This window comes from Rhinoderma darwinii, chromosome 1 (assembly GCF_050947455.1).
Source record: "Rhinoderma darwinii isolate aRhiDar2 chromosome 1, aRhiDar2.hap1, whole genome shotgun sequence".
In the NCBI taxonomy this organism is placed as follows: domain Eukaryota; kingdom Metazoa; phylum Chordata; class Amphibia; order Anura; family Rhinodermatidae; genus Rhinoderma; species Rhinoderma darwinii.
In genome coordinates this window covers 100,620,551-100,764,729 of record NC_134687.1, presented here as the reverse complement: position 1 = coordinate 100,764,729, position 144,179 = coordinate 100,620,551, and the positions used below count along the sequence as shown (strand labels likewise).

Below are 144,179 nucleotides of genomic sequence, written 5' to 3'. Positions count from 1 at the left end.
CGAGAAGTATCATCCACTTCTCTTCAGAACGCCCAGCTTCTGGCAGTGCAGACACAGGGTGTTCTCGAGAGATCACGCTGTGTCGTCACTCACAGGTCCTGCATCATGTCGGACGAGCGAGGACACATCGGCACCAGAGGCTACAGTTGATTCTGCAGCAGCATCGGCGTTTGCAGGTAAGTCGATGTAGCTACTTACCTGCAAACGCTGATGCTGCTGCAGAATCAACTGTAGCCTCTGGAGCCGATGTGGCCAACACGATGCAGGACCTGGGACAGGAAGTGAGTGATGTCACAGCGTGATCTCTCGAGAACACGGCTGTGTCTGCACTGCCAGAAGCTGGGCGTTCTGAAGAGAAGTGGATGATACTTCTCGTCAGAACTCCCAGCTAGTAAAAGTAGTAAAAACGCCCCGATGTACGCACATAATACACGCCCACTTGGACTTTTACTTTAAACACACCCACTTGGACTTTTGCAAGCCTCATTTGCATAAATACAAAAATGGTCATAACTTGGCCAAAAATGCTCGTTTTTTAAAAATAAAAACGTTACTGTAATCTACAGTGCAGCGCCTATCTGCTGCAATAGCAGATAGGGGTTGCAAAATCTGGTGACAGAGCCTCTTAAGTGACCCATCGATGCAGCAGTAGAGGCGAAGCACATTGCTAGGGTCCTAAAAGATCAGGGGCACAGGCCCCAAGACATTTTTTGCCACCCTCCCAAAAAATAGATATATATATATCGGAGACAGCCTATCTATAAGATAAGTGAAAAGTGAATACAGTACAGTTAAATCCAATTATTCACAGGTGATGTCTTCTCTGATTGTAGTGGTCCGCTTTGCCTTTTCTTCTCTATCCAGGTCCAGACAACCATGAAGACTTCTTCCATTCACGACTTCTCCCCATCCTGCTGCTTCCCTCAATGCCCCTATTAGTGTCGCTGCACAGTAATAGTGCCATCTTTGTGCTCCACACAGTACTAGGGAGCACTTTTGTGCCCCACAAAGTGATAGTGCACCCACACAGTAATCATTTACCCATTGTGCTCACCACAATATAATAATGCCTACTCTGTGACCCACAGTAATAGTGCTGTCCTTCGTGTCCTCACACAGTAATTTTACCCCTTTATGCCCCCAATAGTAATATTGCCCCTTGGTCCTTCCACAAGGTAAAAGTGCCCCCTTTGTGCCCCAAAAAAGTAATAATACCCGATCTGTGCCCCCAAATTAATAATATCCCCTGCATTCTACCGCCTGGAGAACAAGGCAGCAATATGACCACCAGCAGAGCAATAGGAAAAGCGGCACAGCATCAGCAGCTGGGTGAGCATGATTGTGATTGGCCAGATAGTCGGTGATTATGAGTGGTCTGATGTTAAGGGTGGAAGGGCTGATAGCAAGTCAATAAAGGTTCTGGAAAAATGTTTAAAAATTATGAAGGGAAAAGGTAGGAGAAGCGAGTGATTTTAGAAGTTGCACTTGTCACAGAAAATGTTAAAAAAGAAAAGGGAGGGAAAGTTTGTAGACAGAGTCTGAATTGGATGAAATATATGGATTTGATTGTCCATGCATAGTCTTTTTATAAGGGCAGTGAATGGAGTGATTATAATTGGGCTTTTTGGAAAAGCCCGATTATATGGTGGGTAGTAGTTTGTTGAGCTATGGACAAAAGGACTTGGACCTTTGGTCTAGGTTAATAAAGAGAGATAGATGGGCCAGGGCAGCAGCAAATGCAAATCAGGGTTAAGTGACCAGTAGTGCAAAACGTTATGTTGGGCTTACAATTAAATTAAGTGTGCCAGATATTTTGGTTACAAATTTAGACATGCATGTTTAGAATGTGGTTTGGGGCACCAACATGAGGCATAAGGGGGGCAAGACTTTAGCAATGTTACCATTACAACTGAGGCTAAGCAAAGTGAAGGTGGTTTTACACAAGCAGATACTCGTCCGTGTTTACCACCTTTAAAGGATTGACAATACAGCTTGTCGATCGGCGCTTGTTTGCTCTATTCAAATGGAGCAATGATCGTTAAGTATAGGGACGAACGATCATTACTGCGATCGTTTGTCCCCATGCATCATGCTGGCAGCATATGTCCCTTTTTACACAGGGAGATGTGCTGCCAACTAGCGACAATTTTTTTGGCCGCACAAACGATGCGATCACCTGACGGACGACCGTTTGCTCATTCATCGGCTGATCTTTGCTCTGTTTACACAGGGCAATGATCAAGAACAAGTGTTTGTACCCAATTATTCATCCTTGTAAAAGGGCCATAAAGGCATAAAGGCTTAAAGATCTACTTTGATAGGGGAGAGGCAGATTTTAGTTTTAAAGAGGCTCTGTCACCAGATTTTGCAACCCCTATCTGCTATTGCAGCAGATAGGCGCTGCAATGTAGATTACAGTAACGTTTTTATTTTTAAAAAACGAGCATTTTTGGCCAAGTTATGACCATTTTTGTAATTATGCAAATGAGGCTTGCAAAAGTCCAAGTGGGTGTGTTTAAAAGTAAAAGTCCAAGTGGGCGTGTATTATGTGCGTACATCGGGGCGTTTTTAATACTTTTACTAGCTGGGCGCTGTGAAGAGAAGTAACATCCTCTTCTCTTCAGAACGCCCAGCTTGTGACAGTGCAGATCTGTGACGTCACTCACAGGTCCTGCATCGTGACGGCCACATCGGCACCAGAGGCTACAGCTGATTCTGCAGCAGCATCAGCGTTTGCAGGTAAGATCGACTTACCTGCAAACGCTGATGCTGCTGCAGAATCAGCTGTAGCCTCTGGTGCCGATGTGGCCGTCACGATGCAGGACCTGTGAGTGACGTCACAGATCTGCACTGTCACAAGCTGGGCGTTCTGAAGAGAAGAGGATGTTACTTCTCATCAGAGCGCCCAGCTAGTGAAAGTATTAAAAACGCCCCGATGTACGCACATAATACACACCCACTTGGACTTGTACTTTTAAACACACCCACTTGGACTTTTGCAAGCCTCATTTGCATAACTACAAAAATGGTCATAACTTGGCCAAAAATGCTCGTTTTTTTAAAATAAAAACGTTACTGTAATCTACATTGCAGCGCCTATCTGCTGCAATAGCAGATAGGGGTTGCAAAATCTGGTGACAGAGCCTCTTTAAGGGGTTTCATTGCCAGTTAGAGGGGCAGTGAAATGGGGAGCAAGTCATAAAAACCTTAAATTAAGCTGAGAAATTCCCAGAGGTTGTCGTGGGAGAAGTTATAGAGGGTAAGGAGGTTGGGAGAATAAAGGGAGGCCCCCTTTGATCCAGCGCCAACAGAAGTATTGGTAGTATCACCATTGGGGTGGTGCCTAAAAAAGGAGGCTGATGAGTAAAGAATGATGCAACATCTGTTGTACCCAAAAAGGGCATCAGTAATCTAGAAGACTAGAAGTTATGTGTGGTGCATTACCGTGGTGAGATATGCATGCATGAGTGACAATGAATTCTGGCAGAATGTTTTGTGCTTAAAGGGCTCAGACGGGAAGCAGTGGAGTGGGCCAGGATATCGCTATGGATAGGCTGTCTACAGGCCACACAGCACAAAGAATTGGACTAGTGTATTATGGATTGTTCAGACACGAAGGCATATATTTGTCGAACAGAGGTGGTACGGTCAGATAGTCCCAAAGGTTGGTCATGATGATCAACTGTTACCTGGGGGGGGGGGGGTTAGCTGGGTGTAGGTTGTAAACAGTTTACGGCAATGAAAACAGAAAAATAAAAAAGTTATGGCTTTCTGAAGGTGGAGAGGAAAAAACAAAAATTGAAATCCGAACGTTGGCTGTTACGTACTGAATTTTGTTTACCCTAATAAAATGTACATCAAAATGCTGGTGTCCAAAATGTGACTGAGATCTATGAAAACACATGCAGCATAAATATTACAAAACAATCTGACATGTTCATAAAATTATCCAGAAAGCTAGGCTAAAAGCCCAATTATGATAACAATGTTTATTTCAAGTCATTCCAGACACCTGTACTTTCATCGCAGATGGAGGAGGATTTATTCATGACATATTGTCATATACAAAGTACCAGTAACATTTAGTTTATAAATGGAATTGATTTTTTTCACAATGAATTCAGTTAGGGAAAAAAAGTCTTGAAGCGTTTCTTTGCATAATGTAACTTACTAACAAATGTTTCCAAATTCCAAAATGTTATAGATGAGTAATAATGAGAGAGAAAGGAGTTGGAAACTCTTCTTTGAGATAAAGGAAACTTCAACATGGCAGGGCTGTGTGCACAGAGCAATTGTAGTGAAAAACGTAGTCCCAACGATAGTTACTCAATGAGTTGCCATGTGTTGCCTCCATCGTTTTGCTAAAGAAAAATAAAAGCTCTTCAATCTTCCATATGAAATCAGAGACATATAGAGGTATAATGTGGGCCCATATACTTCTTTGGGTTGCATAATACAACTGAGTGCAATGAGGCTGAATATAATGCTGCACTAAAGGCAGTGGGCAGTATGTTGTGCCACCTTTAAGGTACTTTCACATTTCACATTCAGTGTAGTTTTTGCAGCTGTTTCCGTAATTGTCCAATATATTGTGGAGGTTGGAGGTTGGAGGTTGACAAACTCACTGCCAGGAATGGGGGGGGGGCCGCAGACAACCCCATTCTAAGGATCAACGGGCTTCCTATCAGTTGGACCACCTCCAATCAAACATTTATGTCCTATTTAAAGGAAAACCTGTTTATAAGGGTATTTTAACCCAGATTATGGTGGTCACCAGTGACAATACCAGAGCACATTGGAAGATGGAGACATGGCCGGCCTTGGATACGTTTGACCAGTGCGGTTGCACAGGGCACCAGCCGCCACACTGCAAGAGGGGCGGCAGCGGGTGTGTGTATCCCCGCGCCGTTGCAGCTACCAGCGGGGATACACACACTAACTGCAGTCGCCTTTCCACCCGGGCGCTTCTTAACTTAGTGGACGTCGCTACCGCTGTAGAAGCCATAGAGGCTGCTAGCGGTGACACCAGGCATGAGGGCGGTGGCGCCGCTAGCAGCTGCTGCGGCTGCTATAGCGGTAGCGACGGCACTATAGCAAAGCAGTGAGGTATCTCCCTGCTCTGCTATCTACTAGCGCCACTGTAGCTCTCTGAAGGAGCGGAATCCACATGTGGACGGGGATTCCGCTCGTGGAGCGCTGCTTGATGTCTCTGTCCATATATGAACAGTGACATCATGGGAAACTCCTGAAGCGGAATCCCCGGTCACAGCTTTGCAGACGCTATGACCGGGGATTGCACTCCCGGAGAAGCCAATGACGTCATGGACACAGACGACAGGAGCTTCTCCTGGAGTGGAATCGATGGTCATAGCGTCTGCAACTCTGTGGACGGGGATTCCGCTTCATGAGTTTCCCCTGATGTCACTGTCCATATATGGACAGAGAAATCAAGCAGCGTTCCAGGTGCGGAATCCCCGGTCACATGGGGATTCCACTCCTTCAGGGAGCTACAGTAGCGCTATCTATACTGAAAGGGGTTGGGGGGGATTTCTATCTACAAGGGGGCTGTGGGCTGTGTGGCATTACCTACAAAAAAGGACAACTGTGCAGGACCACACAAAATACCCAGCTTTCCCAGCTATCAAATAAATGTGTGGAAATAAACTAAGATATAACTTTTATTTAATCTAGCTAAAAGGATTAATCCGTTAGCTAGACTAAATAAAAGTTATATCTTAGTTTATTTCCACACATTTATTTGATAGCTGGGAAAGCTGGGTATTTTGTGTGCTCCTGCACAGTTGTCCTTTTTTGAATGTCTATTGCCCGCCAGCTATCAGGGTAATTTCGTAGTCCTTGCACTACAAGGGGGCTGTGGGCTGTGTGGCACTACCAACCAGGGGGCTGTGTGGCACTACCAAACAGGAGGCTGTGTGACACTACCAACCAGGGGGCTATGGGCTGTGTGGAACTACCAACCAGGGGGCTGTGGGCTGTGTGGCACTACCAACCAGGGGGCTGTGTGGCACTACCAACCAGCGGGCTGTGGGCTGTGTGGCACTACCGACCAGGGGGCTGTGGGTAGTGTGGCACTACCTACCAGGGGGCTGTGTGGCACTACCAACCAGGGGGCTGTATGGCACTACGAATGAGGGGGCTGTGGGCTGTGTGGCACTACCAACCAGAGGGTGGTGTGGCACTACCAACCAGGGAGCTGTGGGCTGTGCGGCACTACCAACCAGGGGGCTGTGGGGCACTATCAACCAGGGGGCTGTGTGGCATTCCGTACCTGTGGACTGTGTGGCACTCCCTACCAGGGGTCTTTGCGGCACTCCCTACCAGGGGTCTTTGCGGCACTCCCTACCAGGGGTCTTTGCGGCACTCCCTACCAGGGGTCTGTGCGGCACTCCCTACCAGGGGGCTGTGCGGCACTCCCTACCACGGGGCTGTGCGGCACTCCCTACCAGGGGGCTGTGTGGCACTCCCTACAGGGGGCTGTGTGGCGCACTCTACAGGGGGCTGTGTGGCGCTCTTTACAGGGGGCTGTATGGCGCTATCTACAAGGGTGCTGTGTGGCGCTAACTACAAGGGGGCTGTGTGGCGCTACCTACAAGGGGGCTGTCTGGTGCTACCTACAAGGGGGCTGTCTGGCGCTGCCTACAAGGGGCTATGTGGTGCTACCCACAAGAGGGCTGTGTGGCGCTACCTACAAGGGGCCGTGTGGTGCTACCTACAAGGGGTTGTGTGCCGCTACCTACAGAGGGAATCTGTGAGTGGTGGACTGATGGTCATTTTACTGTGAGTGAGGGGCTGAAGGTCATTTTACTGTGAGTGGCGGGCTGATGGTCATTTTACTGTGAGTGGCGGGCTGATGGTCATTTTACTGTGAGTGGGGGGCTGATGGTCTTCAAGTGGTTTCCGCCTCTGACCACCAATTGAAATTAATAGGAGGCAGAAAATACCTGCGGCGCTCGTTTGTAGCTTTTTTTTCTGCGTCTTTTGCATTCGCTTCAACAGCTTAAGAAAAAACACAAAAAAAGGTCACACAACGCTGTCAGTTGCTGAAGGCATTTGGAGGCAGATTTTTTTGCCTTACAAAAAACGTGTGTGAACATACCCTATGGGTGTAGTGCTTGTTTTTAGACGTTTTTTGTCTTTCTCAAAACAATTTTTGTTAGGGGGGCCCTGAGCAAATTTTATTTTTCCAGTGCTGCCCCGAGTCTGAAAAGGTTGGGCTACAGGATCCCGTCATAGAGCAGCTCAGTTCGTCATGGGAACGGGGCCTAGGTGAGTACAATTTTTGTTTTTGTTTGGGGGCACTGTCTACAAGGGGGAGGTGGGGGACTGTATGTGACTGTCTACAAGGGGGAGGTGGGGGGGGCTGTATGGCACTATCTACAAAAAGGAGGCGGGGGATTATGGCACTATCTACAGGGGGCACTATACTGTGTGGGGGCTACTAAGCGGACATTATACTGTGTAGGGGTACTACAGATGGCATAATACTGTGGGAACAATTAGAGGACAAAATACTGTGTCCTTGAAGGAGTTGTAATATATTATTAAATATTATTATACTGTATGGGGGCACTAAAGGGGCCTTATAATATTTTATGGGGCATTTTTTTTTAGTTTTGGGGTGGGGCGCCGAAAGATCATTTCGCACAGGGCGCCATCTATCCTAGGGCCGGCCCTGGATGGAGATCCACAGTTCTCACCTGGTGCATCTACGGAATTGTACTATGCAATGGTCCAGGAAAATTTCATTTTAACAGCAATGGCTTTGGACATCATGCACAGCTTGGAGTTTACATGAGAAACTCTGGTAAACATTGAAGTGAGGGGTCTAAACCTGGATTGAGCTCCTCTGTCCTGTGCCCTGTAAGTGACTAAAATTATGTCAAACAGATGCTCATCCTACCTATCTTGGAAAGGTAAGTGTTCCAGTGTGAATCAGCACAAAGATGGAAGCTCTCCTCTGCTGTTTTTGGAACCTACCAATGATCATTTAATTTTTGTAGAAAGAATACAATTCTATGATAATCTTTCTATTGAGTGTTAGCAGAACATTAGTTATCGTAGCATGATTCTTCAATAAAACCCAGATTTGTTATTTCTGTAACATTTTGCTAAGTTGTATTCAAAACATTAAAGTGTACTTAACTTTACAGGTGACTTTTCAGAATAATCTGTCACATGTGTGTACATGAGGAATAACACTATTGCTGGCCTTTATATGACTTGTATGTGGCATTATTTAGCAGTTTTTTCCTCCGCAGGCTTTATTCCTAATTCTCAATTTTCTCTGAGATAGTGGGTGGAGCCTAACGGCTATAATGTCTTCTATACACTGCACACATAGGAGAGGAGAATCCTGCTCTCCTATCTCGATATATCTATTATACAGTATATACACTACCGTTCAAAAGTTTGGGGTCACCCAGACAATTTTGTGTTTTCCATGAAAACTCACACATATTTATCAAATGAGTTGCAAAATGACTAGAAAATATAGTCAAGACTAGAGATGAGCGAACCGGGACAACCGAACCCGGTTTCGGTCCGAACTTCGGGAAAAGTTCGGTTCGCAGCGAATCCGAACTTCACCGGGTTCGGCCGAACCCGTTTTGACCGAACCTGGCTACATTTTGGCGCCTGCCACATGTTAGATGTAAAATGGAGGATTTCACAATATCACCTGACATCAGGCTACCCCATAATGCCTTGCAAACGGCTCTCCCAGCCAATCGGGAGGCAGCATAGGGGCGGGCTCAAGCCTGCAATAAAAGTCTATGCACGGAGCTCAGCGGCCATTTTAGAGACAGGAGCTGTAGGGATAGCATCTCTGTGCAGTAAGGGAAAGCTTTAGGAATCTAAAAGGCAGGAATCCAGCAATCGAAGGGGCTCATCCACTACTCACTACTCAGCCAGTGTGTGAATACGCTTTTATAAGGGGCTCATCCACTACTCACTACTCAGCCAGTGTGTGAATACGCTTTTATAAGGGGATCATCCCCGTTGCATCCAACTTGCAATACAGGCAGGCTTTGTAGTACTACAACGCCCAGCATTCCCTGAGTCAGTGCACAGTGGCTGATAGAAATTCTCATTCATTGCCGTTTGCCAAGCCAGTGTCAGTGTGTGAATACGCTTTTAGAAGGGGCTCATCCCCGGCCGTTAACATAACAAACAAATAACAATCCAACGTGCAATACAGGCAGCCTTTGTAGTAGACGTAGTACTACAATGCCCAGCATTCCCTGAGTGCATTGCGGCGTGGCTGATAGAAATTCTCATTCATTGCCATTTGCGAAGGCAGTGTCAGTGTGTGAATACGCTTTTAGAAGGGGCTCATCCCCGGCCGTTAACATAACAAACAAATAACAATCCAACGTGCAATACAGGCAGCCTTTGTAGTAGACGTAGTACTACAACGCCCAGCATTCCCTGAGTGCACCGCGGCGTGGCTGATAGAAATTCTCATTCATTGCCATTTGCCAAGCCAGTGTCAGTGTGTGAATACGCTTTTAGAAGGGGCTCATCCCCGGCCGTTAACATAACAAACAAATAACAATCCAACTTGCAATACAGGCAGTCTTTGTAGTAGACGTAGTACTACAACGCCCAGCATTCCCTGAGTGCATTGCGGCGTGGCTGATAGAAATTCTCATTCATTGCCATTTGCCAAGCCAGTGTCAGTGTGTGAATACGCTTTTAGAAGGGGCTCATCCCCGGCCGTTAACATAACAAACAAATAACAATCCAACTTGCAATACAGGCAGCCTTTGTAGTAGACGTAGTACTACAACGCCCAGCATTCCCTGAGTGCACCGCGGCATGGCTGATAGAAATTCTCATTCATTGCCATTTGCCAAGCCAGTGTCAGAATACGCTTTTAGAAGGGGCTCATCCCCGGCCGTTAACATAACAAACAAATAACGATCCAACTTGCAATACAGGCAGCCTTTGTAGTAGACGTAGTACTACAACGCCCAGCATTCCCTGAGTGCATTGCGGCGTGGCTGATAGAAATTCTCATTCATTGCCATTTGCCAAGCCAGTGTCAGTGTGTGAATATGCTTTTAAAAGGGGCTCATCCCCGGCTGTTAACATAACAAACAAATAACAATCCAACTTGCAATACAGGCAGCCTTCGTAGTAGACGTAGTACTACAACACCCAGCATTCCCTGAGTGCACCGCGGCGTGGCTGATAGAAATTCTCATTCATTGCCATTTGCCAAGGCAGTGTCAGTGTGTGAATACGCTTTTAGAAGGGGCTCATCCCCGGCCGTTAACATAACAAACAAATAACAATCCAACATGCAATACAGGCAGCCTTTGTAGTAGACGTAGTACTACAACGCCCAGCATTCCCTGAGTGCATTGCGGCGTGGCTGATAGAAATTCTCATTGATTGCCATTTACCAAGCCAGTGTCAGTGTGTGAATATGCTTTTAAAAGGGGCTCATGCCCGGCTGTTAACATAACAAACAAATAACAATCCAACTTGCAATACAGGCAGCCTTCGTAGTAGACGTAGTACTACAACACCCAGCATTCCCTGAGTGCACCGCGGCGTGGCTGATAGAAATTCTCATTCATTGCCATTTGCCAAGCCAGTGTCAGTGTGTGAATACGCTTTTAGAAGGGGCTCATCCCCGGCCGTTAACATAACAAACAAATAACAATCCAACGTGCAATACAGGCAGCCTTTGTAGTAGACGTAGTACTACAACGCCCAGCATTCCCTGAGTGCACCGCGGCGTGGCTGATAGAAATTCTCATTCATTGCCATTTGCCAAGCCAGTGTGTGAATACGCTTTTAGAAGGGGCTCATCCCCCGGGTTTTGATTCAACTTGCTGCACTCCAGCAGTGAAATGTCTGGTAAAAAAAAAGGTTGTGAAAGGACGGGGTAGAGGAAAAAACACCCATGCCGTGTCCTCTTCCAGTCCAAATGTTGGACTCATCATCATCACTGTCATCTAGTGCTCCTCCTACGTCCCGTCAGTTATCCATTACGGAATCGTTATCCAATAAGCAACAATATATACCCAGTCATCCACTTGTCGTGCGGCTTAATTCACACCTGGCTAAGTTGTTGGTGGTGCAGTCGCTGCTGTACCACTTGGTCGACTCCGCCGGCTTCAAGAAATTGATGGCGTGCGCTCAGCCTAGGTGGCGAATACCTAGCCGCCATTACTTCTCCAAAACAGCTGTCCCTGCCTTGCACAAGCACGTGGAGGAAAAGGTGTGCCAGTCATTGCAATTATCCGTGTGCAGCAGGGTACATGCCACCGTCGACACGTGTAGCAGCAACTATGGGCAGGGACAGTACATGTCTTTCACGGCCCACTGGGTCAATATTTTGCAGTCCGATGCACCACCGCAGCAATGCCAGGCATTACCACCTCCACGCTTGTATCTTTCTGGTTCAACTCCGGACACCAGGCGCCTACCATCCTCCTCCTCCTACTCCTCCTCCTCCTCCTTGCCCTCCTCAATAGAGGTCTTCCCGTCCCCGACAGGACACAGCGTATCTTCCACTCCTTCTCCCTCCTCTTTTCATAGGTGCAAGGTGAAGCGCCACAACGCTGTCTTACACCTGCTGAGCCTGGGCAAGAAAAGCCACACAGGGCAGGAGCTGCTGCTGTGCATCAAGGAGGAAATCGCACGCCGGCTGTCTCCTCTGAAACTCACACTGGGCAATGTTCTCTCTGATAACGGGAAGAACGTTGTGGCTGCACTGCGTCTAGGTCACCTGAGACACGCTCCTTGCATGGCACATGTGATCAATCTGGTCATAACACGCTTCTTAAAGTCATATGTTGGTTTGAAGGGTGTGCTGGCCATGTCCAGGAGGGTTTGCGTTCGCTTTAGACGTTCGTATGCATTTAAGCACACCCTCCTGGACTTGCAGCGTCAAAACAATCTCCCAGAACACAGCCTGATTTGCGACGTTCCAACACGCTGGAATTCCACCCTGCACATGTTGGACCGTCTGTACGAACAGCGGAAAGCCGTGAAAGATTTCCTGATGCAGCAGACGGGCAGCGATTGGAGCCAGTGTAATTTCGAGCTCAGGCACTGGCAGCTGGTTAGAGACGCATGTCGCGTTTTGAGGCCCTTTGAAGAGGCCACACGATTTGTGAGCCGTGACGCTAGCGGAATGAACGATGTTATGCCGCTGATATTCATTATGGAGCAAACGCTCACAGCGATGATTCAGCAAAGGATGGAAGAAGGATCACATCTGGCTATGGATGTTGAGGAGGAGGATGAGGATGAGGAAACAGGACCTGAAGAGGAGCTGGATTTGGAGATGGAATCACAGGAAGGGATAGGGGCCGAGGCAGCCGCACAACATGACAGTGATGGTGATGACGAGTCTGACAACGACCTTGATGATGGACAACCATGGCAGTATGGGGCGGAGATGGAACCAACCGGGCCCTCTGAAACGCTGGCCAGGATTGCGAGCTGTATGCTTCGTTACTTGCGCGCTGACTGTCGTATTGTTAGCATGAAGCAAAGAGATGAGTACTGGACAGCCACACTTTTAGACCCTCGGTATAAAGCCAGAATGGGGGAGTTTTTTGCGCCTTCCGAGAGGGAGGCAAAATTGGCTTATTATCGAGAGAAGCTATGCAGCCAGCTTGTCACGGCTTTCAAACGGCAAACACCTGCTGCAAGCATGTCTGACCGGGGGGCCACTCTCCGCTCCCCACTGTCTCATCGTTCCACCGCCTCCGGCAGAGCTACCTCTGCAATAGGCGGCGGCAGCAGCGGCAGCAGCAGCAGCAGCAGCCAATTCAGTTTGGAAAATATGATGACAACATTTTTACATCCAATACCCCGACCTGACACACATCGTAGTGACCAAAGGGATGTTCACCATCACCAGGTTCAGCACCTAAACAACCAGGTTCACTCGTACCTGGACTGTGCCCTTTCTCCGTCAGAAATGCTGATCCCAGACCCCATGGACTTCTGGGTCAGCAGATTGGATCATTGGCAAGAACTGGCCCAGTTTGTCATGGGTGTACTGTCTTGTCCACCCTCCAGTGTAGCGTCAGAGAGGGTATTCAGCGCGGCAGGGGGCTTCGTCACCCCTGAGCGAACAAGATTGTCCGCCAACACCTTGGAAAATCTCATGTTTCTGAAAATGAATCAAGCGTGGATCGGTGAGGATTTTAAAACCCCTGTGCCTGATGCCACTGATTAGATCTGACATTGCTGCTGCTGCTGCCGCTGCCGCCTGCTACTGCCGCCTGCTACTATGGGATTCTGTCCTGTCCACTTTTTTTTTTAATGTGCCGCTGTTGGTGCTGCTACTACTTCTACCACCAATCCACCCCCAGTGCCGTCTGCTACAAGCAGGCCTGCCCCACCACAGGGCTTTGTCCTGTGACTGTCCAGTCTCTTTTAATGTGCTGCTACTACTACTACTACCACCCTTGCTGTCTGTTGGCTACCTCAACTACCACCAATACACCTCCACTGCTGTCTGCTACAAGCAGGCCTGAGGCCTGCCCCACCATAGGGCTTTGTCCTGTGACTGTCCAGTGTCTTTTTTTAATGTGCTGCTACTACTACTACCACCCTTGCTGTCCGTTGGCTACCTCTACTACCACCAATACACCTCCACTGCCGTCAGCTACAAGCAGGCCTGAGGCTTGCCCCACCACAGTGCTTTGTACTGTGACTGGCCAGTCTCTTTTAATGTGCTGCTACTACTACTACTACTACTACTACTACTACTACCACCCTTGCTGTCCGTTGGCTACCTCTACTACCACCAATACACCTCCACTGCCGTCTGCTACAAGCAGGTCTGAGGCTTGCCCCACCACAGGGCTTTGTCCTGTGACTGTCCAGTGTCTGTTTTTAATGTGCTGCTACTACTACTACCACCCTTGCTGTCTGTTGGCTACCTCTACTACCACCAAAACAACTCCACTGCCGTCTGCTACAAGCAGGCCTGGAGGGCTTGTGAAAAGCCATTGCTTGTTGCTTTTACATCCATGTATGGATGAACCCCGGCAGGCATCTGCCAATAAAAAGGGTAAATTTTTGGAGGGCTTGCGCTCAAGTCAAAAGCCATTGCTTGTTGCTATTACATCCTTGTATGGATGAACCCCGGCAGGCATCTGCCAATAAAAAGGGTAAATTTTTGGAGGGCTTGTGAAAAGCCATTGCTTGTTGCTTTTACACCCATGTATGAATGAACCCCGGCAGGCATCTGCCAATAAAAAGGGTAAATTTTTGGAGGTCTTGTGAAAAGCCATTGCTTGTTGCTTTTACATCCATGTATGGATGAACCCCGGCAGGCATCTGCCAATAAAAAGGGTAAATTTTTGGAGGGCTTGTGAAAAGCCATTGCTTGTTGCTTTTACACCCATGTATGAATGAACCCCGGCAGGCATCTGCCAATAAAAAGGGTAATTTTTTGGAGGGCTTGTGAAAAGCCATTGCTTGTTGCTTTTACATCCATGTATGGATGAACCCCGGCAGGCATCTGCCACCATAAAGGGTAAATTTTTGGAGGGCTTGTGAAAAGCCATTGCTTGTTGCTTTTACATCCATGTATGGAAGAACCTCGGCAGGCATCTGCCAATAAAAAGGGTACATTTTTGGAGGGCTTGTCAAAAGCCATTGCTTGTTGCTTTTACATCCATGTATGGATGAACCCCGGCAGGCATCTGCCACCATAAAGGGTAAATTTTTTGAGGGCTTGTCAAAAGCCATTGCTTCTTCTTTTACCACCTTATATGTATGAACCCTGGCAGGCATCAGCCGCCTAAAATGGTTAATTTTTGTACCTTTTTTAACAATGCATTAAGCATACAACATGCACAAGTGCAGTGGTTTCTGTTAGTTATCACCGTGTCCCATCCGTTTTCCTATAGCCATACATGTTGGCGTAACTTTGTCACTAACTTTGCCTTAAAGACAGCTCAAAAGTACTTGGATACACTCATGGGTGACCTAAGAGTGTTATACAGGGCTTCTAGGGCTTTTAAACAGTGTTATACACGATTTTTAGGGGCTTTCTTGTATTACAGGTTCGGTCAGAACTAGTTCGGTCCGATTCGAACTTTTTCATGAAATTCGGCGAACCAGCCGAACCGAACTTTTCATAAGTTCGCTCATCTCTAGTCAAGACATTGACAAGGTTAGAAATAATGATTTTTATTTCAAATAATAATTTTCTCCTTCAAACTTTGCTTTGGTCAAAGAATGCACCATTCTCAGCAATTACAGCATTGCAGACCTTTGGCATTCTAGCTGTTAATTTGCTGAAGTAATCGGGAGAAATTTCACCCCATGCTTCCAGAAGCCCCTCCCACAAGTTGTATTGGCTTGATGGGCACTTCTTGCGTACCATACGGTCAAGCTGCTCCCACAACAGCTCTATGGGGTTGAGATCTGGTGACTGCGCTGGCCACTCCATTATAGATAGAATACCAGCTGCCTGCTTCTTCCATAAATAGTTCTTGCATAATTTGGAGTTGTGCTTTGGGTCATTGTCCTGTTATAGGATGAAATTGGCTCCAATCAAGCGCTGTCCACAGGGTATGGCATGGCGTTGCAAAATGGAGTGATAGCCTTCCTTATTCAAAATGCCTTTTACCTTGTACAAATCTCCCACTTTACCAGCACCAAAGCAACCCCAGACCATCACATTACCTCCACCATGCTTGACAGATGGCGTCAGGCACTCTTCTGGCATCTTTTCTGTTGTTCTGCGTCTCACAAATGTTCTTCTGTGTGATCCAAACACCTCAAATTTCGATTCGTCTGTCCATAACACTTTTTTCCAATCCTTCTCTGTCCAATGTCTGTGTGCTTTTGCCCATATTAATCTTTTCCTTTTATTAGCCAGTCTCAGATATGGCTTTTTCTTTGCCACTCTGCCCTGAAGGCCAGCATCCCGGAGTCGCCTCTTCACTGTAGACGTTGACACTGGCGTTTTGCGGGTACTATTTAATGAAGCTGCCAGTTGAGGACCTGTGAGGCGTCTATGTCTCAAACTAGAGACTCTAATGTACTTGTCTTATTGCTCAATTGTGCAGCGGGGCCTCCCACTACTCTGGTTAGAGCCTGTTTGTGCTGTCCTCTGAAGGGAGTAGTACACACCGTTGTAGGAAATCTTCAGTTTCTTGGCAATTTCTCACCTGGAATAGCCTTCATTTCTAAGAACAAGAATAGACTGTCGCGTTTCACATGAAAGCTCTCTTTTTCTAGCCATTTTGACAGTTTAATCGAACCCACAAATGTAATGCTCCAGATTCCCAACTAGCTCAAAGGAAAGTCAGTTTTATAACTCCTCTAAACAGCAAAACTGTTTACAGCAGTGCTAACATAATTGCACAAGGGTTTTCAAGTATTTTCTAATCATCCATTAGCCTTCTAACACAGTTAGCAAACACAATGTACCATTAAAACACTGGAGTGATGGTTGCTGGAAATGGGCCTCTATACACCTATTTAGATATTGCATTAAAAACCAGACGTTTGCAGCTAGAATAGTCTTTTAGCACATTAACAATGTATAGAGTGTATTTCTGATTAATTTAATGTTATCTTCATTGAAAAAAAACTGTGCTTTTCTTTAAAAAATAAGGAAATTTCTAAGTGACCCTAAACTTTTGAACGGTAGTGTACACTGCGTTCCAAATTATTATTCAAATGTTATTTTTCGCTGATTTTTCCTAAATAGTTGATGCAAATGACAGTCAGTATAATCTTCAAGCCATCAACCATTGGAGTATAATGCAAATTTTATTGAACAAATCTCCTAATGAGAACAGATTTTTTTTTAGAAGTAAAAAACTCAAAATGCACTGTTTCAAATTATTATGCACAACAGAGATCAAAACATTTTAAAGGTTGTAAAGAGAACTAAAATTGTAATTTGTTGAATTTGCAGCATCAGGAGGTCATATTTACAGAAATCAAAAGCTCTTTCAATCAAAAAAACGTAACAGACCAAGTTACATGTTAACATAGGACCCCTTCTTTGATATCACCTTCACAATTCTTGCATCCATTGAATTTGTGAGTATTTGGACAGTTTCTGCTTGAATATCTTTGCAGGATGTCAGAATAGCCTCCCAAAGCTTCTGTTTTGATGTGAAATGCCTCCCACCGTCATAGATATTTTGCTTGAGGATGCTCCAAAGGTTCTCAATAGGGTTGAGGTCAAGGGAACATGGGGGCCACACCATGAGTTTCTCTCCTTCTATGCCCATAGCAGCCAATGACACAGAGGTATTCTTTGCAGCATGAGATGGTACATTGTCATGCATGAAGATAATTTTGCTACGGAAGGCACGGTTCTTCTTTTTGTACCACGGAAGAAAGTGGTCAGTCATAAACTTTACGTACTTGGCAGAGGTCATTTTCACACCGTCAGGGACCCTAAAGGGGCCTACCAGCTCACTCCCCATGATTCCAGCCCAAAACATGACTCTGCCACTTCTTTGCTGATGTTGCAGCCTTGTTGGGACATGGTGGCCATTCACCCACCATCCACTACTCTATCTATCTGGACCATCCAGGGTTGCACGACACTCATCAGTAAACAACACGGTTTGAAAATTAGTCTTCATGTATTTCTGAGCCCACTGCAACCGTTTCTGCTTGTGAGCATTGTTTAGGGTTGGCCGAATAATAGCTTTATACACACTTGCAAAACCTCTGGAGGATCCTACACCTTGAGGTTCGCGGGACTCCAGAGGCACCAGCGGCTTCAAATACCTGCTTGCTTCTTTGCAATAGCATTTTAGCAGCTGCTCTCCTAATCCTATTAATTTGTCTGGCAGAAACCTTCCTCATTATGCCTTTATCTGAACGAACCCGTCTGTGCTCTGAATCAGCCCCAAATCTTTTCACAGTACGATGATCACGCTTAAGTTTTCTTGAAATATCCAATATTTTCATACCTTGTCCAAGGTGTTGCACTATTTCACGCTTTTCGGCAGCAGAGAGATCCTTCTTCTTTCCCATATTGCTTGAAACCTGTGGCCTGCTTAATAATGTGGAACGTCCTTCTTAAGTAATTTTCCTTTGATTGGGCACACCTGGAAAACGACTTATCACATGTGTATGAGATTGATTACAATGATCCAAAGAGCCCTAAGACACAATACCATCCATGAGTTTAATTGAAAACTAATAATTAAATGTTTAGGACACTTAAATCCAGTGTGCATAATAATTTGGAACACGCTGTATATATATATATATATATATATATATATATATATATATATATATATATATATATATATATATAGCTGCAGCAGCATTGAGGAGATCAAACAACAGTAATGAGCAGTGTTGCTGAGAATCCAGCAGTAGGTGAGACAGTGTCGCCGGGTTCCCACGTGATGGATGCGCTGCATAAAACCATGCTGCGAATCTGACCTGGAACCCGCAGTACATTCCATCTGAAAACGGCACCACGTTGTGATTGCGTTTTTTTCGGACGTAATTTCTACTGCGGAAAGCAGCAGTAAAAGCCGCTCATACTTACGTAAGCCGTGGTTATTGTTTTTGAGGTTTTTTTCACATCGTTTTTTCGGTCATGGCTATTGAGATACGCGGGCAAAAAATATTAGTTCAATGGGGGGGTCAGAGACGGAATCGTGGGAAGAAAGAGCATGGCACTTTTTTCTCAGTCGAGCGTTTTTTTCCTTGGAAATAGCCATGAATAAGAGCACGGTTTGTGCTCAAAACGCGTAGGCTTCTATTTATTTGCCATCCTAACCACCTTGTTACTTCTCTTGTGTTCATTATTTATTGCTCACACCCAATAAAAGTGGAAACCGAGTTTCCCCACTTTTATTATACATCGCTGGATCCTCTCCTTTTTCCTTTATTTGCAGCATGTCTGTGTTTCTTTCTCTCTCTGCTCCCTCCTCCTGCTCCCCCTCCCCTCTCCATGGACTTGTATTAACAGGCTTTGAATGGGCACACCCCAACCTTCTGCAGTCCATCTGTAACTAGGGATGGATTTTGCTTGACAACCTATTCTGTGGATAGGTGATAATTTATGGTTCTAGGAAAACCTCTTGAACAATAAGTAAATTACAAAGTTGATCTATATCAGATAAACTAATAGATTTGCATAAGTTGTTTAACAAGTTAGTGTCCATTTAAAGGAACAGTGTCATCACCCAAAAAAATTTTCATATGTTCAAGATGTTAGTGCTTTATTAAAAACGTTTATATTTATTTGTGTTTTGTGTTTTACTTTTTCTTATTTTTACACTTTTTCTTCCCTATGGGGGCTGCCATTTTTTGTTCCATTTCTGTGTGTGTCGATTAACGACACATACAGACATGGAATACGGCAGCCACAGTCCCATAGGGACTGCGAACGGCTCCCGTCCCATTGACTGCAGTGTACGGCGTCTGTGTGGGAACTGCGCATGCGCCGCTCCCACACAGTCCTATTCGAAATTGGCGCCGTCCGGCGCCATTTTCCTGTGGACCGGAAGTCGCGGCCGGACTGTAATATTACTACTTCCGGTCGCGGCTTCCGGATTTGTGCACTTGCACCAGCGGCAGCAAACGGAGCGGACGGGCCGGAGGGAGCCGCGGCGGCAGGAGCAGGTAAGAGATTTCAATGTATGTTCGTGTTTGTGTGTGTTTACTACTGTATGTAAACCTACTACACTGTGGGTTAGCTCAAAAAATGGCGACACACAGTGTAGGAGGTTACATCGTTCAAACCCCTCGTTTATCCCGGCACTAGCCAGGATAAAGGAGGGGGGAATGCTGAGAGCTCACTAGAGCGAGGGCTTTTAACCCAATGTTGCAATGCTGCAATTTTGGGAACAGCTCCATCTAGTGACCAAAAATGGGTAGTATTATAAATTAGAAATAATTTATAATATTTCCTGGACTCGTGCAAAAAAATAAAAAAAATTTGAACAATGTTTAATCACCCACACACTAAATGTTTAATTTTTTTAAAAAAAACATGTTTTTCTGGCAACACATTCCCTTTAAGCTTCTTTTAAGAAGGATTTTATGAACTGTGGTAACTGATCTGTCTTCTTTTTTTAAGGCCATATAAATGAAAATAATAAATGCAGTAAAATATGTTTGAAGGTGAGTAACCCTATTAGTCTTAAGCAATTTTAATATTCCTAAGCTTATTTTATATAGAGAAAATACTTTGTATCCACTAGTGATAAATCTCTACTAGTTAACTGTTCATGAATTTTATTCCAAGGACAATGTTTGAATCAGTGAATCATTACAGTTTTTTGGAGTCAGAAAGGAATGCTGAAGAGCAGATGAAAAGAAACCTGACAGCACTTGGCATGGTATTCATATTTTGTAAAATATTAGCACATGGTTCAGTAAATTTCATTTAAATTCAATAGAAATTGGAAGACATAATACTATTTTCTACAGGAGCTTTGCCAAACGACACCCAGAGGATTTTAGTTTTATTCAAAAAGAGGTTATGCTTTAAAATGTAAACTGGGCATACATGAGCATAAGCTGAGTGCAGTGAGATGAAGAGATTTACAAACGCAGCAGAGATGAGAGAATCAATGTGCTCAGTTTGAGTTTTGCAGCAGATTGTGGCAATTCACGCATATGGGAGAATTGTGCTAATTTTCAAAATATGAATTACGTAAAATTAGATGTAGGTAAATTCTCTATATTATCCCAACTTGTTTTTCTTTTTACCCCTTTCCCACTCATCACTTTTCAGCCTGCCAGGACATGTATTTCTATGCGTGTCGCTCATACTTGATACTGAATACATCAAGTTGTTTGGAATATTTTGTTGACATTATCTTATAATTGCATATCATTAACATGTCTATCGAGCCTGTGATTTCCACGATTCCAAATCAATTTCAATGTTGCAGAGTATATATATATATATATATATATATATATATATATATACACATAGTAGAGTCACATTAGTATGTGCCCATGAAGGAAGTGATGTGTCGAGGGCTATCTTGGTGGGTATATAAGGTGTACGATAAGCTGTGTGAACTCATATCACTTGGAGTTGCCATGGGTAAAAGGGGTGATTTATCAGAGTTGCAAAAATGGATGATTATTGGTTTTCGGGTCAAGGGTGGCATTATTTCTCAAACAAGGCAGTTTGTGAACTGTTTGCGTGCTGCTGTGGTGAAAGTGTATCGTGACTGGACAAATGGCACCACTGGGAGCACCACGTGCCATTGATGTGAGAGGTGAACGTTGGTTACTAAGGTGCGCGAGGGCCAAATGATACGCTACAGTGGAACAGCACACCGTGAAAATCAACCAGTGGCCTGCCAGACGTGCCTAAAACAACACTTTAGCGAACCCTACTGCATATGGGGCCCCAAAGCAGACGGGTGGTCACTGCTCCTATGATAACAAAGGTGCATCGGGAAAAAAGTCTCAATTTGAATGGCAATATTGGAATTGGACCACCGATGATTGGCAAACGGTTGCCTTCTCTTATGAGTCATGTTTTCTGTTTCATCAAACGAATTGACGTTGGAGTGTCAGGCGAAAAACATAAGAGAACAAACACGTTGGTGACAGCACCGTTATGGTCTGGGGAATTTTTTCATGCCATTTTTTGGGCCCACTGATCCATGTGGAAGGTATTCTGAACCGATTTGGGTAAGAATCCATCGTTGCAGATCACGTCCACCCATACATGCTGTTTGTCTTCACTGGGGCAGATGGTATCTTCCAGCAAGACAATGCAACGTGTCACACAGCTAGAAATGTCCGACAGTGGTTGGAAGAGCACTTCCCTAGCCCCTGAATTCACCAGACTTGAGCCCAATTGAGAATCTGTGGGACTACCTCGATCGTCTTGGTTGCTCTTTGGATCCTTCCCCACGCAACCTCCAGCAAATGTGGGATGCACTGCAGTCAGCATGGTTTCAGACACCTGAGACAACCTACCAGCACCTTATTGAGTCACTCCCAACCCGTCTAGCTGCTGTCAGTGCTGCACACGGTGGATACTCTGGATATTAGTTGGTGGTGATAATAATGTGACTCGACTATGTGTATATATATATATATATATATATGTATATATATATATATATGTATATATATATATAGATAGATAGATAGATAGATAGATAGATAGATAGATAGATAGATAGATAGATAGATAGATAGATAGATAGATAGATAGATAGATAGATAGATATCAAAATAAGCAGCACAGTCTCAAAAATAGATGCAGGGTGCAAATCCTCGCTGGACACGTGACCAGTGTCCCCAAATTTATAAACAATGTAGCACTCCGTAAATAGTGAAAAAATAAAAGGATCAGTTTATTCACCAACCACGATGTCAAGCCAGAGAAAGGTCCCATTGAGTAGGCCTGAAACGTTGTAATTGGTGAATAAACTGATCCGTATTTTTTCACTATTTACGGAGCCATGCCTCGTGTGTAGGGATACATTATATATATATATATATATATACATACATATATATATATTCTAGGGCAGAGTCAGGTCCTGCTTATACATGGGTCTGGGACACAGATTGACGACAAGGTAGAGACAGTGACAGTAGGACAGTTAGGCACCTTGCACATCACATTCAAGAGATTCACTCTTCCATTTGTCTTTTTTTATTAAAAATCTAAGATGTTCGGGAATGTTTCCCTTCTTCCTTGTTTTGACATCTGCTTCTCCTAAACAAGACAAATGGGAAGCTCTCAAACTTAATGTGAAAGGGGCATGACAAAGGAAGAGAAATAGTGACTGACAACATTTATAAAATTAATAGCAATTCGGGGAAGTCTATATTGACTTCCCCTCAGTCAATGGAGTATGAAAAATAGATGATGCGTATATGTTTTTTTTTTTAGCTTCCATTATTTTTTTAGAGCAATAATACTGACACCAATTAATCGGTGAATAACGGATCACATGGCCCAATTTGTCACATCACCAGCAAATCGAGTTTGCAATTATTTATAGTTACATAGTTAATAAGGTTGAAAATAGACACTGGTCCATCAAGTCCACCAATTTTACAGTGTTGATCAAGTAGAAGACAAAAATACCTTGAGGTGGATGCCAATTGCCCCATATTAGGGGGGAAATTCAATTGGCGCCAACGGTATTACATTTAAATATGTTAATTTTTTGTAACTGGTGATACTTTCAATCCTAACTCCACTTGCAAACTATAGGACATTCCCAAATGCTTTCTGCAGCTTCCTGAACTTTGACATACTTGTATCCTAGACTCTGAAAGCTACATGAAAATGTGAAGCTGATTTGCTTGAAGTCAATCTTACTCCATGTACGGTAAGCCCAGCCTTAGTTACATGTTTAACAGAAATTAGAATTGAGGATTGTTGCAGTATATTTTCTTAGGAATCGAGTTTTGGCTGCCACAGGAAAAAGTATAATATAAAAATAATACATCACTAGACAATGACTACATTTTGATAGTTTAGTAAATGTGGTTCAATTTAGCATGGAAAAGCTAGTCAATAAAACATGTCAATGGCAAGTACATTTTATATAGACTTGGCACATTCAATAAAACTCCACCAAAACCACACATCAAAATGAAATGTTCCAACACCAATATTTCAGTTTTTTGGAAAATTTGTAGGGTTTCTTTATGCAATGTTAAATACTTTTTTGTTAAAAAAGACAAAGTATTTTTTTTAGTGAGAGGGGCACATCCCTTAGAATATTATACATATCTCTCTTTGAAGTACTATTATTGGTTTATCTGTCCTATGGGGAGCGGAGGACAGATATTGTTGTTGTTTCTAGTGGTTTTAACGTCTATGGCGACGGTCCGTCGTTCGGTCATTAACCTCGACGGCCATGGCCATGGACAGCTTACCTCATTGCAGCGTCGTCCTCCTGTCAGGCGCCAGCACTCACTTCCGGACTCAGAGTGTCTCCGGCGGGCGCGCCCGCGCGTGCACGGCCTTAAAGGGCCAGTGCGCGCATTTTTGCAGGAACTCTGCAATCTAGCCCAGGATGCCCTGGGCTATAAAAAGGGCTCTGCCTCCTTGCTCTTTGCCAGAGCGTTGTTCGTTACCCATTGTTTGTCGTGCTTATGGTCTCCCAGTGTCTTCCAGTTTTCCAGTGTACCTTGCTCCTGTATCCCGTATCCTGTTTCCGTGCTACCTAGTGCTATTGCCGTGCTGTGCTATTGCCGTGCTGTGCTACAGTCTACACTTGATCTGCTATGCCTCACCTGATGACTGTCCACCGCCTGGTCCTGGACGTGCCTGCCTCACTACTGCCTACGATTGCCTCAGGTACCGTCGCTGAACTAATTGAACTCTATACTTACCTGTTTGGCAAGCTTCCATCCTGCTACGCAGTACGGCCCAGTGGGTCCACACCCCACATCGTGACAGTGGTTATGTATTTAACAGAGATAAAATGTTAAAGAGGCTCTGTCACCACATTATAAGTGCCTTATCTTCTACATAATATGATCGGCGCAGTAATGTAGATTACGGCAGTGTTTTTTTTATTTAGAAAAACGATCAATTTTGGCGGAGTTATGACCTATTTTAGCTTTATGCTAATTACTTTCTTAATGCCCAACTGGGCGTGTTTTTACTTTTTGACCAAGTGGGCGTTGTGGAGAGAAGTGTATGACGCTGACCATTAATTTACTCTGCACATAGTGATCTTGCTAGATCATGATATGCAGTCACATACTCACACATTAACGTTACTGAAGTGTCTTGACAGTAAATAGACATCACCTCTAGCCAGGACGCGATGTCTATTCACAATCCCGACACTTTGGTAACGTTTGTGTGGGACTTACAGCACAGCAAGCGTAATCTCACAAGTCACATACAAATGTTACCGAAGTGTTGGGATTGTGAATAGACATCGCGTCCTGGCTGGAGGTGATGTCTATTTACTGTCAAGACACTTCAGTAACGTTAATGTGTGTCTATGTGACTGCACATCATGATCTAGCAAGATAGACGATATAACAAGTTGATCTGCGCTCCTTAAAAGGCCCTTTACACGGCCAATGCTTTTTGTATGAAGGCAAACAATCGCTAATTTCATCGTTCGGTCCCCATTAGTTTGCATTAGTGTCGGCAGCACATCCCCTGTGTACACGGGGAGATGTGCTGCTGACAATGATGATATTATAGGCTGCACAAACAATTGTTTCGAATGCTCCTTCAGTCGATTATTGGCCTGTGTAAATGGGCCTTCAGGTTGAGTTCACACAGAGTTTTTTGCAGGCGGAATTTTCCTCTTTTCCTCTCCCTGCACGCCGATTTTCGGGGTGCTTTTCGCCCGCGGCCATTGAGTGCTGCGGGCATAAAACGCAGCGTAATACACTTTCTCTGCCTCCCATTGATGTCAATGGGAGGTCAGAGGCGTAAACGCCCGAAGATAGGGCATGTCCCTTCTTTCTCGCGGGAAAAACACGCCTCCGCCTCCCATTGAAATAAATGGGAGGCATTTTCGGGCCGTTTTTGACGAGTTTTGCGGTGCGGTTTCCGCGTCAAAAAACTCTGTGTGAACATAGCATTATTCTGCTCTCAGGTGAGAAGTGGATACAATTGTATCCAGCCTAGGCAATGCCCTGTAAACTAAATAGCCTGGACTGCAGATTGATGCATTGAAGCAGCTGCTGATGTATTTAGCTCACAGAGCATTGCTTAGACTGGATACAATTGTATCCACTTCTCAACTGAGAGCATTGCTTGGGTATGATATGGGTTTGCTGTCTCTGAATTTAAATAGTAGTTTAATAGTGAGGACCACTTTTCACTGCACTTTTCAAATCTGCAGAGTTGCGAGAAAAGGCACATATTTTTGCGAAAACATGGCGTGCGCTGTGATCTGCGACCTTTTTTAAGCCCAAAAATTTACAAATCAATTATTCAAATCCCCTCAATGAATAATAAAAAATTGGAGAACTTTTCATGTATACAGCGATTACATTTTATTTACATAAAACTGGAAAACCACTGTAATAAACAAGATCTGATTTCTTAAAAAAAAGAAAGTGGATAGAAGAAATGGAGACAAGGGAACATAATTCCATACTTGTTTTTTTAGGCTGTGGTTTCATATGTCTCTTTCTGCAAGTTTGTGTGTCTTGTTTTCTTCTAGCGCTTGAGGCAAATCTTCAGAGATACAGCTGTAACATTCTTCTCTCTCTATGCTTTTTACTATGTTAGTGGCTTTTAGCATTTATATATGGGGCTCATGGCCAGTGTTGACAGATGTGTTCCATTAGTATTTTGGAGCTTACTGTCTGCATATCCACAAACATACCCAAGATTTGAAGGACAAGTTAATGCCTTTTGCAATTCCCCTTGCAGCTTCAGTTCCTATTATGTGTCAGTAATTTGTGATAGTGAATAAAAGTATGAAGGTAAAGTTAATGGAGTTGAATATTTTCATAGAGTATTTGGATGTTTTAAAGCCTCCCACCACAATTGTGTATTAAAAAGAGCAGAATGTTTGGATTCGGGCATGGAGATTATCAGTCTTCTTGGGCTACCTGCCCTTTCGTGTCAATGCTTTCTCTACTGAGCATTTATTTAGATTCAGAAATAAATCTACTATTGACTTTCTTTCTTAACATTTTAAAACATTCACCACCAACTGAAGGTTTCCAGAATTTCACTTAAAGGGGTTTTCCGAGAGTTTGAAAAAAACAGAAAAGTACCTACATGTATCTAAATTGTCACCAGATGAGTCCACCATTGCTCAGAAGTATTTATGTTTTATTATTTTCATTATGTTTTCCAGGGCTTTGAAGCACTGTTGTTTTCATTTTGCGAGGGCTTGAACAGATTACAATTTAAAGGACTACCCATGATTCTTTTCTTCTGCATGCCCATCTATTACAAGGTGTAAGGTAGTGCTGTAATTACTCGCTGTCTGCTACTGAGAAACAGCTCTGCTGTTCTGCTGCTATACTCTGCTGTTTCTACTGCCCAGCAATGTTAGCATGTAAAACATGATCCCTCTAGAGACAGAAACGGAGGGGGAGAGCAAGGATCCATGGAAATAGGAGGCATGTGATGTGTACTGTACTACGGGGGACGGGAGCAGATATGCAGATAAACAGGTGTTCAGTGTACGGGACTCAGACAAGTAGGAGAAATACAACAGGAGCATGGTCATAAGGCTGCTTGTTACGCTTACAGAGACATTTTAGCTACAGACAGTACATTATTAAGTGATTAATCTTACTGCAGTTAAACAATTTGCACAGATATGAAAACCCCTTTCATTTTTCTTAGCCAGAGGAATATTTAGAAATACTTGGAATGTTGAAAACAGAAAAAAAGTTATGGCATTATCTTCTAATTAAAAAACACACAATTGGACATGAAACCAATGATACCGAAGAAGGCCATACTTACAAATGGACACAGCCAGGCCAGAAATGCTGATGAAAGGGCGAGCAGGTGCTTTAAATAATAATAGCCACTCCCACTAGTCTTGAGGGGAGTGGTGTGTGGTGCATGGGATGTGTAGTAAGAAATAATAAATGAATAGTGTGTGTGCAAGTGTAATACTATAAGTGAAATATAGGGGGCAGTAATAAATGAAGTGCCTCAATAGAAATAAATGGATAATGGGGTGCAAGTGAGTGAAACATGGAGGGATAGTGTGTACGTCATGAGGCACAACGTGTATAGCCAGGTAGAAGCCTATTTGTGACGCCTTGATAATTCATAGAGCGGGCTACCCTGCTTGCTATGCCAAACAACAACACACCATGCTCTCCCAGCATCAAAGACCCGGCTGTGTCCAAGAGAAGCGAATATACATAATAATGAAAAATACCTGGGGTATTGGTAATCATTTTGGCCAAAAGGACGCAAGCTCGCAATCCACGACAAGGATCCCCAGACTTGCGAGTCCCTAAATCCTAAACTGGAACAGAACGTTCCTGATGCACAAACAGAACCGATAAAAACACAGGGACATATACAAAAACACCGAAGAAGGCCATACTTACAAATGGACACAGCCAGGCCAGAAATGCTGATGAAAGGGCGAGCAGGTGCTTTAAATAATAATAGCCACTCCCACTAGTCTTGAGGGGAGTGGTGTGTGGTGCATGGGATGTGTAGTAAGAAATAATAAATGAATAGTGTGTGTGCAAGTGTAATACTATAAGTGAAATATAGGGGGCAGTAATAAATGAAGTGCCTCAATAGAAATAAATGGATAATGGGGTGCAAGTGAGTGAAACATGGAGGGATAGTGTGTACGTCATGAGGCACAACGTGTATAGCCAGGTAGAAGCCTATTTGTGACGCCTTGATAATTCATAGAGCGGGCTACCCTGCTTGCTATGCCAAACAACAACACACCATGCTCTCCCAGCATCAAAGACCCGGCTGTGTCCAAGAGAAGCGAATATACATAATAATGAAAAAACATCCCATGCACCACACACCACTCCCCTCAAGACTAGTGGGAGTGGCTATTATTATTTAAAGCACCTGCTCGCCCTTTCATCAGCATTTCTGGCCTGGCTGTGTCCATTTGTAAGTATGGCCTTCTTCGGTGTTTTTGTATATGTCCCTGTGTTTTTATCGGTTCTGTTTGTGCATCAGGAACGTTCTGTTCCAGTTTAGGATTTAGGGACTCGCAAGTCTGGGGATCCTTGTCGTGGATTGCGAGCTTGCGTCCTTTTGGCCAAAATGTTTACCAATACCCCAGGTATTTTTCATTATTATGTATATTCGCTTCTCTTGGACACAGCCGGGTCTTTGATGCTGGGAGAGCATGGTGTGTTGTTGTTTGGCATAGCAAGCAGGGTAGCCCGCTCTATGAATTATCAAGGCGTCACAAATAGGCTTCTACCTGGCTATACACGTTGTGCCTCATCACGTACACACTATTCCTCCATGTTTCACTCACTTGCACCCCATTATCCATTTATTTCTATTGAGGCACTTCATTTATTACTGCCCCCTATATTTCACTTATAGTATTACACTTGCACACACACTATTCATTTATTATTTCTTACTACACATCCCATGCACCACACACCACTCCCCTCAAGACTAGTGGGAGTGGCTATTATTATTTAAAGCACCTGCTCGCCCTTTCATCAGCATTTCTGGCCTGGCTGTGTCCATTTGTAAGTATGGCCTTCTTCGGTGATTTGTATATGTCCCTGTGTTTTTATCGGTTCTGTTTGTGCATCAGGAACGTTCTGTTCCAGTTTAGGATTTAGGGACTCGCAAGTCTGGGGATCCTTGTCGTGGATTGCGAGCTTGCGTCCTTTTGGCCAAAATGATTACCAATACCCCAGGTATTTTTCATTATTATGTATATTCGCTTCTCTTGGACACAGCCGGGTCTTTGATGCTGGGAGAGCATGGTGTGTTGTTGTTTGGCATAGCAAGCAGTGTAGCCCGCTCTATGAATTATCAAGGCGTCACAAATAGGCTTCTACCTGGCTATACACGTTGTGCGTCATGACGTACACACTATCCCTCCATGTTTCACTCACTTGCACCCCATTATCCATTTATTTCTATTGAGGCACTTCATTTATTACTGCCCCCTATATTTCACTTATAGTATTACACTTGCACACACACTATTCATTTATTATTTCTTACTACACATCCCATGCACCACACACCACTCCCCTCAAGACTAGTGGGAGTGGCTATTATTATTTAAAGCACCTGCTCGCCCTGTCATCAGCATTTCTGGCCTGGCTGTGTCCATTTGTAAGTATGGCCTTCTTCGGTGTTTTTGTATATGTCCCTGTGTTTTTATCGGTTCTGTTTGTGCATCAGGAACGTTCTGTTCCAGTTTAGGATTTAGGGACTCGCAAGTCTGGGGATCCTTGTCGTGGATTGCGAGCTTGCGTCCTTTTGGCCAAAATGATTACCAATACCCCAGGTATTTTTCATTATTATGTATATTCGCTTCTCTTGGACACAGCCGGGTCTTTGATGCTGGGAGAGCATGGTGTGTTGTTGTTTGGCATAGCAAGCAGGGTAACCCGCTCTATGAATTATCAAGGCGTCACAAATAGGCTTCTACCTGGCTATACACGTTGTGCCTCATGACGTACACACTATCCCTCCATGTTTCACTCACTTGCACCCCATTATCCATTTATTTCTATTGAGGCACTTCATTTATTACTGCCCCCTATATTTCACTTATAGTATTACACTTGCACACACACTATTCATTTATTATTTCTTACTACACATCCCATGCACCACACACCACTCCCCTCAAGACTAGTGGGAGTGGCTATTATTATTTAAAGCACCTGCTCGCCCTTTCATCAGCATTTATGAAACCAATGATGTTACTAAGATTTTAGTAGATGTCTATTACAGAATATACCAAATAGAAATTCGGACAGATGGAGTTCTAAACAAAAAAGAAAACTGACCAAAACTGAGATAGAATTATTTGTCCATTCCTCCAAATAATTTAAATAGTTACAGCGATATTACCTAATGCTTTCATTTTTCTTACAGAAAACTCCTCCCCTTTCAGGCAGCATTCCATTGATTTTACAATAAGTGTAATGCCCGCAGTTGCATTCCCCTCCTACCGGCAGCTGCGACCGCAGGACTGTATATATCCGCCGGCATCTTCCTCCCCAGGGACAACGGCGCACTCTGCCTGTGTGCACTGGTGCATGTTCTTAAAGGGCTGGAGCGCGCACCAGTAAAGTGTCTCCAGCCTATCCATGGACACCCTGCCCATAAATCCAGTGCCTGAGCAATGTTGTTGCTAACCTTCTGTTAGTCTGAAAAGGTTCCATAGTCTGTTCCTGTATCCAGTGTCTGTGATACCTTCAGTATCCATGTCCGGTGTCTGTGTCAATTCCAGTGTCCGTGTCAAGTATCCATGACAAGTCCAATAATCCAGCACAAACCAGAATCCGATTATCCAGCACAAGCCAGCTTCCGATAACCCAGCACAGGCCAGCCTCCAATAAACCAACACAAGCCTGTTCCCGATAATCCGGCAGAAGCCAGTTTCCAATAAACCAACACAAGTCTGCTCCTGATAATCCGGCACAAGCCAGCTTCCAGCTATCCGGCACCAACCTGCCATCCAGGTACCCTTGACCTAGTGATTGTTATATATTTGTTTGGCCAGCTGCTACTCCATTACGGCGGAGTGGACCACATTCCCCACGGTTGTGACAATATGTATTTATCATGTTTTATCAAGACAACCTATTTTTAAATTGAAGATAGCCCATTGATCAGCTGATCACTGTGGGTCTGGCTGCAGAAACTGAAGAAGATGCAACTACTGCAAGAGAAGTGTAATGTTACATGATTGGCTATTTTAATGAATGACTGCCATGTCATACAAGGATGATGGGGTCACCAAAAGCGTGTTTGCAATCGACCTCCGGCTAATAGAGCCTGAAGGCATATGAAAAGGGGTTGTCATAATGAGACAAACACAAAGGACCTGATGGAAAGAAACACAAAGACAGATATTTACTCCATTCAAATGAATAAATGACCATGCAATACAAAAGGCAGTAGGATCCACAAAAAGATCCAGTCTTTGTTAAGTTTGTTAGCTCTCAACTTCTCTGCCTAATAGAGGGGTGTCCTTAATAGGTTACCCCTTCTATGGCAACTATATGTTCTAATAGAGCATATGAAAAGGGGATTTCTTCAAGAGACAACCACTTTTAGAACTCTATTAAGACAGAAACTTGGACACAAAGACAGGTATGTACTCCATCATTATTAAATGAGCCATGTAATAGAAAAGCACCTCTATTGTTTAAACTTGTATCGGCGAGACATCACTACATAACAAATATAAATTATATTTTACATGCCTGGCTAGTTTTTACTTGTAGTAAAAAAATAAAAAATTCCATGCTTTTCTATCTTATCAGCAGTCCTAATGTACACAACATTACCAAGTGACTCTACAAACCACATTAGCTACAAGCTTGATGAAATCTGTTGACAAAAACTCAATTACCGTAGAATTATGTGTTGATAGATACCAGCTGCACTCTTCTAGAAAAAGAAAACGAGAGAAAATATGCTGGATTTTTCAAGAAAAATATTAACATTCCTTAATAGTTAATGGCTGGGGAGTACGTTGTTTTGATTTAGTATTCTCACGCATGTTTTTCAAGCCGTCAGTTCAAAGGAAGAAAACTGATGTATATCACATAATGAGGCCCATAAAGGTGAAAACAGTGTCATCTTCAATCCTGTGAATAGTAATTTTCAATGTTAGGCGTAGTTCACATGGAGTATTTTGGCGCCAAAAAACAGCCGAAATCGCCCACATTGATTTCAATAGGAGGTGGAGGCATGTTTTTTTTGCGAGCAGTTTTTTACTGCTTGCGGGAAAAAGAAGCGACATGCCTTTTCTTCGGACGTTTCCATTGACAATGGGAGGCAGAGAAAGCGGTTCCCGCTGCGTTTTTTGCCCGCGGCATTTAATGGCCGCGGCTGACAAAAACTCTGCGAAAAACTCTGCAAAAGACGCAGCAAAGAGAGTGCAGGCAGGTAAAAATCTGCCTCAAAATTCCTGAAGGAATTTTGAGGCAGATTTTTCCGCTTGCAAAAAAAACTCTGTGTGAACAGGGCCCTAATATATTCATTAGGAGGATCTGCTGAAAAGCATAGGCTAAGAGGAGAATAATAATAACAATTCACAAACCATTATTTTTTTATTCACCTTCATTTAAAACATGGAGATTCAGTAACAAAGAAAACAATTGGGTTTGGTAAAAAAAAAGAAGAAGAAGAAGCAAAATACAACATAAAATACTTAATAGGTTAGGTATTATTAACACTATGAACCATCTGCTAAGCTTGCTTTATACTCCTATAAAGAGTTACCTGTACATGACTATGACATTATACCTCGAATCGTGAGTTCAAGAACATACCTGTATGAAAAACTAAATATTGTTGTTATTTCATCACTATATATATTTATAACATCCTATGACTTTATGACAGATTGTGTGCATAAACTCATTCTCCAAAGATCAATCAGGTCACGTAAGTCTCTGTCAGCATTTTAATAAAGGACCCAAATACACCACCATACAAGCTCCAGTGCCATCGAGTGCCAAAATAATGCTATCATGCCCTGCCTACGTAATAGTAACATTAGGTAATAAAATAACATTGCTTACCCTGCCCAGTACCATCATATTATGCCAATACAACAGTGGCATTCAATGCTTCTATCATACTAGTGATATTAGTTTTACTATAATACACATTAGTAACCATATTATTATACAATACAATGGCTTTTATCAACATTTATCAATAATGCCGTATTTTGCACCAATGAATTTGGAGAGGACTGTTGGTGAGAATTGCACCTAATTTATTAAAAGGTGCATGACTCTTAATAAATCTGAAGTTTGAATTTCTTTTTCTGCCTGTTATGAGCAGTCGTACATTTGTGCCACTAATCTTTGCCTTTTTTCACCTTTGCATTTCAGAGTAAAGCAAATTGATACATTTATTAAATGTATGAAATAGTTGTCTAATATGGTCCTATATTTACTGTGCAGATATCTATTTTTTTCTGTCTGTGAGCAGCCATTTCAGTTTGCGGAGTATATGACTACAGTGTCTCTCAATGGGAATAGTGACAGTATGTCCAGAAAAATATCTGCCCCCTCCCCAGCTCTATGTTATTTCACATAATTTCTGTTCTAAAAATTTTGAGAAATATTTACTTCTATATGTGTTAAATATACTAGCAGGTCTTTCTTTCATCCTCACTCGTGCTAGCTGCTGGCTTTACATTTAGTGTTCTTTTAAAGGAAAACTTCACTATTGAACAAAAAGTTGCAACACTCTAGACTTAAGATCTGCACAAAGTATTGAGTAACTTTGCCAATACCAATATTTACATATCTTTAAATGGTTTTTAATATGAGGTAGAAAAACAGTAAAGAAAATTATGTGAAAGTTTATTTTTAATGTAGTTTGACTATGAGATGTTATCAAAGAAAAATCAGTAAAACACAGATAACATATTTTTACGTCTTTCCTTGAGTAAGGAAACTGTCATGATGCTAAATCTACAATAGCATCAGAGCCAAATAACAATAACAAATTCATTTTGACTGTATATAAAGACTAGTTTATTACAACAAAAAATGTAAATGGAGAGTAAGGCCTTATTCACACGACCGTGAAAAACGGCCGTGTGACGGCCGTTCTTTTAACGGCCGTCGCACAGTTGTTTTCAGAACAATGATGTTCTATTGGTGTATTCACACAGCGTTTTTTTAATGACCCGTGAATAATGGCCATCACAAAATAGGACATATCCTATTTTTGGACATTTTAACGGCCTAACGACCCCCATAAAAGTCAATAGATCCGTTTTTAACGGCTGTCAATATCTGTAACAACCGTTAAAAATTGATCTGTGTCATGGGCATTGGCAAGTGAACTACTAGTTCCCTTGCTGGCTATCGGCGGCGCGATTACATACTCACCGCTGCAGCGCCGACCTCTTCAGGTGTGGTCTCTCGTCTTCATGGGTACTGCGAAGGCGACACGATGACGTCATCAAGTCGCCTTCGCAGATCCCGTGAAGACAAGAGACCACACGTGAAGACGAGCAGAATTGGTGAGTGTCATCGCGTAGCCTTCCCAGATCCCGTGAAGACAAGAGACCTTACCTGAAGAAGACAGTGCTGCATAGGTGAGTATGTAGGACATTCATGTCGGGCTGTGTGGCATCATCTACATCGGGGCTATATGGCATCATATTGGATGACTGTGTGTCATCTACAGGGAGGCTGTGTGGCATCATGTGCAAGGAGGTGTGTGGCATCATAAGCAGAGAGGTGTGTGGCATCATATACAGGGAGTTGTGTGGCATCATATACAGGGAGGCTTTGTGGCATCATATACAGGGAGGCTTTGTGGCATTATATACAGGGAGGTGTGTGGCAAAATATACAGGGAGGTGTGTGGCATCATATACAGGGAGGTGTTTGGCATCATATACAGGGAGTTGTGTGGCATCATATACAGGGAGGTGTGTGGCATCATAAACAGGGAGGTGTGTGGAATCTTATACAGGGAGTTGTGTGGCATCATAAACAGGTAGGTGTGTGACATCATATACAGGGAGGTGTGTGGCATCATATACAGGGAGGTGTGTGGCATCATATACAGGGAGGCTTTGTAGCATCATATAACAGGGAGGCCTTGTGGCATCATATACAGGGAGACTGTGTGGCATCATATACAGGGAGGTGTGTGGCATTATAAACAGGGAGGTGTGTGGCATCAGATATAGGGAGTTGTGTGGCATCATATACAGGAGGGCTGTGTGGCATCATATACAGGGAGGCTGTGTGGCATTATATACAGGGCGGTGTGTGGCATCATATACAGGGAGGTTGTGTGGCATCATATACAGGGAGGCTGTGTGGCATTGTATACAGGGAGGTGTGTGGCATCATATACAGGAGGGCTGTGTGGCATTATATACAGGAGGGCTGTGTGGCACAATATACAGAGAGGTGTGTGGCATCATATACAGGGAGTTGTGTAGCATCATATACAGGAGGACTGTGTGTCATTATATACAGGGGGGGTGTGGCATATACAGGGAGGTGGGTGGCATCATAAACAGAGAGTTGCGTGGCATCATATACAGGAGGGCTGTGTGGCATCATATACAGGAGGGCTGTGTGGCATCATATACAGGGAGGCTGTGTGGCATATACAGGGAGGCTGTGTGGCATATACAGGGAGGCTGTGTGGCATGTACAGGGAGGTGTGTGGCATCATATACAGGGAGTTGTGTGGCATCATATACAGGAGGGCTGTGTGGCATATACAGGGACGTGTGTGGCATCATATACAGGGAGGCTGTGTGGCATCATAAACAGCGAGGCTATGTGGGATATACAGGGAGGCTGTGTGGCATATACAAGGAGGTGTGTGGCATCATATACAGGTCTTTTCTCTCTACACAGCCCCTATTTGACAAACCATTAGCAGATTTGGTTTCCAGTACCATCTCTACGCTGATGACACCCAATTATATGCCTCTGCTCTAATACAAAACACCAGTGATGGTCTGTCCGCTGTCTCTAATTATGTCCTCTCTCTATCTGAAACTGAATCTTTCTAAAACTGAGCTCCTTGTGTTCCCACCATCTACTAACCTCCCTAAACCTGATGTCTCCATCTCTGTCTGTGGCACTATCATAACTCCTAAGCAGCACGCCCGCTGTGTTGGGGTTATTTTTTACTCCGATCTTTCCTTTACTCCTCACATTCAATCACTTTCACGCTCCTGTCATTTTCACCTTAAAAACATCTCCAGAATCCACCCTTTTCTTACTGTGGAAACTGCCAAAACTCTTATTGTTGCTCTGATTCACTCTTGTCTTGACTACCGTAACTCATTATTAGTCTGTCTTCCATTCACTAAACTCCCCCCTCTCCAATCTATCCTCAATGCAGCAGCCAGGCTCATCTTTATGACCAACCGTTACACCAATGCCTCTACCCTGTCCAGTCACTGCAGTGGTTGCCCATCCCCTTCCGAATAAAATTCAAACTTATTACTCTCACCCACAAAGCTCTCCACAGTGCTGCACCTCCTTACATCTCCTCCCTCATCTCTGTCTACCAGCCTACTCGAGCTCTACATTCTGCTAATGACCTTCCTTAGATTAAAATCCTCCATAATCCGAACCTCCCACTCCCGTCTCCAAGATTTTTATTGTGCTGCACCAATTCTCTAGGATGCGCTACCCCATAGAATCCAATTAATTCCCAACTTCCACAGTTTTAGACGTGCCCTGAAAACACATCTTTTTAGACAGGCCTTTATCATTCCCTAATCTGACTCCTTTCCCTGGCCCCGCTTTTACATTAGTCATGAGGCCCCTTCATTCAGCAGTATCCCCCACACTCCTTGCACCCTAATGCACTTCATGTCTGTCATACACTGACACTGGCTGGTGACCGGCTCCGGCAGCATTATGTTACTACCCCATGTTTATAAAAGATGGCTGGACCATTGTACTTAACAAGCATTTTTTACATTTTGTGTCTCCCTTATTTCCTCATCTTGCGAGCAGGACCCTCACTCCTTTTGTTTGAATTGTAAATTAGTTTTGTCACTATGTAATGTCTGATATTGTCTGTACAATGTACCCCCTGAACTGTAAAGTGCTGCGGAATATGTTGGCGCTATGTAAAAAAATATATTATTATTACTGTCACTTGATTCTTTTAAAACATTTGAGGGAATGTTTTGTGGGTGATGCTTACTAGGATGGGTTTTGGCCCTAATTTTATCATGTGGGTGAAACTTTTATATGCTAATCCCAGAGCTTGAGTAACGATTAATGGACTAGTATCAGGTGATTTTAAGATAGAACGTGGCACAAGGCAGGGATGCCCACTATCGACCTTGTTTTTTTCCTTGATAATGGATCCCTTAACAGGAGATATATGAGGGGATAGGGACATAGTACGCTTCGAATATAGAGGAATTATTGAAAAAAGTATCCCTTTATGCGTACGATGTGCTGTTGTATATGGGGTTTCTTTCATCTATAGGTAAGGACATTGAAAGATTTGAGCCCTACGGATCATTTTCCGGGCTAAAAATAGACTGGGATAAATCTGCTTGTTTGTTGGTGGACCAAATAATAAATTTTCCTTTTAGGTAGATTCCGGTAGTTAGAGAGGGGCAACTTTTAAAATATTTGGTGATTTATATAACTAAAGATGTGCAGGACTTTATTTAACTGAATGTGGATCCTCTGGGGGCAAGATTGAGGGCAGGATCCAAACCTGGAAAAAAATGGCCTTTTCATAGCAGGCAGAGTTGCACTTATCAAAATGATTCTTCTACCCCCGATACTGTATATTTTAGGAAATTCTCCAGTGTGTATTCCAGAGAAAATATTCAGAAAGATTGCAGGTCTATTCAGAGAATTGGTATGGATGGGGAGACAACCGAGGATGAACCTTCAATATCCAGTTGAAAACGGAGGTCTGGCAGTACCTGACCTCTGTGGGTAATATATAGCCGCCCAATTGAAACATCTAGCAGAGTGGGGTAGAGAACCAAGGAATAGAAAAATATTTCAGAATTGGTGTGCCGTGGGGACTGGGTATGATTTATTCCAACAGCTTGAGATGGGAATTTCTCGGGTGGCCTCTTTTAAGGGGTGTCCAACATTGGCTTTAATTGACAAATATGGAAAGATATAAAAAAAAATGGAAGATAGATGGAGATATGATTTCAGCCCGATATGGGGCAATACCTAGCTTACCGAAATGAATAATATCCCAAATTTAAAGTACTGGCAGAGAAAAGGTATCATATATGTTCAGCAAATAGTAAGGAAGGGGGTCTTGTTAGGTTACATAGTTACATAGTTACATAGTTAGTACGGCTGAAAAAAGACACATGTCCATCAAGTTCAACCAAGGGAAGGGAAAAGGGAAGGAAAAATTTGTACACATAGGAGCTAATATTTTTTTGTTCTAGGAAATTATCTAACCCTTTTTTAAAGCCATCTACTGTCCCTGCTGTGACCAGCTCCTGCGGTAGACTATTCCATAGATTCACAGTTCTCACTGTAAAGAAGCCTTGTCGCCTCTGCAGCTTGAACCTTTTTTTCTCCAGACGGAGGGAGTGCCCCCTTGTTTTTTGAGCGGGTTTTACAAGGAACAGGATTTCACCATATTTTTTGTATGTGCCATTAATATATTTATATAAGTTAATCATGTCCCCCCTTAGTCGTCTTTTTTCAAGGCTAAATAGGTTTAATTCTTTCAATCTTTCCTCATAACTTAAATTCTCCATGCCCCTAATTAGCTTCGTTGCTCTTCTTTGTATTTTTTCCAACTCCAGGGCATCCTTTCTATGAACTGGAGCCCAGAACTGAACTGCATATTCTAGATGAGGCCTCACTAATGCTTTGTAAAGTGGTAATATTACATCCCTGTCCCGCGAGTCCATGCCTCTTTTAATACACGACAATATCCTGCTGGCCTTTGAAGCAGCTGATTGACACTGCATGCTGTTATTGAGTTTATGATTTACAAGTACACCCAGATCCTTCTCAACAAGTGAATCCGCCAGTGTTGCTCCCCCTAGGACATATGATGCATGCAGGTTGTTGGTACCCAGGTGCATAACTTTACATTTATCTACATTAAACTTCATCTGCCAAGTGGACGCCCAAACACTTAGTTTGTTTAAATCTGCCTGTAATTCATGAACATCTTCCATAGACTGAACTATATTACATAGCTTGGTGTCATCTGCAAAAATAGAAATAGTGCTATTAATCCCAACCTCTATATCATTAATAAATAAGTTGAATAATAGTGGTCCCAGCACTGAACCCTGGGGTACACCACTTATAACTGGGGACCATTCAGAGTAGGAATCATTGACCACAACTCTCTGGATACGGTCCTTAAGCCAATTCTCAATCCAATTACAAACTATATTTTCTAAACCTATAGTCCTTAATTTACCCATTAGGCGTCTACGGGGGACAGTGTCAAATGCCTTTGCAAAGTCCAAAAACACTAAATCCACAGCGGCCCCTCTGTCTAGACTTCTGCTCACCTCTTCATAAAAACAGATTAGGTTAGTTTGACAACTTCTGTCCTTAGTAAAAGCGTGCTGGCTGTCACTTATAATGCTATTTATTGTCACATAATCCTGTATATAGTCCCTCAATAGCCCCTCAAACATTTTCCCCACGATGGATGTTAAGCTTACTGGTCTATAATTACCTGGGGAAGACCTAGAGCCCTTTTTGAAAATAGGCACCACATTTGCCCTGCGCCATTCCCTTGGCACTATACCAGTCACTAGAGATTCTCTGAATATTATGAAAAGGGGGACAGAAATAACTGAACTAAGCTCTTTAAGAATTCTAGGGTGTAACCCATCTGGTCCCGGGGCCTTGTGCACATTTATTTTATTTAGTTTAGCTTGGACCATATCTACATTCATCCAATTCAGTATATCAACTGATATATTAACAGCACTGGCAGCGGCTACATCAGCTGCTCTTTCTTCAGTTGTATATACAGAGCTAAAGAACCCATTTAGTAACTCTGCCTTCTCTTGATCCCCTGTGATCAACTCCCCATTACCATTATCTAGGGGTCCTACATGTTCAGACCTTGGCTTTTTAGCATTTATATACTTGAAGAATTTTTTGGGATTTGTTTTACTATCCTTGGCCACCTGCCTTTCATTTTGTATTTTTGCTAATTTTATTACATTTTTACAGATTTTATTAAGCTCTTTATATTTTACAAAGGCTACAGCTGTACCCTCAGATTTGTATTTTTTAAATGCCCTTTTTTTGTCATGTATTGCCCCTTTCACGGAAGGTGTAAGCCATGTGGGGTTTAATTTGAGTCGTTTATACTTGTTACCTATAGGAATAAATTTTGCACTATAATAACTCAAAGTAGATTTGAAAATCTCCCATTTATCATTTGTTCCATTATTTGACATTAGTTCTTCCCAGTCCATATCCTGAATTGCAGCCCTCATCCTGGGGAAATTGTCTCTCTTAAAATTAAATGTTTTTGCCCTCCCAGCCTGCGTTTGTTTTTTACAGTATAGGTAAAATGTAACTATATTATGATCACTGTTACCGAGGTTTTCACGAACATTGACATTCCCAACAAGATCTGCATTATTAGAAATGACCAGATCCAACAGAGCTTCACCTCTAGTCGGGTCTTCCACAAACTGGCCCATAAAATTTTCCTGCAACAGGTTGAGGAAATGTCTCCCCTTTGCAGTTGAAGCCGAACCATGACACCAATTAATATCCCGGAAATTAAAATCTCCCATTATCACTACAGTACCCACCTGTGCAGCCCGCTCCATCTGTTTATATAGCTGAACATCCATCTCCTCAGTTATATTGGGGGGTCTATAGATTACACCAAAAGTAATTTTTTTCAGTGTTTACCTCCCTTTCTAGTTCCACCCACAAGGTTTCAACCTCCTCACAGTATTCACCCACTATTGTCTCTTTCACACTCGCCTTCATATCACTTCTCACATACAGACATACACCACCACCTTTCCTATTTGTCCTGTCTTTCCGAAAAAGTGTAAAACCCTGTAGATTTACAGCCCAGTCATGTGAAGAGTCCAGCCATGTTTCAGCAACACCAACTATATCTATATTTTCTTCCAGTATCAAGGCCTCCAGCTCCCCCATTTTGCTTGCTAGACTTCTGGCATTTGTGAACATACACTTTAACTTGCCTGTCAGTTTTTCACTTTTATTATCAGAAATGTGATTTGACATTAATCGGGCCTTTTTATTTACACTGATGTTTTGTAACGAAAGGATCTCCTTATCTTGTTGTCTAGTCCTCTCCCCACATTCTGTTTCCCCCCCCCCACCAATATAGTCTGACCCCTCTCTCACCTGGCTACCCCTTTTTTTTCTACATTGACCTCCCTCCTTTGGATAAAAAAATTTGATCTAGGTTATGGAGGCTGGTATTATTTTGCTCAGCTTCGTCAAGCTTTCCGTTCTGAGGACCAGAGTTCAACCAGGATAATTTAAGTCCCAGATATTATTAAGTTAATAATGAAATCCCATCTTAATAGAGGTTTGTTGTCCAAATTATAAAAGATGTACCTGAAACAAAGTATGGAAAGGAACCCAGCTAAATCCAGGAATTACTGGGAAGAGATTTTAGGGACTAATGACTCCAGGAAATGGACTCTGGTCTTCAGGGGATTGCTTAAGGTCTCGTTCAGTCCTGCACACAGGATGTCACACTTTTTTATTATTCAAAATCTACATTTCTCCCCTGCTAATATAGCTAAATTATATAAGCTCCCGGAGGCTAGATGTCCTAAATGTGACAGAATGGCAGAGGATAATCTGCACTTATTATGGATTTGTCCTAAAATAAGAAGTTTCTGGGAATTAATTTGTAATGATTTTTTTTATATTTTTCAAATATGGATACACTAGACACCTGGATATGTATATTAGGAGCGTTGGAGTCAGGACCACCATATGGACAGGTGGTACTCCCGTCAGGGGCCCGATCTAAACAGGGGCCCGCTGCGACAGCTGGAGGTGCAGCTTTGACTGCATAGTAGGCTTAGATACAGGGCCCATGTGTGATCCAGTCTGATGGGCCCTGTAACTAAGCCTACCACATGGTAAGCTTAGATACAGGGCCCATCAGACAGTATCACACATGGTGTGATCCTGTCTGCTGGACCCTGTATCTAATCCTACCTAACACTAACCCCCATTGTTACCTCGGTACCCACTGCCACCAGGGATACCGGGAAGAGTCGAGTGCAATCCAGTACCCGACCATCTGTAGTGTTGGACGGGTACTGGGGTGGCCGCAGGCTGGTATTATCAGGCTAGGAAAGCCCAAAAACAGTGGGCCTGTATCTGGCTGGTTATAAAAAATGGGTGGAGACCCGCGTCATTTAAAAAAAAACGTAAAAAAAAATTAATTGGAGAAAAACGATGTGGGGTCCCCAGATTTTTCATAACCAGCCAGATACAACATAGCAGCAGCAGGCTAACATTACCAGGGTGGGAAGGCCCACTGTTTTTGGGTTTTCCCAGTCTAATAATACCAGTCTGTGGCCTACTATAGATGGTCGGGTACTGGATCGTCCCCGGCTCTTCCCGAACCCCTGGTGGCAGTTGGTACCAGGGTAATAATGGGGTTTAGTGCTAGCCTTTTCACCTGGCCATTACTAAGGCGGTAGTGATAAAGTTTAAAATACAGAGACGTAGAAAAAAATATTTTATTCAAATAAAAAACCCCTACACAATCCTCATTAACCATTTTATTGAAAATAAAAAAAGTCGTCATCAAAGTAGTCCTCGAATCCGAAGTAGTCCAACAACCAAACCTGTAAAAAAATGCAAACACACAAAAAAAAATTGTAACACATAAAAAAGCAAAGCAATTATTATACTTACCTTTCCTGGGTCGAGCAATGTCAGCAAGCTGGGCCCTATATCTAAGCCTATCATATTTGATTAAGTCTGCTGAGCCACTGTATCTAATCCTATCCATAGCTATATGGTCTTAGTGCTATATATATGCTGTCTCCCCTGACGTTTTAAGACCTTAGTGACATCCCTGGGCTGCTAGTGCTGCATTATTGGGTCACTTCAGAGACCCAAGAGATGCAGCTGAAAGCTGCGGGCCGTCGACCATGAGAAGAAGGTGGGGCCCAAGAAGGAATTTTGCACTGGGGCCAATGAGCCATTAGCTATGTCCCTGGACCCAGGCATCCCCAGGCTCCAGTTGCTGCCTCCATCTCCATCTGGTAACCTAGCGATGTAATGTAATGCCAACGTTGCATCACTACATAATACAAGTTTTTTTTAAAAACTATGTGGGAGTCTTCAGGGCCAACCACACTTTTAAAATATATTTGCTGTGTGCTTTGCTTGCATGGAAGAAGAGAAAGCCGGCAAAAGGACCCAATTCATTCTGCTCCCAATAGCAAGATATTCTTGACTGGTCGAGCCTGACTGGACTCTGGGACTTGGCATAAACGGGCAATTGTTCTTAAATGTTCAGCCCAGTCTGTCAGCAGCATATTTTGCCCATTAACTCCTTAACGACATGTCACGTACTGGTACGTGGCAGCCGTTAAGGGGAAGTATGGAGTGGGCTCATGGGCTGAGCGCGCTCCATACACAGCGTGGGACGGCTGTGTCACACAGCAGAAACCTCACTGCAACGGGCGGAATCAAAGTTCACTTTGATTCCACCCGTTTAACACCTTAAATGCCGTGGTCAATCATGACTGCGGCATTCAATGATTAGAATCAGAGGGCGCCCCCTCAAACACACCATTGTGCCCCCCCCATGGCACGATCAGCTGCATACAGTGGTTGTTATGGCAGACTGGGGGCCTGCCATCATTGTGCTCTTTTGAAGCCCTGCCAACATTTGCTGCTTCATGTCCCCTAGGGGGACTAATAAAAAAAAGTAAAAAACAGTTAAATAAAGATTTTTATAATGTTCCAAAAAAAAATATATATTTGAAAAGTTCGAAAAACCCTTTTCCCATTTTTTTCCCTAAAGCAATGTTAAAAATAAAAGTTAACATAACTGGTATTGCCGCGTCCGTAAAAGTCAGAACTATCACAATATAGCGTTATTTGACCCGCTTAGTGAACGACGTAAAAAAATAAAATATATATACATATATATATATATATATATATATATATATATATATATATATATGTATATATATATATATATATATATATATATATATATATATATATATGTATATATATATATATATATATATATATATATATATATATAAAACATGCAAATTGCTGTTTTTTGGTCACCTTAGATCTACAAAAGAAATAAATAAAAAGTGATCAAAAAGTCACATGTACCCCAAAATGGTATTGGTGAAAACTACAGCTCGCCCCGCAAAATTTAAGCCCTGACTCCGCTAAATTGATGGAAAAATAAAAAAGTTATGGCTCTCAGAATATGGCGACACAAAACATTTTTTTTTTAGCAAATAGTTTTATTTTTTTAAAAGTGGTAAAACGTAAAACAAAACATAGAAATTTGGTATCACCGTAATCGTATCAACGTGTAGAATAAGGTACATATGTAGTTTTTACCGCATGATGGACGCCCTAAAAATAAAACACCTCAAAATATGGTGTAATTGCTGTTTTTTGCCAATTTCACCCCACAAATATATATTTTTTCATATTCCCAGTATATTATGCGGTACGATAAATGGTGCCATTAAAAACTACAACTTGTCCCGCAAAAAACAAGACCTCATATGGCTATGTCGACGAAGAAATAGAAAAGTTATGGCTTATGGAATGCGGGGAGGAAAAAACTAAAATGAAAAACTCAAGTTGGCCTGGACTTTAAGGGGTTAAACTTGTGGATATTTGTCAGCACTGAACCCACAGGTAGTATCACAATGTGTGGGGTGGGAGCGGCAGAATGACTTGAGGCTTCTATCCCTGCAATAAAGTCTGACAGTAAAGGGACTGTTTAAAGAGTATCTCCTCACTCTTAGGATATGTTCACACGGCTTATTTTCGGCTGTTTTTCGGGCCGTAAACGGCCAAAAATCGGAAGCCGTTTTGAAAAACGGCCGCGTAAAAAAACAGCCGTGAAAAACAAGTGCATGTCACTTCTTGAGCCATTTTTGGAGCCGTTTTTCATAGACTATAGAAAACAGCTTCATATTTTCAGACCTTTTTTGTTTTGTGTGTGCACATATCCTTATAAAATTGAGTCGTCTCACAGAAAAATGCACTGATTACACAAACAATTATTTATTGGAGTACGATCTTATACCCAAGATGTGGGCACATCCACACATGAAACATGGCAGTTGCTTGAGACAGAAATGGCTGCAGTCACAGTCTGTAGTCTGTAGATTTAGTGGCAGATACACAACTCACATCTGTAGGCGCTTTACACAAATTTACATCCTTTACAACCATGTTCAGTTGTTAATATAGTTTGCACAATCCCCCAGTGTCCATGGAGAAAAGGACACATTAAGCCAACGGCGAAGCCACATACAAATGGCTTCTGTCAAGGGCAGATTATAATGAGGGCAATCTGGGCAAATCCCCGGGACCCGAGGCTGGAAGGGGGCCCAGTTAGTCCTGGTTCTGTTAAAATTCCAGCCAGCACAGAGGACCAGGGTGGTACCTCTCACCCAATTATATCCGCGTCCTTAGGATGCGGATACAATTGCTTACTTTAGCGTTCCCTTTCTCCCATACGGCGCTTTACTAATGACAGTTGGCGCGATGACGTAATCACGCCGACTGTGCCATTACGCTGGATGACGCTATCTGGTCTCTGACCAGTTCTGCGTCCCTGGAGAATGGCGCGGGAATGGGGACAGGTGAGAATGTTTTTTTTTACTGGGCAGCGTTGGTGGCAATATCTACAGGGGGCGTTATCTACAGAGGGCATTGTAACTGGTGCTATCTACAGGGGGCATTGTGACTGGCACTATCTACAGGGGGCGTTATCTACATAGGGCATTGTAACTGGCACTATCTACAGGAGGCATTATCTACAGAGGGCATAGTAACTGGAACTATCTACAGGGGGGCATTATCTACAGAGGGCATAGTAACTGGCACTATCTACAAGGGGCATTGTAACTGGCCCCATCTACAAGGAGCATTATCTACAGAGTGCATTGTAACTGGCACTATTTACAGGGGGTATTATCTACAGAGGGCATTGTAACAGGCATTATCTACAGGGGGCATTGTGACTGGCGCTATCTACACGGGGCATTGTGACTGACGCCATCTACAAGGGGCATTATCTACAGAGGGCATTGTAACTGGCACTATTTACAGGGGGCATTGTGACTGGCGTTATCTACAGGGGGCATTGTTAGTGTGTGTGCTGTTTTACTTTACAGTGTTTGACACAATTAAATTCATGGGCACAGTGTATAATACTATTATATTCAGGGGCGCAGTGTATAGTACTATTATATTCAGGGGCACAGTGTATAGTTCTATTATATTCAGGAGCACAGTGTTTAGTACTATTATATTCAGGGGCAGAGTGTATAGTACTATTATATTCAGGGACACGGTGTATAGTACCATTATATTCAGGGCCACAGTGTATAGTACTATTATATTCAGGGGCACAGTGTATTAAACTATTATATTTAGAAGCATAGATTGTGGCACCATGATAATTTTATCTTCGTTTATAGGTGCGGAAATGTTGGAAAAGTGAGGAGCCGAAGACATCTGAGCTGCAAACTGCAAAAATGGGCCGTGCCCGGGAGAAGTCATTAGAGAGATCTGGACCGGATGGAGAAGAAAATAGAAAAAGAACGAAACATAATTTGAGACGTCACCTTTGAGTCACTCAATGTAAATGTTTATTCTCCCTGTGACTGATCACTACTGAAGTCACTGTATGATCTGCAGCGAGATGACGGATGTCAGCTTTCTTTTTTGGTAAACAGCAACTCCCAGCATATCCTAACCATTGTTCAGGTTATACTGGGAGCTGTCATTTTATGTCGTACAAATTTATACGGCAGGGGTTAAACTGAATTTGCAAATGATCTCTGTACTGAACTGTATTTGTTCTGGTGCTGTATAAATGTACTGAGCTTGGTTCTGGGGCTGTATTTATGTACTGAGCATGGTTCTGGGGCTGTATAGATATACTGAGCTTTGTTCTGGAGCTGTATTTATGTACTGAGGTTGGTTCTGGTGTTGTATTTTTGTACTGAGCTGGGTTCTGATGCTGTATATATGTACTGAGCTTTCTTCTGATGCTGTATATATGTACTGAGCTTGTTTCTGGTGCTGTATTTATGTATTGAGCTTGGTTCTGCTGCCGTATATATGTAATGAGCTTGGTTCTTGGCCTGTATTTATGTACTGAGATTGGTTCTGGAGTTATATATATGTACTGAGCTTGGTTCCGGTGCTATATATATATGTACTGAGCTTGGTTCTGGAGTTATATATATGTACTGAGCTTTGTTCTGGTACTGTATATATGTACTGAGCTTGGTCCTGTAGTTATATATGTGTACTGAGCTTGGTTCTGGCACTGTATTTATGTACTGAGCTTTGTTCTGGTGCTGTATATATGTACTGTGCTTGGTTCTAGAGCTGTATTTATGTACTGAGCTTGGTTCTGGGGATGTATATATGTTTTGAGCTTGGTTCTGGAGCTGTATTTATGTACTGAGCTTGGTTCTGAGGCTGTATATATGTACGGAGCTTGATTCTGTTGCTGTATATATGTACTGAGCTTGGTTCTGGGGCTGTATGTATGTACTAAGCTTGGTTCTGGGGCTGTAAATATTTACCTTATCTTAATTCAAAACCGTGCCAGATCTGTGGCCGCCTAAACAGAAAACTGCAAATATATACGGTACAGCGTCTTCAGAGTTCTGTCTTCAGAGTTCGGGGGGTGGGGGGGCACAGACTTGAAAAAGTGCCCGCGGCCCATGGTACCCCTAATCCGCCCCTGGCTTCTGTACTTAGACATCTCTTTCAGCAGCATTAACATTCATCTTTTAAAACGATTTTATGCCACTGTTGCTCGTCATCTGTTACTGAAGGGGTTGAGGTACTTCATGACACTTAACTATACACCCAGACCCAGCCAGTACATCCTCCCTTCTCTCTCTACTGGCACCAACTGACATCCTTTTTCAGTTGGGAAGTTTCATCCAATCAGATCAGGCTTCACCAACATGGAGGCTAAACATGCAGAAACTGAAGACACAGGAGACCCTAACAACCGACAGGATAACCTGAAGACACACAAAGTAAAATTACAATTACATTCACAGAAACACTCTGTCCACCCATATTTATTCCTCTTACATGTTTATGTGTGTGTGTGTGTGTGTGTGTGTCTATATATTTATATATATTTAGGGGTGTGTGACCTGTGCCAGTGCTCTGGCTCCCTTCCCCTCCTTGTGTCTCAGCAGCTGCCTTTTCGCCCGGACGCTTCTTTTGTCAGTTGCATCGCAACCACTGTAGCAGCAATAGCGGCTGCTAGCGGCGATACCGTGCGCCCGTGCCACCCGTTGGGACAGGTCCCCCCATGGCCGGCGCCACCGCTAGCAGCCACTGTGGCTGCTACAGTGGAAGCGACACAACATTCAATAGTGTCTGCATCCTTAGGATGCAGATACTATTGAACACTATAGCAGAGCAGGGAGGTATCTCCCTGCTCTGCTATCTACTAGCGCCACTGTAGCTCCCTGAAGGAACAGAAACCCTGTGTGCAGTGGCGGATTAAGAAGACCATGGGCCCTGGGCTGTTACCCAAACTTGGGCCCCCCTTCTCCACCGCCACCCTGCCGCACCGTAAGGGTGGATTTACACGAGCGTGTGCGTTTTGCGCACGCAAAAAACACAGCGTTTTGCCTGCGCAAAAGGCACTTGACAGCTCCGTGTGTCATGTTCATATGGTGCGCGGCTGCGTGCTTTTCACGCAGCCGCCATCATTATGACACTCCGTTTGGATGTTTGTAAACAGAAAAGCACATGGTGCTGGCGCTGTCCCCCCCATGAGGACTTACCTAACCTTTTCACCCTATCCCTTGGGCATGTCAACAAAATTCCTTCCCATAATTGTTTCACTTTATAGGGTACACTCGATCAAAGGATCCAGGATGGTGGGGGGTAATCATTTTAGCCTTTGTTGCGAAGCATTGCAATAGTTTTGGCAGGCCCCAAAATATGAGCCTCAGAAGAAAATATAATGCAATACATAATAAAACAACCTGCAGGACACTCTGGAGCAACCCCATTATCCATCCTCCAACACCCTTAAACCAGTTAGAGTGATTGAGCCATGACAACCAATCTGGCAACTTCAGGTTCCATTCATCTTTAGAATTGGCTTTCCTGAACGCTTCCTTAATTTTCTTAGCTTTAGGCCTTATTCACATGGACGTGTCCGTTTTACGCGCGCAAAAAATTCTATGTTTTGCGTGTGGAAAAGGTCCGTGTGGCATCAGCATATGGTGACACTCTGTTTTTATGTTTACAAACATAAAAGCACGAGGTGCTTTTCTGTTTTCATTTATTCTATTTACTACTGTTGCGCAAATCACGTGCGGCACCCGGAAGTGCATTGACTTCAATGGGTGCGTGCTGCGCGAAACACGGGCAAGTATAGGACATGTCGTGAGTTTTCTGCAGCGCACATACGCTGCGTGAAATTCACTGACATTCTGAACGGTCCCATTCACTTACATAGGTCTGTGCGACGCGCGTGAAAATCACGCGCGTAGCACGGACGTATAACACGTTCATGTGAATAAGGCCTCATCTATGTCTTACTTGTCCTGCATAATGCCAAAAAGGTCTATATAATGTCAACAGGCTGTATCCAATCTGTCGGACACTTTCTCTATATTATGAGCATTCTTTACTGTTAAACCTACTAATATTGGCAAAAATCCAAACTTCTCCTCCACGGTACTTGTATTGGTCATAATTGTCACACTGTCACTTACTGTCCTAATGGGACCTTTACCCCTATATAACAGGTCGTGGGCAGCATCTTTCTCAAACCTAAAGACACCCAGGTAGCATAACCTCTGGGTTCTCATTGCTGCCATGTACTTCTTACATTTGAGGGACAACAACCAGTGACCTTCACCTCATAACTCCACATAAAATACCTCAGATTGTAATTCACTGGACCGTGGAATATTTACACACATAATTATAAACCTCAAACAATATATACAATAGGGCCTCAAGCAAGAAAATAATGCTATCACCAATCTCATGCCATCACCCCTCAGGTTTTGGGTCCCATCAGCTCATTGATAAGTCATGCACATCATCGTCGTCCTCTTCTTCTTCTGTCTTCTGCTCTTCACCGACTGTCACCCTTAGGGTAGCCCACAAAATTGTGGATTCAGGTTGTACGGTGGTGTCCAGTTGGGGATTTATTATTACCCTCCTCCTGGTCACTTACTTATTAAAACACTTGGATACTGCTGACGAATTCACTCAGGTCTTTGCTTTACTTTGACCTTTGCTAATGTCATCAGGACTTGGTTTGGTCCTTCTCATCATTCAGACACCGTCTTTTAGTATACGTCACCGGGCTGTACATAGCACCTCATGCTGTGAGCCTGGGGTGAGATCCCACGTAGACAGAGTAGTGGAGTTTTATTGTGACTACCACAAACACTCCGCATCTGTCCTATTCCTCCGGAAAGTTGCTTGTCTGCGCGGCTGCTTAAAATTGTGATACTGCCGTCAGTTCATGACAAACGCGTTGTATTGGTTCAGGCTGCGCCTGCCACATCTCAGTGATGGATTTCATCATATTAAAAGTCTTTTAGTTCATGTTTACTGGCACTTGCTGGGGACCCAACCCTTGTCAATTGTTAAAATAAATGCTAATCTGGTGATAACATCATCCGCATACACTATAAAAGTTGTTCTAAGTACATACAATAATAATGATAGGCCCTTAACTCCTTCCCGACATATGACATACAGTTACGTCATAGCCGGGTAGGGGAAGTATGGAGCGGGCTCACGGAGTGAACTTGCTCCATACGATGCTGGTGTCGGCTGTATGTTACAGCCGACACTTCCGAGTAATGAGCGGCATCGTACTTGAGCGCGATCCCGCTCGTTTAACTCGTTAAATGCTGCGGTCAATAGCGACTGCAGCATTTAAATTGTTAGAAAGAGGGGCGTGACCCTCTCTAACAGGTCATCGCGCCCCCCGCAATGCAATCGCGGAGGGGTGATGGTTGCTATGGCTGCCCTAATGAAGACCCCCAGGTCTGCCATCTTTGTACACCTATCAAGCCCTGCCTCTGCCAGAGGCATGACCTAGCAGGCATTTACTACAGGAAGACCTGGGGGCCTTTATTAGGCCCCTGGCTGACATCGGAGACACAGACACTCGGCGATCTTATCGCCGGGTGTCAGTGGGATGAGAGGTAGCTCCCTCCCTCTCTCCAAAACCACTCAGAAGCGGTGCACGCTATTGAGCACTGCATCTGAAGGGTTAAACGTGTGGGATCGATACCAATATCGATCTCACACGTTCGAACAGGGACGCCCCCAGCCCTCAGCTACCTCTAGAAGCTGAGAGCAGGGAGATTTGACAGCTCCCTGCTCTGTTTATTTATTCCGATGCAGCGACATAAAAATTCTATTCCATCGGAATAAAGCCCGTTAGTGACCAACGTAAAAACACTAAGGGGCGGTCACTAATGGGTTAAGGACCCTTACACATAATATTACAAGCTGGCAGTGTGTGCTAAAAGCGTATCAATGATTATTCAAAACAACATTCAAAGTTTTTCCTATTGCACTGGGTAATGGTACATACACCCTTATCACACGTCTCACATGCACTTTCATATATATTAATTTGACTACTACAATCCTGACAAAGAACCTAATTATTACAGAACCCCTTTTAGTTGTTATAGCGTTTTCTTCCTGTTTGTCACAATAATCTTTGGCTGTATGTCACACTACGGCGCTTCCCTGTTGCTCTGCTCTCCAAGTTCTCAATTATCAGGACTTAACCACAGAAGTCCTAATGATACTACTGGATATCACCTCTGAATATCCAACTTTTCTGTCCCAGACTCTCTGCTATAAACGCGCAGTCTGTCTATCTGCCACTCTCTGCTATAAACGTCTGACGACGTTCGCAACTCTCTGCTATACTCGCGTAGTCTGTCTATTCGGACAGTTGCCAAGTCAGGTGTCACTGATACTCGGCTCCATCAGAACAACCAGACAACAAGAAAACATTCCCCTTTGATCCTTAACAGTTCCTACACAACGGCCAAATAATAAATAAAACTTTCAACAGACCTATAACAATTCACAGTTCATTGCAGGTTCACTACACAGCATTCAGCTTCCTCATCTTACACAGACAGCTGTACGCCATGGATTCACACGTTTCTCTCTTTTTTTCTCACAATCTTAACAATTTCAATGTTCAATGCCGGCAAAAATTCTCTCATAGATTCACACATCTGTACAACAACTCAAGATAACGTATGTATCTGTAATCATTCATCACACTAAAAGCTTTCAACATACCTGCTGGATAAACACTGCATTTCAGGAGATGTGACTTCATGACCGCTAATTCCAGCCTCGGCAATGAATGAGTGAACCATGTTTGTAAGAATAAGCTTCTTACATACCGGACGGTTTTTGATATTAACTAATGCAAATGCCGTCAGGCCTCCAGCGACACTGTATCAGACGAGCAATCTCCCGGGTTTCTGCACTAAAAACTGTTAACGCTATCATGGGCCAAAATATATTAGACTGAAATTTGTAATGGGTATGTCAACCGATACCCGCCCTCCAGTGATTTATCCAGTTTCCAAATCATAGATGGGTTATAGATTGGTGATAGATAGATATATATATGAGAGAAAAGATGACACAAGAGACCATGCTTGTATGCTCAAAATCCTTCTCTGATCTTTATTGATCCAAACAAGTATATAAGTATAATGACAGGAAAGGTGTAGGCTTTGATTTCAGCCAAATCATCTACAATATGATAATGACTCTGATTCAGCCAATGAGAATATTTCAATGCATTATAATAATTCTTCACCCCTCAAGGTCCCTACAAGTTAATGTGTGTCTAATTCTTATCTCACTAGAGAATGGAGACTGCAGAAAAGATGGCCCAATATTAAATCATTTAAACAAAAGCCCTTCTCCAAGGCTGACCTATGGTAAACATAGTCATTGTCCATTCTCCCATGAATGATTGATCTGCTCCTTACAAAAAACATTAAATTCAAGAACACATAACATAAAATTGTTTCAAGGCAACTTCTTACTTAGATTAATATATTACTTTTTACATATTAATCTCAAGATGACTCCTTCAGGTCTAAAGACAGATTCCAACGACCCAAAATGGACGCCTACCATACAAGATGGATATAACGGTTCTCACCGGTTTGTTTGTGGATCCTCGGTGTCTTCTGGGAGATGGTGCTTGGAACCCAGGCAACGCTTGGCAAAGCGGGTAGATGCGGTCGGATGGAAAGGCAGAAGTCAGAACAGGCAGCAGATGTCGTAACGGGTATGAAAGCAATAGGTCAAGGCAGGCGGCAGGTGGCGTAATGGGTATGGATAGCAATAGGTCAAGGCAGGCGGCAGGCAGGGATAGTCAAGTTCAGACAGAGGTCTGCAACGGGAAATCCAGACAAAGGCAGAAGGGAAGGAAACAGAGTACCAGGGCACAGGGAAACTCACGGGGAACTTGGTTGAACAAGCATGGATGAAAGGAAGGAGGAACCTTAAATAGGAAGACCCAGTAGCAAAGGGTTCAGAGAGTTCTTTAAAACAAAGAAGGAGATACGTTCCTGGTGCAGTGCCCAAGAGAATGGGCTTGGTGACGAGATAGATAGTCTCCTGTAGAAGCCTCCCATCTACAGAAGCAATGGACAACGGTTTGGTTAGTTTTTGCACTGGGATTTGGTAGCGATTTACCAAGGACTGGCACAGAAAATTCCCAGCGGATCCGGAATCTAGGAAGGCTTGAACGCAGAAAGTGGTTCCTGCAAAGGACAGTTCTGCTGGTATGGTCATCTTCTGAGAGGAAGGTTTTCCATCTAGGGTAGCCTCTCCTACATGCCCTAGGCATTGGAGTTTTCCGGACTCACTGGACAGTTCTTGAGGAAGTGCGTTTTACCACCACAATACAAACATAAATTCAACTTGCGTCTATTCTGGTGCTCCTCAGGCGTGATTCTTGTTCTCTCCACCTGCATGGGTTCATCCGACCGAGAGGAAGATGAGGCCAGAAGAGGTATTTGAAAGGTTGGTGCCAACTGAGATGTCCAATTGCCTCTAGCAGATTCTTGTTGTCTCTCACGGAAACGTATATCTATTCGATTAGCAAGAGTAATCAAGTCATCCAAGGATGGTGGAAGGTCTCGGCCAGCAAGTTCATCCTTGATTCGGCCCACCAGACCCTCCCAGAAGGTAGATAACAAGGCCTCATTATTCCACTGGAGTTCTGTCGCCAAGGTGCGAAATTGAATGGCGTATTGACCTACTGTGGAGGTTCCTTGCCGGAGCTTGAGAAGAGAGGAAGCTGTAGAAGAGGCTCGACCCGGTTCTTCAAACACCCTTTTAAAAGTGGAGGGAAAGTTCTGAATGTTGTATCTGATGCGGTCGTTTTTTCTCTCCCACAAGGGTGATACCCAAGCCAGCGCTTCACCAGACAGCAGGGACAGGATGTAGGCCACCTTAGCCCGGTCTGAAGTAAAATGATGCGCCATGACTTCAAAGTGGATGGTGCATTGGTTGACAAATCCCCTGCAGGTCATGGGGTCTCCCTCCTAGTGATCAGGCATAGGCAAATGTAGTCCAGGACTGTACACAGGGGCTTGCTGTGGTGGTGGTGGTATCGGAGGCGCCGGAGGCGCAAGTTCGTTCAAACGTGTGGACATATTTTGCAGTAGCTGAAAAAGCTGATCTTGGCGGACTCGTTGTCTAGAAAGCTCCTGAGCCATATCAGCCGTGTCGGGCAGGGCTGTGTCATGGGGATCCATGGCTTGTTCAACCTATAATGGTTCTCACCGGTTTGTTTGTGGATCCACTATGTCGTCTGGGAGATGGTGCATGGAACCCAGGCAACGCTTGGCACAGCGGGTAGAGGTGGTCGGATGGAAAGACAGAAGTCAGGACAGGCAGCAGACATCGTAACGGGTATGGAAGCAGTAGGTCAAGGCAGGCGGCGTAACGGGTATGGATAGCAATATGTCAAGGCAGGCGGCAGGCAAAGATAGTCAAGTTCAGGCAGAGGTCTGCAACGGGAAATCCAGACAAAGGCAGAAGGGAAGGAAACAGAGAACCAGGGCATAGGGAAACTCACGGGGAACTTGGTTGAGCAAGCATGGATGAAATGAAGGAGGAACCTTAAATAGGAAGTGTTTAGAATTAAGGCGAGCGCTGGCCCCTTAAGACGGAACGAGTCAGCGCGCGCACCCTCTAGTGACTGCAGCCGCACAACGAGGATGACGGCCGCGGAGGGAGGTAAGGGATGCACTTACCTGACGCCGCCCAGGGCCAGCAGAGCGTCCGGATCTGGTAAGTGGAGCTCGGGTTGAGCATGAGGTAATGGAGGGCGAAGGAACTGGAGCAGAGGCCGTGGGGAAGACGGGGAACGACGCGGCAGCCGTTACAATCGAGTCCATGCAAAATGTTAACTTTTAAACATATTCTAATCACTTTCACAGGCCATAATACTGTGTGTGCACAATTAGAGGACATAATACGTGTCCTTCAAGGGGTTATAATATATAATATTATTAAATATTATCATTATACTGTCTGGGTTTTAATAAATTATATTATTAAATACTATTATTATACTGTATGGGGAGCACTAAAGGGGCATTATACTGTGTGTGGGGGCACTATATAGGGCATTATACCATGGGGGCATTATACTTTTTTATGTGGTATTTTTATTATGATGGGGGTGTGGCGCCGAAAGATAATTTCGCACGGGGGCCAACTATCCTAAGGCCGGCCCTGTAAATATATATATATATATATATATATATATATATATATATATATATACACACATATATTCACACACTGTATATGAGAAGGGGTATGTGAGAGGTGGTTGATGTTGTTCTTTATGATTAAAGGGAATCTGTCACCAGATTTATGCTGCCCTATCTCAGGGCAACATAAAGTATTGACAGACAACCTGATTTCAAGGGTCTGTCACTTGTCAATATGGTGTAGTTTTCATAAAATTACAGTTTCCAAGTTGCAGCACAAGCTGAGCGTGGCACCTCCTGCTGCTTATTGACAGCTTTCTCCCTATTACTGTGTATAGAGAAGAAAACTGTCAATCAGTGGCGGTAGGTGGGATTATTTTACAGATAATGAATATGGAGGACTCCAGAATTAGCGCGTGCACATCATTAGGGGGACTCCTGTCTCGGCTCGCGCTGCACCTGATAAACTGTGATTTTTGTGAAAACTACACCATATTGACAAGTAACACATCAATGAAATCAGGGTTTTTTGCACCACTTTATGCTGCCCTAGGATAGGGGAGCATAAACCCGGAGACAGATTCCATTTAAATTAGGTTCAATAAGGCTAGAACTTTAAAAATAAAGGTAATTGTATTTGTGTTTACTGTAAATACTGTGCTGTTCCCACACCTTCAGTACCCTTACCTAGTTATGCGGTGACTGGCTGCCACAATCACGTGACATGAACACATCACGTCATTGTGTAAGCAAGGTAAACAAAGATTACTGGGGATAGGCGGGTACCTGCGGTGTGGGAATGGCACAGAATTACTAAGATAAGTATATTACAATTTGATGTATTTTCAACCGAAAGTCCTATTCAACTAATTTTAATATCTCAGACAACCCGTTTGGCAACCTTCCCCAGTGGTCGCTGCTTACTATGCTTACCACTGACCATTCTGCTTATTTCCCTCCCTCTAAAGGCTCAAAAGGTAAACCCCCAGCGGCCCTGACCAATCCCACTGTGTAGAGCCCCGAAATTTCTGATGGCGGCCCTGGTTGGAGTTGAAGGATGGAAGTGTGGGGCAGGCTATGGCAGTAGGAATATTGGTATACTATACTAGGAAGTGTATTCTAATAAACTGGAAAATTCCATATCCACTAACCATATTTAATTGGGTTAACTATGCTAATAGGATCATAATGCTAGAAAAAATTATTTACAGGAAAAAGGATGAAATTTCTGTTTTCTTTTCCATTTGGTCCCCTTGACTTCAGAGCCAGTTTGGGGTATTTGAAAAAGAAGTACTGAAGAGAATTTGGTGGAGAGTGATGGAGCAATGTGGAGGGCGAGAGGAGTGAAAGAGTTGGGTGTATGTGGTTTATATTTTTATTTGGGGTGAAGATATAATTTATTTAAAAGCTTATAATGGTAAGAGTACTGATGCAAACGTTTTGTTAAAGGATGAATATCCAGTTTCTTGTAGTATCGTTTTATAGTTTGCTCAATAATGGTTGAAGGGTGGGATGAATGAGTAATGTGGATTGTATGTCTTTTGTCTTTTATTTTTTTGTAAAGGAAAAATAAACTAAAAACAAAACAGTATCAAACCATATTGATGGTGAGGACAAAGACAAAGTTTACTGCAGCCACATAGTAAGGCCTTATTCAGACGAACGTTTTATACGTCCGTGTGCTGTCCGTAAAAAAAACGAACAGCACATGGACCTATGCAATTCAATGGGGCTATTTACACGTCCGTGATTTTTCACGCAGCGTGTTTCTGTTCCGTGAAACTTACTGAATGTCCTATTCTGACCATTTTGCGGACCACGTCTGTAATGATGGGGGTAGGAAAACAGACAAGTGAGCCCTAATCTACCCGCCACTCAGTCCCTTCCTACTTGCAACGACCCGCCCTAGGCGACGGGGTACAACTGGGCGACGGTCCCTACACTCAATAAGTGCACGACAGACAAACAGACAAGGGAACACAGAACCTAAGGGAAACGGGGCAGTTGCCCACGGCAACATCGTGAGCAACAAGAGTAGTAAACGAGCCGAGTCAAACCAGGAGAGTACGAGGTGCCAAACGCAGAGCAGAAGAGTAGTGAACAAGCCGAGTCAAACCAGGAGAGCACGAGGTACCAAACGCAGAGCAGGAGAGTAGTCAGCAAGCCAGGGTCAATACGAAGCAGGGACAAATAGTACAAGAAGCTGCAGCAGGGCCAGGAAACCAACAGAGAAGATTCACAAGCAAGGAGGAACAGGAAAGGAAGGTATAAATAGACAGAGGGCGGGAGCTAGCTCAGTCTGGCCAGGCTGCGATAGGCTCTCCCACTCCTAAGCCTGCCATCCTGAGTGGTGGAAGATGGAGTCAGTCTCACAGACCCTGAAGCAGGTGCAGACTGATTACCTATGGGCGTTGATAAAGAAGCTGTGCCTTGCAGATCCTTTACAGTACCCCGCCTTTTATGAGGGGTGTTAAAGGGGGAGGGGTAATAGCGGGATTCACTGGTTAGTGGCACCCACTATTACTACCGCCTTTATAATTAGGGTCACTAGGGTTATGCCTAGTTCCCCTACCTTTTCCTTATACTAACGTCGATCTAATTGCTTTAGCGGCTACTCAAGGGAATAAGACCGTATAGTGAATAAAGGTAATATTTATTAACATACAGTAATCACTCTCATATGTATAATACAGTAACTAATCACCTTACAGTATAAACACGGTATCAAGATATTATACCGCCACCCACTTACATAAACATACACAGAATACAGTTACGTTACAACACAATAAACATAAGTTACTTGTGATTCTCACACGCTCTCTATCTCTATCCCACTACCTCCTAATATAACTTTCCCTATACACTAAGGGTTAATACGGGATAAGGAGGAACAAGGGGAATGGGTTACTGTGTAAAACAGACAGCAAGGGTTAACTCAGGGACTCTGGGACAGCAAGGGTTAACTCGGGACTCTGGGACAGCAAGGGTTAACTCAGGGACTCTGGGACAGCAACGGTTAACTCAGGGACTCTGGGACAGCAAGGGTTAACTCTGGGACTCTGGGACAGCAAGGGTTAACTCAGGGACTCTGGGACAGCAAGGGTTAACTCAGGGACTCTGGGACAGCAAGGGTTAACTCTGGGACTCTGGGACAGCAAGGGTTAACTTGGGGGGAGCAAGGGGTTAACTTACTCAGGGAGAGCAAGGGGTTAACTCAGGGAAGCAAGGGTTAACTCAGGGAAGCAAGGGTTAACTCAGGGACTCAAGGGTTAACTCAGGGACTCTGGGACAGACTCTGGGACAGCAAGGGGTTAACTCAGGGACTCAGGGAAGCAAGGGGTTAACTCAGGGAAGCAAGGGTTAACTCAGGGAAGCAAGGGTTAACTCAGGGACTCTGGGACAGCAAGGGTTAACTCAGGGACAGTAGGGACAGTATCAAGGGGTTAACTCAGGGAAGCAAGGGTTACAGCAGGAGAGACAGGGTTAAGTGTAGCTGCTGCTACACTTGATACTTAGCGTGACTTTGTGGAGCAGCAGAGACAGCAGCAGGAACCCAGGTCTTTGGAGGAGAGAGAGAGAGTTGAGCCGTCGTGATGTGTGTGTGAGGCAGGCAGGCAGGCAGCTCTCAGCTGATCTTCTTCAGCTTCGGCTCCTGAGCTCGGCTACTGAGCGTACCGATGCAGGGCTATTTAACCCTGTCGGTACGCTTGCAGCGGGGAGTGTGGCGCTTGCCCCAGGCTAGCATGGGTCGGCATGGTGATAATGTATCACCAGCCGACTCATGAGAGCCCGCACGAGACAGTCCGTGCGCGCGGGAGACTTGAAATGGAGACAGGGGATAACTATCCCTTGTCTCCATGGTTTCCTAACAAAGCAGGGACATGCTAATTGTCCTGCTTTGCTTCCAACCGTATTAATGACTAGGGCTGTTGTAGTTACAGCCCTGGCTCATGATACAGTATATGTACTATACATACACATATATATTATATATATGTATATATATATATACACACACACACTGCATACATACATACCATATATATATATATATATATATATACACATACATACATATATATATATATATATATATATATATATACACACATACACACACATACACACACATACATACATATATATATATATATATACATATACATATATATGGACACTTCCCTTTACAATCCCCCTGTTGTCGGGGACTCGACAATGCAATTTGGGGAAGTGTTTGTGGGGTTCTATTTACCCCCTCAACCTCCCCGGTTACTGGTAATGGTCTGAGATGGAAGGAAGTATACTATTAGACCTAGATATTCGACATCAGCTATCTCCTCAAGGACACCTTCCCGCCAGTCCTCTGACTCTGGAGTCTAGTGTCCAAAGAAACGAAACCTCAAAGTTCACAGAATGAAGATGAAATTAAATCTCCTAGTCCATAGAACAAAGTTGAGATAAAACTCACAGTCCATAGAACGAAGCCTCGAAGCTCATCAGACGAAGTTGAAATGAAACCTTCATAGTCCATAGAACGAAGCCTCGAAGCTCATCAGACGAAGTTGAAATGAAACCTTCATAGTCCATAGAACGAAGCCTCGAAGCTCATCAGACGAAGTTGAAATGAAACCTTCATAGTCCATAGAACAAAGAAACCTTCATAGTCCATAGAACGGGGTTGAAATAAACTCACAGTCCATAGAACGAAGCCTCAAAGCTCATCAAACGAACAAAGCTCATTTGAAAATCTCAAAGTCCATGAGCCGCAGATTTCTTGTTCTTTCTTGCTTGGAGTTTCTTCCTCTTAAGTGGCGTCAGCAGGTCTTTCCAGTGGCCGATCCAATTTTAGCATGCCGACCCGTGTAAGGCTACTTGTGCCCTCATATGGTCAGCCTTGGAATGGCTTAGTCCGCCTTTCAACAACCTTTTGTACGTGATCCATTACTTTTCCAACTTTTCCCAGCATCTTGATTGAAGACGAAACAATCGTTGTGGGCCAATATCCAGGTCTTCATCATGGCAGGTTATCATCCCCGAGGAGGAGGTGAGGTCTTGGTACCCAGGAATCTACTGTGGGGTGGAGCATCGCCTTCCATTTCCCCTCTGACATTCAATCCATCATCATATTGACCATACCAGTTCTCAGGTTGAGGTGGCAAATACCTACAAGGGTGTGTGAATACCTTACCTGTCCCTAAGGGTACCTATACACTACCCAATCATACAAACAAAGTGAAAAATAACCAAACATACAAAAATATTCCCCCACCAACCATAGGTATATGTACATATAGAGATCCATGCTTAAACAGCATCTCACACTACTCCTCCATAAACACGTGCAAGGTACACATGCAAATGGGGTGACAACAGGCTGTAAATATATACCCGCCTACACGTACACACACTCGCTGTGGGACGGGCGCGTCCTCACTGAGTATGCCTATGTTGCAGACACATATCAACACCTAGAATGTCTATATGTACACCTTGAAAATTTTGTACGACCCATTGATTAAGATTTACACTTTACAAATATATATATACACATACAATAATAAACAATTCTGGGTCGCAGGACTGTATCATTATGTCCTTAGACCCTGTCTACGAATGTATTCGTGGCTTTCTACTTGACCTCGTTGTATTTGCTCAACCAGTCCTTTCATTCTTCGGTACACGCAGAACAGTCCAACGTACATAATCGCCACAAGAGTGAGAAGGATTATCACTGGGTGGATGAGCAAGTTGAAGAAGCAAGTGGCCTTGGGACTATATCCGAACAAGCTCTCCCACCAAGACACTTCCGCGTCCGCGTCAAGGTTGTTCACAATTCCTGTGATCTTTTTAGTGTCATGTTCCAACTGAATAGTGGCTTGGTGTTGGGAATCTTTCAGTTTCTCCACGATATCCTCTTCCTCATTGAAGTCTAGCAGGAGATTTCTTAGTTCGATGCCAAACCCAAGAGGAATCGTCTGGAGTCTCACAGGGGTGTCTGGACGGATGTCGAGCCTTTTTTCAGGTGTCACCGGAGTTCTTCCCTTTTGATCCGCCACAGCAACGCCTAATACGGGATTAAGGGTACAGTATGCTCCGGGGAGGAGTATGCCTCTTTCGGTGCAGTTAGTCGCGTGGCATTCTGCATTAGATACCAGCACCAATATCCTTGACCCATGTCTTGAGGAGGGCATTGGATTAGCCTTCATATCACAGGACCCCTCGGTATCCCAACACTGGTGTCTGTCAGGATATCCGAGGGGAGCTGTGGATGAAGCACTGTTTTTGTGGTTCCTCACAATTCTCAGGTTTGTGAAACTATATCCCTGTCTTACCAAACCCATTATCTTAAAATCAAGATATGGGTGTAATGCCAGGGTTACCTCCCCCTGTCCAAAGTTTCCTAACTCCAGTTAAACACAGAAGAATCAGCCATACTGTTATTCGCTGTATTTAATTGCACTCGCATTAGGCCTCAGATGAAGTTGTGTTACCTGTCTGAACCCCCCAGGTCTAGGTGCACAGAATAACATAAAACACTACACCGTGAACTTATGTTACCTGTTCGCACCGCCCAACCTGAGTTCACAGTATAATAACAACTTCAACGTTATCCTAATAGAGAGCAACCAAAACATTGGGCGCAAATACACCCCTATCCAATGGTTGATTCTCCAGTTGTTTTCCTGGAGTGGTATTCTAATTATGCATAATAAATACAGGCAACACCTATGTAGTATAAATACATATTACTGATAACAAGGAATATACCACAATAGAATATGTGAAAGAACCACAAAATAAAAACACAAATGAAAACAAAGGGACAACTGGGGACAAACACAACAGACCATAAACACACATTACAGACATAACACCAGACTGAACATGCAATTTATGGCCAACTTCCTAAACACCTCCCTGGTTGTGGTTTGTCATTTAGACCCTTGAGCACGTGGCGGAGCACATAAGGCTGTAACGAGACTCTTGTGCAGCCATTTTGTCTAAATCCACGTTTTGTTCTGACGTGGCCATTTTCTATTGCAATTTCACTGGGCTTTCCATGGTTGCTTATGCCGTGGCAGTTCCTCGCAATATGTCCCGTCTGACCACATTTAAAGCATTTAACAGGACCACATTTCTTAGTACTCAAAGACTCGCAGTACTTCGCAATGTGGCCTGATCCGGCACATGCAAAACATTTAACAGTACATGCTCTGCTGGACTTAGGGCAGTCAGCAGTGCATGATCTCTTAAAGTTCTGCATGGCTAGGGACGCACTTCTAAATATCGTACGCTTACATTTGCGTAACACTTTCGTAACAATGTTACCTTCAGGATTCCGGATGGGATCACGATTTGTGACATCTGATCCATCACTCTTATTACTCCCCCCTTTTTGCCCTGTAGAGGGCAAACTTACAGCAGAATCAGGCCTTGAAAAAGACAAGGCCGGTAACATTTTTGAGAAATCTTTTATGATGTTTTGCATACTGGCAACCAATTGTGACCTAGCAGCAAGCTCATCATTCAACTTGGCAATGATGGCATCCGTAGAGGCCGCCTTATCCTTAAACGCATTGATCACAGCATAAGACCCAGTCAGCTGTGCATCAATATCATCACCATGATTTCTCAAATCTATCACCTGCGATTCCAGCATGCAAATTTGCTGATCTCTACATTGGACATTCTCTGCCAGTTGTGTCTGCAAATCACAAACCTGCTTCACATTGTTGACACAACAATGGCAGTGAAGATTTGGGGAATCACTCTTCATTTCTGAGTGATCAGGTTTCCACGTCTCCTCATACACACAGATAAGTTTAGCGAGCATGTGGAGACGTTTGGAGGTTTTGTTAAGAACACTCCTCTTGCTAATACACAACTTATCATGTGCATAAGCCTCGTCCAGCAGAGTGGACCACAGCATTCCTGCTGACTTGTATGTCGTGGGTGTTACTGGATTAAATTTACTGTGTTTGGCGAGGTGTTTAAGTGTGGAGAAGTCCATACTCACTGTTGCAGAAGTCATCTCCGTCTGCGTTGTCCTCCTTGTCACCCGCTGTTGTGAAAACGGTCCTTTTCTTCCGGAACGCCTTTTCTCGATCAGCTAGACTTCACCGGAAGAACACCGACGTTGATACTTCTGCAAACTCTTTTGTATAAGTTGCTCGCCCGACGATTCGTCGCCGTAGAGCAGCATGCCGCAAAGCAAAATAAAAGACGTTAATACCTCAGAAAATAAACAAAAAAAAAAAAATAGGTTCGCTGATCAATTATATCCTGTATCAAGCCTTAAATAAAATTGTGTTACTCATCTGAACTTCAAAAAGGTCTAGGCGCACAGTATAACCCAACACTACACCGTGTATGTACGTTACCTGTCCACGCCTCGCCGCCTATCTGCAGTTCACGTTTTAACACAACTTTATTGTACAAAAGACAGAAACAATTGAAAGCAGTATGGGCTGATGGACACTTCCCTTTACAAGGGGCCACCGGACCCTTTCTAAGTGGACCTGGTTTATTGGGGAAACGAAGGTGGAACCTCCTGACCAATATCCCAGCGTGAACATCCCAGGCGGGTACCCACGTCCTTTCCTCAGGCCCGTATCCTCTCCAATTGACCAGGTACTGGAGGGAGCCTTGGACCATCCTGCTGTCCACAATCTTGGCCACCTCGAATTCTACCCCCTCAGGGGTGAGAACGGGGACAGGAGGTTTCCTCGAGGGAGCCAAGGACGGGGAGCAGCGTTTAAGGAGGGAGGCATGAAACACGTCGTGTACTCGAAAAGATGGGGGCAACTCCAGTCGGAAGGAGACAGGATTGAGGACTTCAATGACCTTGTACGGCCCTATAAACCGGGGAGCAAACTTCTTGGACGGGACTTTAAGGCGCAAGTTCTTTGACGATAGCCACACCAGATCCCCGACCATAAACAAGGGGTTAGCAGAACGTCTTCTATCTGCCTGAGTTTTTTGTATGCTCTGGGACGCCTCTAGGTTCTTATGAACCTGGGCCCAGACAGTGCACAGTTCCCGATGAACGACTTCTACCTCGGGATTGTTGGAACTACCAGGTGAAATGGAGGAAAACCGCGGATTAAACCCAAAATTACAGAAAAAGGGGGAGACCCCTGACGAGTTACTGACCCGGTTATTAAGGGAAAATTCGGCGAGGGGAATGAATGAGACCCAATCATATTGACAGTCAGAGATAAAACACCTTAAATATTGTTCTAGAGACTGATTAGTCCTCTCAGTTTGGCCATTAGTTTCAGGGTGGAAGGCAGAGGAGAAGGACAGATCAATCTCCAACTTTTTACAGAAGGCTCTCCAAAACAATGAAACAAATTGTACCCCTCTGTCAGAAACAATATTGACAGGAACCCCATGGAGACGCAGGATGTGTTTGACAAACAAGGTAGCTAACGTCTTAGCATTGGGTAGTTTCTTGAGGGGCACAAAGTGGCACATCTTACTGAAGCGGTCTACTACAACCCACACCACCAACTTGCCTTGAGATGGAGGAAAATCGGTGATAAAATCCATGGAGATATGGGTCCAAGGTCTCTGGGGAATGGGCAAAGAACGTAGTAAGCCCGCTGGTCGGGACCTGGGAGTCTTGGACCTAGCACAAACTTCACAAGCGGCGACGTAGGCCTTAACGTCTTTAGGCAACCCAGGCCACCAATAGTTTCTGGCAATGAGGTGCTTGGTACCCAGGATGCCTGGATGACCAGATAGTGCGGAGTCATGATTTTCCCTAAGTACCCTTAGCCGGAATTGCAGGGGAACAAACAGCTTGTTCTCTGGAAGGTCCCGGGAGCTGAACCTTGATCAGCCGCAGTCTCAGAGACTAAATCAGAATCAATAGAGGGAATGATTATACTTGGAGGCAAAATACAAGCAGGATCTTCCTCCGAAAAAGGGCTGGCCATGAAGCTACGCGACAGTGCATCAGCCTTAATATTTTTAGACCCAGCCCTATAGGTAACCAAAAAGTTGAATCTGGTAAAAAATAACGCCCATCGAGCTTGTCTCGGATTTAGCCTCCGGGCAGATTCTAGGAAAACCAGATTATTGTGGTCGGTAAGGACCGTTACCTGGTGCCTAGCCCCCTCCAGGAAGTGGCGCCACTCTTCAAATACCCATTTAATGGCTAAGAGTTTGCGGTTGCCAATATCATAGTTACTCTCAGTGGGCAAAAACTTCCTGGAGAAGTAGGCACAGGGATGGAGTTGGGTGAGGGACCTGGTACCCTGGGACAAGACAGCCCCCACTCCCACCTCGGACGCGTCAACCTCCACGATAAACGGCTCCATTTGGTTCGGCTGAACCAGCACCGGGGCCGAGATAAAGCACTTCTTAAGGACCTCAAAAGCCTGGACAGCCTCAGGAGGCCAGTGGAGGAGATCAGCACCTTTGCGAGTGAGATCTGTAAGAGGCTTAGCGATGACCGAGAAGTTAGCAATAAATCTCCTGTAATAATTAGCGAACCCCAGGAAGCACTGTAACGCCTTCAGGGAGGCAGGTTGGACCCATTCTGCCACAGCCTGGACCTTGGCGGGGTCCATGCGGAATTCATGAGGAGTGAGGATTTGACCCAAAAATGGTATTCCCTGCACCCCAAACACACATTTTTCGGACTTCGCAAACAGTTTGTTTTCCCAAAGGACCTTGAGCACCTTCCTGACATGCTCAATGTGGGAGGACCAGTCCTTGGAAAACACAAGTATGTCATCAAGGTACACTACAAGAAATACCCCCAGGTAGTCTCTTAAAATCTCATTTATGAAATTCTGGAAGACCGCGGGAGCATTACACAACCCAAAGGGCATGACGAGGTATTCGAAATGACCTTCGGGCGTGTTAAACGCAGTCTTCCACTCATCCCCCTCATTGATGCGGATAAGGTTATAAGCCCCCCGTAGATCAAACTTAGAGAACCATTGGGCCCCCTGAACCTGATTAAAGAGATCAGGAATCAAAGGAAGGGGATACTGGTTCCTCACAGTGACCTTATTCAAGTTTCGGTAGTCAATGCATGGCCTAAGACCACCATCCTTCTTCCCAACGAAGAAGAAGCCAGCACCTACCGGAGAGGTAGAGGGGCGAATGTAACCCTTGGCCAGGCATTCCTGAATATACTCTCTCATGGCTTCACGTTCGGGACAAGAGAGATTAAATATCCTACCCTTAGGGAGCTTAGCCCCTGGTACCAAATCGATAGCGCAATTGTATTCTCTATGAGGGGGTAACACTTCGGAGGCCTCCTTAGAGAAAACATCAGCGAAGTCCTGAACAAACTCAGGTAGCGTGTTCACCTCCTCAGGGGGAGAAATAGAATTAACAGAAAAACATGACGTCAAGCATTCATTACCCTATTTGGTAAGATCCCCAGTATTCCAGTCAAACGTGGGATTATGCAACTGCAACCAGGGAAGGCCTAAAACCAAATCGGATGATAATCCCTGCATTAACAGTACAGAGCACTGCTCCAAATGCATGGAGCCAACAAGGAGTTCAAAAACAGGGGTATGCTGTGTAAAATAACCATTAGCAAGAGGAGTGGAGTCGATACCCACTACCGGGACAGATTTAGGCAAATCAATCAAAGGCATAGCTAGAGACATAGCAAATTCCACAGACATGATATTAGCAGAAGACCCTGAATCCACGAAGGCACTGCCGGTAGCAGACCTACCACCAAAAGAGACCTGAAAGGGAAGCAAGATTTAATTACATTTCATATTTACGGGAAATACCTGTGCGCCCAAGTGACCTCCCCGATGATCACTTAGGCACGGAAGTTCCTCCGGCTGCTTATTCTTACGCCCAGGACAGTTGTTCACTTGATGCTTGTCATCCCCACAGTAGAAGCAGAGACCATTCTTCCTGCGGAACTCTCTACGTTGTTGGGGGGACACGGAGGCCCCGAGTTGCATAGGTACCTCCGAGTCTTCCGTGGAAGAACTTAGCAACGGAACCTCGGGAGGCATCATGGGGGAGTCAGAGGAGAAAACACCAAGACGTTCAAGTCGTCGTTCCCTGAGACGTCGGTCAAGTCATACCGCTAAAGCCATAACCTGGTCTAGGGAGTCACAAGAGGGGTAGCTAACTAGCAGGGCGTTCGACAGGCCCAACCTAAACTGGCACCTTAAGGCAGGGTCATTCCACTGAGAAGCTACGCACCACTTCCTAAAGTCAGAACAATACTCCTCAACAGGTCTCTTACCCTGACGTAAGGTCACCAGCTGACTCTCGGCAAAGGCAGTCTTGTCAGTCTCATCATAAATGAGTCCGAGTGCAGAAAAGAAAAGCTCAATGGAGGAAAGTTCAGGGGCGTCAGGAGCCAAGGAGAAGGCCCATTCTTGGGGCCCCTCCAGGAGCCGGGACATAATTATACCCACCCGCTGGCTCTCAGAACCTGAGGAGTGGGGCTTTAAGCGAAAATAGAGCCTACAACTCTCCCGAAAGGAGAGAAAAGTCTTCCGGTCCCCTGAGCACCGGTCAGGCAACTTGAGGTGGGGTTCAAGAGGTGAGGTAAGGGGCACTACCATGGTAGCATCAGGCTGGTTGACCCTCTGAGCCAGGGCCTGGCCCTGTAGGGAGAGACCCTGCATTTGCGGAGCCAGGGTCTCAAGGGGGTCCATAGTAGTGTCAGGGACCAGGGTAGACTAGGTATATGGGCTTGTGAATATGTAATGATGGGGGTAGGGAAACAGACAAGTAAGCCCTAATTTACCCGTCACTCAGTCCCTGCCTACTTGCAATGACCCGCCCTAGGCGACGGGGTACAACTGGGCGACGGTCCCTACACTCAATAAGTGCACGACAGACAAACAGACAAGGGAACACAGAACCTAAGGGAAACAGGGCAGTTGCCCACGGCAACACCGTGAGCAACAAGAGTAGTAAACGAGCCGAGTCAAAACAGGAGAGTACGAGGTGCCAAACGCAGAGCAGGAGAGTAGTGAACAAGCCGAGTCAAACCAGGAGAACACGAGGTACCAAACGCAGAGCAGGAGAGTAGTCAGCAAGCCAGGGTCAATACGAAGCAGGGACAAATAGTACAAGAAGCTGCAGCAGGGCCAGGAAACCAACAGAGAAGATTCACAAGCAAGGAGGAACAGGAAAGGCAGGTATAAATAGACAGAGGGCGGGAGCTAGCTCCGTCTGGCCAGGCTGCGATAGGCTCTCCCACTCCTAAGCCTGCCATCCTGAGTGGTGGAAGATGGAGTCAGTCTCACAGACCTAGAAGCAGGTGCAGACTGATTACCTATGGGCGTTGATAAAGAAGCTGTGCCTGGCAGATCCTTTACAACGTCGCCCATTGAAGTCTATGGATACGCGAAAATTACAGACAGAACACGGACGACATTCCTGTGCAGTCCGTGTTTCACGCACCAGTTGCTAGAGAAATGCGGAGAAAAAAATAAATTTAAAATGTCCACCAACACTGACATGAAAAACTGATGCGACGTGGAACAAACACTGATGGCACACTGAACAGAAATGCATTAAATACGGTTTGTTTTTTGCCTGTGCAAAACGGACACGCTCGTCTGAATCAGTCCTAAAAGAAAGGAAGGGGAATGCATTACATTTGATTCCACATTCAGTAACTTGAGCCCAAGTATTAATACTTTTGTATGCTACCTGCCTGTGACCAGCTACTTGCTACCTGCCTGTGTCCAGCTGCCAGCTACCTGCCTGTGTCCAACTATCCACTATCTACCTGTGACCTGTGATCCGTTGTCTGCTTCCATCCGTCAAGTTACCATCTGCCTGTCCCTGTCTGTTTGGCTAGGAGCTACCCCGACTGGACCACTTCAAGAGGTAGCAACCTGGTAGCCTCCTGGAAGCGAAGACCAGATCCCTGTATAGGAGTAAAAGGATGAAGACCGGGGAGGCTACTTAGATAACGCCCTTAGAGGTGGCCCAAAGCCGAACTGGTGGAGTAGTCCAGTAGATCCACAAACATGCTAATCGTAACATTTAGAATGAATACACAGACTAGATATCCTTTCTTCCAAAGGGTTGAATATAGAATATGCAGTAGGACCTAATTTATTAGTGGGTAACTTGCCACAAATATCTGTAGAATCTGTAAAACTCTCCTGGATATGGGAGTGTTTTGAAGTATACAGTATGTCTCTTTTCTCTTTCTTTTTCTTATTGTCTGTATATTTTGGTATATATTTGATATATTATTTGCGAGGCTTAGTGGTGATTGTTGACTATTATACACAGGTATCATCACTTTAGTCATACAGAATTGGATATAGGGATTACCTTGACACGCATTGGATTAAGAAGCCATAGATGGAATTTAAGGTTTTTTGATTATTTGGTATTTTTTAATAAGAGATTTACATGTAAGATTTATTACTTCTCTGGGCACTATCTTCATGTAATTAATAGAGATGACGTAAATTATTTTTGATGCAGAATGGGGAATCTACTGCTGCATGTAGAACAAAATGGTTGTTGTCGACCCCACTATTTGGCTTTCTAGGCAATGGCTGAGTCTGCGATTTGTGTCTTGCCGGACATGATCATGGACTCGGCTACCAAATGCCGGAGCCATCACTCCGGTTATAGACCGGGCTGACTTCCATGATGTGGGGATAGGACTGAAATTAATATAAATATGCGCCAATGAAGGAGATTGTCTGTCAGCGCCCCATTATGTTATGTTTTTGAGCAGGTGTATTGTCAATGAATCACATATGACTTCCCCAAGCACACTGAGTAAGCGCAGCCATGGTGGAGAAAATAGATGCTGAACAGCGTTGCCAAGGTGCACTTCCGGACATGCACAGTAACTAACTAGACGCTGAAAACCGTTGCTATGGTGTACTTCTGGGTATACGCAATTTATCGGCACTATCTGCAAGGGGTGGTGTGGCACAATCTACAAGGGGGCTGTGTGTGGCACTATCTACAAGAGGGATGTGTGGTACTATCTACAAGGGGAGGATGACACTATCTGCAAGGGGGCAGTGTGTGGCACTATCTACAGGGGTGTGTGGCACTATCAACAGGGGTGTGTGAGGAACTTTCTATAGGGGGGGTGTTCCACTATCTGGGCTCACTGTACTTTGGCGATACTCAGTGTACCATGTGACTGTGATGTCACATGAGGGGCCGTGTGAAGACCTCCAGGGGAAGGGGGGGTCACGAGCCACTCACCGAGGTCCCAGTTCCAACTGTATCTGCTTCCTCAGGGCACAGATACAGTTGAATTCAGTGCTAGAGCAAGAAGCTGACAGCTTTTTTTCTACTAGGCATAAATGGGGTCATTATACTTTGCTATGGTAGGGGGGCTATTATGGTGGCAGCTATAGGGGGCATTATATTGTATGGGGCAGCTATAAGTGGCATTATACTTTGGGGCAGCTATGGGTGGCATTATACTGTGTGGGCAGCTATGGGGCATTATACTGTGGTGGCATCCATGGGGCTGTTGGGCAAGGCGGCTGAGCATAGGCATGCGCAATTGCCTGGTAGAGTTGGGGAGGTGTAGGGAGGCCCAAGCTGAATTCTTGCACCAGGGCCCATGAGCCTTTGGCTACGCTCCTAAATCTATGAGCTATAATTGGTAGGAGAACCTGGCAGTCGCTGTTCCTTTCCCCTGCAGCACCAACACAGGGGTAACGAAGCATTACTCAGTGCCCACTGAAATCGATAGGCTGTCCGTATAATACATGAACATATTGGGACCTCCAGAGTGAAAGATGTTCTTTGTAGCCACTCTTTCCTTGAAGTCGAAAACAGGGCAGCCTCCTCCCTTAACTTAGAATTCCATAATAAGGTATTTGAAAAGTGGTTGTCTAAACCAGGCAATACCTTTAAAGTGTAACTAAACGTTCAACAAACTTCGGACATGTCATATTGACATGTCAGAAGTTTTGATTGGAGGGGATCCGAGCACTGAGACCCCCACCAATCGCTAAAACAAAGTGGAAGAAGAGCTTGTGTGAGAGCTGAGCTGCTTCGTTTCTGTTTGGCTTATTCTGGAAAGACGATGTAGCTGTGTACAGACACATAGACTTTCTATTGAGCCCGTACGCCGCTACATCGATTGTTTGCTTACTTAAAGGAGAACTAAAACCAGTACTGTATTCAGCTTACAAAAATAATACTAAAATGTCCTGCCAGTACCATATATTTACAAATATAATAACTTTAGTCTTCAAATTAATCTTTAAACTTGGACAATATAGAATATGCAGTAATTTAAAAAAAAATTAACAGGTTTAGTGATATACATCATTTTATTGGACTGTATGAATTATTTGACTATTTTTACATATTTGTCAAGGATAAACATTGTATCACATATTCCAGAGATTTTGTCACTATAAAATGTGTACAAGACAATTATAATTCACATAGGCAACGTACATACTCAAACATCATGAACTAAACACAGACTCTTCACATATATCACAGCATATTACAATCATAAGGAGTATAACTTAAATATATACATTTGTTACAATATTTAGCAATGAATGTATAAAGATTTTCTTTTAGCTGGTTGGAAAAGTAGTACGTGCCATGGCTTATACTATGTGCCAGGACATATACTGTAGGTGGTAATAGAAAAATATTAAAAAATTTTGTGTTCTCCTTCAAAAAGACACTCCTGTATTATTATTTCACCTATGTTCACAGTTTATTTAAAGCTTTATACCTAAAACTTTTCAAATGTCAATATCTGCTAAACTCAAAAATCTGTAAGTGCTCAACAATGCACACAGCTCATCTCAGGCATGGCTGCACCATTCCTCTCAACACTAGACACATCTTGGGAGATTTATCAAAACAAATGGAAGGGAAAAGTGGAGTTGCCCAAAGCAACCAATCAGATTGCACATTTAAATTTCCAAAGGGCCTTTGAAAAAAAAGACAGCTGAAATTTGATTTGTTGCTATAGACAACATCTCCACTTGGATCAGTTTTGATACATTTCCACCAGTATCTTTTACATTATCCTTTATAGAGGACTGGATGCATTACCGATTCATAAATTGCCATACTGTTCAGCTAAAATTGCTCACTTTTTGTGTGGAATTGTCAATGAAGCCTTGCTAGTACATTATTGATCAACTGGCCCCAGGATATTGTCTCTTAAATCTGTGGACACCACAAGGGTTAAAACAATGCTAAGATATCAGACAACCAGTATTCACATAAAATATATTATTTTAATCAAATCTATAATGAATTACTAAAGAATTACTAAAGAAGGGGAAAGTATGTTCATGAATATATGACTTGATATCTTTCTCTAACTAAATGAGTCTCTGAAATGACAAGGGTTGCTACACGCCAAGGTGGAATACAAGGCATATTATACCAGTGACCTAGTTATAAACAATATCAAGTAATGATGGGTATTATATCACACATAAAATGCTGATTATTATGCCATATTTATTATATATATTACACTTTGATTCTTTAGAGCACAAAGAATGGTAGAATTAAAGGCAAAGATTTAATTTTGGTCCAAACAGAAGAAGCTGCAGATTGTTGATTTAGAGTACAACACTGGGAAACATACTTGAAGAATTCACTTTCCTTGAGTTTACATTTAATTGAAATATAGATAATATACAAATTCTTATTTTATCAGTATATCCTTTAAAAAACACCTAAATATGTTTTCAGGAAAAATGCTCTGCCTTGAGGGTACTGACTTTAGAGTAGATAGATGCTTTTGAATCTGTGAAGTTGAGAGGTACACCGTGTCCGTGACCCAAGTTGTTACGGAGATGCAGCTGGGAATTCAGTTTTGACACAGAATTGATCCTGTTTATGTGTATTTTAATGTTATACTGGTTTTAAAGAGGTAAGTTGAAATAAATGGAATAAGAAAGAAGAAAGTTGAGAAGCCCTGGATAAAATTATTTCCCCATAGCAGAAATATAGGATATACAGTTAGGTACAGAATTATTTGGACAGTGACACAATCTTCATGATTTGGGCTCTGCATGCCACCACATTGGATTTGAAATGAAACAACTGAGATGCAATTGAAGTGTAGACTTTCAGGTTTAGTTCAAGGGGTTGAACAAAAATATCCTGTGAAATGTTTAGGAATTGCAACCATTTTTCTACACAGCCTCCCCATTTCAGGGGCTCAAAAGTAATTGAACAAATTAACATTACCATAAATAAAATGTTTTTTTTTGTAAATACTTTGTAGAGAATCCTTTGCAGGCAATGACTGCCTGAAGTCTGGAACCCATGTCATCACCAAACGCTGGGGTTCCTCTTTTGTGATGCTTTGCCAGGCCTTTACTGCTGCTGTCTTCAGTTGTTGCCTGTTTGTGGGTCTTTCTGTCTTAAGTCTTGTCTTAAGCAAGTGAAATGCATGCTCGATCGGGTTGAGATCTGGTGATTGACTTGGCCATTGCAGAATATTCCACTTCTTTGCCTTAAAAAACTCTTGGGTTCCTTTCGCAGTATGTTTTGTGTCATTGTCCATCTGTACTGTGAAGCGACGTCCAATCCACCTTGCTGCATTTGGTTGAATTTGAGCAGAAAGTCGCTCCCTGAACACTTCAGAATTCATCCGGCTGCTTCTGTCTTCAGTCACATCATCAAGAAACACTAGTGACCCAGATCCCTTGGCAGCCATGCATGCCCATGCCATCACACTGCCTCCACCATGTTTTACAGAGGATGTGGTGTGCTTTGGATAATAAGCCATTCCAAGCCTTCTCCATACTTTCTCCCTTCCATCATTCTGGTACAGGTTGATCTTAGTTTCATCTGTCCAAAAAATGCTGTTCCAGAACTGGGCTGGCTTCTTTACATGTTGTTTGGCAAAGTCTAATCTGGCCTTTTTTGAGGCTGAATAATGGTTTGCACCTTGTGGTGAACCCTCTGTATTTGCTCTCATGGAGTCTATTCTTTATGGTAGACTTAGATACTGATGCACCTACTTGCAGGAGAGTGTTCTTCTCTTGGGTAGATGTTGTGAAGGGGGTTTTCTTCACCATGGAAAGGTCTGCGATCATTCACCACTGTTGTCTTCCGTGGACGTCCAGGCCTTTTGGAGTACACGAGATCACCAGTGCGTACTTTTTTTTCAAGAATGTACAAAACTGTTGATTTGGCCACTCCTAACATTTGCGCTCTCACTCTGATGGATTTCTTTATTGTTTTCAGCCTAACGATGGTCTGTTTCACTTGCATTGAGAGGTCCTTTGACCTCATGTTGTGTGTTCACAGCAACAGCTTCCAAATGCAAATGCTACACCTGGAATCAACTCCAGACCTTTTACCTGCTTAATTGATGATGGATTAATGAGGGAATAGCCCATGCAGCCCATTAAACAGCTTTTAAAATAATTGCCCAATTACCTTTGGGCCCTTGAAAAAAGAGGATGCTGCATATTAAAGAGCTGTTATTCCTAAACCCTTCCTCAAACTAGGATATGAATACTCTCAAATTAAAGCTGAGAGTCTGCACTTTAAGCCCATATTGATTATATAGCTGTATATTCAATATGTTTTGGAAACCGCTAAATTCCCAAAACTTGTGTCGCTGTCCAAATAATTCTGGACCTAACTGTACATATATATATATATATATATATATATATATATATATATATATATATATATATATGAACAAAAAAAGTCCAGGGCAACACCATAGATATGGCGGTTGATGGGTGCCAGCCTGAGGATATATCTGGAATTTTGAAGCTGTGCATCAGAAAAATAGAGTTCTAATTGGCATAAAGATATGTTATAAAATTAATCAGCAGAGAACGGTAACACAACATGATTTGACCACCAAATTCAATAGATTTAGTTTTTTTTTTTCATTTTCATGGCGTCCTTTCCATTCATGACATTTGCCCTTGTGCTTATTATACTATCTATTTGGCTTTTTCATAGAATATAAATTTTAGCTACTGCTCGGAACAATCTTCTTATTGCAGATTCACACTTTTGTCTTCTGGTGGGCACTGAATTCTTCAAAATGAATTCCCCGGGATGTTGTGATTTTCATTACTGCTCCATTCGCAGTTTCATCTTCTATGAGTCTGACCAGTCCTTGTGCGATAAGTGATGGACTATCAAAAAAGAAATATTAATATAAAAAAATTAGATATATTAAATAACTAGAATACATTTTATAGGTTAATGTGTTCAGGGACCATATTTACACACGTTAATAAAGTCATTATCAGAAGGTTACTCACATTTTAGTAATTTGGAGACTGCACATACTTATCGTCATCTCTCCAATCAAATATTAATATGTTTATTTTAAAATTACTGTCAATCTTATTAGCAAGTCATTGCATTATGGTCTACTTTTTTTTTTAGACCTTAGAAATATATACTTCAATATTATATACTTCAATATAAATTACTAATTAAATTTTCAAGTATGAAATAAATAGCAACAGACCAAGCATGCACATCTCATTAAGTAGATTGTTTTCATAAAATTATAATTGGTTTAGCTTCTTGGTAAAATGTACATCGTTTTTACATTATTTTCATGAGCTAATGGATAAAATCTTTTTCATTGTAAACAAAATGTCTTTTAGGCCTTATATTTATATACTAGAGGCAAAACACTATCCAGGGTGTGTATATATTGTGCAAGATATTCCCCAGGGCAAAGGCTCAAGAATTAAAGATAGTATTCTTTACAGCACACATAATTGAAGGAAGGATGAGATAAAGTGAGATAAAGTATAATGTGCAAACCCTGGATGCTAAATGGAATTTTGAAAGAAATAGATTAAGAAAAATAGAACATTTTAAAATGTAACTATGTGTCTTTTCATTGAACCACCGTGTGAACTTTATTATGTAAAACAAAATAAGCAACACTGTAATAATTCTTCAAGTTCGAAAATAGACTTCTCTTTAAGCTTATAGCCCACTACAAATCAAGTATAAAAGAGACCCAAGGGAGGAAAGAGCAATTGTTATATGTGCCAAATATTGTTAAACAATATTCACTATTGAAGCACGAAGCTTGCCAAGTATACAATAAACAATGATTAATATAACATACAGCGAGTAGACCAAGCGGGATGCTGTAAATAAACTACTCATGCAGTGAAATACTTTTGCCTCTTATAGTAAGAATTATGCCCAGTATTCAGGTTAAGTGTTTAGTACATTGAGGCACTGGGATCAATATAATATACTGCTTCATAAAGACAGCCCACGCATTAAATTATTCAACTTTGCAGTATTAGCATTTTATTTTATTTTTTTTACCAAATCCAATTTACTCTATTTATTCCTAAATATCAATCTTTGCAAATTGACAGGTAACGTAAATTTTGCATGGATAATTAAAGGGATTGTCTCACGAATAGAAGTGATATCTGCAAAGGCTTTTATAACCCCCATTGATCAGCTGTTATTGCCTAATGAAAACGCCAGCCAGCCATACAGCTCCCATGGCTCATAGAGGGGGATATTGAATGATGGTCTCCCTCTATGAAGTCCATATACCTAATAGGGCATAAGGACAGGGGTTGTCCGGGTGGGACGACACCTATGCAGTGGTTGTACACATTATCTGACTTGTTAATAGACCTGGCTATGGGACCAATGTGCAAAGGCGTACATTCCTAAAATTGAAGAATTCAGGATTTGCTGTATGTAAACAGAGCTCTCAATCGTTTATATTTCAGAGCAGAGAAATGACTGTTATATGTATTGTATGAAAATATACTATAACTCAAATAGAACATTAAAAATGTTAAAACTTACTCAAGAACACCAAACAATTTCATCATATCCTTTATGTTGTCCTTGTATTTATAATATTCTCCCATGTTTTCTTCCTTGTCAATGGATTCTAGGAGTGGAGTGTCTACAAATGCCGGGCACACTGTATTTATCCTCACACCATAGTTACCAATAGATGCCAGAGCCTGTAGAAAGAAATGGGATACGTTTAGGATTGGAAACCCCATGCTGGGTTTTGGTTACAAAAGGAAAACAATGACACATTAGGGGTATAATATACAGAAGCGCACAATGGTATTCAGGTGGAAGGAAAACATTGATTCAGAAATGAGTGACACACCGGGAAATATAATGTAAGAACTTCTAATTATGACGGCATAACTTTAAATAAAAATGGAGATATATAACACTTCTATATACCAGAATGTAGTAAGGTATAACATTGTTTAATCAAGCAGTAACAATGTGAAACCCCAGGTGACTGGAGATCTAGGAATCACTGCTTATTATAACATATAATATTATAGGACCCGGTGGCAGGACTGTATTAATGCCATAAATGTTATAACTAGCTGACATTACAACATACTGTGTTTCATGTGCTATATAAGGTTAATATATCTTCATACAGTACACTGACACTAACAAATGGCCCTCTGTAATGTGGTTGGATATTGGTTAATGTCCATACAGCCTAGATGCAAGATTAGGCTTGGGTTCTTCTTCCAATTCAATGTAAAGGTCAAAAGCAGCAAGCGAAGTGATGATGCAATCATGGTAAAATGGATCAAGCTTCTCTGAAAGGTTACTTTTTTCCTGACACAAGTAAAACGGAGTATTGTGCCATTGCTCGTCATTGGTAGAATAAACACATCCATGGAAGAACTAATAAACATAACGGTGTAAGGCAAAACAATAATGGGTGCTCCTCCATTATTTATTGTTTGATTAACACGCCATGTTTTTATGATATATATATATCTGAGGGAGCATCTATAACAGTATGAAATATAATGTCATTTCATAAATTTATACATGAAGTCAACAGAAGTCTATTACTACTGTAGAAGGTAAAGCCATTGACCTGCTAAATAATTAATCGCAAACTAAGAATGACTGGTTGGTTGCCAATGACTACTGCTATTGTGTGATTTGCATTACGGATCTTAGCAGGCAGAATCATGTTTGTTTCCTTGCAGTGTTTTTCCAAGAATGTTGGGCGAGTATATCTAAACTCGAACATGAACGTTATTATCTACTAAGGCTCTACAGGGAGAGGCGGACACGCCTGTCTCTTATCGTATAGTCACAGAAAATTGGTCAAAATATTTACTTTCAGGTCATTTCAGCTTGCATGAAGTCCGGGGCAATAGTCATAGTATCATCTTATTTAATCTCTGAGAACATAAGGTTTTTTGACCACCTGCCACTAAAAAGCGTTTTGAGGATATATTATAAAATATAAGTCTATGTTGTTTTGATATATCTAAAATAATTATAATCAGTAACAGAGCATTAGATATGTGATCATTCGTGGTTAATCAAACACACACCAGTCACTTTTAATGGCCACTAGATCTAAAGCACAAAGGCTCGAAAAGTAGCTGCCAATATCAAATATGTATATAAATGTTTCTGGAGGCTCTCAGAACTGGAGTGAGATATTGCAGTGATCATTGGGCCAGACATTTTTCTGCGTTTCCTGTCACTGATAGTATAAAAGTACACTATAGTCAGCCGCTCACCAGCCTGAAATGGTTGATAACAGATAGTGATAAACTGCATTCAACTGCACAGTAAACGCAGACAAGATATAATTTAAGGCACTATTAGACGGAGCAGTTATCGTACAAATTTTTGTTTCATCCTTCGAATACAAGAGATAATCGCCATGTGTAACAGCATGCAACGATCAAACAATGAGCTATAAATCGTGTTTCCGTGCATTGGCCACATCTACCTGAATGACAGATTATTGTTCGTCGCCGCCACATTGTCGAATCATAAATCTTCCTGTTAGCAGTTAACAAACAACGATCTCAGTAACGACCAAATAGCGAAAATCTTTTGCAATTATTATAATGTGTAGCGCACCGTCTTTCAAACGACCCGCTAAATCATCAATCATTGCTTGAAGAATTTCTGCCTGTCTAAAAGGACCCTTAAGGTACTATTACACGGCCAGACGTGCGCCGTGCAAAGGAGCGCCGATCAACGAGACAGCTCGTTGATCGGCGCTCGTTTGCTCCTTTCACACAGAGCAATGATTGGATATGTATAGGGATGATCGCTTGTTACTACAATCGTTCGTCCTCATACATTTTAATCATGTCGGCAGCGCATCTCCCTGATTACACAGGGACATGTGCTGCCGGCAACGATGATTTTTAACTCTGCATAAAAGACCAGATCAGCCAATAAACAAGCGTTCATTCATCAGGTTATCGTTTCCCTTATTACACAGGGCAATGATGAGGAACGCTCGTTTGCCCGAACCATTGGCCCATGTATTATGGCCTTTAGTGTCCCTTAGGACAATAAAATCATTTAGCTCAGTGATTTCCAAAGTGGGTTTTATATACAAATATATGAATATTAATGAGTCACATTCTTCGTGCGGCCACAATGGCAGGACATTCTTCAGCATGCTGGAACACCCTTGCATGATATAACTAAAGCAGTTTTTCCTTACAAGTGCAAACTAGCACCAAAAGTGTCCTCCCAGAGGATACAGCTTATTAATATTCATTTATTCAATGAAGGACCCTCCTTTTGAATGCCTCAGCCTATAACAACACAGAGGCATTACCAAAATGTGGGACCTACAGTGACTATATGAATATTACCAAAGTTGATTTCTTGTAAAAGAGGAGCAAGTCTTAAATGTCGCACTGCTAGGTATAACCTAGTATAGATCAGTTGCTGCTCCATATTCCTCAACCAACATACACCATCTGGGGAAATTTGGCACACTCTACACCAGTGGTCTCGAGCACGCGGCCCACGGACCGCATGCGGTCCCTGAGGCTGTAATCTGAAGCCCGCGGGACACAGAGCCGTTAGTATCGGCTCTGCTCCGGGACTCTGTGGAATTCCCTGACATCGCTCTCCACATATGGACTGTGTTGTCAGGGTCTTCCCCAGAGCGGAGTCCCGGGCAGAGCGCGAGTATCGGACTCTGTGGAATTCCCTGACATCACATCGCTGTCCATATATGGACAGTGTTGTCAGGGTCTTCCCCAGAGCGGAGTCCCGGGCAGAGCGTTAATATCGGCTCTGCTCCGGGACTCTGTGAAATTCCCTGACATGGCTGTCCATATATGGACACGCGATGTCTGGGGCTTCCTCAGAGCCGGGGTCCCGGGCAGAGCGCTAGTATAGGCTCTGCTCCGGGTCTCTGTGGAATCCCCTGACATTGCTGTCCCCATATGGACAGCGATGTCTAGGGCTTCCCCAAAGCTGGACAGTGATGTCAGGAGCACAGCTGGAGTCCCAGTAGGAGCACTACTAGTGCTCTGCCCGGGACTCCAGCTCTGGGGTTGCCCCTGACATCTCTGTCCATATATGAACAGTGATGTCAGGAGCAGAGCTGGAATCCCAGGCAAAGTGCTAGAAGCGGCTCTGCTCCGGGACTCCATATATGGACACTGATATCAGGAGCTTCCCCAGAGTTCCGGAGCAGAGCCTATACTAGTGCTCCGCTCTGGGACCACGGGTCTGGGGTTGCCCCTGACAGCACATTCCGGTCCAGGAGGATCACCTGACGTCACTGTGTATGGACAGTGATGTCAGAGGCTCCTCCAGCAGAGGAATCCCTGGTCAAAGTGTCGACAATACTCTGGCTGGGGATTCCACTCCTAGAGGGAGCCCCAATGGAGCTATGTACGGGGGTTGTGTGTGACACTATCTACAAGGGTGTGAGTGGCATTATCTACAGAGGGCACTGTGGCAGCATCTACAGAGGGCACTGTGGCAGCATCTACAGAGGGCACTGTGGCAGAATCTACAGAGGGCACTGTGGCAGCATCTACAGAGGGCACTGTGGCAGCATCTACAGTGGGCACTGTGGCAGTATCTACAGAGGGCACTGTGGCAGTATCTACAGAGGGCACTGTGGCAGCATCTACAGAGGGCACTGTGGAATTATCTACAGGGCACTGTGGGTGTGTGGCAGTATCTACAGAGGACACTGGCATTATCTAGGGGTGTGTGGCATTATCTACAGTGGGCACTGTGGCAGTATTTACAGAGGGCACTGTGGCAGTATCTACAGAGGACACAGTGACAGTATCTAAATAGGGGCTGCCCAATCTTGACATTTGTGTGTCTGTCAAACGCTGCCAACTGAGCGGCCGGACTGCATTTAGCGACTGGAAAACTGGATTGTTGAAGTAAGCATGTGGAGAAAACCCACAAATTTCCGTTAAGTTTAAACCTAGCGGTATTATTATAGTAATGTAGTATTATAGTAGTGTAGTATTGTTATAGTAATGTAGTATTATTATAGTAATGTAATGTTGTTATAGTAGATCAAATAACTAATTGATTAACAATAATTTTGTATTGTATCAAATTTGAAAGTAATGCGGCCCGTCAACTTCAAATTTTTTCTATATGTGGCCCACTTACCCCGCCGAGTGCTCTACACTGTAACTATGTACCACTAGTATTGGTAAATGCACCCACTTGATTCACCCACTTGGTTCCACCACCATATTCTCACTGCCAACTTTCTTCTTTACACAATGACATGTTTTCCTTATGACTAATCACATGGCCACAGTTGGCAATCATGACATAGGATATATCAGTATGGATGACACGATTACTGCAGTCTGGTGATGTATCATCTGTATGAGGAACTATTGTGGTTTCACAGTGGGATCTCTACCTATTTCTGGATTTCTTGGCCTGAAGAAGTTTGGGCACCATTGATGCAGCTAATCAAATTATTATTGCGTAATTCAAATATAATTAAAAACATTTCTCCATAAACACATAAAAATACCAGTAAATTGGAAACATAAAGTCATCCCCTGCTTTTGAGTTGCTAAAATTTTGTTAAACTGTTTTGGAAAATGCTAGATGCTGCTTAATATGGATTGTTAGGCCCCATGCACACGACCATGTTTTTGCGTCCGCAATTCCCCCGCAAATCCACGGGAGAATTGCGGACCCATTCATTTCTATGGGCCCATACACACTATCCGTGTTTTCACGGGTCTCCGCATGTCCGCAAATCCGTGCCGCAGAAACTCAGGACATGTCTTATTACGGGCCGCAAATTCGATGCGGACATGCCAATAGAAGTCAATGGGCCCGTGGAAATTGCGGATACACCTCCGTGTGTCATCCGCAGTTTGCGGATTTGCGGAAATGTTGCTAGGCGACAACCGGGAATGAGTTCTGTCGTCATCCTGTTTTAGCTAGGCTTTTTTTTTTTCATCCGCATTTTGCGGATTACATACGGATGAACTGCGGATTACATACGGATGAACTGCGGATGACATTTCATGGAACACGGTCCTGGAATTTGCGGACCTGAAAAACACTACGGTCATGTGCATGAGGCCTTAGGCCTCATGCACACGACCGTAGCCGTGTGCACGGCCATGATTTTCGGGTCGGCCGGCTGCGGACTGTCAGCGGACTGTCAGCCGCAGGCCGCCCGCAAATCGCGGGACATGCACATGGCCGCGGCCATTGTTTTCAATGAGCCCGGACCGCAGAACCGGGCCGTAATAAGACATGCCCGTTCTTTCTGCCGTCCGGGCTCCCGGGCCGTGCACGGACCGCAAAAACTACGGTCGTGTGCACGGCCCCATAGGGATTTTCGGGAGAATTGCGGCCGCAAAAACACGGTCGTGTGCATGAGGCCTTAGCCTGAAGGAAAATCTGCCGAGTTATAAAGTGATACGAGGGAGAGAGAAATGTTGTACTATATAACAAGGCAGTTTCACCAATCAGAGGCCTGGGAAAGTTTTGTGACAACTCCCGTGGGAGCTATAATGGTGGATATATTGGTTGCTACTGAGTTTTTAGTATTTTGCTTTTATTTTATTTTAGTTTCCAACAACTCTTTAAAAATTTTAATTGGAAATAAATGAGATGTATTATCTACAATATCCACTGATTCAACTGTAAACAGAATTTTTGGTATAACCATTTACAAATACTATCTTGTAATTAAACATATTACAGTTCCTCTGTAAGTGTGCCGGAAATTGTACAAACCACAAGCGATATACACATGGCTTTTATAACTAGGATTCATTATAAACAGCAGTAAGACTGCTATTGTCTTTCTGTCAGGATGTGACTGTGTATAAACATCGAGACACTAATTTGTATGGAATTGATCCTTGCTGTGAGCTGTACCTTATTTCCAGAGCTAATAACTTTCCCGTGTTTTAAACACAGTAATCATTTACTTGTCCGGTGAAAGTTTCATTTTATTTGGCACAAAGCGATCAAAGACGGAACAAATTGTTCCCAGTGTCGACTCTATTTGCTGAGTGGATGACAATGATTACATAACCTACATTAAAGCAAACAAATAAAGCCACAGAGCATCATCATTATTTGCTACATTCTGAAGAGCGTATTTGAGTCTGTGACACTACAGGCACAAGGGTTACTCTCATTATTAAGCAAAAACAAAACCAGAATCCGATAATAACTGCGTGTGTCATGCTGATATGTACAGTGTCGGCCTGAGGGGACTTGGGCCTACCAGAAGAGATGATTCTCAGAGCTCATCTTCCAGCTAAATCATGTTCATGTTCACTCTGAACTGCACAGTATATCATGTTGTTATCAATGCACGCACTGGTTATATATTTGATAAGATTATTAATTAACCCCTTAGTGACCAGCCTATTTTAAACCTTAATGACCAAGCTATTTTTGATGTTTTTCCATCATCGCATTCAAAGAGCTATAACTTTTTTATTTTTGCGTCAACATAGTTGTATAAGGACTTGTTTTTTTGAGGGACAAGTTGTGTTGTTTTTTTTAATCGCACCATTTTGGTGTACATATAATTTATTGATTAACTTTTATTAACTTTTTTTTGTGGCGTAATAGAAAAAACCCCAGCAATTTTGCCACTCTTTTTTTGCGTCTTTAATAATTTACGCCGTTTACCGTGTGGTATAAATAGCAATAACTTTATTCAGTGGGTTGTTACGATTGTGACGATACCACGTTTATATGGTTTTCTTATGTTTTACTACTTTTACAAAGTAAAAACACTTTTTTTTTCAAAATTATGTGTTTTTGTGTCTCCATATTTGAAGAGCCATAACTTTTTTATTAATCCGCCGATGCAGCTTTGTTTTTGCGGGTCAACTTGTAGTTTCTATTGGTACCATTTTGGAGTTCATGCGACTTTCTGATCGCTTTTTATCCCATTTTTTTGAAGGCAGGAAGAATAGAAAACAGCAATTCTGCCATTGTTTTTTATTTTATTTTTACAGCGTGCGCCGAGCGGGTTAAATAACATAATAGATTTATAGTTAGGGTCGTTACGAACGCGGCAATACCAAATATGTGTAACTTTTTTTTTCATAATAAAGCATTCTGTAAGGGGAAAAAGTGGGTTTTTCATTTTTTTTTCACGGAAAGGTAGCTGAGAACAGGGAGTTTTAACTGCTCCCGGCGGCACAGCTTTATTCTGACGCAACTTTTAGCTCCATCTCTGAGTTTTTCTCACGCCACTAAAAGGCTCCGCGATGAAGCCAAGAGGTTTCTGTATTTTATGGTCACTATAAAAATTTGCTGGAAGTAAATAGATGATGTTGCATATTTTCGTTATAAATGATTAAACAAGGCTTGCACACCCTGACTGGTGCCTACTGTGATTTTTGATAAATTGGATGGGTCCTGCTACTGTGAGATGTCACATAAAAATCGGGATAAATCGTAATAATTGGATTAGGGCAGGGGAAGTACCTGGCCATATTCCAGAGCCGTGGTTGTGTACAATGTAAATGCAGCAGAGAACAAGTCAACTAGTTGATGTCTTAAGGCCCTTTTACACGGGCCAATTATGGGGCAGACGAGCGTTTGTCGGCTAATCTGCTCCTTTATGCTGCATTAAATATTGTTGTCTGCAGCACATCTCCCTGTGTAAAAAGGATGATCTGCTGCCGACATAATGGAAATGTATGGTGACGAGTACATACATTTCCATAAATAACCGATCGTTGCTCCTTGTGAATGGAGCAAACCAGCGCCGATAAATGAGCTGTCTCGTTGATGGCACTCCTTTTCACGGCCCATATCAGAGGACACATACTGAAGTAACTGTGTTCTCTTATACAGAAATGGTGGTGCCCTATATGTTAAAGAGGCTCTGTCACCAGATTTTGCAACCCCTATCTGCTATTGCAGCAGATAGGCGCTGCAATGTAGATTACAGTAACGTTTTTATTTTTAAAAAACAAGCATTTTTGGCCAAGTTATGACCATTTTTGTATTTATGCAAATGAGGCTTGCAAAAGTACAACTGGGCGTGTTGAAAAGTAAAAGTACAACTGGGCGCGTATTATGTGCGTACATCGGGGCGTGTTTACTACTTTTACTAGCTGGGCGTTCTGACGAGAAGTATCATCCACTTCTCTTCAGAACGCCCAGCTTCTGGCAGTGCAGACACAGCCGTGTTCTCGAGAGATCACGCTGTGACGTCACTTCCCCAGGTCCTGCATCGTGTCAGACGAGTGAGGACACATCGGCACCAGAGGCTACAGATGATTCTGCAGCAGCATCGGCGTTTGCAGGTAAATCGATGTAGCTACTTACCTGCAAACGCTGATGCTGCTGCAGAATCAACTGTAGCCTCTGGTGCCGATGTGGCCGACACGATGCAGGACCTGGGGCAGGAAGTGAGTGACGTCACAGATCTGCACTGCCAGAAGCTGGGCGTTCTGAAGAGAAGTGGATGATACTTCTCATCAGAACGCCCAGCTAGTAAAAGAAGTAAACACGCCCCGATGTACGCACATAATACGCGCCCAGTTGTACTTTTACTTTTCAACACGCCCAGTTGTACTTTTGCAAGCCTCATTTGCATAAATACAAAAATGGTCATAACTTGGCCAAAAATGCTTGTTTTTTAAAAATAAAAACGTTACTGTAATCTACATTGCAGCGCCTATCTGCTGCAATAGCAGATAGGGGTTGCAAAATCTGGTGACAGAGCCTCTTTAAGTAACAAAACAGAAATATACATAGGAATATAATTATATATTTTTTTATCACAGTTATAGTTTGGGTGCTTCAACCTTGATGTTGGAAATACTATATCTACTTGTGTCAAAAATAATACAAAATCCAACTACAGGATGTTATAGTTGTAGCCTACATGGCCTCAACCCAGGGCCCTATTAAGTTTTCTAAAGTTTTACTAGCAAGGAAAATACTTATCATGAAAATTGGATTGGAGTTATATGGATAATCTCAAAATCGATATGTTAAATGAACACTCCAGGTAAAACTGGTACACTGTGTTATGCCTGGTACAAACATTGAGGGGCGGTGAATGACACAATGTTAAATAATCAAAATGTAGAAATAGGCACAAAAATGAAATGACAACAACCTGTTAGAGTTGAAAACATATATTCTTTGTATAAATATAATGGTATATAAAAAGGGGGAGGTCCTCCGACACGTCACAACTGGCCGACTTATCCTCCACGTAGGTCTCTGCCGAAGTCCACCAGATCTCAAGTCCGGAAAATATGACACCTTACCGGCCTATCTGACTGAAAGGACTTCTTCATATGGGGTGATTACTTTTGCACACTTCCTGCACTATTTTTATAGTGATTTTGTATACCATTTATACAAAGAATATATTTTTTCAACTCTAACTGTTTGTTGTCATTTAATTTTTTGTGCCTATTTCTACATTTTGGCTATTTCTGAGATTAAGTGAAGCATCTCAAACGGCACACAACACCCCTGTGAATCAAAAGGTCTATCTACTTATTTGTACACACAATGTTAAATAATCCCAGTGTAATGTACTGCCCCCTCAGGCCTGCTGTAGGCATAACACATTGTATCAGTTTTGACCAGTGTTTCTTTAATCCAGAGGACAGATCACAAATAGTAAAACATGTTATTAAATACAGACAATCAGCTAGCAATATTTACTGGTGACAAAGCAGTACACGGCATGTGTACATGAAGAATAGATACTTCCCTATGTGACTAAATAAATACTAGACGATCATTTATATGCTACATTATACTCACCGCTATTGATCTTGTGAATCCAATTACGCCATGCTTTGAAGCAGAGTACACTGGCTGGTAGGCAGCGGGTGTCAGCCCTGTAATAAAGATAATAAATATCATTTCAATCAATAACATGTTACCAAGACGTGCTTTTTTGGTCACAGGGATACAAGTAGATTACCGACATACGCTGATCATTTCAGATAACCTTGAATGACTGCACACAGTACTTAAGTATTTCATTTTAGCAGCGGACTGAAACATCCATCCAAGATAATGTACGTGGCAAGGCAAATTACTAGACTCAGCCAAATGCATTAGAAATCTCATTGCACTGAAAAATACATATTCAACTTTCATTTGCACTCTAGCAAAGAGTGAAGATGTAATTTTCCAGACTATATTATTTGGGAGGAAGGAAATGCTATTGCGTTTTAAACTTGCACTGGGGGTTTGCTGTAGGAAGTGTTGTTTCCAGCTGATAAGATATAAGTAATACTTAAGGCTTGAAAATTGTGTTTTTCACAAGGTCACATACATTGCAGGTACGTTCCAGTTCTGCAGGATCACTGAGGAGTTACCCTATCATTTATTTGCCTTGTTTATTGCAGCTGGTAATATAAACAGGTGCCATAGCTAATAAATACAGATATCTACACGTTCTTTCTAATGGAAAATGAAATGGAAGGAAGATTAATGAATATACCGTATAACTAGCAAGTTATGACGCTATGAATTCATGAAATGAATAAGGTTATATGGTATTGTGTGTCGGTTCGATAACCACTTCACCACCTGAGGCATGGCCAAGTTTTAGGCCCCGTTCACACAGAGTATTTTGCTGGCGTTTCTCAGGCACGGCCATTGATTGCCACGGGCAAAAACGCAGTGAAAAATACTTTCTCTGCCTCCCATTGATTTCAATGGGAGGTCAGGGACGGAACCGTGGGAAGAAAGAGCATGTCACTTTTTTTCCCCGCGAGCGACTAAAGTGGGAAAAAACGCCTCTGCCTCCCATTGAAATCAATGGGAGGCTGTTTCAGGCTTCTTTTTTTGGCGCTGGTTCCAAATAGTTTTCCACGTCAAAACCAGCACCATAAAACTCAGTGTGAGCAGGGCCTATGGGCTGCGGAATTGCTTCGTTTTTTCTGACCGGAATTTCGGACATAAAAAATGCAGCAGAATACAGTAGCAGCATAATGGATGAGATTTAACAAATCTCATCCACACGCTGCGTACAAATTCCGAGCAGAGATTGACCTGCGGCGTGTATTTTTCGGAACGCAGCATGTCAATTAGTGCTGCGGAAAATGTCCGGAATTGCTGCGTTTTTCATAGGAGATGTCTCCATCTCCTAACATTGGGAAAACACAGCAATTTACGCACCATTTTTTTACTATAAAAACCGCAGGAAATGGTGCATTTTTGCGGCAGCAGAAAGTCTCTGACTTTCAACGGAATTGCTGCAGAAATTTTCTGCAACAATTCCGTTGTGTGTGGACAAGCCCTTAGACTTCAGAATTTTTTGCACCACAAACAGTTGCTTTCTTTAGGTGCAAAAACAAAGGAACCAACACTATATATATATACAGTTTTATTATATAAAAGAAGTTTAACAAAAACCCCAAACCTTCTTTTTCCTATATTTCCTTATCTTCAATTTCTTTTGCATGAATCAAACCATTCTATTTACTCAAAACAACGCAATCGTATGAAGAATACAGTATTATGATATAAGACAACATTAATTGCATTGTCTCTGGCGATGCCAATACAAAATCCATTAACATTTGTTTATACATATGGACCAGGGGGCTTAGAAGATGCATTACTTTTTTTATATAAAGTTTTATATTTTCATTTATATGTTTGTCTTTTTTAAAATTTGAAACATTATTAACAAAAAAGTATCAGAACGGTTCATATAAATGTGCCGAACTATGTCTCAACCCACACCAGTAGTCAAAACCAGTGATAAGGGAATATATCAAAAAGTTACTATTCCAGTTCATCAAGCCAATGGCAGATAAACTAGGCATTAGCTGGAGCCTGCTAGATCTGAAATAAAAATTATATGAATGATTTAATCTATAACCAAGTGACATTCAGCCTTGTTATGTTTCCTTATTGCTGCACTGACTACTGAGGTATCTAAGGTCAATCTCAACCAAAGTAGGAAGCTTTGACTATTATTCAGTAGATGAAATCTATTGCCATACAACAAGTGAATACTGTACACAGAAAAAGTGGGACATGTTTGCTACAGTAGGATCCCAATGCTTTAAAAAGTATCTTAGATAAAATGCGGTCTTGTTGCCCATAGCAACCAATTCGAGTTCACTTTATTTATTTTTTAGATATTTGGAAAAATATAACATGAACTATATCTGGCAATGGTCAGCATTTTCTATATTATGTGCTGATATATTGCTATTTGTATTTTCATTTATGTGATAATTTAATTTAAGTGTAACATAATATTGAATATTCTTTGAGCTGCCGGATGTTTTTTTTTTCTTAATATTCTAGTTTTTACACTGGCCACTAGAGCAGTCACAATAAACTGATATTTCCAGTTCTGTGGGTGGCTCAGTTGTCAGCTTTTCTGTATATACAGGCACAGGATGAGGAGCATCATTTCATTATCATTAGAGGCGGGGGAGGAGGGCGAGCACTATTGTATTACTGGAAGCCTAGATAAGATAGGATAGTAAGACTAAACACTATACACAGATAAGCCTCCCTATGCATGTCCCTTGGTGTCTCCAGGGGGCATGTACCCCATCACTTCCTGGAGACGGTAATAATCTATGAAATTTATCTGCCAATTATCTGTCTGGGATAAATAATTATTTATCTCGCACAGTGAATGCCATTAAAAAAAAATAACGCCACGCAAAAAACAAACCACAATGTTCCATTGACGGAAAATGTAAAAAGTTCTAAGTCTTAGAATATGGCGGGCCATACGTAACTTTTTTGTTTTTAGTAAAAGTGGTGAAACTTTAAAAATGCTATATAAATTTAGCATCATATCGACCCATAGAATAAATGTAACATGTCATTTTTTTTATTATGCAAAGTTGATCAAATACAGCAAAAAAGATCATAAAAATACTTACAATATCACCCACATATACCCTACCCCATCCCACCTACAACCTTCAACCACCCCTCCACATTGCAGGGAGCTAAGGAAAGAGAGGGGGAGGAGTTGTTTTTATTGTAGAGTGAACGATTTCAAAAGCAAAACCTGAAAAACAGGTTTTTTTTCCTTCCCTCCCCACAAATAACTTTTCTACAGTTTGTCAGCATGCCATATAATACAATAAATGGTGCTATTTAAAACTACAACTTGTCCCGCAAAAAAAACAAGCCCTCATATGGCTTTGTCCACAGAAAAATAAAAAAAAATGCCACCTCGCTAAAGCAGTCTGCAGAACTTTTGTTTCCATTCAAAAAAACGGAAACCTAGCAAATGGAGAGAAAGGGAAAGAAACTGAAACAAAAGAATTACCATTGAAATCAATGGTAATTCTAACGGAACCATTGCTTTCCGTTTAATGTTTCGATCCTCTCTTCCTTTGATGGAAGAGAGGTAAACGTATACTATCGCTAGTGTGAACTTAGCCTAAATCTTGTACATATGAGGTTTTGATACTGAGGACTATCATGCTTCTTTCGTGATTTTCAAGAATAAACCATGGGAAATATCACTACAAGAGCTTCCACGAACCTGCAATTCATATGATGAAGATAAGTAACATTTGTAGAATCTCTTGTGTTAGGGATTCTTCAAATACCTTGATATACAATGTTTGTGTTCAGTTAGCTCTAATGTCGTGAAGTATTAACAGATAGACCAAAATGTAATTTTTTTATATACTACTGGGAAAAATTATTCACCCGTTGCAACTACGATTATTGCATATTTTTCATATTGAATTGTTTCTACTCTTTAAACAAAATCGGACAAAGGGAACCTGAGTAGTTACATAAGACATATTTAGAACCAATGTAAATAGTAACTGCCCCTTAAAGAGGCTCTGTCACCAGATTTTGCAACCCCTATCTGCTATTGCAGCAGATCGGCGCTGCAATGTAGATTACAGTAACGTTTTTATTTTTAAAAAACGAGCATTTTTGGCCAAGTTATGACCATTTTTGTAATTATGCAAATGAGGCTTGCAAAAGTCCAAGTGGGTGTGTTTAAAAGTACAAGTCCAAGTGGGCGTGTATTATGTGCGTACATCGGGGCGTTTTTAATACTTTCACTAGCTGGGCGCTCTGAAGAGAAGTAACATCCTCTTCTCTTCAGAACGCCCAGCTTGTGACAGTGCAGATCTGTGACGTCACTCACAGGTCCTGCATCGTGACGGCCACATCGGCAGCAGAGGCTACAGTTGATTCTGCAGCAGCATCAGCGTTTGCAGGTAAGATCGACTTACCTGCAAACGCTGATGCTGCTGCAGAATCAGCTGTAGCCTCTGGTGCCGATGTGGCCGTCACGATGCAGGACCTGTGAGTGACGTCACAGATCTGCACTGTCACAAGCTGGGCGTTCTGAAGAGAAGAGGATGTTACTTCTCATCAGAGCGCCCAGCTAGTAAAAGTATTAAAAACGCCCCGATGTACGCACCTAATACACACCCACTTGGACTTGTACTTTTAAACACACCCACTTGGACTTTTGCAAGCCTCATTTGCATAATTACAAAAATGGTCATAACTTGGCCAAAAATGCTCGTTTTTTAAAAATAAAAACGTTACTGTAATCTACATTGCAGCGCCTATCTGCTGCAATAGCAGATAGGGGTTGCAAAATCTGGTGACAGAGCCTCTTTAAATGTAATAAATGACTATAACTAGTTGAAACCAAACACTTCCTATAATTTGATATCAGTCTTTCACATCATTGTTGAGGAATTTTAGCAGATATGAGAAAAAATTTATAGGTTTTCCTGCATGAACTTTCAGATCCTGCCACAACATTTCTATTGGGTTCAACTCAGGACTTTGACTAGGTGAATTGAAAACTTTACATTTGTATCTCTTCAGCATTTGAGAAGTAAATTTTGGGTAGAACAGTAGAACCCCCTCTTCAATAGCTCATCATAGGGCACCCCCTTTATGCTCCCTAACAATCCACATAATTGTAAATCCCTTACATGCAACCTAATAGATATTAAGAAGCTGAAAGGTGGGCCCCCTTAAATGAGAATGCTGGCCAAAACATTTATCACCTATGGAGGTGCTGCTCTCAATTAAAGTTCATTGGACGGAAGGAAATAGCCAAGCACAGCAATCTGTGGGGTCCAATCGGTCGGACCCCTATTAATCTAATATTTATCACCCCTAAGTGGGTAGATGATAAATGTTTTAGGATGGAATACCCTTTTAACTTCTGAGCCCTTGTGCAATGACCCCAATTTCATCATAGATGGCTTGTCTCAAGTTACATACTTATAGATATATAGTCTATCCATTGCCCATGGCAGATTACCTGTCATCAATATGCCTATCCCTATTATGTCAACTGCAATTATCTGCATTACACACTCACACATAACAGTGATATCTGACTTTGGATGATCTTTAAAAGGTACACAGTGCTGTAATTCAAGAACATCTACTGTTTAGTAGTGCTGGCTTTGCTCCAAAAGTACATATAATATGACCTTTAGATATGAGTGTAGCTCTGTGATAAAAGTTGAACTGAGGATAGTTTTAGAAGAATAACATATAATAAAGGAATAATTCAAAGAATCAATTCTTAAAAATATGTATATAACAGAATGTTCATGTATGAATTAGTGTTATTGTGTGACATCAAGCAGGATTCTTAATTACTGCTATTACTATTGCCATTTATACATTATATAATTTGAATGAATTCATATAATAAAATACATAGCCAGTACACTGTGCATTGGTTGACCCAAGCTTGCTTAATTTGTCTCATCAGTCATAAACTTGATGAAATATAAAGCAGGTCATATACATTGCATGGCCATGAGATAAAACCGAAGTGTCTGACTGCTGTGACCGCTTTCTCTCTACACGTTTCTTCACACCCGAGAATACATGATTATGTCTATTCAGCAATGTGGCTCAGTGGTTAGCACTAAGGTTCGTGTCTGCACAGAGTTTGTATGTTCTCCTAGTTTTGTATGTTTCCATCTACACTTATAAAGATATTGATACTGGTACTATTCTGTCATCAGAAATCTGTGCAGTACAAGGATGTCTAGGTATCTACTGTACTTCAATCTGCATGACAGTGACGTAGCTATAGGGGTCACAGCGGTCGCAATTGCGACTGGGCCCAGAAACCAGGGGAGTCTGCGGCTCCCTGTACAACGTCTATTCAGTTACTATAGTAACTGGGGCCTATGTCATAAACTACACGTGCCCCTGCTAATATAGTAACAGTATACTTACTATCCTCGCTCCTGAGAGAAGCTCTAGTCTGGACGTCTTGAGCGCCATGATGTCACGACGCTATGTGCGCCGCGCAAAATGTTGTGACGCTGGATGGCGTCAGGACCTGTGCTGCGCCCGGCGCCGAAGAGGAGGGCAAGTATAAGATTACCGTCGGATGGCGCCCTGTATCTAAGCCTACCATGTGGTAGGCTTAGATACAGTGCCCAGCAGACAGGATCATACATGGTGACATCCTGTTTACTGGGCCCTGTATCTAAGCCTACCTTGTGGTAGGCCTAGATACGGGGCACAGCAGACAGTCTCACACATGGGCCATGTATCTAAACCTACCATGTGCTAGGCTTAGATACAGGGCCCAGCAGACATTATCACACATGGGTCATATATCTAAGCCTACCATGTGGTAGGCTTAGATACAGGGCCCAGCAGACAGGATCACACACGGGCCCTGTATCTATGCCTACCATGTTGTAGGCTTAGATACAGGGCCCAGCAGACATTATCACACATGGGTCATATATCTAAGCCTACCATGTGGTAGGCTTAGATACAGGGCCCAGCAGACAGGATCACACACGGGCCCTGTATCTATGCCTACCATGTTGTAGGCTTAGATACAGGGCCCAGCAGACATTATCACACATGGGCAATGTATCTAAGCCTACTTTGTGGTAGGCTTAGATACAGGGCCCAGCAGACAGGATCACACATGGTGTGATACTGTCTGCTGGGCCCTGTATCCAGGCCTGTATTTGCCACTAGGCACTAGCGCTCTGCCCGAGGACTCCTGCACTGCTCCCATCATCACTGTTCATATATGGTCAGTGATGTCGGGAGCTCTCCGAGGTACAAACAGTTGCATCCATCACCCATAAGCTCCTAGGCCTAATTCACATTTGCGTTGGAGGCTCCATTAGGGGCCTCCATCGCAGATTCCGCTGAAAATATCAAACAATAGCGCAGCATGCTGCGCTAATGCTTCGGTTAAAACCACAGACACCCCAACGGAACCTATTAAAGTCAATGGGTTTCGTCGGGCGACAGTTGTCTCTTGCACTTCCGGCACTTTCGTTGTTCTGCTCCTCTGACAGAGCAGAACAACCGAATGCCGAACAAAGATGTGAACCGGGCCTTACCTGGTTACTAGCACAGTGACTCCTTTGTATTTGAAGGAGTCACTGCCCTAGGATTTTTTAGTGGCTCATGCGCCCGAGATGCGATTAAATTCTGGCAAATCTCGGGTGATCCTGCGCCCCTTACAAGCCTCAGTAAACTAAGTATTGACAGATTTAAGCCTATAAAACTAGGATAATGACCCGGGGATAAACTGGGACCACGAGATGTAAACTAACCAATGACAGCTTAGAGCTGTCACTCCTTAGTTTATTATCACGGCCCCAGGAAAGGTAAGTATAATAATTGTTTTGCTTTTTTATATGTTACTAATCTGTTTGTTTTTTTGTTACATAGATACATATTTACAGTTAGTATGGTTGAAAAAAGACACATGTCCATCAAGTTCAACGAAGGGATGGGAAAAAGGGAAGGGATGAAACAAAAAATTCGACATAGGAGCTGATATTTTTTCATTCTAGGAAATTATATAAGCTTTTTTTAAAGCCAGTGGCATCCTTTCTATAAACTGGAGCCCAGAACTGAACTGCATATTTTAGATGAGGCCACACTAATGCTTTGTAAAGCGGTAATATTATATACCTATCCCGCGAGTCCATGCCTCTTTTAATACACGACAATATCTTACTGGCTTTAGAAGCAGCTGATTGATATTACATGCTGTTATTTAGTTTATGATCTACAAGTACACCTAGATCCTTCTCAACAAGTGACTCTCTTAGTGTAGCTCCTTCTAAGAGATATGATGCATGCAGATTGTTGGTACCCAGATGTATAACTTTACATTTATCTACATTAAACCTCATTTGCCAAGTGGATGCCCAAACACTCAGTGTGTCCAAATCAGCTTGCAATGTACAAACATCTTCCATATACTGAACAATACCATATAGCTTGGTGTCATCTGCAAAAATAGAAATAGTGGTATTAATCCCATCCTCTATATCATTAATAAATAATTTGAATAATAGTGGTCCCAGCAGTGACCATTCAGAGTAGGAATCATTGACCACAACTCTATGGATATGGTCTTTAAGCCAACTTTCAATCCAATTGCAAACTATTCTTTCTAAACCTATAGTCCTTAACCCCTTCGCGCTCCACGACTATTCCGTCATGGTAATTACATCATTCGCGCTCCATGACGCAATAGTACATCACGGGAGGAACGGCCATTTTGGCTGTCCCCCCGACACATACAGGAGCTGTGATAACTGCTGTCTCGTACAGCAGCTGCCGCAGCTCCTACAGCAGGGATCGATCGCGGTGTTCCCGCTGATTAACCCCATAGAAGCCGCGTTCAATAACGATCGCGGCTTCTTAGGGGTTAAACCACCATCGATGGTCCACTACATGATAGCGGCCGGCGATGGTTGCTATGGCAACTGGAGGCCTAATAATGGCGTCCGGCTATGCCATCTATGGAAGCCTACTGGGTCCTGAGAAAGTCAGGACCCACTATGCTTGCTGTCAGCGAGTAGCTGACACCTCTAATACACTGCACTACGCATGTAGTGCAGTGCATTATAATAGCGATCAGGGCCTCCTTCCTTCAAGTTTCCTAGTGGAACAAAGTAAAAAAGTAAAAAAAAAGTTGTTTAAAAATAAAAAAATAAAAGTTTTAAAAGTAATAAAAGTAAAAATCCCCCTTTTTCCCTGATCAGGCCTTTATTATTAATAAAAATAGATAAACAAATAAACTATGCATAATTGGTATCGCCGCATCCGTAATGGCCTGGACTACAAAACTATTTCATTATCTATCCTGTACGATGAACGCCATAAAAGAAAATAATAATAAACCATACCAGAATCACTTTTTTTTGGTCACTTCACCTCCCAAAAAATGAAATAAAAAGAGATCAAAAAGTTGCATGTACCTAAAAATAGTACTCATCGAAACTACAGTTCGTTACGCAAAAAACAAGTCATCATACGGCTTTCTTGATGGAAAAATAAAAAAGTTATGGCTCTTAGAATAAGGCAACACAAAAAGTAAATGATTTTTTATAAAAAAAGTATATGACATAAAAAAACTATAAACATATGGTATCGCCGTAATCGTATCGCCCCGCGTAATAAAGTGAATATGTCATTTATAGTGCACGGTGAACGCTGTAAAAAAAATAGAATAAAAAACAATAGTAGAATTTCTATTTTTTAGTCACCGCGCCTCTTAAAAATAGAATAAAAACTGATCAAAAAGTTGCATGCATCCCATGAAAACTACAATCAATTCCTCAAGGGGTCTAGTTTCCACAATGGGGATACTTCTAAAGGGTTTCCCCTGTACTGGTACATCAGAAGCTCTGCAAATACGACATGGCGCTGAGAAACCAATTCAGCAAAATCGACATGCCAAATACCGCTCCTGCCTTTCTGAGCCCTGCCGTTTGTCCAACTAGCAGTTTATGAACACATATGGGGTATTGCCGTAATCGGGAGAAATTGCTTTACAAACGTTGGGGAGCTTTTTCTCCTTTATTCCTTGTCAAAATTAAAAATTCATGCCTTTTATCTGAGAAATTAGATTTTCAGTTGCACAGCCTAATTCCACAAAATGTAGCAAAAAAATCAGTGGGCTCTAAATGGCCACTATACCCCTCGATAAGTTCCTTGAGAGGTGTAGTTTGCCAAATAGGGTCACTTTTGGGGGGTTTCCACTGTTTTGGCACCACAAGACCTCTTCAAACCAGACATTTGAGGGTCTAGTTTCTAAAATGGGGTGTTTTATGGGGGTTTCTAATATATTGGTCCCTCAAAGCTACTTCAGAACTGTACTGGTACCTAAAAAAGAGGCTTTTGAAATTTTATTCAAAATATGAGAAATTGCTGCTTATGTTCTAAGCCTTGTAACGTCCTAGAAAAAAACCACTGAATATATCAACCAAATTTTACCACTAACATAAAGCCCAATGTCTCATGAGAAAACAATCTGAGAATCAGTAGGGGTTAAAGAGAACCTTTCAACTGCCCATACATGTGCAGCTGAATACACCATGTAATAGGCAGGGCTGCAGAAATCATGGGTCACTTTACATTTTCTTCCTCTCCTCCTCTGTTATTTAGATATCGGAGCCGTTATATTTGGCGCCCGGTATTTAAATAACCCCCTGAACTGTCATTGGGGCGTGTAATTGGCAAGGGGGCGTGTTACTATCGCTGTGACACTGTCCAATCAGCTACGGACAGTGTTACAGCAAGAGCTGGAGAGAGTGTGTGCGTCTCTGCCGCCACCACTGAACAGAAGAGAAGAAGAAGCTGCGCACCTTTGCTCTCACTCCCCATGGCCCCAATTAATATCCCGGTAATTAAAATCTCCAATTATCATTACTGTATCCGCCTGTGCAGCCCGCTCCATCTGTTTTTATAGCTGATCATCCATCTCCTCAGTTATATTGGGGGGTCTATAGATTACACCAAAACAATTTTTTTTTCAGTATTTACCTCCCTTTGTAATTCCACCCACAAGGTTTCAACCTCCTCACAATCTTCACCCACTATTGTCTCTTTCACACCCTCCTTCATATCACTTCTCACATACAGACATACACCACCACCTTTCCTATTTGTCCTATCTTTTCGAAACAGTGTAATACCCTGTAGATTTACAGCCCAGTCATGAAAATAGTCTAGCCATGTTTCAGCAACACAAACTATATCAATATGTTCCTCCAGTACCTAGGCCTCAAGTGTCCCCATTTTGCTTGCTAGACTTCTGGCATTTGTGAACATATAATTTAACTTGTATTTCAATTTGTCATGTTCGGTATTAGAAATTTGATTATTTGACTTTATTTGGGCATTTTTATTTTCAATGTTGTTTTGTAACAAAAGGTCTCCTTATCCTGTTGTCTAATCCTCTCCCCACAGTCTATTTCGTCCCCACCAATATAGTCTGACCCCTCTCTAACTGAACTACTGCTTTATTTTCTACATTGACCTCCCTCCTGAGCCCTAGTTTAAATACTCCACCACCCCTGCTAGAATTCTTTCCCCCTGCACAGCGGACCCCCTTCCATTCAGGTGCAAATTATCTGCAGAATACATTTTGTACCCCAAAGAAAAGTCAGCCCAGTGCTCTAGGAACCAAAAGCCTTCTCCTCTACACCAAGACATAAGTCATGCATTTAACTCCCTGAGCTCCCGCTGTCTTTCCTGTGATGCACATGGCACAGGCTGTATTCCGTAGAATACTACCTTGGAGGTCCTTCCCTTCAGCTTGTAGCCTAGTTCTTTCAAATTATTATTAAGGCTCCTCCACCTACCATGTATTCTGTCGTTGGTTCCCACATGGACCACGACAGCTGGATCATCACCAGCCCCTCCCAGTAATTTATCCTCCCATTCCACCACATGCCGAAAACTGGCACCAGGAAGACAGCAAACCATTCGGTTGAGGCGGTCTTGGCAACAAATTATTCTATACGTCTTCCTGATTATAGAATCCCCTAGAACTACAAATTGTCTTGCCTTACCTGCATTACCATCCCCCCACGACTACTAGCTGGACTGTTCTCCCGGCTGTTAAGGAGATCAGTCTCCACTAGGGCTGCCATTTCTGAGACAGACACCCTCGCATCATCACCCAACTTGGCAATTTTGCTTGGAATAACAGAAACAGGATTGGACTTCCTTTTCTTGCATCTTTTTCCACTGCCCCTAGCTTAATTAACCCAACTACTTGCCTGGTCCTGCTGACTTATGTCTTCACCCTCCAGATCTACCCCACTAATCGCATACTCAGTGGGCAGCATGCTCCGCTCAAGATTGTAGATCGCCCTCAGTGTTGCATTTTGCTCCTCCAGATCTCTAATGCGATCTTCCAGGTGAACAACATGCTCACATCTGCCATAGAGGTATTCACCCTGGAACTCCGGCTCCAGTCTTGCATACATATGGCAAACTGTGCAGTGAAGAAAACCTCCAATCTGCTATTCAATGTACCAGTTGCAAAAAAACTGTGAACGATTGATATAGTAGAAGAAAAGAAGAGTACTTACAGGGACTTTAACTCCTCTTTTCAACTCTGGTTTCATACCTCCACTTATTACAGCAAGCACTTAGTCAACAAATCCCAATGTGTTTGTTTTTTTACAGGTTTGGTTGTTGGAATACGTTGGATTTGAGGACTACTTCGATGGCGGTGTTTTTTGTTTTATTTTCAATAAAATGGTTAACGAGTGTTGTGTCAGTGTTTTTTTTAACTTTATTACTACTGCCTTAGTAATGGCTGCTGGCTGATTGACTTTGTCCATTACTAAGGCGGGTCTTAGTGTTAACCGGTGCAGAGACTAACACTAACCCTCCATTATTACCCCAGTACCCACCGCGACCAGGGGTACCGGGAAGAGCCAGGTGCGATCCAGTAACCGACTATCTGTAGTGATGGTCGGGCACTGGGCGGGTGCGAAGGCTGGTATTATTAGGCTGGGATATGCCAAAAACCGTGGCCCTTCTCACCCTGGTAAAGCTAGCCCACTGCTGCTATGTTGTATCTGGCTGGTTATGAAAAATTGGGGGACCCCACGTCTTTTAAAAAAAAATAATAAACTAGTTCGACTTATATGACCTATGTGACAGGTCCTCTTTAAATATTCATATTAAAATGATTTTTAAAAGGTCAAAAAGTATCACAGTATCCATGCTTCATATTCATGTAAAGAAACTTGAAGCGGTTTTCCAAGATATAAGATTGATGGCCTATTCTTAGGATAAGACATTAATGTGTGATCAATGAATATTCAACCTCTGAGACGCTTACCAAACTGACAGTGTAGTACGTGTAACACGTATTTCTAACATAACTGATGGTCCTAACACGGATTTGTCTGTTTCAATAGAGCCAAGGTTGGTCTGGGTGGTGCGGCCATAATGCGGACGTTAAAATGCGTCTGTATGACAGCCGTCTGAAAAGAGCCTAACTCTGATCAAATGCTAAATTTTAATTTTTTTGCCTGGAGTTGTGCTTTAAAGATAGTACAGTAGACAGTACAGCATTCATAAAGGCAAAGTAATGATGGAAAGCTATCATATCGGAACTTTTAATTGCTTGTATATGTAATATAACATTTTGCACTGTGCTCTTGACACTGTGGCCAGACATGGCAGTTTATACAGCTGCAGCTACTTCTCTTTGGCACATACATGTTTTGTATGCATATTTCAATCTATATGTAATTGCACATTCCTGATGTTACTAATGAACGGAATCAATATCTTACCTGCCAGAGATGATATGTTTATTATGACTCCTCCACGACCTCCATTTTTTTTGTTCATAAATTCTAAGGCGATATAGGTTCCTCTTATAACTGAGATCTGAAACAGAAAGTATGGGATATGAGAAATGCTTCTAATGCATCTAGAACAGATCATGTAGATATGTTCAACTTTGCAGGAACTAATATCGAAATGTTAAATAGAGTTCACATCCAGCTGAAAATGGAAAAAAAATGCGTTATAGACTATTAAATCGAATAGACAAGGTGCTTTAAGCCAGCCAGAGGCATACAGCTTTTTAGCTATTTCGACAAATGAAATTTGTAAATATTACAGCAAATGGCCATAATATGAACTAGATAGTTTATTTGAGGAAATATACATACACTAACAATGGTTCAGCAGATTTCAATTTACAGATATGACAGTCCTATGTAGAACCTCATCTAACAATCATGGTTTGGCCTCTTGATAAAATGTGGATTCTCGGCACTTGCATTGAGTGGTCAAATACCACCGAGCCCCACAAAAGTCTTCAACTCACACAAAAAATACAAAATTTCGTAAAAAGGGGTCATTTTTCAACTGCATTTGGGCAGAACACCTTACATGCAAGCACAAAAATGTCTTCATTTAAGAGAAAGAAATACCTGAATAATTGGATGGGTTAAAGGAGAGATCCCAACAACAGAATTAACATGACTAAAGCAGCGCTGATATTGTTATATGGACAGGCTAATTATTCCTTCTCTTCTCTAAAACTTTGCTCATTTAATTGTAATGCTAGATCTAATGGAAAATGTAATCAGAAAAATAAAATTCTAAAAGAGGTTTTCCCACCCAAAATTTGTATCGTATCTCATATCAACTCAGTTGGATGTTTCCATATCTCTTTTTTACTTTAAAGGAACAGTGTCATCACAATTTTTTTTTTAATATGTTAAAGATGTTAGTGCTTTATTAAAAACGTTTATATTTATTTGTGTGTTTGTGTTTTACTTTTTCTTATTTTTACACTTTTTCTTCCCTATGGGGGCTGCCATTTTTTGTTCCATTTCTGTATGTGTTGATTAACGACACATACAGACATGGAATACGGCAGCCACAGTCCCATAGGGACTGCGAACGGGTCCCGTCCCATCCACTTCTGTGTACGCCGTCTGTGTGGGAACTGCGCATGCGCCGCTCCAATACTGTCCAATTTGAAATGCGCGCCGTCCAGCGCCATTTTCCTGTGGACCGGAAGTCGCGGCCAGACAGTAAGATTACTACTTCCGGTCGCGGCTTCCGGACTTGTGCACTTGGACCAGCGGCAGCAGACGGAGCGGACGGGCCGGAGGGAGCCGCGGCGGCAGGAGCAGGTAAGAGATTTCTATGTATGTTCGTGTTTGTGTACGTTTACTACTGTATGTAAACCTACTACACTGTGTGTTAGCTCAAAAAATGGCGACACACAGTGTAGGAGGTTAGACCGTTCAAACCCCTCGTTTATCCCGGCACTAGCCAGGATAAAGGAGGGGGGGATGCTGAGAGCTCACTAGAGCGAGGGCTTTTTACCCAATTTTGCAATGCTGCAATTTTGGGAATAGCTCCATCTAGTGACCAGCAATGGGAAATATTATAAATTAGAATCTAATTTATAATATTTCCTGACTCGTGAAAAAAATAAAAAAAATGTGAACAATGTTTAATCACCTACACACTAAATGTTTAATTAAAAAAAAAACAACATGTTTTTCTGGCAACACATTCCCTTTAATGGAGTGTGACCACTTGCCCTACCACTTTTCTGCAGGGAATATAGATCGGGCATTCCCCTTCTAAGGGTATGTGGGAGGTCCCAGCATCTAACAAACTTTGATGACATATCTAATATTGGCTTCTGAATTTTCTGTTGTTTATGCTTTTTTTATGCAAATTAATATGGCATTTGCAAAGTCTAAACACATTTACTAGCTATGTTATATGTGATGCCACTCATCTATGTAGCAAATCAAAAGAATTGTCTGAAAAAAATCAACACAGTGTTTTAATAGTCCCCCCAAAAGCAAACACTATAGGGGGTGTTAGCAGCCCCCATAAATATTCGATCTTTGATGGGTCCAGTTTATTGATAGGTTTATTGTTATGCCAATTTGCAGGTGAGTTTATGCTTAGTAGACACTTATATTCAATGGGCTCTGATGAAATCAACATCTGGTATATTGTAAGTGGATGACAAAGCAACCGCACAGTCTTATGTAATTTTTAGCTTCCTTTCATGTGCAGAATATCCACTTTCCAAGGTCTTCTTATGACTGCATGGTTATTATAAATCATTCATGTCTGTCATAGGCTGTCAAAGATCGCCCGGGATTGGTAATTCCTTACATGTCTGAACATAATGTGTTTTTGGCGTGGTAAGTTTGTTGATTCAGAGATTTAAGTTTTTCAGAGACCTAATGACAATGCATAGATCAACAATTATTCTATCGGGAATGTTCTCTAACTGGGTTAAAGGTAACTTTTTCATATTTTATTTATCTTGACTCTGATAACTTCCTGCAGCGTGATATCACACAACAAAAGTCATTGAAAAGTCATTGAAAAAGTAAAGATAAGGGATCTAGGCATTGTTTATTTAATGTGTTAAAAGTCAAGATAAAGACGGCTACATCTATATTTGCAACACCTGTTGTGTGCTTTAAAAAGAAGACATGTCTCTATGAAATTACCTTTGAGCTGTTCTCGCTCATAAGAAATACAGTGTATATATACATATATATATATATATATATATATATATACAAAAAATAATAAATAAAAATAAAGAAATATATATATACATGCACATCAATTAGCTATAGCATTAAAACCAGTGATGGGTGAAGTGAATAACTTCTTGTGAGAATAGCACCTGTCAAGTGGTGGAACATATTATGCAGCAAGTGAACAGTCAATTCTTGGAGTTGATATGCTAAAAGCAGGAATAATGGGCAAACATAAGGATCTGAACGGCTTTAGCAAGAGCCAAATTGTGTTGGAAAGACAACCGGTTCAGAGCATCTCATAACGGTTGGTCTTGTGTGGTGTTACCCTGTATGCAGTGATTAGTACCTATCAAAAGTGGTCCAAGGAAGAACAACCCGTGAACTGGGTACAGGGTCATGGGCACCCAAGGCTCGTTTATGTGTGGGGATTATGAAGGCTAGCCCACCTGGTCTGATCTCACAGAAGAGCTACTATAGCAAAAATTGCTTAAATAAAATAATGCTGGCTATGATAAGAAAAAAGTGTTAGAACACACAGTGCATCACAGCCTGGTGGGTGCATTTGGGGCCGGGAAGCTGCAGAACGGTCAGAGTGCCAATACTGACCATTGTCGCCCACTGATGGAAACGTGAGCATCAGAATTGGACCAGGGAGCAATGAAAGAAGTAGGCCTGGTCTGATGAATCACATTTTCTATTAAAAGAGGTCTATGGCCGGGTGCATGTGCATTGCTTACCTGGGGAAGAGAAAGAAACCAGCATGCACTATGGGACGAAGGAAAGCCAGCAGAGGCAGTGTGATGATCATGTGGATGTTACTTTGACACGTACCACCTACCTAAACATTATTGCAGACCAAGTAAACTACTTCATGGCAACGGTATTCCCTAATAGCTGTGACCTTTTTCAGCCTGGGTAATGTGCCCTGCCACACAGAAAAAATTGTTTATAAATGGCTTTAGGTGTTGACTTGTGCTCCAAATTTCCCAGATCTCAATCCTATCACGCATTTGTGGGATGTGCTGGAAAAACAAGTCTGATCGATTGGGGGCCCCACCTTGCAACATGCAGAACACATTCAGAGATCTTGTGGAGTCCATGGTTCAACGGGTCAGAGCTGTTGTGGTGTCAAGAGGGGGTCTTATACTATATTAGGCAGGTGGTTTTAATGTTATGGCTGATCGGTGCACATATATATACACCTATATTATGTGTTTTACTGTGACAATAATAATTAGATAGGAACATCTGTGGGATCAAAAACATATGTTTCCCTTCTGAAGGCCATTTAAAACCAACTCAGTTGAACATGATAATGAGGCCTTGTCTGATGCAATTCTGTTTGGACTTTAGCGATACAAGCATCTGTACATGAAGGCTTGTCCAAATGTCAGCTCAAGAGCCATCCTCATTGCAGCCAGACCCTGTTGATGAGTTGGTAAGTGAATATGTCTTACTAACATTCACTGATTTAACATATAACAGGATGCCGGCCGCTCTATAGATCTGCTACATTTTAAAAGGACAGGTCTAAGGCAGATGGTTGATGCTCAGGTTGCGGCTCAGTACTGCCATACCTTGGCCGAGCAACAAGGTTCTTTGAATCCTATCCATTTGTGAAGGTGTTTGTTGCTAGCTATTCTGGATTTGACCCGTACTGTTTCCTGACTTTACCTTTGGGTTGCTGCCCGCCCTGATCTGTATTTGTCTTATCGTGTTGCATGAACTCTGCCAGCCCTGACCTCAGATTTGTACAATCATGTTTCTGTTTATCAATTCTAGTACCTGGCTTTGGAAATACCATCTGCAAGTTGTAATTGGAGAAAACTCCAACCTGGGGATTGCCTGCACAAAATACACACCCCCATGAGGGGCATTTTGATTGATTAATCCCCTTGACTCCACCACCAGGTTTAGCCCTAACCAAATCTAATATTAACACATTGAGTCCAAACTCTTTTCCCGAAGCCTAACTGTCATATTGCTCCATTTTGTCAATGGCAGTGACGACTGGTAACATCTGTTAAGATTATACACATTTTTCAAAATTTCAAATTGATGAGCTAAAGTTAAATTCATCTTTATTTACCTTATTCTCCGATTCTACTCTTTCATTTAAAGTTTGTTTGAATAAAAATCAAACAATGAAAAGGTCAAAAGGAAGAAATTGTCTTAACCTAGAAGGATAAAGCAAACATGGCAGATTTAAACAAACTGTTTGAGAAGAGAATGCCAAAAACAGCCATCTGGAGGCTCTGAAGTTTTTGTAAGTAATAGGGCTGTAAATGAAGCAGCCATTAATATCAATGTTCTATCACTGATGCATAATACAAATACTAATAAACTTCCAGAACGTCTCAAAGTAGAATCAATAAGAGTTTAACTACATAATAATAGCAATCTTTCCATGTATAAGTTGACAACCATGCAATTTGGCTAAAAGTATGATTAAACTGAGGGTGAACTACTGTTATTGTACAATTTCTTCAAACACAATTGTGACAAACCGAACAAATTGTAAGGATTTTTATTTTCTAGATCATTGCCAGCATTTGCTGTAATCCACAGTCAGTTGGTTATTCAAAATGGCTATTATGGACTCTACACGGTAAGTCTCCTGCTAATACATTCTGTTTATTTATGATCTATATAACGGATATGTAGCTTGTGTCTTAAGATCGCTACACATGACCTAATATTTCTGCATTGGTTTATGCAGGGGGAAGCAAAGACCACTGTCATAGCTCAAGGAAATATACAACATGTAAATTTACAAGCAATTGAAACAATCGATTCCATACTTCACTGCCAGTGGCACCGTAGGTGTTGCTGAGGTGGCCGATGTCTCACCAACATGTTAGTAAGACATCTGCCTCACTATAGCCAGCATTAACTGCTTCTCGACATTTCACGTACATGTAAGTGACATCTTGCTCTAGTGGCCGGGATCGGAGATAACTCTGATTCTGTTTCTTTAACCGCTTAGATTCAGGGGTCAATAGCGATTTCAGCCTCTAAACAGTTAGACAGTGGTGTGTCCATGTGTTGTCATAGCAGCCGGGGCCCTATGAAGACCCCCAGGTTTGCCATGATGGTCCTCTTTTTAAGCCCTGCCAGAGGCAGGTCTTCATTAGAAGACGTGACTTGCACAATACACTGAAATATATGTGTAAGCATATTATGCAAGCAATTTAACGATCGCATGTTCAAATACTCTAGGGGAAGCAAAAAAATTGAAACAGTAGTTTACTTATATATCGTTTTTAATCATTTAGAGTGAAAAAGATATTAAAAACCCCTCTTCGCATTTTTCCCTAAAAATAATGTAAGCAATTAAAAAATAAACATAATAGGTATTGCAGCGTCCATAACAATTTGAACAATTGCAATATAACATTATTTATCCTGCACTGTGAACGCCGTAAAGAAAAAAAAATGCCAGAAAGGCTGGATCAAGCAAAAGATCCAGAGTAAACATGCTAATAGAAAAATCATTTACATATAGGCAGTGAAAGAAACCCCATGCATATCGCCGTTCACAAAGTCGGCTTTCTCAGGGGTGCTCAGAAATACCATGGGTTCATCTTAAATAGTGTGACCAATTACAAACAAATAATAAATATCTTAAATGTTACACCTATCTCTACCTACGCAGTTGGGGGACTCGGCATGCTATGTTTAACAATGCACCTGCGTGAGGTATCAGTGTCTCTTAAAGTGCGCATGCGCAAGAAGTGAACATCAACATGCGTCTGTGCATAATGTAAAATGGAGCGGCGGGTACGTCAACAAACCCAGGGGTACCAATAGGGGTATAGACATAATCATACACATGCGTTCTAAGGTATCTAGATATATATACACACTTATGTGGAAAAATATAGTAGTATGTATAATAGCCAAATAGCACCCATAAAACCTCAATAGCCAAACATATCTTCTGGTAAGTAATATAATTACATAAAGATAAAATAAATAGCAATGGTGCATATTATGTACCATGGACGCAGTGAAACCTGAACATACTATATAATATAGATGCATTGAATCCTGAATATTGGTCCCCTAAACACATCACAATGCGTCCCCCATATGCTTTGTGGTTTGCATTGGCTCCAAAAGAGATTTTTCTGATACATTTCTCAATCGTATGATATAAAGATAAAACATTTATTGATGGCACATTTAGTGGGCGCAATAAAACTTGAATCAAGCCATTTTTGGTCCCCAAACACCTCATCTAGCACCAATGATTATATGTTTAAGGCCTCGTTTACACGAGCGTGATATATGTCCGTGCGACGCGCGTGCTTTTCACGCGTGTCGTACGGACCTATGTAAGTCTATGGGGGCATGCAGACAGTCCGTGAGTTTTGCTCAGCGTGAGTCCACTGGAAAAAAACTCACGACATGTCCTTTATTTGTGCGCTGTTCGCGCATCACGCACCCATTGAAGTCAATGGGTTCGTGAAAATCACGCGCACCACACGGAAGCACTGCCGTGGGATGCACGTGATTCGCACAACAGCAGTCAAAAGTATGTTTGCAAACAGAAAAGCACCACATGCTTTTCTGTTGACAAACATCCAAACGGAGTGTCATCATGATGGCGGCTGCGCGAAAATCACGCAGCCGCGCATCATACAGAGCTGACACACAGAGCTGGTAAGTGCTTTTTGCGCACGCAAAACGCCGCGTTTTTTACGTGCGCAAAACGCACACGCTCGTGTAAACCAGGCCTAAGAGTGAAAAATGAGTAACACCAATGAATTATAAAATGTGTGCATAATAACTGCATCTATGCAACCATACACCAATAATGGTAAGTAACAAAACCTTTGAAGAATAGTAAATGGGTCTCAGAATATGGCAACACAAAACAAATGTTTTTTTGTTAAAGAAGTAAAACCTAAAAAAAACCTGTATAAATTTAATACTGCCGAGATCGTATTGACAACAAAATAAACATGTTATTTTTACCGCATGATGAACGCCGTAAAAACGAAACACAAAAAACATTACTGGTTTTTTTCCATTCCTCCCCACAAAATAATTTTTAATAGTTTCACAGTACCTTATATGGTACCATAAATGGTGCAATTAAAAACTATGTTGATGGAAAAAATTAAAAAGTTATAACTCTTGGAATACGGGGAGAACAAAATGTCCTATGTATACATCAGTTTTATGTACATGACATTAGTCATCCGATTCAGTCTTCAGTGACTGCAATTTACCATGTTGTATACACCGTGTTCCAAATTATTATGTACATTGGATTTAAGTGTCATAAACATTTAATTATTAGTTTTTCAATGAAACTCATTCATGGTATTGTGTCTTAGGGCTCTTTGGATCATTGTAATCAATCTCAGACACCTGTGATAATTAGTTTGCCAGGTGTGCCCAATAAAAGGAAAACTACTTAAGAAGGACCTTCCACATTATTAAGCAGGCCACAGGTTTCAAGCAATATGGGAAAGAAAAAGGATCTCTCTGCTGCCGAAAAGCGTGAAATAGTGCAATACCTTGGACAAGGTATGAAAACATTGGATATTTCAAGAAAAATTAAGCGTGATCATCGTACTGTGAAAAGATTTGTGGCTGATTCAGAGCACAGACGGGTTAGTTCAGATAAAGGCATAATGAGGAAGGTTTCTGCCAGACAAATTAATAGGATTAGGAGAGCAACTGCTAAAATGCCATTGCAAAGCAGCAAACAGGTATTTGAAGCCGCTGGTGCCTCTGGAGTCCCGCGAACCTCAAGGTGTAGGATCCTCCAGAGGTTTGCAAGTGTGCATAAAGCTATTATTCGGACACCCCTAAACAATGCTCACAAGCAGAAACGGTTGCAGTGGGCTCAGAAATACATGAAGACTAATTTTCGAACCGTCTTGTTTACTAATGAGTGCCGTGCAACCCTGGATGGTCCAGATGGATGGAGTAGTGGATGGTTGGTGAATGGCCACCATGTCCCAACAAGACTGCAATGTCAGCAAGGAGGTGGCGGAGTCATGTTTTGGGCTGGAATCATGCAGAGAAATCAGGTAGGCCACTTTAGGGTCTCTGACGGTGTGAAAATGACCTCTGCAAAGTACGTAGAGTTTATGACTGACCACTTTCTTCCGGGGTACAAAAAGAAGAACCCTTCCGTAGCAAAATTATCTTCATGCATGACAATGCACCATCTAATGCTGCAAAGAATACCTCTGTGTCATTGGCTGCTTTGGCAATAAAAGGAGAGAAACTCATGGTGTGGTCCCCATGTTCCCCTGACCTCAACCCTATTGAGAACCTTTGGAGGATCCTCAAGCAAAATATCTTTGAGGGTGAGAGGCAGTTCACATCAAAACAGAAGCTCTGGGAGATTATTCTGACAACCTGCAAAGATATTCAAGCAGAAACTGTCCAAATACTCACAAATTCAATGGATGCAAGAATTGTGAAGGTGATATCAAAGAAGGGGTCCTATGTTAACATGGAACTTGGCCTGTTAAGTTTTTTTTTTATTGAAAGAGCTTTTGATTTCTGTAAATATGACCTCTCTTTACAACCTTTAAAATGTTTTGATCTCTGTTGTGCATAATAATTTGAAACAGTGCATTTTTGAGTTTTTTACTTCTAAAAAAAAAATCTGTTATCATTAGGAGATTTGTTCAATAAAATTTGCATTATACTCCGACGGTTGATGGCTTGAAGATTATAATGACGGTCATTTGCATCGACTATTTAGGAAAATCAGCGAAAAATAACATTTGCATAATAATTTGGAACGCGGTGTACTCTCCTCAACATTGACATTGTAAGGGCCTGTTCACATCAGCGTTGGCTTTCCGTTCCGGGGTTCCGTCAGAGGTTTCCGTTGGGTGAACCCCGCAACGGAAAGTCAAACCGAAACCACAGCTTCCGCTTCCGTCACCATTGATATCAATGTTGACGGAAACATTGCTAATGGTTTCTGTTCGTCACCATTCCGACTGGTTTCTCTTTTAAGGAAGGAATCAATAGCGGAGTCGACTGCGTCGGAATGGTGATGAACGAAAACCATTACCAATGTTTCCGTCACCATTGATATCAATAATGACGGAAACGGAAGCTGGGGTTTCAGTTTGACTTTCCGTTGCGGGCTTCATCCGACGGAAACCTCCGGAACGGAAAGCGAACGGTGATGTGAACAGGCCCTAACACCAAGAAGGGCAAGCTATAAGGTTATGACAGTTGAGGAAGTAGCAGGTGTCACAAAGATATGCAAATTATCACATTTTCCAGCACCAGGTTCCAATCTGTGTCATGTGGGGGGCATAAAAGCCAGATTGAAATAAAAGTTTTTTAACCACATGAAACCTCAGAAATCAGATCAAGCGGTTTGGGATGATTGCGCGATGCCTCCTGTTCATCGACGAGCCAGTTATCGCCACTTGCAAACTGAGAGGGACAGAATCCTTGAACTGAGAGACCTTGGTTTATCACTCTGGGAGATAACTAAGCGGTTAGGCAAGATTTCAGCACTTTTTAACATTCCATGTCCCAGAGGTTAGGAGTACAACAACGAATGGGAGTGACAGCAAAAGGCAGCAGAGGCCAACCTCTGCACGGTTGGATCGCTTGATTGGAAGAATGGCGCGTAGTGACTCATTCTGTGATGCAAGTGAACTTAAACGTTGTCTCCCAAGCCTAGGGCGGCAACCAGTGTCCACACAAACCATCAGAAGGTGTTTGCACGACATTGGGCTACGAGCCAGACGTCCAGCTACAGGTGTTGCATTAACCACATGCCACCACTCTCAAAGGCTATCACGGTGCACAGCAAGACGGCAATGGAGGCTGGAATGAAGGTCTATCCTCTTCAGCGATGAGTCCCGCTTTTTGTCTCGAACACAATCAGGGCCGGCCTTAGAGTAGATGGCGCCCCGTGCAAAATTATCAGCTGCTGAGTAGCCAGGCCCGGGCGCTTCTGAAACCCAAGCAGTGGAAGGGAGCCAGCACACCGCCCCCTTCCACCTGCTGGAGTGGTGTGCCCTGTACAATGGCACAGGTCGCACACTCCTAAGGCCAGCCCTGGACACAATAATAGCTGGAAATTGGTCTGGAGACCATGTGGGCAACGCCATGAAGAGGCCTTCACAAGGGAACATCACACCGTGTGGGGTGGCATAATGTATGTACGGTAGGGGTAGTCATCGTTTCAGGTGTACTAACAGCTCGGCGTTACATTGATTTGGTCATGGAACCAGTGGCTTTGCTATTTCTCCAAAGTGTCCCTGGAGCAGTTTTTCAACAGGACAACGCCAAGCCGCATGTTGTTCGTGCTACTGTGAGCAGCCAGTGTGGCCTAAACATGCTACTATGGCCTGCAGCATCTCCAGACTTGTCTCCCATCGAGCATGTCTGGGACATCATTGGTCGGCAAATGCAAAGGGAACTGCAAGCAACCAATCTTGATGATTTGCGTGCCCAAGTGCATAAAGCGTGACATAACATTCCTCAGACAACCATTAATAACCTCATTTATAGCATGCCAAGGCATGTAAGTGTGTGTATTTCTGTGCATGGCGCTCAAACTCGATACTGAATAAATCAAGATGTTTGGAATATTTTGTTTACATTTTTTTATCATTTGCATGTCATTAACATGTCTATCGATCCTGTGATTTCCACAATTCCAAAACTTTTCCTTCTTGGTTTTGCAATTTCAATATTGAGGATGGTATTAGGATATGTGTGCATGTTAGGAAAATGATCGCTTCTGACCAATTGAAATTTCTTCCACTGGTCTTCACTAGACAATTACACACAGAGGTGACATTTCCAGAGGAAAATGAATGTCAAAATCTTTTACTCCCTCTAATAACTGCGCTCAAATTTTACTTAAACTACACGGCTTCTTCCAATACCCCCCCTGCTACTTGTCCATAACACATCAAGAAGCTAACATGTTTTTCTTCACTCCTCCGCCCACAGTATTTTTATAGCTAGCCCTCCTATCCTGCCCACCACCCTCCCACTTTTTCTCTCCACCACCCTTAAATCATCACCAAGTCATCACCAAGTCTGACCACCCAAACAAAGAGGGATCACCACAGTGGGAGACTAGACTGAATACAGTACTTCATTCCCATGCCTCCTGTTTTATTGCTGTTTTGAATTTTAAAAAAGTCCAGAATAACGTAACATGAAAATAATTGTGTGGGGAATAATCGTCTTGATTGTAGCAGAACTACCTGTATGATCTAGCGCTAAATACATTTAATAGCACACTGTCTTTTATTGAGACCTTAACAAGAATAATACCTTAAATTACTGAAAGACACAAATATGATTTGATATAACTACTTCTCATGTAAGAACCTGTACATGCAGGAATGTATTCTGTTTAATATTAGGGATTGGCACATTTTCTGTACGTGCACAATAAGTATTAATATATGGATAAAATGACAGTGATGGATATTTTGAATACATTGTACAAATTCTAAAAAAAATGCTTTAGCAGTTATTTTTCTCTTAACATGAGGTATAGTGAATTAATTTTACTTAAAATAATAAATCCATTAAAATGCATTACAATAAAATACAGTGAAATTATTTTAATCTGACATCCAACAATTCAGATACTCTGGAATCTCAGAAGTATAAGATATGAACTTCTACAAACCCTTCATTACCTTCTCTCTAATTTACACAATTTATCTCGGAGGCTTCAGGCTACTGACAGGCAGAGGTATGTCTATGATGAAGTAAACTAAGCCAGTTGCTGAAGACACTAAGATTTGCATTCTTTAACATATTACAGTGTTCCAGATAACACTGACGGTGCACCCATAAAGAATGCAAATGAGAACGATTTCCTGTTTTATTGTTCTATCTATTCCAGTGTCTGTATGAAAATGTATCATTGATGGATGATTTTAACACCAATGTTAGGGTACATTCACATGTGTTGGTCATAGTGTGGTACAAAACGCATCATTACGGCACAGAATTTAATTTTTTATTTTTTAAACGGCATTTGTTTTTTTTGTGGTTTTGCCGCAATTGTGATCATGGTTTTGACTGGAAACAGGAAATAAATTTAGAACAGGAAAAGTGTTTGATGTTTTGTAGACCTCTTTGTAATTATAGCGATCATTCATGCTAAAATGTCTACAAAATAAAAGGTATGAGCAAATCTTTAAAAATGCACTTCTCCATTGATCTTCTAATATGTAAATCGCTTTGATTCATTCTACCATCCCATACATACATGATTCCATTCTGGAAAGTGGCCTGAAGGGGATGAAATATCAGTCCAGTTTGGTCCTACAGTACAGTGCTTTCTAAAAACATGGCAACATGTAATTTATTAAGTGTGTGTTTAAGTACTGTGCAAACATAAAAGACCAACCTGTCTTTTATTGAATTTCCAGTCCAAGTGGCCATAAAGTACAAATCAAATTTATTAGTGTCCGAAAAAAGCTGAAAATTTAAGGCCCTTTTACGTGGGCCAATTATTGGGCAAACGCACGTTCACAGGTCAGTTCCTGATCATTGCCCTGTGTTACCAGGGCAAAGATCAGCCGATGAACAAGCAAACGCTCATTCATCGGCTGATTGTATCGTTTATGCTGCAAGAAATATTATCGTTCTCGGCAGCACATCTCCCTGTGTAAATAGGGTGATGTGCTGCCGACATATTGGAAATGTATGGGGACGAGCGTAGTAACGCATAGCTGCTTGGGAAAGGGGGCAAACGAGCGCTGATCAACGAGCTATCTACTCAAACACACATCAGCTACCTTGCGCATTTCTTAAGGGTGATTTACAAGGGCCAATTATTGGCATCATCTGCTTGTTTAAAATCGTAAAGATAAATTGGTCAGTATAAATGAAAGAGAAGATCAACGATAAAACTCTCATTTATGGTTGATCTTCATTGATTTTACCGCTCTAAAAATCATTGATATTGGGTTGCAAGATTGACAATTTTAAGAACATAGACATCTTTTAAAGTTTTTAGGACAGTTGAGGGCCTAATGACTATATATACAGTTTGTGGGCTACTGAGTTTAATTGTCCAACTTCATTAAATCTATAAACTTCATACAACTTACCAAGTTAACTTCAATAGTCTTTTCCCAGTCTTTTTCATTGTTTACGCCAGCGTTGTTCACCAGGATGTCCAACCTCCCAAAATGTTCCACTGTCTTTTGAAATGCATCTAGAACATAAACATGGCACATAAAAAGAACGGTCCACTTTCTTTGAAGATCTTGATGGATATTATCAACATATCTGATTATGACCATGCCATATATAATTTAACAGGTACCAACATGATAATCATGACATTTTAAGGCCATGCTTACGTGGCACGGATTTACTATAGGTAAATCCGCCATGTATTTTTTAAAATATCCGTGACAGAAATCCACAGCTGAATCTCGCATTTCTCTGCAGCGGATTTGCCAGCAGATCCGCACACGGAGATTCTAATTCAATACAGAAAATCTGCGGGGGTTTTTTTGTGGAATCCGTGGCAATAATTAATATGCTTGGCAATTTAAATGTACAATATGAATATGGTCTTAAAGTTACAATTGATTTGATTCTCTTGGACCTATTTTTCTAGATGCTAGACTGATGTCTCTCTTATCTATAAAGTCATAAAGAGGATTTCTAATATTAATTTATTGCTGAAACTAATGGTTCCTCCTAAAAAATAATTACTGAGTAAATTTCATGCCCATTCATTTGCCCCTTATTGTCCAGTGTATGTAAAATCTGCATAGTGCTACATGTGTTCAGAACATTACATCCTCTCCTAACCATGGTGGTCTTATACACAGGACAGATTTTAAGTTTAATACTGTGGCGTAGCAATAGGGGTCGCAGCGAGCCAAAGCCAGGGGGGCCCGCGGCCCCCCGCACCACGTCTATAAAAAATTACTATAGTAACTAGGGCCTATGTAATAAAATACACGGGCCCCTATTACTATAGTGATAACAATATACTTGGCCTCCTCATTCCTGAGTGCAGCGGAGGTCCTGGTGCTACTAAATCATGAGGGATACTGTATTCTTAGGTTAAACACTATAGTCCCTAATGGTCTTAATAAAAGAAATGATCTTATTATGAATTACTAATGTTTTGTATACATTTTGAAACTTTTTTGAGATCTTACATATTTTTGTATGTTTTACATGTCATTCACTTTTCCATTATTGTATACACATGATTAAAGTGGGTGGTATTCTTTCCTGGCTACTATTTTAGCCACACACTTCCACTTCCTCCCCTATCTATGAGTAATGGCTCTTGAGAGCTAGAAATGCGTCACAGGGGACGGACGCTTTATGTAATCTGTCCACTCCATGTTGCTTGGTTTTATCCGCTGGCTATTCTAATTAAAGCAAATTATTTTTATGTTCCACAAGGAGTGCTGATGCTTTCCTCCTGAATACTGTATTATGTATATACTCCTATAGTCATACCTCTGTGCTTTTTGTGCCTACTTGCCTTAATACGGAATAGAAGGGCATTCCTACTTTGAGTCAGAAATTCCCACATGACCACCTACTTGTTACCTAAAGGATATATTGATTTCAATTGAAGGGACAGCCTGCCAGACACCAACAATAAAATATGGCTAGATATGCAACAAGTCACTTTGAACAAATAAGAGAATACCGTCTCTGCTATATTGGGGTTATTGCAGAGATTGGCCCGCTCAAAGTGTTCATTGCCTGGGGTAAAATTAAAAGAAAGGTTTTTGGATCTTCAAGTTTTTCCTTTCCTTTCACTTCCCCTTTCCCTTACCATTCCCCTTTCACTTCCCCTTTCCCTTACCATTCCTTTTCCTTTCCTTTCCCTACACAGATAATTAAAACTGCCACTTTATTACTCTCTGAATTTCGAGTTGATGTTACAAGGCTCAGGATGAATTACATTTAGCACCAACCCCCACACTTATCTTTACCTTTCAGCTGTTCTTGGTCTGTGACATCACACTGGATAAACAGTGTCCTGTTACTTCCAAACTGCTCATCAAGGGAGGCCTTACACTGCTCACCCTCAATGCGATTTTGGTCCACCATTGCCAGCTGCAAAAGAGAACACAAGAGTAATTCTACAACATGTACAAATACATAAATACATAAAATTAATACTGCATGTGTGTGATGAGTTTTAGACACAATTTAGGGTTATGTCCTCAAGAGACTGGTGAACCAACAGAGCAGTGCACTGGTCTGGAAAGCAGCGTAGTAAAGGCTGTATTTCCAAACACCATACAAGCATGTGGGGTAATATTATAACCCTCAGAAAAGTGGCAGAGAATATTTAGTAAATTGGTCACATTAGGAGACTGGAAGACCACTCCACCTTTTCACCAACACAAACGAGAAAGTCATTAGTATTGGTAATGTGACAGGAGACGTTCATACATATGTCCATGCTTTTTTTTTTTTTTTTAATCCATGCATAAGTATCAGCTTTTTTAAATAAACAAAACAATTTTTTGGTGAAAAAGTGCCCAGGGCCCGCACTACATTAGGTATTGAGATGTGCGGTACCTTCGGTGGGCAACCCCTCTATGTTGAGCACAGTGTACACTTAACCGTACCATAGAGTGCCCAATTATAAGCACCGTACAAAGTAGTGCCTGAAGTAACAGTCCATACATTAGCCAAATAACATTTCAATACTGTTGCTTAAATAACAGCTCTATACTGGACCGCCACCACTACACACTGCAAAAATAATATACTATAAAGTGCTTAAGTAGCAGAATCACACAATACCTCAGTAAATACCACTATACGGTGCTAAAATAATACCAGCATACAGTTTCCAAATACCTAAAGTTTTATAATAACAAAGTTACACAATATTGAAATGCTACAGCCATACAATTAATATTACTATCATTGGTGGTCGCAAGTCTTGGGTTCCAGGTCAGCTGTTTCTTTCACCTTCAGCAGGGGCAGCTGATGTGACACTCCGAAGGGCAGCCCCGAGTGTATTTTTAAAGGGGTATTCTCACCTTTTACACATATGGCATATGCATAGCATATGTCATAAATGTCTGATAGATGAAGGTCCCACCTCTGAAACCTGCACCTATCTCTAGAACAGGGCCCCCTACTTCCCCATCCCCGGCATACCTTGTTGCTGCTCTCCGGTCATTGAGTTTTGATGTGGCTGGGAGTACGGAAACAGCTGCGCTTGCTGTGCTACTCTTTTTCCTTAACTCCCATTCACTTTTATTGGTGTTTTACAGAAACAGTGTAGCTCAGTGAGCGCTGCTGTTCCTATACTCCTGGCTACCTCGTAACTCAGTGGCCGGAGAGAAGTTACAGCGGGACAAGGTACGACGGGGATCAAAGGTGGAACTCATATCTATCGGACATTTATGGCATATCCACAGGATGAGAATACCCCTTTAATAACCATTAATAGTCTGTCTGGCTACTGAGGTTGTTTAACTAAAGTCCTGTGACCGTGATCTTTTTTATTTTTAAATATTTCCACTTTCAGTTCTGTGAAATTTTGCAACAAACTCAGTAAAATAAATGGTCAAACATTTCTCTAAACATGTCAGTAAAATATTTTAAAGGCTTGATCTTCTTGATTAAATGGTTTCATTGGTGACTAATAGAAATGTCATGTTCCCTTATTTTATTTTTGTTGAGTTGCACATGATGGACACAAAATGTTTGGACACAAGATGTTTGTTCAGGATATGTGCGTCTGCATAGGAACACTCATTGGATTTGTAGGAGAGGAGGACAGGATCATGCTTGGAAGAATCCACTACCACACCTGCAGTTGTTTACAAATATTGATGCTAGGAATTTATTAGCACAGACAAGTCCACATAATTCTTCTAACTAATGAAGATAACTGGTTCTACAAGAAGGATTCCTGAGCTTCAACACAACACTGTCTATTTACAGTATACATGAAATACGCTCTTTATAAAACTGTTTATACAGGATATTTATCATGGTAAAATATCAGATGAGTACACACAAAAATAAAAGAAATAAAAACAGGGAAAAACAAAACGTCACATCTTATTAGATATATAGAGAATACACTCAATTTTCCCAAATACTATATTTGTTATATCGTCCAGTCAAAATATGTATTTATGTATGTATGTATATATGTGTGTATGTGTGTGTGTACGTACGAACGTACGTACGCCCTTCTTCTTCACACTCCAGAAAACCAGGCCCTATTCCGGGTTTTACATCCAAGCAACAGCAGAGAAAACCCTCTTTGCTGTACATGTTCCCTGGTTTCTGCACTGTCCAGTAGCTGCACTACTACGTATGTATATTTATATGTATGTATGTATGTATATATATATATACATATATATGTATGTATGTATGTATATTTGTACGTACGTACGTTTGTATATTTATATGTATGTATGTATATTTGTATGTAAATTTGTATGAATGTATGTTTGTTTGTATGTATGCATGTATGTATATTTGTATGTATATTTGTATGTATATACACTACCGTTCAAAAGTTTGGGGTCACCCAGACAATTTTGTGTTTTCCGTGAAAACTCACATTTATATTTATCAAATGAGTTGCAAAATGACTAGAAAATATAGTCAAGACATTGACAAGGTTAGAAATAATGATTTTTATTTGAAATAATAATTTTCTCCTTCAAACTTTGCTTTCGTCAAAGAATGCTCCATTTGCAGCAATTACAGCATTGCAGACCTTTGGCATTCTAGCTGTTAATTTGCTGAGGTAATCAGGAGAAATTTCACCCCATGCTTCCAGAAGCCCCTCCCACAATTTGGATTGGCTTGATGGGCACTTCTTGCGTACCATACGGTCAAGCTGCTCCCACAACAGCTCTATGGGGTTGAGATCTGGTGACTGCGCTGGCCACTCCATTACAGACAGAATACCAGATGCCTGCTTCTTCCCTAAATAGTTCTTGCATAATTTGGAGGTGTGCTTTGGGTCATTGTCCTGTTGTAGGATGAAATTGGCTCCAATCAAGCGCTGTCCACAGGGTATGGCATGGCGTTGCAAAATGGAGTGATAGCCTTCCTTATTCAAAATCCCTTTTACCTTGTACAAATCTCCCACTTTACCAGCACCAAAGCAACCCCAGACCATCACATTACCTCCACCATGCTTGACAGATGGCGTCAGGCACTCTTCCAGCATCTTTTCAGTTGTTCTACGTCTCACAAATGTTCTTCTGTGTGATCCAAACACCTCAAACTTCGATTCGTCTGTCCATAACACTTTTTCCCAATCTTCCTCTGTCCAATGTCTGTGTGCTTTTGCCCATATTAATCTTTTCCTTTTATTAGCCAGCCTCAGATATGGCTTTTTCTTTGCCACTCTGCCCTGAAGGCCAGCATCCCGGAGTCGCCTCTTCACTGTAGACGTTGACACTGGCGTTTTGCGGGTACTATTTAATGAAGCTGCCAGTTGAGGACCTGTGAGGCATCTATTTCTCAAACTAGAGACTCTAATGTACTTGTCTTGTTGCTCAGTTGTGCAGCGGGGCCTCCCACTTCTCTTTCTACTCTGGTTAGAGCCTGTTTGTGCTGTCCTCTGAAGAGAGTAGTACACACCGTTGTAGGAAATCTTCAGTTTCTTGGCAATTTCTCACATGGAATAGCCTTCATTTCTAAGAACAAGAATAGACTGTCGAGTTTCACATGAAAGCTCTCTTTTTCTAGCCATTTTGAGAGTTTAATCGAACCCACAAATATAATGCTCCAGATTCTCAACTAGCTCAAAGGAAGGTCAGTTTTATAGCTCCTCTAAACAGCAAAACTGTTTACAGCGGTGCTAACATAATTGCACAAGGGGTTTCAAGTGTTTTCTAATCATCCATTAGCCTTCTAACACAGTTAGCAAACACAATGTACCATTAGAACACTGGAGTGATGGTTGCTGGAAATGGGCCTCTATACACCTATGTAGATATTGCATTAAAAAACAGACGTTTGCAGCTAGAATAGTCATTTAGCACATTAACAATGTATAGAGTGTATTTCTGATTTATTTAATGTTATCTTCATTGAAAAAAAACTGTGCTTTTCATTCAAAAATAAGGAAATTTCTAAGTGACCCTAAACTTTTGAACGGTAGTGTATGTATGTACTGTATGTATGTATGTTACATAGTTACATAGTTAGTACGGCTGAAAAAAGACACATGTCCATCAAGTTCAACCAAGGGACGGGAAAAGGGAAGGAAAAATGTCTACACATAGGAGCTAATATTTTTTTGTTCTAGGAAATTATCTAACCCTTTTTTAAAGCCATCTACTGTCCCTGCTGTGACCAGCTCCTGCGGTAGGCTATTCCATAGATTCACAGTTCTCACGGTAAAGAAGGCTTGTCGCCTCTGCAGCTTGAACCTTTTTTTCTCCAGACGGAGGGAGTGCCCCCTTGTTTTTTGAGGGGGTTTTACAAGGAACAGGATTTCACCATATTTTTTTGTATGTGCCATTAATATATTTATATAAGTTAATCATGTCCCCCCTTAGTCGTCTTTTTTCAAGGCTAAATAGGTTTAATTCTTTCAATCTTTCCTCATAACTTAAACTCTCCATGCCCCCATGTATGTATGTATGTATGTATGCATGTATGTATATCTGTATGTATATTTGTATGCATGTATGTATGTTTGTATGTATGCATGTATGTATGTTTGTATGTACGTATGTATGTATATTTGTATGTATATTTGTATGCATGTATGTATGTATGTTTGTATGTATGCATGTATGTATATTTGTATGTATGTATGTTTGTATGTATGCATGTATGTATATTTGTATGTATATGTGTATGTATATATGTTTGTATGTATGTATGTATGTATGTATGTATGTATGTATGTATGTATGCATGTATGTATATTTGTATGTATGTATGTATGTTTGTATGTATTTATGTATATTTGTATGTATATGTGTATGTATGTTTGTATATTTGTATGTGTGTATGTATGTATATTTGTATGTATATGTATATTTGCATGTATATTTGTATGTGTGTGTGTGTGTGTTTGTCTTAAATGGGGGACATTAGGTTGTGAGCCCCATTGGCAACCGGGGTACTGAAATAAATGTTGACTCTCTGTATAGTGCTGTGAAATATGTTCAGACAAATAAAAATATGCAAAATAAAAGTGTTGGAGGTAAAATTAGGGCACATAAGTATTATAGAAGAGGATAACCAACTCCCCTCTATGAGCAAGAGCCCTAAATGAACTTTGAGCCTGAGGGGGATCCCTGTGCCTCTTATCAGGAGATCACTACATTAATGATGTGTCATGGTTGAGGGCCCGGTTACAGATTTGTACATTGGGGCCCAGGAGCTTTAAGTTAACCCTCTGTACAACTAATTTATGTGAAAATCACGGTCACAATTATTTCCTGGTCAACAAGAATTCATAAAAACCTAAAATTTCCTTTATGGGTAAAAAAAAATGTCAAAGTCATTTAGGCTGTGCTGAAAAAATGTAAAGTGTCTTAGACTTTTTAGCCTTCTTCTCACATATAACCAGCAAGCCGCGGTTTATATAATGTGACTGTGTAAGGACATGTGAAATAATTACTCATCCAACTTGATCCATAGTCCTTAACTAGAATGATGTAATAGTAATTCATACTTTAGTGCTTGCATCCTGTCCTGCCAACGCAAGATGAGCAAATGACTATGCATATCGCCTGAGCTATCATTTATAAATGTATTAAGAGCCACCCAGACCTATTTAAAACTCACGGAGTACAACCTGCTCCAAAAACACAAGTCAGCCTTATACTGTACGGTATGTACGGTACATCATTCACCATATTTATCTTATGAAACATATGTCTTCACACGCAGGATAAAGAACATTGGAAACTAAGACTTTTATCTCATTGCATTTCGCACCCAAATGAGTGTGTTCATGCCACTTTGTGTCTTTGTTGTCTCCCTGCTTGCTTGTGTTGTTTTCTGCTTCCTCATACAGTGACTATAATTCCACATTCCTTCCTGCAGCTTTCACTTGTCTTGAGGGCTTGGTATTTTGTACAAGCATGCTTCCAGATGTGATAGCATGAAGATGACATGTATTTACAATTGCAAAAGGAAACATATTTCATTACATGCAATGTTTGTTCTTTTAGTTCTCAGTATTTTTTGGTACTCTCTGTGAGGTTTTCGACAATTTCATGACGCACATGCTTGTTTTGCTGTCATTGCTCCGAAGATTGCGACACATTTGGTAAAGGCTTGACAGTCATGGTTTCTATAGTATGTATTATAAACAATAAGGTTTTATACTTTATGTTTTATTAACATTATTAAAGAACTGACCTAGTCTCCCTCTTATCCCACAAACCTGGGTAATACTCTCTTCGCCTGTCCTATGAACAGCTCTAATCGTACGTATGACTATGATACAGTAACTGATTTACTAAAATTCCTTAGGATTATCATTAAAGTGATGTACACAGAGGATTTTTCATATGTATTTTTTATTTAATAGGGCTAATCTGCGTGTGGCTTTCCGATGCGGATCCTGCATGTTTTTCCACAATGTGGTTTTCATTTACAATTAAAATCAATGGATACAATGAGGAACACTGCAGAAAATCATTGTGCACAGGACATAGAGGAGTAGGCAATGGTATTGCGGGTTTTTTACAGGACTTATGACACCAACCAGTCATAAAGATTAAAATATGGTTAATAGATTTACTGTTCAGGTCACAAAGCTCCTTACTAAAATATTGGCATCTTGTTTATTTCTATAATTTTTGGGAATGCACCATTTTATGGAAAGTCTAAGAAAGGATAAATACATAGTATGAATACATAATAACCAAGGGATCAAACAAAAAGAAATTACATGATGTGCAGGGTCAAAATAGCGACACTACATTGTATAATCATGAGTTAATAGAATCCGAGAAATCATTAGATATATATTAGGAAACAAGTAGGACTTAAGCTATGACCAACCACAAAGCACATGATCACAGATAGCTATGGAATAAATGAAGTGTCTGGGGATTATTACACTATTCAGAATTGTGGAGGTCAGTGGTGTGCAGTTATTCTATCTTATATGTGTCCTGCTTGCTGAGGACCTATCATTAAAATATTACCTGGTAAAGTCAAGCATTCCAAAACATGTAAATCTTTTAGTGATAAGTTACGCGCTGTCCTAGGGATTAGCTGACATTTTGCATTACAAATAACAGTGATGTCCATAGCACAGAGAAGAAAAAAACAATCGATCTCCATCCTATCCTATTTCCCTACATTTTCCTGTGCTACAAATTAAAAAAAAAGTCATCCAGACAGTCAAATTCAAAGACGAAATAATCCTTGTGAGTATTTAATTCCCTCACTACTAAGGCTCTGTTCACATCTGCGTCGGAGGGTCCGGCAGGTTTTACTGGAGTTTACCGGAGACAATAGCGCAGCAATCATGCGCTATTGTGTCCGGTAATATCACGGACAACTCCGACGGAGAGCCTACAGAACTTATTAAAGTCAATGGGTTCCGTCGGCAACCGTTGGTTCCGTTATTCCCTTGTTCTGCTCCTCTAATGGAGCAGAACAATAGAACACAATGACACAGGTGTGAACCAAGCCTAAGTAACGTGTGTTCTTCTTGATGCTTATCAGCACTGTAAGTTTTACTTCAAGAATAAAATAAAATAAATAGATTTATAGTTTTTTAAATGGGCAAGTGTGTGATGAAAGCAAAAGCACTGGCCATTTTCTTGTTCAGAAACCCCATTTGCAAATGCGAATCACAAAATTCAGAGTTAATAAAGGTGACTCTCCCATTCAGGAGACCATGGATTTTAGTGCTTTAGGCAGATCTGTTACCTCAAAATGGTGCCCTAGGTAAGGACAGTACAGTATTGGGACAGGTCCGTTCTCCTATTAGCCAAGATGATCCAAAAAAATATTGTGTAATGTGTATAACTTACTGCCCATAGCTAGGGCAGCATATTGAGGTGACAGATACGCTTTCATTTCCAGTGTGATGGTGGTAATGCCGGAAAACTGAACATTTGCAGTCAGGTTTCCTGACCTCTGTGGGCCAAAATAAAACCTGAGATACAAAGAAGCTCATTTACAGGGTAGGCTGTTGGGTCATAGTCTGACAATGTTGTTGTAGCGAGTTGTTTTACCATAAAGTAACAATTATGTCCAAGTATGTCTATACCCTTCTTCCAACACCTACAAAGTGCTGCTCTAGACAGTACCTTGTGAAAGTATTCACACCTTTGTGTTTTTCCTGTTTTATTGCATTAGTGCGTACCCTTTTATTTGTACAACATGCCTTCCACTTTGAAGGTGCAAAATGTTTTTTACACCTTCAAAGTGGTACAAACAACAATAATTAAGACAAAAAACAGAGATCTTTAATTTGCATAAGTAGTCACCCCTGAAAGTCAATACTTTGCGGAGCCACCTTCTACTGCAATTATAGATACAAGTCTCTGGGTCTATGTCTCTATTAGCTGAGCACATCTAGACAATGATTTCCCATTTTTCAAGGCAAAACTTCTTGAACTCCTTCAAAGTAGATGGGTTATTCCAAGACATTGAAATATTTCCCCTTAGACTACTCCAGTGTAGCCTTAGCAAGATGTTTAGGGTCTTTGTTGTGCTGGAAGATGAACCTCCGTCTCAGCCTCGAATCTCTGGCAGACTGAAATAGGTTGTCCTCTAGAATTGCCCTGTATTTACTGCCATCCATCTTTGCTTCAATAATGACCAGTTTTCAATTTCCTGCCGATGAAAGGCATCCCGACATCATGATGCTGCCACCACCATGCTCCTCTGTGAGAATTGTGTTCTTGGGGTGAGGGGAATTATTGGGTTTGCACCACACAAAGCGTTTCCCATGATGGCCAAAAAGTTAAATTTTAGTCTCATCAGACCATGGAACTTTCTTCTATGTGTTTGGGGAGTCTGCCACATGCTTTTTGGCAAACTCAAAATGTGTTTTCGTATGTTTTTCTTCAAGCCATGACTTTTTTCTGGCTACTTTTCAAAAAGCCCCACTCTGTTGAAAGCATGACGTTTAGTGGTCTTATGGACAGATACTACAACCTCTACTGTGGCTCTTTGGAGCTCCTTCAGTGTTATCGTTGGTGTCTTTCTTGAATGTCTGATTAATATCCTCCTTGCCCGATCTGTGAGTTTTGGTGGGGGACCTTCTCTTGTCAGATTTGTAGTTATGCCATATACTTTTGATTTTGTTGTAATAGATTTAATGGTGCTCTGTGGGATGATCAAAGTTCAAAATATTTTCTTATAACCCAACCCTGATCTATCCTTCTCAACATCTTTGTCTCTGACCTGTTTGGAGAGCTCAATGGTCTTCATGTCGCTTGCTCAGTGGTGTTGTAGACTCAGGGGCCTTTCAGAACTGGTGTATTTTTACTGACATCATCTTCATCTGGAAGATCATGTGACACTTTGATTGCACATATTTCAACTAATTAATTGTTTTGACCAGACTTTATTTGGTGGTTTCAAAGTAAAGGGGGTGAATACAGATGCACTCACAACTTTTATGTTTGTTGTTTTTTTTTTATCTTTACTAAACAAGGTATTTTTTTTTTCACTCCACTGTAACAATTTGTACTATTTTTTCAGGTCTAATACAAAAAATACAATTTTAAATTCATTTTAAATCCAGGTTGTAATGCAACAAAACTTTAGAAAAAAACACCAAAGAGGCAAGAGGGGGTGAATACTTTCACAAGGCACTGTATGTCTACACATTCAATACAACATAAGTAATTGTAATGTGCTCACCTTGCTGCGTACCTGCGCTGTCTCTTCCTGCCGTCCGCTCCTGCTGTCAGTGTCTCGGCGAGGCAGGTAGGGATGTTGAGCAGTGCATGAGCAGATTGTACGGCTGCCCAACAAGTCAGAGGGCTAGGAACGCTATTTAAATCACTGGGGCATTTGCCCCTGTACCAGTTTTAGATGTTGATTTCTCTTCCTTACATGGTTGCTATAATTTGCTTTGTACCTGAACTTGTCCTGCTATTTTGACCAACTGAGCCCGACTACGTTTTTTTGTATGGTCCTTCTGTATTGCATATTCGGCTCTGCTGCATCTCTGACACTAACCCTGGAATGCCTGGCTATGCCATCAAATCGTCCCTATGTACTGCATACTCGGCTCTGCTATCTCTCTGATACTGACCCTGGATTGTCCAAATACTCTCTCAACTTCTGCAACTATATCATGCACCCAGTTCTACTATTCTGCTCTACTTTTGGTACGTGAATTTACTGTCCATTTATTGTAGTCTATAGTTAATGTACCACAATATTCCCTACTTCACTTGGTTCAGCCCCAAAGAATTAACCACCGGTCTTCTTCTAGACACCCAAGTCTGAGGCCCAACAGTATACCTTGGACCCTAACCAAAGTCACGAGAAAAGGGGGGTGTTTGTGAATAGTGCCAGCTGGTAGGCTATTTCTCTGGAGATCATGGAATTAGATCATAACACTAATAATGATAATAAAAAGAACAATATTATGATAATGGTTTCTGTTCCACTGTTCTCATGACTGATTTCTTCTCGAATAGCAATGTCCATGAATAACATAGATAACATGTTTTTGTTTCCTGGTTGAAGGATTCTAAAGTCAGTCACGAGGATTGAGTACAAGATTGGACAAGAAGCCCTGTACTTTCTTTGCTTCCACACTTGGCTGTGCTTCTGAGTCACCTGTAAAATGCAACTGTCATAGAGGATGTTGACCCTATAACACGTATCACATTGTGTTCAGTGGCAGTCAGAGGGATGAATAGATTGTAGATTCTAACTTCTATGTAATAAAAAATGTGACATTTCCTATATAGCAGATAAACAGCTTCCAGACATCCTTGGCACTGCTTATATTGGGGGAAACACTGGATTAATGGCTGCTGTAATAGACATTCCAGTTTCCAAAAATTGCTCAAAAAAGCTATAATGGTAAGTCTATTCACTTATCATTCTGTGTAGTGAAGTGTTGACTAACCTGTGGCACTCCAGCATCAAAACTACAACTCTCAGCATGAAGGTTGTAGTTGTTTTCAACACCTGTAGAGTTACAGGTTGGGGGAACACTGGTCTAATGAATGGGTGTGATATAGGAACATTAAAGAGGTTTTCTGGGAAAAAAAACCATTCCTATCAATATTTTTTCATGCAAAACCCATTTAAAGAGCCCAGGGAGTGAAGGGGGTTACTTCATTCTCTGCACACATTTTGCAGCTACCCATGCTCGCTGACTACACAGCATCAGTTTACAGTAGCCTGTAGTTATGTAACATTATCAGAATCTGTAACTGGTGGAGGGGAGATGGAAAAGCAGAAAGAAGAACTTTCAAAAGCAAAAGACAACTCGGATTCTTAGACTTCGTTCATATCTGCGTCAGGGAACAGTTCAGGGGTTCCGTCTGAGCTTTCCCTCAGGGGAACCCATGAACGGAACCCTGACTGAAACAAACGGAAACCATTGATTACAATGACGGAAGCAATACCGTAGTCGACTGCGCTATTCATTCCATCAAAACGACGGAACATTTGCACAACGGAGACAAACGGAAACAATTTGCACCGCATTCGTCACCATTGTAATCAATGGTGATGCAAACGGAAAAAAATGGTTTCCGTTTGTTTCAGTCAGGGTTCCGTTCATGGGTTCTCCTGAGGGAAAGCTCAGATGGAACCCCTAATCGGAGCCATGATGCAGATGTGAACGAAGCCTTAGGCCAACACAATTGTATCAGGAAAATTAATTTCCTAACATTTGGTAAAGCTGCTTCTTTATGCATCTAGACTTTCATTTTAGCTTCCTGTGTCTAATTGTAACTTGAAACATTGGCGGTTAATGCAGATTTATGGGACAATGTCTTGTGGGGCAACAATGTCCTACAATTTTCACATAAGTTGGCAAAGAGCTGATTGATGAACTGATGTTTTTAAAGGCAGTTCTACTTCCACAATTGAAAGAAACTTCCCTATATAAACATACGTAATACTGCTGATCTGGCCTTATCTATCATAGAAATCCAAGCTATCAAGTCAATTATTTTAGTGAACAATAGCAAATTTTAATTTACTATAACATGCTGGTGAAGTGTTCTTCTTTGAGAGGGGCAGTCCCTACTTTTGACCCAAGACCATCTATTTTTTTTTTTTTTGCACCTTAAATGTCCTTTTTTTGATATCGGAAATAGATTTACATGAATAAACTTACTATATTGCCCCAGAAGCTGTCTGTCTGGTTTCAAACTGCATATCAGACCCCAGCTTGTGTATTATTTCATTATTTGGTGCAGTTTTGATCTTAAAACTGTTCTATATAGAAATTATTTTTGTTCGAATATTTTCATTAAAAGCTATTCAGGCATGGAAAAAAATGGATCTTTCACACAATGAATAATAAGTCGGGAGGTAAGCTATAATGCCAATGGAGCAGCATATTTAATGGTTAATTATAGTATTATATTCTCTGCTTTGTAGTGTATTTTATTTGAAACAGTTTATTTCTCTGTAGGTATAGCTTGAGCAGGTTTTCATTATCTATTTTTTTTCATACATTATGATACTGCTTTAGTCATACAGATGTGTTCACCCTTACCTCTGCTTGAATTTGGTTGAGGACTCTGATTTCTCATTAAATAAATTCAATACAATATCGTGCCATGCTAACGAAACCCTTGACAGGCTGCAATCCACATCCCAACCTCTGGGTGGCTACACTTAGAAACATATAGCATGGACATCTTGCGACGGAGTATCGCAAAATCATGTTTTTTTTCAAAGCTGGTCACTCCACACATCTCAGGATATGATGAGATATAAGGTAGGGTAAGAAAGGACACATCTGTAACACAGTATTTCATAAATGCCCATAGATCCCTGCTCCAAATCTATTTAGTAGGTTCCCACTAAATCATAGAAACACTGTAGAAGTAAATATGAAATATACATCTCGTAACCTGGTAAGGAACCATAAGTCTCAGTAATAATCCTTGGAATTACAAGTATAGCTCTCCAGCTGTTAAAATGCCAGCTGCTAAGTGACTAAACATCTCAGCAATTATATTTCGGAAAAAACTAGCATAACATCTGGTGAGGAAGTATAATTGTCCACCAGCAATTATAGAAAATATATAACTACTGTTTGCTACCTCTCACCTACTAAATAACTACAGATCTCAGTAATGTGCTCCGAGAGGGAAGATATAGCTCTCCACCTATGCATTTCAGTAATGAGTCCTGAGAAGGAATCTATAGCTACTCACCTGAGGAACTACAAGTTTCATCAGTAAACTCTGAGAGGAAATATACTGTACAGTTCTTCCACTTCTCAAGAACTACAAACCTCAGTAATGAACTCTGAGAGTGAATCGGAAGCTATCCCCATTGTGTTTAACTATAAGTCTCAGTAATGAACTCTGAGTAAAAATATTCTACGTAGCTCTGCTTTATCTGCTAAAAAAAACCTTAATGCTTAGCAATGAACCCGAATATGAAATCTAAAGCTCTCCACCTTTAGGGTATGACCAGACGTGGCGTCTTTCTGCCGACACTGTCCGCATCAATGCCACACATAATCTGCATTGCAGATTCTGTTGCGGCTTTGCCTAAAATGTGCAGTAAATTGATGCGGACTAGCCGTTGCGTATTCAGGTGAAGAGTACTTCCCTTTTCTCTATCAGTGCAGGATAGAGAGAAGGGACAGCCCTTTCCCTAGTAAAAGTAACAGAAATTCATACTTACCCGGCCGTTGTCTTGGTGACGCGTCCCTCTTTCGACATCCAGCCCGACCTCCCTGGATGAAGCGGCAGTCCATGTGACCGCTGCAGCCTGTGATTGGCCTGTGATTGGCTGCAGCGGTCACATGGGCTGAAACGTCATCCCGGGAGGATGGACCGGAGGAAGAAGCAGGGAGTTCTCGGTAAGTAGGAGCTTCTATTTTTTTAACACGTTGATCTATATTGTGATCGGAAGTCACTGTCCAGGGTGCTGAAACAGTTACTGCCGATCGTTTAACTCTTTCAGCACCCTGGACAGTGACTATCTCCTGACGTCGCCTAGCAATGCTCCCGTAATTATGGGTGCACACACGTAGTCACCCGTAATTACGGGAGACCCATTGACTTCTATGGGCCTGCCCGTGCCGTAATAACGGCCCGTGATTTTACGTTAGTGTGCATAGGGCCTCAGTCTGGCTATAGACCTAGAAATACATAGGTACAGCCAGAATGAAGAAATATCATGTTCGTAAACCAATATGCCACGCAGCACACATAACATCTGCGGATTTCATTGGGGAGTTTTGAATCTCCATTGAAGTCAATGGAGAAATTCTGCAATGAGTCCGCAACAAGTCCGCTACACGTCCGCAACAGCCAGTGTATGCTGCGGACACCAAATTCCGCACCGCAGCCTATGGTCCGCAGCGGAGTTTTCCACAACGTGTGCACGAACCTAACTAAAAAGGTGTGGAAAGCAATGGAGAAAATGTCCGCTGCGGGAATTCCAGAGCAATTCCGCCACGTCTGGCCATGCCCTTAGTGGAGCTACAAGTATCAGTAATGAACTCCTAGAAATAATATATAGATAACCATCTATTGTGGAGCTACAAGTCTCAGTAATGAACTACTTATTAGACTCATATACTTATCAGTCTCATATACTTATCAGTCTAATATACTTATCAGTCTAATATACTTATCAGTATCATTTACTTATCAGTCTCATTTACTTATTAGTCTCATATACTAATAGTCTCATATACTTATCAGTCTCACATACATATAGTCTCATATACTTATAGTCTCATATACTTATCAGTCTCATATACTTCAGTCTCATATACTTCAGTCTCATATACTTCAGTCTCATATACTTCAGTCTCATATACTTATAGTCTCATACTTATCAGTCTCATATACTTTACTTATTAGTCTCATATACTAATAGTCTCATATACTTATCAGTCTCACATACATATAGTCTCATATACTTATAGTCTCATATACTTATCAGTCTCATTTACTTATTAGTCTCATATACTAATAGTCTCATATACTTATTAGTCTCATATACTTATCAGTCTCACATACATATAGTCTCATATACTTGTAGTCTCATATACTTATCAGTCTCACATACTTATTAGTCTTATATACTTATTGTAATGATAGGGGTGGGGAAACAGACAAGTGAGCCCTAATCTACCCGCCACTCAGTCCCTGCCTACTTGCAACGGCCCGCCCTAGGCGACGGGGTACAACTGGGCGACGGTCCCTACGCTCAATAAGTGCACGACAGACAAACAGACAAGGGTACACAGAAGCTAAGGGAAATGGAGCAGTTGCCCACGGCAACACCGTGAGCAACAAGAGTGGTGAACGAGCCGAGTCAAACCAGGAGTGTACGAGGTACCAAACGCAGAGCAGGAGAGTAGTGAAAAAGCCGAGTCAAACCAGGAGTGTACGAGGTACCAAACGCAGAGCAGGAGAGTAGTCAGTAAGCCAGAGTCAATATGAAGCAGGGTCAAATAGTTCAGAAGCTGCAGCAGGGCCAGGAAACCAAACGAGAAGAATCACAAGCAAGGAGGAACAGGAAAGGCAGGTATAAATAGACAGAGGGCGGGAGCTAGCTCAGTCTGGCCAGGCTGTGATAGGCTCTCCCACTCCTAAGCCTGCCATCCTGAGTGGTGGAAGATGGAGTCAGTCTCACAGACATAGAAGCAGGTGCAGACTGATTACCTATGGGTGTTGACACAGAAGCTGTGCCTGGCAGATCCTTTACACTTATAGTCTCATATACTTATTAGTCTCATATACTAATAGTCTCATATACTTATTAGTCTCATATACTTATCAGTCTCACATACATATAGTCTCATATACTTATAGTCTCATATACTTATTAGTCTCATATACGTATAGTTTCATATACTTATTAGTCTCATATACTTATTAGTCTCAGATATTTCAGTCTCATATACTTATAGTCTCATACTTATCAGTCTCATATACTTTACTTATTAGTCTCATATACTCATCAGTCTCATATACTTATTAGTCTCATATACTTATAGTCTCATATATTTATCAGTCTCACATACTTATCAGTCTCATATACTTATAGTCTCATATACTTATTAGTCTCATATACGTATAGTTTCATATACTTATTAGTCTCATATACTTCAGTCTCATATACTTATAGTCTCATACTTATCAGTCTCATATACTTTACTTATTAGTCTCATATACTCATCAGTCTCATATACTTATTAATCTCATATACTTATCAGTCTCATATATTTATCAGTCTCATATACTTATTAGTCTCATATACTTAGTCTCATATACTTAAACTTATAGTCTCATACTTATAATCTCATATATTTATCAGTCTCATATACTTATTAGTCTCATATACTTAGTCTCATATACTTATAGTCTCATACTTATAATCTCATATATTTATCAGTCTCATATACTTATTAGTCTCATATGCTTATACTTATAGTCTCATACTTATAATCTCATATATTTATCAGTCTCATATACTTATCAGTCTCATATGCTTATAGTATCATATACTTATTAGTCTCATATACTTCAGTCTCATATAGTTATAGTCTGATATGCTTATTAGTCTCATATACTTAAAGTCTCATATACTAATAGTCTCATATACATATTAGTCTCATATACTTATCAGTCTCATATATTTATTAGTCTCATAAACTTATTAGTGTCATATACTTATCAGTCTCATATATTTATTAGTCTCATATACTTATTAGACTCCTATACTTATTAGTCTCATATACTTATTAGTGTCATATATTTATCAGTCTCATATATTTATTAGTGTCATATACTTATCAGTCTCATATATTTATTAGTCTCATATACTTATTAGACTCCTATACTTATTAGTATCATATACTTATCAGTCTCATATATTTATTAGTCTCATATACTTCTTAGACTCCTATACTTATTAGTATCATATACTTATCAGTCTCATATACTTATCAGTCTCATATATTTATTAGTCTCATATACTTATTAGTCTCATATACTTATTAGTCTCATATACTTATCAGTCTCATATATTTATTAGTCTCATATACTTATTAGACTCCTATACTTATTAGTCTCATATACTTATTAGTGTCATATACTTATCAGTCTCATATACTTATTAGTGTCATACACTTATAGTCTCATATATTTATCAGTCTCATATACTTATTAGTGTCATACACTTATAGTCTCATATATTTATCAGTCTCATATACTTATTAGACTCCTATACTTATTAGTCTCATATACTTATCAGTCTCATTTACTTATTAGTCTCATATACTTATCAGTCTCATATACTTATAGTCTCATATACTTATCAGTCTCATATGCTTATAGTCTCATATATTTATCAGTCTCATATACTTATTAGTCTCATATGCTTATCAGTCTTATTTACTTATTAGTCTCATATACTTATTAGTCTCACCAACCTAGCCAGAAGAGCAAAAAAAAAAAAAGTCTTTATCTGCTAAACAGCCTGCTAATCCTGGGAATGAGCTTCTATCTGTTGTTAAACCACAAGTCTCAGCAATGATTCCTCGGTAGGAATACTTTGAGATCAAGGAACTACAAGTCTCAGCAGTGGCAGTGAACCTCTGGAGGAATTACATCGCTCAGCAATGCACTATAGCCCTGCAACTACAGGATATCCACTACTTATGGTATTTACTATGCTCTTGTTCCTTACCAGTAGTTTTCTCAATAAACTCCGCAGCAGTGCGCTTTCTGACCTCATAGTCTTCACTGTGCGATAAGTACATACATCATGTCCACATATAACATGAACTTCACATATATATGTCCACATACAATAAACAGGGCAATTCACCAACTTACCGCAGCTCCCTTATTCAAAAGTTCCTCCACCATAGCTCGGCCAATTCCTTGCGCAGCTCCAGTGACCAGTGCCACCTTTCCATTGACATACATGATGTCTGTAGCCTGATGTCTGCAGAAACGTGTAATAAATGGCTGGTATCTTCCAGCGTCGCTGTGCCTAGGGCTGCAGTCCTGCCTTGTGCTGTCACCTCCTCCCGGGCTGGGTGAATGTGCTTGTCTTCCCCTTCTCCGGAGTCTTGTGCGTTATCTCTCTGCTTTCCTTCCCTTCAATCTTTTTACAAGTGGGAGGGAACAAGTCCTGCATGCAGTTTATAGGTGACCCTGTCTGCTTCTACACTATCCTTCTTACCTGCCCTTTAACTCCTTTCTTGCCAGGGGATAGGCTGAGTATAAGTAATAGTAGATGTTTCTAATCATCACTATCTATCTATCATCTATCATCTATCTATCTATCTATCTATCTATCTATCTATCTATCTATCTATCTATCTATCTATCTATCTATCTATCTATCTATCTATCTATCTATCTATCTATCTATCTGTCTATCTGTCTGTCTGTCTGTCTGTCTGTCTGTCTGTCTGTCTGTCTGTCTGTCTGTCTGTCTGTCAGAGCCAGCTCTGCTACATCTACATGTATTCCTACAGTGTATAAACACTTCCAGCTTCCACTTTTTGCTGCTTCTCATGTCTTATTTGCCCTTAGCTGCTGTTAGTTTGTACTGGCTTTTATGTTCTTCCCTCTGTGAATCTCCCCCATTTATTTTGATCTCTTTCTGTGTTTTTCATGTCTCCAATAATGAATTCAGCAGTGACAGCCAAGTTAAGATTCAGGCCAACTTTTTTTTCCATAACAGATAAAAAGCTGATACAATTCACAAAGAGCAGTCCCAGAAATTTCTCAGAACAATAATTTATGAAGTCGGACTACTTGCTCACCAAAAACGACAGAATATTTTTTTTATCATTTCCCACTCAATATGCCCTGTATTATCCTTGGATCATAGCTAGTACTGCTGTACTGTTACATAGTGTGAACATAGAGACTGTGTTACAGGAGCTGGGGAGGAGGGGGGGGGGTTTGTTATTACTGTCAAATCAATTCATTAATGCAGTTTTATCAATTCACTAAAATAACGTTATAAATTCAGGAGCTCTGCTTTGTTGACCTGTGTTGAATTTCCAATACCCTACAGATATAACAGAATGCATAAGGGTCCTTTCTCCTTAGCAAAAAGCCCCCCCCCCCCAAAAAAAAAAAAACAAAACAAGAAAAAAAATGGTATGTTGCAATTCACTGATTTATCTACAAGGCAACTGTAATAAACCTGAAATTCAGGTTATCCCTGTAATCTCATCACTCCCACAGCTATTCGATTTTTGCCTACACTCTACACTGAAAACTGCAATGGGGTTTTGTTTGTATTTTATTACACAGATGTCTTAAAATCAAGTCCTTGCTTTCAATGATGAGTCCCTCTTTTAGGGCACGGCCAGACGTGGCGGAATTGCTGTGTAATTCCGCTGCGGACAGTCCGCAGTGGAATTCTCCAGTGGCCGTTTTTTACAGTTGTTTCAATACATTTTTAGGCAAGTTAGGTCAGACGTGGCGGAAAACTCCTCTGCGGACCATAGGCTGCAGTGCAGAATTTTCCCTCCGCAGCATGCACTGTCTGTTGCAGAGAAGAAGCCTTTGAAATGGAAAAACTGAAATCTGTGGCAAGTCCGCTGTCTTTTCTGCAACGTCTGAATTACCTGTCAAATATGCAAATGTTGGTGCAAATTCGTTACACCAAATCTTCCACCAAGATTTGTAGCGGAAAAACTCTGCCATGTCTGGACGTGCCCAGAGGGTGCAGTCAAACGAGGCGTAATTTTCATTGCGGGAAAAATTTGCAGCAGAAATTTACACCATGTATTCATAGGCCACGTTTAGATGTAGCGGAATTTTTCCGCTGCAAATGTTGGTGCAGATTCGGGGCAATTACGCAACGAATCTGCACCAACATTTGCATATTTGACAGGTAATTCAGATGTTGCAGATATCACAGCGGACTTACCACAGATTTCAGTTTTTGCATTGCAAAGGCTGAAATCCGCAGTGAAATTCAGCTTCTCCGCAATGTAATGAGATTGCACCAGAGCCTAATTTCCACACAGTTATTTTCTGCAATGTCTAAATTAAGTTTCCTAAAAATGTATAGAAAAATTGTAAAAAAACGGCTGCTGCAGAATTACACTGCGTACTATCCGCAGCGGAATTCAACAGCAATTCCTCCACGTCTGAATGTGCCCTTATGATGGAAACAAATTCCGCAACATATACATAGTTTAAATTGCTGTGCCGAATTTTTCCACTGTGGAAATACTTTTTGCAGCGTTTTCTGTATGTATTGTATATTATATACAATGTGTAATGTGTTGTGTATTTTGGATGCAAAATTTTATCATAGACTTCAATGTTATGTGAAATTCTGTATGGAAATTCGCAATACAAAATACGCAGCAAGTCTGGAACACAATATGCCATAGTAATTCTGCCATGCAATGTGCTGCTGAATTATTGTTGTGGATTTTGTGGTCTACGTGATTATTGATCTGTAATAATAATTGCATTCATTGGTGATCGGTTCTATTCTCCTGCTTTCTAATAATATTTATTAGGCAGTATAATAAGGTGTGGTTGTACCTAAGGCACATTAACCATTCATTGTTCTATATTTTGATATTAATAGGGCTCCAACAACAGAGAGCATAGCTGAACTTTGTACTGCAGCTGCAGAATACAGGAGGAATATTTACTTACAAGGTGCTCAACTGTACCGGTGGCCCTATAGATAGCAGATTACATTGAGTAAAAGACTTGGGTTTGTCTGGCCAACCAGAGCAAATTATTCTGGGGAACCAACCTCCATCTATAAATGGACATGTGTTTGTCCACTTTTATTTGTATCTTAAACTTTTTTGTTATCATAACACGCACAAGACCCATAATAAATAAACCCTATTGGCAAATTATTTGCTCCCAAGTCATCTCCAAATATTGTTGTCTTCTGCTAGACTCTCTGGGGTCCATTATTATGTTAAAGTCACACCAGGGTAGCTAGGTTCTCCCACACCCGGGGCAAAGATTCAGTTTGGTACCCCCACTAACTTCTTTCCCGACATCTCCTTCCCCCTCGCCATGTTTTCTTTCTATACCAATCAATGAGGTGTAATTTTTGTTTCACATTTTTTTATGTAACTCGAGCATAAAACCATTTGTACGTTTTGAATACTATAGGCTGCAGGCCACGTTAGGCCTGAACTCTTTAAGGCGCTGGGAAGACACCCTGCGCAGGCTGGCATGATGTGGTCACTGCATCATGCTGGCCTGCGCAAGCGTCCCGCCCGGAGGCTGTGCAGTGCTCTGTCTGTCGTGGTAACGGGGCTATGTAAGTACAATTTTTTTGGGGGGGGAACTGTGTGCCACTATATACAAGGGGTGAGCTGTATTTCCCTATATACAAGGGGAGGGGCGAGCTGTGTGGCACTAAATATAAAAGGAGGGGGAGCTGCGTGGCACTATATACAAGGGGATGGGGAGCTGTTTGGCACTATATACAAGGGGAGATGTGTGGCACTATATACAAGGGGAGGGGGGAGCGGTGTGGCACTATTTATAAGGAGGGGCTGTGTGGCAGTATACACAAGGAGGGGCTATGTTGCACTATATACAATAAAGGGGGGCTGTGTGGCACTATATACAAGGGAGGGAGCTGTGTGGCACTATATACAAGGTGGGACTGTGTGTCACTATATGCAAGGGGAGGGCTGTGTGGCACAATCTACTAGCGGGGGCGGTACGGCACTATATATAAGGGGGAGGGATGTGTGGCGCTATCTACAGGGAGCTGTGTGTGTGGCACTATCTACAGGGGGCTGTGTGGCGCTATCTGCAGGGGCACAAAGGGGGCTGTATTACTGTGGGGGCACAAAGGGGGCACATCTACTGATGAGGCACTTTTATTTTGTCGAGCCCTGAGGAATCATTATTACCATCTGGGGCACTGTGGATTACGAGATTGTTTAGAGGGTGGGGTATAGGTGGGGAAGTTGCTGGAAAGGCAAGAAACCAAGATGTCTGTGTGTCAAATTCTGCAGAGATGCGTTGTGGCTGGAATAAGTTGTCGCAGTGGTCTTGGCCAGATGAAGAAACAAAGAGAAAGTTGTCAGGGATCATTACCTTGTATATTGTTTGAAAAATATTATCCTTACATATATATATATATATTCAGTATATTACACAAAGAGATTGGATTCATGGAGCACAAAGAGCAAGCATAACACACCTATGGAAGACACCGCCCCCTGGAATGCAAAGAGGAGTGTGCAGAAGAATGTACAGGAGAACTTACAGCTGAGGAGCCAATGGGACTTAAGCAAGTCCCACATCTCTAGGGAGGGGCATGTGTCTTTTCTCTGTGTGTTTCTTTGTTCTGAATAAAGGGTTCAGTTCTCTTCTTGTCTGATCGAGGGAAAGCTGTGTACCAAACATCTCTGGCTGGTTTACTTCTTTCCAGGCATGCCTTCAGCTTTCAATTTACAGAGGTGGTTATTCGGTGTGAAATACGGACCTGACAATGTGAACAACTAATCAGAGAAAAGATCACCTGTGAGTCAATGGATATAAATGTCCTGTAATCACTTATATCATCTGCAGAGCTCCTGCATATAATTGGCATCTACCACTATATGGTCATTACATGGTGGTAATATTGGTCTTTGTATAGTGGTTTTTATTCAGTAACAGTATGGGGGTATTATTCAGTCACTGTGGTTATGGTGTGGCAGTATTAATCAGCAACAGTATGGGGTATTATTCAGTCACTATGTGGTTATGGTGTGGAGGTATTATTCAGTAACAGTATGGGGGTATTATTCAGTCACTATGTGGTTATGGTGTGGCGGTGTTATTCAGTAACAGTATGGGGGTATTATTCAGTCACTATATGGTTATGGTGTGGCGGTATTATTCACTAATAGTATGGGGGTATTATACAGTCACTATGTAGTTATGGTGTGGTGGTATTATTCAGTCACTATGTGGTTATGGTGTGGTGGTATTAATCAGTAACAGTATGGTGGTATTATTTAGTCACTATGTGGTTATGGTGTGGAGGTATTATTCAGTAACAGTATGGGGGTATTATTCAGTCACTATGTGGTTAAGGTGTGGAGGTATTATTCAGTAACAGTATGGGGGTATTATTCAGTCACTATGTGGTTATGGTGTGGCGGTATTATTTAGTAACAGCATGGGGGTATTATTAAGTCACTATATGGTTATGGTGTAGCGGTATTATTGGGACCTTATATTGTGTTATTATTGGTAATATTGGTCTTATAATAGTGAGTTCTGTTCAGTAACATTAAGCAGGTAATATTTAATCTGGTATAGTGGTATAAGTATATGTATATAGATAATTTTTTGTGTGTGAGATGGGGGACATATGTTTTGGGGCTTGCAACACTCCTGGACGCGCTATAAATCAGAGATGCAGTTCTCTGCACACTGCCTTCTGAATTAACTGCATTATTGATACAGTAATTCCGCATTTGGGGTCCCACTTTTAACTTTGCCCAGGACCACACTTTGTCTAATACCGGCCCTGGCCACACAACCCCCTTGTAGATAGAGCCACACTGCCGCTTCTTGCAGATAGTTCCACACACACCCACTGTAGATAGTGTCACACCCCCTTACAGAGAAAGACACACAGCCCCCCTTGTACATAGTGCCACACAGCCCCCCCTTGTAGATAGTGCCACACAGCCCCCTTGTGGATAGCGACACACATCCCCCCTTGCATTTAGTGACACACAGCCCCCAAACAACAAAAAAAACTTTTACTCACCTAGTTCCCGCGACGTACAGAGCAGATCCACAGCCTCCTTAGCAGCCTATGAGACGGGATCCTTGCGTGATCCATTGAAGTAATCGCGCCGGCCTGCTCAGGGATCCTGTCCCAGCGCCTTAGTGAATGGCAGAGCAGTGAGCGAGCTCCCTGCTCTGTGGTAGTATTCAATTGTATGTGGCAGTCGCCTGGGGCCCCGGATGCCCGATGCAGGCGATGCCAACGGGAATGAGGGGGCCCATGTCGCCCAGCCCATAATGTGCACATGCCGCTGGCCCGTGGAAGCCTCTGTGGCTTCTATAGCGGTAGTTTCGCCACTGTGGCACTCACCCTTCCTTCCCTTCCTAGTTGCTCCCAGGGCACATGCCCCGCTTGCCCCGCTTAGCTACGCCCCTGAGCTATACAGTATCTCAACCAGCCCTATGGATGTAAGTCATGTAAGGCCGAGTTCACACAGAGTTTTTTAACGCTGATTTTGACATGGAAACTGTGTCAGAATCAGCACCAAATAAAGCCCAAAATCTCCCTAAATTGATTGCAATATGAGGTAGAGGCATTTTTTTCATGGGCGGTTTTTAACCGGTCATGTTATAAAAAGCGTTATGCCCCACCTTGGAGCAGTTTCCTCCTCTTAAATGAGGCAGGAAAAAACTCTCCGTTCATTTGGAACGCTTTTTTTATGTGGATTTTGACAAAAAATTGCTGTGGTTCTTGTAGTTGTTTAAAAAAATAATGCCTGAAGAAAAGAAATACGTAAAAAAAAAGCCTCAAAAAACGTGACAAAAAAAGCCTAAAAAAAGTTTGGATTTCAAAATCTGACTCAAAATTCCTGCACACAGGCGCTGATTTAGCGCGAAAATCGTGTCGGAATCAGAGTTCAAAATCTGCCTCAAAATTCCTGAAGGAATGCTAAGGCAGATTTTTTTCTGCGTGCAAAAAAATTCGTGTGAACAGGGCCTTAGACTTTTGAGGCTGACTTTATTTGCCTGACGAAAAACGCTGTGTGAACTAAGCTTAAATGATCAGTCTAAGGAGAAATTCACACGAAAGCGTGCGTTTTGTGCGTTGCAGTTCCGTGCGTCATCAGTGTTTGGTGCGTGGCTGCTTGATTTTCGCGCATATGCCATCCTTATCACACGTGGGTTTGAGGTTTAGAAAAAGAAATGAAGGAGGTGGTTTTATTTTTCCCTTGATTTCTTGATCTACTGTTGCGCGAATCTCGCGCAGCACATGGAAGTGCGTCCGTGTGCTGCGCGTGATTTTCACGCACCCATTGACTTCAATGGGTGCGTGATGCGCAAAAAACGCTCAAGTATAGGACATGCAGTGAGTTTCACGCAGCAGACACACGCTGCGTGAAAAACACGGAATGTCTGAATGTCCCCATTGCCTTATATAGGTCCGTGCGAAGAGCGGGATTTTCACGCGCGTGTCACGGACGTGAACTACGCTCGTGTAAATAAGGCCTTATTAATTTCTTTTTCTAAACCTTAAAACCACGTGTCATAAGGATGGCATATGCGCGAAAATCACGCAGCCACGCACCAAACACTGATGACACACGGAACTGCAGCGTGCAAAAAACGCTGCATGTGAATTTCGCCTAAGGGACAGATTTTTCTTTGTAATATTTGTTTGAATGCACAAAACATAGGGAATTACATAGGGAATATTAGGACGTATGAACAGTATATGTGTTTTGAAATAATAGACAATTGTATTCAAGTAATGCACCTGTTGCAGGTTGCTAAAAGCAGATTTGTTGCGTTATTGCCCCAAATCTGCACCAACATTTGCAGTGGAAAATCTCAACAAGCAACGTGTATCGGGGTTTAACCGGTTTCTTCCTCAGGCTTTATCACAGGAATAAAAAATGGTATCAGTGTAACCATTTAAGATAAAAAAAAACAGGAAGAAAATGGTAATGAGGTGGAGGTAAGGGGTTAAACTTATTAGATTGTTACATAATCATTGTATAAAAAAACAAGACAAAAAGATGCTTTGTATGGAAGTTGACTGTGGGGGAGCATAATGTATATAGTGGAGAGAGAAGGCAGTAATTCTGACATCAGCGGAGGATATGTTAAATGGACATATTGCTCCCATGACAATGTTATGCTTGTGTAACTGTACTTGGAGTAATACAGACAGTTTTTTTGTCCGTGAAGCCGGCTAGTGATCAGTGATCTGGGGACATGACTGGTGACCAGCGATCGTCCCAGTCTTTTGGCCAGTTATAGAGATGCAGGTCAATAGCTGGGAGCACAGGAGTCTGGTATTTGTCTTCCCTAGCAACTGAGGTTACCAGGGTAACCAAGTAGCGGTGGGGTGGCATGGGAAGCAATGTCGATTGATCGCTATTCCTCCATGACAGTTCAGGGCAACCAGCGGAGCACAGGAGGATTGATCGTGAAGAGATACCTATTTATGTCATCCCTGTAGACATCACGACTTAACCTTTGTCTACAGGGATGTCATGCTCCTGGCATGACATCATCGGTTGGGCGCAACTTAATACTTTTCATTTCCTGAATATATTGTGGGATAATGCCCTATGTTTTCGCCGTTGTGTGCTTTTTTATCTTTTAAGTGATTCTATATAAAATATTAGAGCACA

At 41.9% G+C, this 144,179-nt stretch overlaps 1 protein-coding gene across 1 annotated transcript; it reads right to left on the bottom strand.

Moving 5' to 3' along the window:
- Positions 1 to 72,402: 72,402 nt before the first annotated feature.
- HPGD (15-hydroxyprostaglandin dehydrogenase) lies at positions 72,403 to 136,013 on the bottom strand. Its single transcript, XM_075860240.1, has 7 exons — positions 135,664 to 136,013; positions 117,646 to 117,769; positions 115,780 to 115,886; positions 101,942 to 102,038; positions 88,158 to 88,234; positions 77,916 to 78,079; positions 72,403 to 76,246 (listed from the first exon to the last, which is right to left on the bottom strand). Exons 1-7 carry the CDS (start codon positions 135,754 to 135,756, stop codon positions 76,114 to 76,116), a joined length of 795 nt encoding a protein of 264 aa, XP_075716355.1. The 5' UTR covers positions 135,757 to 136,013; the 3' UTR covers positions 72,403 to 76,113.
- Between the last annotated feature and the right edge of the window lie 8,166 nt (positions 136,014 to 144,179).

Coding starts and splice junctions, on each gene's coding strand:
- HPGD (XM_075860240.1), bottom strand. CDS start 135,756: ATGTATGTCAATGGAAAGGTGGCACTGGTCACTGGAGCTGCGCAAGGA. Junction 117,770..135,663: donor TTTTGAATAAGGGAGCTGCG/GTAAGTTGGTGA, acceptor TCTCTTTTGCAG/CTGGCAATGGTGGACCAAAA. Junction 88,235..101,941: donor AAACATATCATCTCTGGCAG/GTAAGATATTGA, acceptor TCTTTATTACAG/GGCTGACACCCGCTGCCTAC.